Here is a 138609-nt window from a genome sequence, read left to right on the forward strand (position 1 = left end):
TGAAACCACTCCAACATTCACCAGAACCGCTATCTAACTTCCCTTGTTGACACACACACTCCCTAACCACCCTGCCTGGTTAAATGGATCTGATGCATATCTTTACATCAGACAGGAATCCTGTGGGGGTTTTCTGAGTCGACAGTAAAGAGCTTTTATTCTTCCCCTGCCAGGTAATGTAGGGAGGGACGTGCCAGAGTCATAACAGAACCTTTTTAGTCCGACAGACCGTTTAATATGGTGACATAATACAGTTTAATGTTTATATGAGTTCTTGAGTAGTGGGTTAGAAAAAAATATCAGGAATGGTAACAGGTTTTACTTGATATGGTTAGAAGAATGGTAAACCCCTAGGGCTGTCCTGAGGTTGTTCATTCTGGTCTTTTGTGATAATACACAACAGAAAAGTCACAGTCAATGTTCTAGACTTAACGCAAAAATGCCAATATTCAGGTGATGGAGAAGGCAAAATAACATATATACACATAAAATCCCACAAAGTGCTCTTTCCGCAGGATGATTTATTATACAAAGAGAAAACTAATAATTGCACTCTTGCTGTGTGGAAATTAAAAGGCCTTTATCAGTGTGGCTAATGCATGAGAAAAGCATGCACCAAGCTGTGTCAGCACACTGGTCTGTGTACCAGTGGTTTATTTTCTTTTTTTGCATTAAATCAATTCAGTTGGTGGATTTTGCCAGTGAATTACACATGTTCAAATTTATAGATTTTCGGAGCATTTTAAAAGAATTTGCATCTATGCTGACAAATCATATGGAAAAGTTGGAAAAGTACACGACATACACAAATCAAGTATTCCTGTACGTCTTAACTTAAGACTATTAGTATGATAAAGCAATTAGAGCGTGCAGGACCTTTAAACTTAGGCAATCAAAACAAATGTCATATTTATAAGGTGGCTCTCTTTCAAGGACCCATATGTATAGGACACATGGTAGTTTTCTCTAGAGTGAGCAGTAATTTGAGAACACAATTGAATTTTAAGAGTGATGCATTGTGGGTTAGCAGAATTAAGCACATGCCATTAACACTCATTTTAGAGCATAAACCTCCATGGCCAGTAACGTGCAAACATTTGGAAAATGTTTTATAAAATAACGGAAAGAAAAAATATCACCCTGTACTGACTAGCAAATAGGGAGTCCATATGGACATTGTGACGGTCAGTCCACTTCCAAATGTCCAGAGAAGTGGTCCTATAGGCCTGAGTGAATGGGTTTTCCTCAGCCGATACAATAAAAACAGAACCTGTATAAATATAAATATGCTATAAAAGGTGCTGGTATCTAATATAACTTATGAAAAAGTGTACAAGAGATCAGAGTATTTCTTAAAAAATTTTCATTTATTTATTTCAACCTGAAAACATGACATGGGAAAACAGTTTTTTAGATTCTCTAAAAAAGAACATAGTTTCACGTCATGAATCAACTAATGAGTCCTACACTGTCCAGTGCTATAAATCTACAACAACTATCTTAATGGCTGAGATGAAAAAAAACAAAAAACTTCAGTAATTTTGGGGGGGGGGGGGGTAAAATGGTACACCAGTATACCACCTTATGACTGAACCCTGCTGGAGTATCCCATGAGCTTTCCGAGCCTGTCACAAGACGAGTTGTACCCTCGAAGCAAAATGTGTAGAAGAAAGAAAACACAACTCGAGTCTCCTGAATTGTCTGTCCGTCTGTTTGTGTGATATCAACATGAAAAGTATAAATGATTGGTCCATTGTGTGTACGATGGGGTAAGAGTGTGTGTTTAGTCAGACTCCTCCTCTGAGCTTGCAGGTGTGGAAGCCGCCTCTTCCTCCTCTTCTTCCGATTCCTTGATAAAAGAAGATATTGAGAAGCATTAGATGTATTGGTGTGAGTGTCAGTGAAACAAAATGATGAATATAAAGTCAAAATAGATGTTTAAGATGTGACTGATACTGAGTTCTGACTAAAGGCTCAAATCTCAGTCTTAAGAAATCTGAGGCTCCAGTTACGATAAATGAAAAATCAACAAGCTGTCAGGTATGTGTCTTGCCTCCACATTATCCATTACATTTGAGGAAGACTCATTCAACATTCATTTTCAAGTATAACTCATTTTAGCTTCTATTTTTCATTTAAATGTCACAAAAATTAATTAACGAAGAATATTGCATAACTTGAAAAGTGGTGAGGTTTGGAGTAAAATGCTGACAAACTTCAAACTGAACAGCACCCACATCTAGACGATCAATGATGAATAACAGGAAATGACAAAGCAGAAATGCGCCTCCCTTCCATCTCTACACTCCTTCAGCACTCTGACAATGGATTCCATCAAATGGATTGGGTCAGGGGGTCAAGAATTAGCTCTGAGAAAATATCCCATTTACAAGAAGGGGACAGACGTGCATTGCGGTCCAAGACTGGATAAGGTTTCTGCATCTCTGTCTCACATACGCTTCAGCTCTTCTCCTCTCTCATTCTGACCTGCAAACTCTCCACATCTCGTTTCTGCAGTTATTTCCTCTCTTCTTTTCCCTCTAGTTTTAGTGCTATTCTTCAAAGTGATTTTTCCTCTTTTTACCATTTTCTCTGGAACGTCTGAATCCACAGGAATATCAAATATACCTGACATTGAATTTGTGTGGTTGTCACAGAGCCGATGTTAATTTTGGTCTGAATGATGCTGTCCCTACTTAGTTTAATACTGGAGCAACACTTGATTGTGGGTGTTGGTTTTACTGTTGGATTACAATAAATTATTTGAAACCTGCCAGTCAAACAACACCGGAACTTTTCATACTGTCATACTGCTGCTTAACATTATGCACAAATCTCTATTTTCAAATTGTGTGTAAATGATGTCCACTGCATTACTGGCTGAATGCTGCTTAATGCCAATTCATGGATAATGGATCATGCTGCAGTCTGCCGGACAATGATGTCCTTCATTTCAGAGTTTTACCTTCTTCTTCTTCTTCCTCTTGGACTTGGACTTGCTCTTGTGGTCAGAGTCTGATGAGTCTTCACTGGTCTCGATAAACTCGCGGCTCTTGAAGCTGTCGTTGCCGCCGCCGCCTCCTCGCTCCTTTTCCTTCTCTCCACCAGTAGACTTCCTCTTCTTCTCGTCCTTTTTACCTACTGATTTTTTACTCTCCCTGAAGGAGTGCAGGTGACACATTGACATACGTTTAAATACTTCTTGTGTTTAGGATAAGAGAAAAACATCTTGAGTGGCATAACTCTTACTTCTTGGAACTTGAAGGTGAGACGCCAACGCCGACGCCACCACCACTTTCTTTGTACTCATTCTTTGCGATCTCATACTGCTTCTTAGCTTCTCCTGCTTTTGTTTCCCACTCCTGAATGAAACATGAAAGTGTAAGAGATCAATAGGACAGATGTTGAAATTTACCATCAGGTGAGTTTAGGTAAATTCAAAAAACTCTACCAGGGTTGGTCGGATAATACTGACTGAGTTTGATTTATAAATATAAAGACATTTCAATAGTTTAAATATATCAAAAAGAATATCTTTAAAATGATCACACCAACAACTTCCAACTATTCACTTGGAACACAATAACGTTTCACCCACTGATAGTCTCTCTGAATAAAGCTTGAAGTATAAAATGTAAAATTACAACTGTCACTCTTGTAAAATGTAATAACTTGTCTGAGATTAGACCTTTACTCTTCTTGCCATCCACCCTCACCTCTTTATCTTCTTTTTCCAGTTGTCTCCACATCTCTCCGGCCTTCTTTGAAATCTCAGTGATGGAGATTCCTGGATTCTCTGACTTGATTCGTTCACGACTGGCGTTCAGCCAAATCATGTAGGCACTCATCGGCCTCTTGGGTGCGCCGGGGTCCTTCTGCTTTTTCTATTAAAATTGAAATGAAGGAAATCAGAAGGTAAATATTTGTAGTTATACAGAGTTATATAAACGTATCTGTGTGGTATAATGGGGTCTTTCTCAATACACAATAATATTTCAAGTTTTTTCGCCCACCCTCTTTGCCCGCTCACCTCTCTGCGTGGTTTCCTTTCTTTTTTCTCCTTCACTACTTTTTCTTTCTTGACCTTCTTCTTTTTCCCACCCTCATCGTCGTCACCGTCGCCATCGCCGTCTTCGCTGCTGTCGCTTGCTGAGGCATTGCTATCGTACCTGATTCAATGTAGGACAAACAAACCCAGATATCTTTAGCTTGGTGAAAGATTCCAGGGTGCCAGAAAGCAAACCTGGTAGTAAGGAAAGGATGAACAGATGAGCTGACCACAGTGTTGATAAAACAGTCACTTACTCTTCTGCAATGTCGTCGTCTTCTTCTCCCGGGTTAAACGACTCATCTAGAAGGGGAAACGAGATAGAATAGCCCACGATTAAACCTCCTGGTCTCCTGGAGTCATCATGGATTCCTTACATCTGTCACAATAAGTCAGTCACTCACCGCTTTCACCATCTGACTCTTCGCTGTCATTGCCCTCCTCTCTGATCTTGCCTTCAGCCTTCATCCTCTCCAGATAAGCATCGTGCTGGTCGTCGTCGGAGTCGCTGTACTCGTCCTTGTTACCTTTCATGCCCTGAAAGTAAACTGCATGGTCAAAAGACAAGAACGCCGCCCACTGAGGAGTGTTTCTCTGAGCTACGACAAATCCCCTGGAAACATTTCATCAACCCAGGGGTTTGATGGCAGGTCTATAGCGTGACCTCTCGTTACACATAACATGAAGGTTCAAACCCCCAAAAAAACAGACTAACAAAAAAACGTTCATGTTACATGGTACAGGTTCAACCCCAATAGTGTTATACTGTCCTTTTACAGTATATGCAACAACTGTAAAAAAAATGTATCAACAAGTAATCATTTCTAGGGCTGCAACAACTAATCAATATAATCGATTATAAAAATTGTTGGCAACTAATTTAGTGATTGGTTAGTCAGGCCTGATATAATACACAGCACACGCTGTGGCAGCGTCTCCTGAGGTGACGGCAGTAAACCATCGGTTTGTTTCACAGTGGTTAACTTGTAAATCCCCAAAACAACCTGCTGCAAGCTGGTTCATTGTTAGGTTTGTGTAAATACAGACATGTCTTCAGTCCAGTGCAGATGCTCTGCTGCGAGTGACAGAGACTGTGTGAGGGACAGACACACATTCAGCAGGACAAGACGCTTTTTAACATTGGTTGAACAAATGTGATTATCCAAAATTAACTTTACAGATATCAGCAACGTCATTTTGATTAGTCGTACCATCACTGTGAATAGTAAGAATTTTCCTTTTGTCTCTTGATCCGAGTATTAAACGATTAATCAATCAACCAAATAAGGGCTAGTTGCAGTCCTAATGATTTCATTACTCATTCATTATTTATCCATTAAATCATTAGAAAATAGAGGAAAAGGCCCATCAGCAGAAAGAAGCAAAATCAGTAAATATCCCAACGTTGGAGATTGGATCATCAAAATGGCAGGAGATACATTTTCTGTGAACAATCATCGTCGTTTATGACTTTCCTCCAATTTTTTAGTTCTTTCTTGAGACATTGGTCATTGGCTATTATTTAAAAATAATAAATAAACTGAAAATATTGCTGGTTAAGTGGCCTGGACGGTCTTGCTGACAGCATTTATCTTTACTTTAAGCAGTTTAGGTAAACATCTTCCTCTTTAGCAAATCACAATTTCTAAAGTATTAAAGAGTATTAAAGGCTGACTGTGTCGTAACGTCAGATCAAAACCAAAATCTAAACTATTTTCTTCTCATTCCACCTCCATGCATCAGGATCTGAGTCTGTCAGGACAAAGGCAGATGACAGCTCATCACAGGTATAACTTAAAAGCCGACAGGAAATGGAGAGGAGACCCACTTATTTTCATCGACCTGCTCAGCTGACCCTGTACCCATGGCAACAGATGGCCTTGTTACCAGACAAACCACAGACTTGTACATCAGAAGACAGCATTATGGGTAATGCATCAGATATTGCCCATTTTAGGCAGAGGTCATGATGACAGCTGTGTAAAGTGTTAAAGCACACCAGAAGCAACCAGGAACACATTAGTCAGGACGATGCAAACAAAACGAGCAGATCAGCGCACACACTCATTCACCCCCTTATCCCATGATTAGTCATAAATCACCCGAGATTCTTCAGGTTCTACACCAGGCGTATTGGTTACATCAAACCAAATCAAGATCATTGGACGATATTCTCAGTCTCAGAAACATACATCAGCAGGACGCCATGCAAGCAGAAATAACTCCACACCGTAAAAATCAAGTGCCTATTTCACACGTGACGCCCATGACCATACCCACCTTCTTCTACAAGGGTACAAGGACAGACACACAGGAGAAGAGGCATCAATATGTGGGATGGAACAAAACTCACAAACAGGATATCATATGTTTGATAACAAACTGGGAAATGTTTAAATGACAGAAGTGTTTTACCTCTTTGAACCCTCTGTTCTTGATGTTGAGCTTCTTGGCGTTGACAAAGTCAAACAGTTTGCCGTATTCTTCTCTAAAGGAAAGAAGACAGGGGTGGATGATATATCTCCAAATGATATCTATCACAATGAGCTGTCACATTTATCTGAAATTTGCATTCACTACATCAGTACATGACATTTCTGTTCTCAGGCTTAAGGTAAAGGCAGCAGAGTCCAGAAACCACAGTGGAGACTTGACAAAGTGGTTTCATCCAGTGGCCAGGATGTCAAGAAGGAAAAACACATGGCCACCTTTAACAGAAAACTGGATCTTTTTGAAATGATTTACACCAGAATATGAATCAAACGGTTCCTCTATGATGAACCAGGTAGAGACTCACAACCAAGTTACAAGTATTTCTTGATTATCACGATAGATCTGCTTTTGTTGTATGACAAATGAATTACAGACATTCCTGCATTGAAGAGTCAGCGTCCCCACCTCTCAATGCTGCTGAAGGTGTACTGGCTTCCCTGCTTGGTCTCTATCTCAAAGTCGAAGGATCGTGTCGTGGTGGTTCCTCTGGCGAAGTTTACACAGGAGATTTCCTCGAAACGCAGGTGCACGGGCGGCTTGTGGACGTAGATGAAGCCTCTCTCCAGCGGGTAGAGGAGGCCCGAGGATGCCTTGTAGGAGCAGGTGATGCACTGAGCCCCAGAGTGACTGTGGAAGAATTAGGCGTTTAACTGAAGTTTTCTGAAGTCAATAAAAGTGTATTTTAAAATGGAGGGTCCTACCCTTGGAAGTTTCCAGGCACGGTGATCTTGCGGTTGACCAGCGACTTCATCACCCTGCTGACCATTTCGTACAGTGACCCCGACATGTTTTTACTGAGTTTGCCCTCAAAGCGACGCTCCACATCTTCTCTGTTAGACACACAGAAGAAAAGAACAGGTAAATGGTTTTGTATTTATAAAGCGCTTTTCTAGTCTTGATGACCACTCAAAGCTCTTTACAGTACAGTTTCACATTCACCCACACAGTGAATCTATTAGCAGCACTGTGTTGTTATATGAGGGGCAATTCAGGATTCAGCATTTTGCCCAAGGACACTTCAGAATGCAGATGGGGAAGACTGGGGATCAAACTGTCGACCTTCACGTTGAAAAAACATGACATGTGCTTTTCTAGAGCTTTGCCTCCCCCTGGTGGAAGTTTGCACTGATTATTTTATTTTTTATTATTTATCCCAAATCAATTTAACAGGCCTTTTATACAAACTCTGCAACCTATAAAATCATGGTGCACTTTACTCACTCGCTCATGTTGAGAGTGAGGCTGAGTTCCTCTTCCTTGGAGAAGAGCAGAATCAGAAAATGATAACGCGTCTGTCCCTGCTTGATGGGAGGATCCAGACTGATCTATGGAGACAACACAAACACAAGGGGTGAAAAAATAATGCGAGAAAATGAGGGAAGGAGTGAGAGAAGAAGAGGAGTAAGAGTGTTGCACCCAGTTAAGAGTCACTCAAAAGTCCACTCACCACAAAGAACATCTGCCTTTGGTCCTTGTGTGGCAGCAGGAATAAACGGAGGACCGTAGTGTAGGGAATCTTGTAGTCGAAGGTCTTACCATGGAGGTGAAGGAAGGAGGGGTAGATACGAATGTCATATCTAAGGAAAGAAATAAAAATCACCATTTAAGAGGGAATTGAACTTGAAAAAACTGGACATCCAACTACCAGAGTGTCATTTATGAAAGTGCAAGGAGATTTGCACAAATAAATCCATTAAGAAGTGAGACTTTATGTAATTTCATGGTTAATTTTCCACTTTTTCATGACTGTGTATATGTCGATCTCTCACCTTCCTCTGGGAGTAAGACACTGCAGTTCTTTGAAGATACACACAGCGTCTCCTGTGGCCTGGATCACGTCGGCCTTACACAACACATTTTGGGCAAATGCCTGTAAAAGAACACACGCTTTTAGCAACCTTAAAACTGCTGATGTGTTTCATGAAGGAGGAACAAGGAGTAGAAAAGGACGTCGAACATCCATCCTCACTTCAACCGGGTCTTGTCGCTCATCAGCCTGGCTGGGCGGGACGTAGAACCGGACTTCCATGAGCGACACCTCTGTGTCGTCATTCTGGTGAAACTCCAGAGTGACTTCATTCTTCCCTGTGGCACACTGGGAGACGTTGGACAGTGGGATCTCAAATGCTGAGTTGTCGTTTACTTCAAATGATAACTGTGGTCCTGTCGTGGGAGACACAAGGGAGAAATGTCAACAGCAGCTTCATTTCCAGTTTTCCAGTGCATTTCCAGTATCTTGATTTACTGCTGTGCTGTTGTTCAATTGAGGGCAAAATTCAGTTCACCCAGGTGGCATGATTTTGTATCTTCTGATTAAACTAAGAGAACATCTTTCAAATGTGTCGTTTACAAGTTGATACAAGTTTAATCACTGAGAACAAACTGATGTTTACACATCGATAGTTGGTTCTTAGTCTACTTCTCATGTTTAGTACATTACATACTTTGAATTAGTGACCCCCTGTCTGATGTTAATACAAATATGTGTATATTTACCTGAGAACTTGGCTGTTCCCCAGTTCCAGCCCTTCACACACAAGTCTTTCTCTGTCAGCTCCACCTTGTAGTTCGCCTTGAAGAATTCTGAGATCTTTTCAAAGTCCTGATGGAGGCAGATGGTAGATGAGTGTCAGCAGTAGAAAATGAGAGAGAGAAAAGACTCAGTTATTAAGGCAGTAAACGTACTGGCACTGCATGGGTCAGAGCTTAGCAAAACACCCTCAGAGGGCGAGTGAACGGCGGCTAATTAATCACAAGGCAGTTATAACCGCACCCGCCGCTTGAGCCACTTGGGAACAGTGGAGGTGAATGTAATCCATCCGCCCTAGTCGTCCGCCTCCCCTCCACACCAGCCCTGACAATCAGCCTATTTATTTATCCTGCAGGCTCGCTTACAACTGGAGAGGACTCGTACTCACACACAGTGACAAACACATGGTCAATCACACACACACACACACACACACACACACACACACACACACACACACACACTCACTGTAGTCCCCACATGTGGAAATGATTGCGGTGTGCGAGTATGTGTGCAGGGGAGAGAATGAGACTCTGTGGGAAACATAGTTTAGGCACCTGGATATTTGCCTATCCACAAGGTTATTATCGCCAATTAGAGCCCAGTGTGTGTGTGTGTGTGTGAGAGAGCAAGTCTATCAGTGTGTATGTTAGCCAGGAATAAGGCATTGTTTAGACAGGCGAACATGTGTGAGCAGATGTGTAAATGCATAAAATCAGACTTTGTGAAAAAGTGGCCCATTGGTGTTCATCCGTGCTTGAGTGTGTGTGTGTGCATGTTCACTGTGTCCTCATCAGACCTGCTGCTGAGTGTTTCTCTACATCTCGTTGCAGTTGAGGCAGATATGTTGTTTCTCAGTTTAGGGTTGTGCAATATGACTAAAATCGGTCAATTCATATCCAGATAACGAAAGATATCACAATGTAGCATATTTGAATCTCCTCCGGGTTTATTTGTGCCGCCTGCATCTGTGCCGTATTGTAGAAAGCAAAACACTGTCCAATTGATGAAGCTATAAATGAAGAATATTGCTATAAAGAGTGATTTGTAACTAAAAGAAATAAACAATAGAGCATGATATGAAACAATAGATTTTTTCTTTTGTCACATGATATAGTTCATCATACTGCACAGCACTAGCTCAGCTCATTAAACCATAATAAACACAGGCCCCCATCACTACCCAACACAGAGAAACACAAACACGTATAACTCACCCAGTCTGTCTTTTACAATGACATGTTTTACTGCCGCTCTTACAAAACATTCATCCACTCATTAGCTAAACGGTAGGCTCAGTTCATCACCTACAACTCTCCATTTACCAGGGAAAAAACTTTTTACTCAAGCATGTTTTTATGTACAAAATAATTAAAATCTCTCAAATATTGAATGAAAAACAAGCCCCTATATAAAACGTAGATGTAAATAACTCATGCTTTACATCGGACTTAACTGAGGGAGTATTCAATAGACATTATTTATTCCATTCTATTTAAAAAATGATTACAACTCTGACTATTCATTGGAACGGCAGCAAATGACAATTCTTTTCATTGTGGATTACCTGGAGGACCATTTGCTCAATTAATCAATTTACTTTTTAAACTTTTAGACAAATGTTAATCATAATTTCATGTCAATATGATGACTTGTTTTATTCAAACCCTCTATAACACTAAGATATTCAGTCTTCAATAATATAAAACAGACAGACAGCCTTTTTCTTTACTTTCCTCTGAAACGATGGTCACTGATACATTTCTTAGGCCTGACTGTTTTTTGCAAGCTCCAGGTTCAATGTCAGATTTGGTAAAAAAACAGAACCATTTTGGTGGCACAAGAAAAAGTGGCCCTGTTAGCAGAATGCCACAAACTCAATGACGTCTTGGGCTACCCACAAATTACACGTGTGAGTAGGGTTGCAAAGGGGCGGAAAGTTTCTGGTAAATTTCCGGAAACTTTCCATGGGAAGTTAAGCTCGGGAATTTTGAAAAAAAAAAACTACGCAAATTAAACACTGAGCAATAAAAACATCAACATTATGTGCACAGATAATTCCCAGCATCCTGCACACTACAGCAGGGCTATTGAGTCAGGTAAGTTTCGATGATATTACTCGGGAAAACATATTAGCATGCTGATTGAGGATTGTTTATCTGTTCATCTAGCCTATTTCCATTAATTTATCCATCAATTGTAAAATATTTTCACAGATGATTTCCAATTGTTTGGCTAACTATTTATATCTCTGGCATTGCAATCGTGTTTTTTTACAAACTTTTTTCTCATCTTATTCTACAGAACAATGCCACGTGCACTATCTCATGTGTGGAGACATTTCACCCCAAACAATGTAGAAGGAAACGCTGTGTACATTAGCAAATACTGTGCAAAGACCTATGTTAAGAATGACACAAAGATGCAGAATCATATAGTCAAGTGCTCAAAGTTTCCTCAGTGCTCAAATCAGCCTATAACAAAACAAAATGTTTATATTTATGTCTGTATATGACAAGGTAAACACAGTTAGTATAAATTATCCGCAAAATTTCCAGTTAATTCCCGTTTATTCCTGTTAATTCCCATGGAAAGTTTCCAACTTTGAATATTCTCGGAATTTTGCAACCCTAGTTGTGAGTGACATGAACGGACGACAATTACACAACACTCGGCTCCCCCGACAGAGATTCAGCATCTTGCAAAAGGACACTCAGATAAATCAAAGCCTCGGCTCAGCTCGCCAGCGGCCAAACCTCCAGCCAACTCACGATTACCGACACTGGCTGTGCGATAATAAACAATGACATCACAGCCTGCCCTCCGGGAAAAGAGGATCCATCTCATCCCAACCAAAATTTTGTGCTGATTAACCCCAGGAGACGCTGGCTCTCACAGCCACGGACTCCAGGTCATACCCACTCCTCCATCCCAGTCTTTCACTGGTGCGCTGACATTCCCCATACACTCAGAGCGATGGAGGAAAAAAAGAAATAGAGTGATAGAAAACAAACAAGACCACAATTTTTTTTCCCCCCTTGTCTGTCTTCTGAGCCAAATTGTTTCAATGGATTGATATAAACACTGACTCACATGAGCCGATGATTACACTGTTTATGGAACACACATGCTGGTGCTGGTTTCCCTCATTAATCCCATTAGGAGCTTCGGGGAGAGGAGCCTACTCATTCACATACTTTTGATAGCAACCCACAAAAGTATGCACGCACACAAGTGGTGGCCTTTTACGCAAGATGGAACAGTTTTTCTTGGAAATGTCAGATGTGGGATGGAAGTGGTCCCCTTGCTTGTGTTACATTCTTCGTCATAAACATAGCGCTGAACAAAACAGCAGCGTGTCAGTCTGTAATATTCCACTGTTGCTTTAGAGACGTCTAAGCCTCGAAAACAATAAAACAACTTCTTTATTGCGCACACACAAATTAACAGTACTTTACAGAGCCTGCGGATATTAAGTCTTGTCAAGCGGAACACACTTACCGTGTCTCTGAAGCCATCGTATTTGTAGATCTGCCCTGATGTGGTGCCCAGTTTGATGCCGTGACCTAAACACACTCGTCTCCACTGAGCCAGGTTGAGGTCACCGGCCGAGATGCTGTCCACCTTCCCCGTCTTGGTGCTCTTATAAACCACATTTTGCTTACTGATGCGCAGCCGCCCGTCGTTCTGAAGAAAAAGAGATGGAATTCGTGTTAAATGTTGGAGTTTGAGGCTTAAAATAAGACTTTTTCCACGGTGAAGCTAAAATGTCAATTAAAGAAAAAAGAAGTAAATTCATTGTTCCAAGTAGTATTTAAGAAAAGGTTTCTCATTCCTACTTATCAAATATGAACTTTTTTTCGTTACTTTCCTATTCTTCTATGATAATAAAAATTATCTTTGCATTTGATTCGCAAACTGGAAAAAAATACATTACAATCATCAACATGAGACTTCAAATCTTTTACCCGTTTACTGATATCTTATAGATAAACAGATTTGTAATCTAAAACAAACTTTGCTCCTAAATTTTGAAAATCTTTTTATTTAGCCTCACTATCAGCGTGGAGGTGTCTTTAGAACCACAAATCCATCACCTCTTCTTCTAGATGATCTGTTTAATACTTTAACACTGATGTATTTTTGAAACAGTCATTTTGATCAGGTCTCAGTTAATTAAAAGCAGCTTTCTCATTTCAGACTAATCATACCGTAGTTAAATTATTATTTTTTAATTAGGAACATGGTGCTTTTTTAACCTGTTTACAGACCTGCGGGTAGTCCGGAGAATTGGGTCCGGTCTTTACCCGCAGTTGGTTTTACACACATGCACAACACAGCGGGGGGTCCTCTGCACAGATGTGATCCCAACGGAAACAAATCCTCCACATTATTCAGACGAGAGCTGGAGCAGCCGAGTGCAACAGGCAGAGACAAATTAATTCCACTGCGGAGATCGTGTGATTTTCTTGACGTCACAGAACCCGGCATCGGCTCTTATCCCCCAAACTTCTGGATTAACCTTTTAATAATACATTGACCTCATAAACCACGTCATATTTATCTCCCTTACATGAATATACCAGACAAAAAATATTGATATCAGTGATCGGGGTGCTGGAATTTCACAGGATCTGACCCAAACTTATTAAAGAGCAGATCAATCCGATTATTGAAAGCTAGTATGATTCCTCTCTGCACATCAGTTTAGGAAGCAGAGGTTGATGATGAGGATACTGACCCAGGAGCCTTTGAACTCCTGGTAAATGTCACTGAACTCCAGCGTGTCTCCCATCTCAGCTCCAGGCGATGACTGATATTCTAGGGACAGACAGAAGACAATGCATTGAATAAACCAATATCCAGAGAGCCTTTTTCTGCAAGTTACAATAAGTTGCATTTAAGTAATTTTTAGGACCATGATGAATTAAATCCAATGAATAGGTCAACTATGACAGACGAGGAATATCAGGGTCCGACAATTACTCGCACTTCCCTCTAATTCAAGGTGAAGTCGCCAAGAAGTGAAAAACCCTTTAAACATCACAATATGTCTCAAACTATGGCAACAGTATCTATAGTTTTTCCCACAATCAAGGAAGGAGCAGTTATCAGTTCCACGGCCTTGTTTATAGTTGTATTACTATATACACTTTACTAAAAATATCTAATTCGTTGACGGAGACATTACAAACAATGCATTAAAACCTTTTACAGCACAATAGAAGGAGTGTTAATTGATCGTTAACATAGACCTATCTCTAAGTATTTTAATAAGGAATATTTTAACATATTAAAGACTTTCAAAGGCCTATAGTTCAGATTATTATATTTGAGACTTTTTAAAACTTTAAATGTCCCCCTGTGAACACAGACACATTGTTTTCATAGTGTATTTTCAGTTCAGGGAGTGAAGGAAGTTATGTTTCATTTGCAGGCTAATGGTGGGACTCAGTGGTATGACCCACAACACAGTGTTTATATATTATATTACAGATATATTGATTGTTATTAATAATTATGATCACAATCACATGATCATCATCCTAGCTTCAAACTGATGAGTCACGGTGACGCTGTAGAGACAGAAAACAGCCACGTTGTGATGCTGCGCAACTCAAACTAGCTTGTGTTTCTTGTTAGCTTTTGTTTGCAGTGATATGGAACATGTCTGCTCTCCAGTAGAGAAGCCAGCTAGCTAGCAGCTAGCTTCTGAGGACGTTAGCATGGCCCTCGTTTATGTTTCACTAACGTTTCAACCACCGTCTCCTCCCGACATGAACCAGCTAGCAGCGGTTTCCGCTCGCCGTCACTTTAAAGCGAGCGGGACAGTATGTACAGACCTCCATGCTGCGCTAGCAACACTAGCTAGGCTAACTTTAGCTGCACTGGGTGAGCTTGTTTTACAACACGGTGTTCCGCTGAGTCCTCACGTTGCAACGCACAGAAGCGATGCGGGGTTACCGCACCGCCACGCAGAGACGCGGCGCACTTTAAAATCGAGCGCTCCCGCAGAGCTAGGCCGGTGTGAAGAAGTGAAGTGATGTGAATTCAGCCAAAGGAAATAAAAGTGGGTCTGAATGAACCACGTGGTCTGAACACAGTCTCTCACAACTCACACGTGTCTCCGGAGCAGCTGGTAAATAAAAGATAAATCGAATAAAAAAAACTTCATCTTACTGTGGACGTTCGGCGCAGCTTCGCCTGTTTCCCGCGTGTAGCATCGAGAGCTAGCGTGACGTCACCGGAAAGAGCCAGGAGAGGTTTGTATTTACTTCCGCTGCGGTGACGTTTGTGTTTTCAAGATTAAAGATTAAAGTCTTGAATAGATATAAAACTTTGGAGTCTTTGACCGCACCTCCTCTCACAACACGTGAGACACAAAAACACTCACAATAACACAACTGAAACATGTGTCTGCAAGAACCACTCATCACCACTGGGTGGCGCACAACACAGCTAATCGAATAGATCCAGAATAATTTATTCCAACTTGAGAATTAAATTGTGACACTTACTGAACACGGAGAGAAACAACACAGAGGTGTCATCAACATTTATTTAATAATGACATTGAAGGGAAACATATTTTACTCAGTGATTATTTATCCTTTGATTCAGAGCAGCACCATGTGAATCAAAGCACCGTTAATGAGGCTTTTAAAACCCCTGGATGACATAAAACAGGATATTAGTAAATTAATCTGTTAGAGGTTGGTGTATATGATTTTTTTTATAAGCGGATTTATATATTCTAGATGATTATTTGATCAAGTTAATGATTTTAGGAAGAGCTCAACTGAAACCAGTATATTTAAACTAATTGATTTTGACAGATTAAAAATTGGTCTTTAAAATAAACAAGGACTTATTTTGAAGCCATTGTAATGTCTGTGATAATCTCCTTTTGTGCACGTTGCATATTATTCTATATTACATTTATAATTGAATCAACATATGACACGTGGACTTGTGGACCCTTGTTGATCCAGGATACTGAATCAACGCACATTATCGGTGTCTATCTGTTCTGATTTCGATGCTACGCACAAACTTCCCACACATTCTGGACATTACGGGAGCAAGTGAAGGATTTTGATTTTTAGAAAACCTTTAATAATTTATTCATTCAAATAAGTTGGATCCAGGTCAAGTTGCAGTACATGTAATGACGCGATGTGAGTGACAGCTGGAGGTGAGAGGAGAAGATCGCTGTAATTCCTCTGTCAATAAAAAAATAAAAGCTGAGGAATGAAGGGAGAAGGAAGAAACGCTGTTGAGCAGGCAAACACATGTCTCCTCTCATATTCTTAGAAACAGAGAGGGGGTAAAACAGACGGATAATTCCCATTATAAACGTATCTTGATCACAATTTATGAGGCCTCTAAATTAAGAGCCCTTAGTATAATCTTTTTTCACCAGTCTCATCAATAAAAACTTTTTAAATCATCTTTATTGACTAAGAAATTATCCTACGTCCAGTGATATTTTAAAGTTTATTTCTGTGCTTATATAAATTATTTTAAGATGATTTAGGGCCTTCTGTTACACAAGGACGACCGTATTAATTAGTCGTTTTTATCGATTTAAATAAATATTAAAGAACAATTTTTAGTTAAGTTATTTAAAAAAAAAAAAAATCACACATGTCTGTCAGAGTTAGGGGGAGAGGGGGGGTTGCCCATTTAAATCTTCGTTTCCTGGATGATCCGGGGGTCGCAGGGTTCCCAGGTCTCCCTGACTCGCACCTTATTATCCGAGGGAATCCGATTAAACATCAAACAGGCAGCAGTCGGGTTGCGTTGCGTTCAGGAGACAGAAATGAGTCGTAACAAGTCCCGAGGTTCAGCGGCTCCGCACCGAGCTGATCCGCCGGTGCGTCAGCGCGCTGAATCACCCGCACCGAGGAGGAGGAGGAGGAGGAGGACAGAAAGATGGAGAGACAGGGGCAGGAAAGTGAAGGAGGAGGAGGAGGTACAAAAAGACTCCGCCGTATTCCGTCTGTCACACAGCAGACCACACACACCAGGACAGAGGAGCGTCAATATTTCACCTCCATCTCCTCTCTCTGAGTATTTGATCTTTATTATCAATTTAACTTCCATCCACAGGATTTAATCATCACCTGGATTTGTTGTGAGAGGGGAATGGAGCAGATTGCGTTGAGCCGATGAAAAGTTTTTTTGACTAATCTACACGAGGGAAGAAGAACATCCTCATCATCCTCATCATCATCATCATCATCATCGGCTTATTTCAGCTCTTGCAGTGGATGAGGCTCAGAGAGCGCACACAACCGAATTAAGGGATTTGGAGAAAATGACAAGTTTTTGCGGAGGTAAGACCACGAAGATGAAACATTTAAAGAAAGTTTTAAAAAGCAAGAAACATATTTTTAGCTTTTTCCACATGAAACTAAAAATGACTAACTATATTTCTTTTGAGTCAGTTTGATAATGGGCCTATTCATGTGTGATGTATATTGAAAGTTGTGAACAAGAGCAGGACTAGTTGCTACAGAACATACTGGTATGTGTTTTTACACTTTTAAAATCCTATTCTATATTTCTTAGAGTTTAAATAAGCAATACGTTATGCAGCCTAAACTTAAAAATCGAATTATTATATGCTCTTAGATTATGTTAATTACGTTTCTGTAACCCTGGAAAGAAATTATTCAAATGTCTTTTTATGTTTATATTTATTTTAAAGTATTTTTACCTGCAGCATAGTTTAATAGTAGTTGTGAATAATTTAGAAAATTCATAATGAAGAGACAGATGCGTCTGGAGGTTCATCATCACACCTCAAAGGTTGTCAAAGGATATTAGGTATTCGTTGTAGTTTCTAATAAACATGAATGGACAAAAAAGAAAAAACGATATGAACGTTTTAATTTCATTTTTAAGTAATTTGATATTTTTCAGATATATGCCAATAAATGTGTTGCCAGCGAAGAGAGGAACAGAGTGCAAAGAGAGAGCAAGAAGAAGAGACTGGACAAAATCTGTGTGTGTGAGAGAGAGAGAGAGAAAAGGGTGGGGGGGTATTATTCACAATAAAAAATGACAGGAGTCGAAGGGGTCGGAGGCAACTGAAGCCCCTGTCTAGTTAGCTGTCACTGATATGAGAAAGTACATGATTCACGTTAGTCAGGGTGTGAGAGAACACACACACACACACACAGACACACACACTTTTCCCCTTGGGAGGACTGGAGCGGCTGCTGCTCCATGTCTTATAGGAGGTGAGAGAAAGAGGGAAAGACACCAAAGAGCGGCTGTGCCATGAAGTGATGTGTGGAACAGTATAGATCACCAACTTCCTCTCTCTTTCTCCTCTCTTTCTCTGCCTTCCCTTTCTGCCTCTCCATCTCATGCCATCCTCCCTCGCTCTCCTGGTCTCAGGTGGTCAGATCATGTGAACCAGCTCCTCAGCACATCAGCAAACATGGTGAAACTTTAGATCGACAATAAACAGAGAGTTGAGGGCAGAGCAAACTGCTGCTGCTCCTGATTCCCAGAGCAAATAAACACACAGCAACCTCTGCTGTTGAGGAACATGCCACCTTTGACTTTCACACACACACACACACACACACACACACACACACACACACACACGCACACACGCACACACACACACACACACAAATGCTGACATACACAATCTCAGAGACAAGGCCTGTTATTGCCGGGAGGGTTGAATTAGTGTCGGTGTGTTTCAGATAAAAGTGTGTGTGTGTGTGTGTGTGTGGGTGTGTGTGTTGGACCAGTGAGTTCAAACACAGCCAATCGGAGGAAACAAAGAGAGAGAGAGAGAGAGAGAGAGAGAGAGAGAGAGAGAGAGAGAGAGAGAGAGAGAGAGAGAGAGAGAGAGAGATGTGCAAAAGGGAGGATAAAGTGAACCTTTCACATCTTTTGATTCGTTCAGCTCCATCCTCAATTCTTCATGATGTGTACACACACACACACACACACACACACACACACACACACACACACACACACACACACACACACACACACACACACACACATTCAATATATATATACATATAGGGATGTCAAGCTGATGTGAGGAGGGGGGAGGTTTGAAGAGAGAGAGGGTGAGAGAGAGGAGGAGGAGGAACTGGCGGTAGAGGGGTTAATGCAGTGCAGATTGACAGAAGTTAGCAGCACCCACAGGGAAAGAGCGAGCACAGAGAAGGGGGGAATGATATAAAATGAGTCGGTCACGCTTTGAACAGTTACACATGCTGTTTACATTTTTCCCAAATTAACATGGCCCCTCGCTGCAGAAACCCCCTCCTCCACCACCTTTTCCTCTCCCCCCTTCTCTCAAATCCTCTCTTCCTCCTCCTACTCCTCCCCTCTGTCTCGATCCTTCAAGGCCCAAAATTATCTGTCCTCACTTTCAGATCCCTCAGTTAAGTAAAAGGAGCAACACCGTAATATAAAAATAGACACTACTGTTGGAAGATATGTATCAGGAAAAACAACACAGTGTCATCAGCGTAAAAGTATTTATTACTCAGGCAGAAAGGATTTGATCATTAGCACTGATGCTGCTTTTTAACACTGTGTTGGGTCCGGGTGGATCTAACTTCAAGTCTTATACATTGTTGAGTTATATAAATGATGCATTGGGTATTTAATGAGAAATTTCTAGATTGACACTATTTTTATCGGCAGTACACAACATAACTATGGCTAGTGGAGTTAAAAAGTAAAAACATTTTGTAGAGGAAGTGAAATTCAAGGTGGCATCTACAAAAATACTCAAATAAATGTATGACTCTATTTGTCCCTAGTTTGGTCGCCCATGGACAGCGATAAATAACAAAAAATACAAACACCAGACGACACATGAAAGTCGCACTGCTACAGCAATAGTGAACCACATCACACATGAGTGGACATGAGTGTCGCCCAGGACTCTGCCGAGCCACAAAACTTTGTCATTAGGAGGTAAATTAAAAACCGAGGGTCTGAAAAAGGGGCCGGCGAGGAATGAAAGGAGTTGATGGAGGCAGCGAGTGGAACCAATTAGTGAGAGGAAGAGAGGGTAGCAGTAATTAGGTAGAGAAAGGAAGTAAACTTTCAAATGGAAGTTCGATGTTTCAGGAAGATTTAGTGGGGAGACGGAGGGAGCGGGACAGATCAAGCGACAATGAAATTGAAACCAAACATGGCGATAAAGCACGGAGCGAGTGGAATCCACAGATTTAAAAGAGCGAGAGAGAGAGAGAGAGGCAGGGATAGATTGGCTTATAAGGTGAGGTGGGAGACGGAGGACACTGACTTTGTGATCAGACAGAAATGTTTGAACAGTTTCTGGGCATTAAATGTGTGTTTTCTCTCGCCTTTTGGTTTTGGGGTCGCTTGTGCTGTTTGGCAACGCGAGTGTGTGTCCACGGCCAAGAGGATCAATCTGAATTTCAGTGTGAACAAAAATCTGCAAGAGATGGGATTGTATGGGAGTGCGTTGGTGTGTGTGTGTGCACATATGTCTGAGTGTGTGTGGGTGCACATTGGATTGTTTATATGTATTTATTCAGTATAAGGCTGGTGCATACGTGGATCTACGCCCGACTGCACAATCTGGATGCTTATGCGTGCGTGTGTGTGTGCACATTTGTGTGTGTTGAGTTAGTGGAGGAATGCACATTTGATTGAGTACAGACTGCACATAAATCTGGTCTGTAACTGTACACAGACACACAATGCCGACCCTGACCCCAGACTGTCAAGCCCCTCCACCTCCGCTCGCCCTCACCCACCTATACGCGGCAGAACCAACATGTGTCTGAGTCCCTCACATCAGTGTGTGTTGATGTGTGTTTTGACCCCTAGGCGTCCTGCACAGGTGTGTTTATCTTTTAGCGTTTCAAGAGGGGAGGCAAATATTTACCTATATTTATTATTTGTATAACAGTATTATTAAAAATCTACGCAACAAACAATTTTGCTGAAATTCGGGTTTGGCTCAATACAAGTCTTTGCTTTCAAAAAAGCAATGTAAAATGTGGCAGCAGTTCTGCCGTGATCACAACAAATATGTGGGACAAAGTGAAGGATCGGTGCAGATTCAGAGAAAGAAACGTGACAGTTAAGTCGATGAGATAATGAGATTTAAAAGTGTCTCGTTGACTGAAGTTATCGCATGTGGCTGCATTTCAATAAGCTTAGTGTGGGATTAAAGCTGAACTTGTAGAGAAGAGTTTTCACACTGAACTCAAACCCGACTTGTATTCACTCCCAACGTGACAACCAGGAATGACAGTATCAAACTTGTCCGGATGCATTTGTCTGTAAGGTCACTGTCCTCTAAAGCGGACGAGTGAATAGATACAAATGTAGTGTGGAGAGTGAGAGGATGTAGCCTGCAGCAACAGGACTTTTAGCTCTGAGAAAACACTCCACAGAGGATGTTTCAACCTTTTTTTCCCTCTTCAAAGTCCATCTGCATGGCTTGATTTATATTGAATCGTGTCAAAGTCTTACAATGTGCGCTCACCGAGATCATGTCATTACAATTAACTGCAGCCATCCTAATCACTGCTCCACTGGAAATGATAAACATCTCATTTGGACCTGATTTACAACGTCTTCCATGTCCTCTGTTTAGAACTTCTTTTCAAGTGGTTAGTGCAACGGAGGGCAACCTTTTTTGGCACCGGTGGTAGTTTTTCCCAGACCAGATTGGAGACATTTACTCGCACATGCTTTTCCCACAATACCAAATTCTGTTTTTAAGTGCTTGTTCAAAACCTCAAGTGGCGGTGCATGTCGGGAAACATGAAATACTAGTCCTCTTGGATGGTGAGCGTTAGGCCTATACAACACCCACAAGCACTGGGTCACTGGTTTACCAAAACACTGTCTGCAGTGTAGAACGTCACATGTGTTACAAGGCTCTTTTTCGCCCTTGAACGTAACCTTCCATCCCAAAATTCCCCTCTGAACCCTGACCCTCGTGGTGGTGTTTAATTCTGACCTACTTGGAGTGCAGAAGCTCTGGCGCCCGAAACCTCGTGCTCGGCTCTGTCGGGCAGATGGCAGCCAGACTCCGGAGTGTCACATCTGTCTTTACATCAGCGAAAACACACATACGAATAACACAAAAAAAGATCTATTGTGAATAATGGAGCTCCCCTGTGAGTGCATATGTAACCCTAATAGGTATGTGAGAGAAAACGTGCAGAGAGTCACACGCACATGAGCGCACAGAGGCGGGTCATGGACGGTCGTTGCAGGGAACCCCTGTGTTGCTGTAACGCAATCCTCCCACGGAGAATGTTCTGGTTTCAACCCTGCCCTGCGGAGTGTGCTTCCACTGCCAGGTACACAGCCCCAAGCCTGCAGGGCTCGCCTTGAAGTCAGGCTATATGCCGCCGACTATAGTGTAGTCACCCGGTATAATATTATATAACTGCAACATGGCTGTGGGTTCGCGTTTTCTCAGTTTACTTGTACAAAAGAGCAGTTGTTTTTAGCCGCAGCAGAGGATGCTTTTAGACATGTCAGCGCTCAATCAAAACAACAAGAGCCTTCTGCGTCTGGCAATCATCTCCGAGCATGTGGCGGCAGACAAAAGGAAACGCTTTGGATCTGTTTGGGCCGTTTCTGCCAAGGAGAATTTTCTCTCTCATCCCATGTTTTCATTTTTTTCTGTACCTTTTTTATTCCCTCTGAATTCAACCCTCCCTGCACCCTGTGGGTCCTTCTCCTCCAGGGCTGTTTACTCCGCGAGTCCACGATGTCGTGTTGATTTCGGGGGGGGGGGTTTTGATGCTAATGGACGATGTTCAGTGGGAGGACCCTGCGCTTGATGAGCTCAAAATGGTCGAGCGTCACTGAAAGATGCTTTTTTCGGTTGCAATCGTGACAGGTGATAAAGGTGTCTGCAGTGGAGGAGGTCGCATGAGGAAGCTTGGCTGACGGGGGTGGGGGTGGGTTGTCTCTGGTAGTTGACGGATTTCAAGGTGTGTGTGGGAGCGTGTGGGAGGCGCCCAGGCCCAAACACATGGATTTAGAAACTAGCTATAAGGACGATGTGGTGGAATAATCACCATCAAGCACCTGGGAAGTTGTTTGTTAAGGTTTTCTCACTTAAAGGACAAGTGGGGCTAATCTTATTTGATTTGGAGCTGTCGGTTTCCGCAGTCTGTCTCTGCAGCTCCTGTCATTTGATGAATAGATTATTTATAGCTGAGGTTGTGTGGGAGTGGGAGTAATTAAGTCACTTGTCTCGCCATGATCGTCGCCGTAATTTGTACCATAATCAGAGTGATTATCCTCCCTTGTCAAACTCATGACTTTATTTTCTTCATAATTATTTGACTGAGGTGTAGAAGGACATTTTCCTCTTGGATGCATTAAACGTTTCTCGCTTACTGCAATTATAGCACATTCTTGTTTTCAGTTGCACAGACAGGCAGGCAGCACATTTTTTTCACATAAAGAGAGGTATAGAGCACATGCCATCATTAGGTTTCTACCCAGACCTGTTAAGGAGCGCATACCGATATGTCAAATGTAAGCGGTTGAGTAAGAGGAAAAAGGTGTTGACTGTTTTAGGTCAGAACTTGTTTTGTTAGAACCATTGAAAACGTGTCAAGGGTAAATGTTTTGCAATCTGTTCAAGCTACTGCTCCTTAAAGCCTCTTATTCATCCTTCAGGGGCCCGTCACGATGGGAGAGATGAAAGGGAGAGGGGGGGGGGGGGAGTGGGGCGATAGAAAGGGAGTATGAGAGCTAATCAGGGTTAATTGACTGCTGTTATTTTGACCCGAGGCAGAGAAGAGATAAGGAGGAGAAGAGGGGAGGAGAAGCTGAGAGAGAACGGAAAAAAGGAAGGTTTGAGTGTATGTGACTAATTCAGGAGAAGAATTTGGTTGGTGAAGCAACAGGAGGCCCGAGGTGCGTCAGAGAGAGACGGAGACAAAGCCGACAGGGTCACACACATTGTGTGGAACATATTTCACACCTGTTGAACAGAAGCATGTTTTGTCCGTAATTACATGCATGAATCACGGCAGCCGGCAGTCTGGGTGTCAGGAGGACGAGAGCGAACGGGGATGATGGAGAGCAGAGATGACCGAGAGAAATGTGCACCGCGCTCGGGTGAACGGCTGAGGAAGTGTTGAGAGGGATGTCGAAAAAGAAGGAGGAAGTGTGAGGGTGACGGCGTCCAGAGAGAAAGAGAGAGAGAGTGAGAGAGCACAGGACGGAGATCAGTGGATCAACGTGAAGTCTCTTAATGTTGAAAACCAGCTTTCAGCTTCAATTTTCTCTGTTTGAAACCAGAGACAGGGGCACTAAAAGGTTTCCAATGTTCCAACGACCCCTCTTCACTCATACACACACGCACACACACACACACACACACACACACACACACACACACACACACACACACACACACACACACACACACACCGTAAACTCTCAGCTATGTGAATTTAATCAACATATATAATTACAGCTACAAACATTCTCACAAACACTCACACAGTAACATACAACACCTACACAAACACTCGGACACATAAACACAACATCCACAGAAAACACAAAACTGATGCAAACACATTGATGTTTGTGATTGTAAAGAAAGCCACATGTCTTGGTTTTCACCATATCGGTCAGACATGAACGTGTGTGTGTGTGTGTGTGTGTGTGTGTGTGTGTTTCCTGACTTTATTCAAGACCGTGGTCTTTCGGTTTGAGAGCCGGACTTATTGATTTCTTGTTCATATTGTGAAATTCTTTCACCCAAAACCCTGTGCTTACACTCAAATATGGAGTTGTCCTATCCTTGTTGGGGATGTGTTTCTTCTTCGAGAGACCAGTACAGGTGGTTCATTTAACTGGGCTCATGCACTCCCACACTCCACGGCTTTATTATTTAACCGGATTCCCGTCAGAAGTAAAGCTAACTCACCCATAACAACGGCGGGGCAGTTTAATTTGTCAAAGCTTCACCTGCAATTCTATTGGTTGGGGAATTTTTGAGAGAATTGTAGAAGGAAAAAAATCCAAGGAGACATTACATGCAGGCACAGAGGCAACGTGAGGAGAAGAGCTGAAGCTGGAGTGCAGGAGATCTGTCCAAGAAACAAAATATCTGAGTGCAAGCGCACCGTTCAAGCACAAGCAGAGCAAATTTTAGCACAAGCAGGGGTCATTTGAATGTGAGCGCAGGGTTTTGTGTGAAAATCGAAATCATGTAATCAATAAATCCTGCTCTCAAACTGGAAGAACACAATCATTAATAAAGTCTAGACATTTGTGACATTTTGTTGGTTGAGACTTTCTCTTAGGGTTAGAATTAGGTGAAAATTAGGCTGAGGGTTAGGTTGGTGTTAGGGTTAACCATGAAGTTATGATGAATGGTAATGTAAGGGGCTGGAGGAATGCATTATTTCAATGTGTATGTGTGTGTGTGTGTGTGTGTGTGTGTGTGTGTGTGTGTGTGTGTGTGTGAGTTTTAAAGCTGCTATTCGCCTGACAGGCTTGTTCACTGAACATAGGAGCCATTTGTCTGACTGTCTGAAGCTATTAGGCGAGGTTTTATTTGAAGCCAGAGTAAACCTCAGACGGCCAGAAACCGCTAAAATTAGATTGGAAACGGAAAAAGCTTTATTGGCAGTGTCAGATGACTCCGACCTGGCAATATGTAAACATACGAGCCCATTGCCATAAAGACAAGGAAATAAACCAGAATATTGTAAGAAATCCCTATAAACAGTGTGAACGGTGACTTTAGAGCGACACTTGGAAACTGTTCTCAAGTCATCAAACTAATTGAGAGTTTCAAGTTAAATAATCACAAAAATGTCTGAGAAAATAATAGCTGAGATAAATGTAATCTCTTTGTTATGATTACAAATGCCTCTGCTGTGTGTTAATTATCCCCCATGATTGTCATTAAAGAAACATCTCCCACTGTCTGAGTCACTTAATCAGAATCCTGAGTCTTTTATTTTTTGAATCTCTCTACAGTCCATCAACACCAGCTCATCCTGTTATTGGCTGCTGCCATGGTGATGGCCATTGATTCGTCACACAACCTGGCCAGTGAGAGGAGTTCGATAGAAAGCACGTATGAACTCACCAAGTACCTGGAGTATCAGCTCAAGGAAATCAAAGACGTATATGTGAGTACTTTTTTGTTTCAGTAAGATTTCTCATTTATCGATAGACAAAAGCACTTTCTGAAAAACATCTCACCTCTAAATGACTTTAATCGCAATTACTGCAAAGGTCCCCATTAAAGGGGCTATGATCCATATTCTTACATAGGGGAAGTTGACCAAAAAAGCAAAAATAAGAGAGAGAATATAGTAATAGTTTATCCTAAATGAATGATATTGTTGCTTTTTACCTGGTGGATGTCCTGGTAACTCAAAGGGTGATAATATATCAATATTCATAACCTGTATCCACTTTCCCAAATGGGCAAAAATCTTTAGGTTTAAGGAATTTGTTTTGTAGTTAAAAGAGAAATAACAAAATATGATTCTACAGCCAGGTGCTGATTAGCTTGGTTTTGCATATGGACCAGACACAGAAAAAAGCTGAAGTGACTCTATCCACACGTAAAAAACAAACAAATAAAATAATACATTTACGTTGGTTTGTTTAATTCTGAAAAGCTTAAATGTGGTCTGCAGGGAGGTTAAATAGTATATTTATTTTGAACAACAACAATTTATGCATCCATGCTACAGTCTCTCCTCTGGCAACGTTACAGTTATGACAAAACTCCTGAAAGCTTGCGTTCAATCAAGAAAATGTGGCTGCTGTTAAAAATGGTTTTTACATTGAATGGCCAGTCGCTAGCTTAAAGTACTTGATCTAACTTGGATGTTATTTTCATAGTTTGGGCGATTACTCATAAAATTACACTCATCATGTTGTCATGTCAGTAACTAAGGAGATCTTGAAAAACGGCCACAGACGTCTGACATGTCTGGAAATTTCCAACCCGTTTGTTTGCCGAACTCATTTGGAAGATAAAACAAACCTTTACTGCAAAGTCATTGTTGTAAACATGCGTCACAGTTTAGTTAGTTCAATGTTGACACACTCTGCTTGTACACACACAGTTTTTCAATGCATTGAGATCTCACTACAAACATGACAGGAGTTCTTTCCCTCAGGTCCATATTGAATGGTTTAGATAAACTCTTGGTCTGTGTAGCAATTAAGCTGCTATTAGTGATGTAATGAATGACGGCCCAAGCTATAAAATTGAATTAACCACAATTGTCCAATAAACCTTCTCATTACTTCTTTCCTCCTTTGGTTTACCTCCTCCAGCTCACCTACCTAGGCCCTCCATTCAACGAGAAAGACTTCTCCCCCCCGCGGCCCAACAGCACGGCTCTGTCCCTGCCCATTGCCGCCACCCGCCTGGAGCTGTGGCATGGCCTGGAGAACCAAGCCCGCCTTGCCCAGAACCAGAAGGCCTACTCTGTGCTGCTGGCGGCGGTCCGGGAGCTGGCCCGCTCCACCCTCTGCCCCTCCCTCAAGACCTCCCTGCTGCACTTTTGCACGGGCCTGGACGGACTGCTGGGCTCGATATCTGCGCTGATGACCACGCTCGGGTACACGCTTCCTCCTGCGTCTGCAAACATGAGAAGTAGCGCCGGCGAGCTGCAATACCCTCAGAGTGGGATAGGAGGCGACCGGCCAGCTCCACTGATGAGCCAGAGCCTGTACCGGTCCAGGGCCGGGTCTAGGACGGAGGCGGGTCACCGTAGCAACCAGAAACGAAGTGGGGTGAGGGTGGTCAGAGGAGATCGCGAGGATGGCGTCGACGTGGACCTGATAGAGAAGAAAAGGGCAAACTCGGGGAGGAGAGCTGAGACGACTGCAGCTGGAGGAAGGAGTGGCGGATCGAGGGAGAAGGGAAGAGGAGAAAGAGGGAGGAGAGGAAAGAGGGAGGAGCCCGAGAGCAGGATATGGACCGCCAGCGAAGACGAGAGAGCAGCGGAGGAGGGAGAGGAGGAGCTGGAGCCAGAGGTAGGGGCGGAGAGATGGGGGAGGAGGTTGTTGAGCATCAGCGAGGATGGCGAGGAGGAGGGGGGGCAGTCGGAACCCGGGGTCGAACTGTCGTACCTGGACCCGCAGAGATCCGTCTCCCTTCTGCAACCAACCATCGTGGACAACAACAACAATCGGTACAGCTACAGTCTGAACTCACGTCACACGGACACCATCAGAAAGGAAGATGGATTTTTTGTGGTGAAAAGCAGTGGGTTAATGCTGGAGGAGGGGCAGCAAACAGACATGGAGGCGGCCTCCTCTTCCTCAGCTTTCTATCACCAGCGCCGGCCTCCTCGCTCCCTCTTCCCCCCCACACTCCAACCTCCCCTCTCCACCCTCTCCCTCCTCTACCAGTTCGGAGCAGGTGAGAGGCACACCCTCCTGCCCCAGCCCGTCCCCCTGTCCTTACAAAGGGGCACCTCCCTCCTTTCGCACCCTTTGACCCCGCTGCTCTCCTCCTCCTCCTCCTTCTCCTCCTCCTCCTCCTCCTCCTCCTCCTCCTCCTCCTCCTCACTCCTGTCCGTGCGGCCGACGATGAACGACTTCGCCAGGAAGGTGGAGGGGTTTTGGATATTGCGGGAGCTGCAGAGTTGGCTGTGGCGATCGGCGAAGGACTTCAACCGCCTCAAGAAAAGACTAAGAGGTTGAGACACCTCAACGGGACGGGACACTGAGACAAAACACACACACACACACACACACACACACAAACACACAAATGTGCAGTATAATGGAAATCTTACCCATAACGAATTGCACAAAATCCGGCTAGAAACAATCTGAGAGCTTTGACTGACAAACGCACACATACACACTCATGCTTTAACGCATTCATTCATACTGTACTGGAATAAATGAATGAAGCACGAATTGGCAGGTCACCAGAGGCGCTAATGGAATATAACACACACAAAACCCTTCACATTACCAGCACTGTCATTCTCCTGATGCACATAGCAGCTCATTGAGCGAGACACGCTGAGACTGGGCTGAGTTACCGGACTTCACGGCTCATAGATCAACAGAAATACCACTGTAGGTGGTTAGACACATGCACGCACAAGGGTAGACGTAGCGTCAGGCAGCGAGAGGGACAGTGCAGCCATTGAGCCAAAACTGATTCAGCGACCTCCAGAAGTGTGAATCAGCAAACTTCATTTTCTCGAAAGGCGGAAAGGAAATTATTCTGAATGGGTGAAAGACAAAGAGGAGGGCAGAGCAGAGGAAATGGCCAGAGGGATGAAGAGGAGGAGAGGAAGACGCAGAAAGGGACAGGAAGAAGGGAGGAGACGTGAGTCAGGGGGTTCCACACTGGGAAGAATGGGCAGAGGGGTACTGCTGAGTAATCCCAAGATGGACGGTCAGTTACAGTAACTCTATCAAAGCGCTACACATCCTGTCCAGACAGAGAGGTGGTCATACACACACTCACCCTCACTGTGGTATCTGGTGCCTTAACAAACAATTCACTTCTTTGCTGCTTTCGATTCAGTGCTCATAACTTTTACCACTTTATAAGGATTTTATCCCAGAGCTAGAAACATTATAAACATCTTTTATCTTGGAATTATTGACCTGCAAAAACCTCAGTAAAGGTCTTCTGTCAGAAACAGTTTTCACATTTTTGGAATTTTTGAGGGCTTTCTGGATTTGATACGGGGCCTTAACCTTTGATTTACAAAATATCTCCAGACGAGAACACACAAAAAACAATAACAAATGCTCAAACAAGCTGATATGACATTGTTGTTATACTATTGTTTCTTACTCTCATTGCACAATGTAACACTGGGCATAGGACTGTACACACGTACGGATTCATACAAACCAGGCTTTTGGAAATCTGCAATTTGGAAGGTGTTTATAAAATTCTCTTAATTACTGACTTACAACAAAGCCATAATTGCGTCGTACAAACATTTCATTTTGAAACCCTGTGGTAGTTCAAACTCCCTCTGAAAGCTCATTTTCACATGTGAGCAAAGTAAACAAACAAGATTGTTAGTTAGAGCCCCCTAGCAGTTCCCTGTAGGTTCTGCTGTTGAGCTTCTTCTATACTTTATAATTCTGTGTTCTGATGCCACAGGCTGCAGCAGCTTTGTTCAGTGGCTCTGCAGCTGCACTGTAGCTGATATGCACTTCCTCAAAAATGTAACTGCACATCAAGGCTACAGCAGGGAGACACCACATGGTGACCACAAGAGCCGTGACTGGTCAAAACGGCCTGCTTGTGTTTTTGTCTCAAAGTTTCCACAAGATCATCTGTTGAAGCCTGTTCCACTGCAGCGCTTCTGCTAACCGTAACAATGGCACCCAATGAAAATACTGCAATAGTGCCGTTCCTGTGGAATATGATTAAAGCACAACATGACCTTAACAATACATGTTGACGTGGTGCTATCCATGGGCGAAATCTGACGCCGAACCATAAATCTAAAGCTACTTTGCAGGTATCTATGACGGCAACTCCCTTCCGTTGATCGTAAATCTGACTTCAGTCTTTGTGCTAAGCTAAGATCACCATCACCTGGTTTGAGCTTTAGGTCTTAACAGCGAGACATGAGAGTGGTGTCACTCTGCTCGTATCACATTCGGAAAGAAAGTTCCCAAAATGTCAAACTGTTCCTCTTCGTCACTTCGCACTCCTCCGCACAATTTTTTTTCTGAAGTTTTGTTGAAAATTGTTGAATTTGTTGTCCCTTTTAAAACCAGAAATCGATCTCTTTATCCTTTATTTACAGATGTTTTTTGTTTGTTTTTTTTCAGAATAAATGTAATGCTATGTCTTTGCGATGTGCCTTAGATGACGTGGCGTAAGGTTATGGATCATATCTCTATAATATTTATTGAACAAGATGTTTATTTATTTTTTCTCCAGTGTGAAAATACTGTATTGTTACTCAAGAGAGAATAAATAGTAGCTTTTGTACAGTGTCTGGTGTTATTGGTCATTTGGGAGCCCGCTGGGAGGAAAGACAAAAATGCATATGGGATTTTTGTTTGCAATGGTTAGAGTTTTTATAGGGATGGTTACGGGTGATTGGCACAAGGGGAGAGGAGTCTTCTGGAAAACAAAGGCCGGCTCACATTCATGACGAAAAAAATGGGGCGATTGAGGCGCGGTATGAGAGAGTTTTTATTTGTCTGTCCGGGTGAAAATTTACGATCTCTCTTTTTTCCCTTTCATCTCTCGCTTCCCACCTCCCACTGCATCATTCCTCCTCCCACTTTTCTTTCCTTTCTCATCACACTATCTCACGAAGCTCCTCTTCTTACCCCCCCTCGAAAAGAAACCATCCCTCTGACCTGTGACAGTCAGGGATTTACGTGAGCACAAACAGGTACAGGTACAAACACAGCCCTTATAATCCCACCCCAGCTCTCTTGTTGTGTCTGCTTCAGAGCCGCCGTTCTCCCTCTCTCTCTCTGTAAGTCTTATCTTCATTTTATTTTTCACGTCACTTGTCTTACACACCCACTCTTTTTTATCGCCTCCTCACCTGTTATCTTTCATTCCTCTTTGTCTCTTTTGTTTTGGCTTTATTGCTCTCGACTAGACTTTTTTCCCACATTCTCTGCAGCTCTCTGGCTCCCCCTCGTCGCCTCGGGCCGGATATTAAGGGATCAATGAGAATCCTCCCTCCATCACCTCTGAGGCGCACACCTGCACACACCCGCCCTGACACAAAGTCGTCACACAAAAAAACACACACAAGTGTGGAGCATGGCTCCGACAAACAAGTGCGGCAAAGCGTGAATCTTGACAAAATCAGAAGATAGGCCGAGCAGGAAGTGACATGCACGAGAAGTCGACTGTGACAACACTGACACATCATCACACACTCATGACTTTCACTAGACGGGGTAAAAGTTTAACACTGACAAAGACATGACACATATGTATACACACACACATGCACACGTACATAAGAGGCTGTGTGTGTTTTCTGACATTCAGTAAGCAGGGACTGCCCGTAGTCAACAATGGAAACTTTGTACAGCCTGTGTGTGTGTGTGTGTGTGTGTGTGTGTGTGTGTGTGTGTGTGTGTGTGTGTGTGTGTGTGTGTGTGTGTGTGTGTGTGTATTGTTTGCCCCTGTGTGGGCTTGCAAACTCAGCACGTGTGTGAATCATTATCTTGATGTGTCAGAACTTCTTTGGAATGAAGTTTGTCATGCGTAGCGATCGAGCAGCCATCACTCACTGTTTTCTCCCTCCGTCTCTTTCCGTCTGTCTCGCTCTGTCAGCGCTGCAGAGACAAATTGCTGTAACTAATACGTAACAGGATAGCTGAGCCCTGTTTGCTGGCGAGCCCTTCGATAAGAGTGGAGTTGAGTGACAAGGCATCAACGTTATTGGCTTGTTGGGTCTATATCAGGCAGCTGCTCGCAGAGGAACACGCCGCTGCTGAGACAGACCCGTCTGTCTATTAGCATCTTATGATCTAATGCAAGACTAATGACCCACAGAGGGGTGGGATGTGCAGGCCATCTCGCTGAGGACCTTTTTATTCGCTTTTGGGGAGCATCTCATGGGTCCTTTGCTCCACACTCCACCGCCTTCCAGTCTAAAAAACACAAAGATTCTGGGAAACTCCTCTGTGTCCCCCTGAGGATGTCAAGTCAAACCGATAATAAAAAAAAAACAGAGCAGCTGAATCAGACATATTGACTTTTTATTCCACACATACTTTTCCTGGTCCAAACTGTGCACCAGGGCCACTGACAGTTGGGTCGCACATTTGGGATGAGATCTGAGGCAGTACACAATCACAGTCTCCTCTAGGGCCACAACAGACTGTCCACACCAATAAGGAGAGCTATAAATATTTTGTTTTGAACACTAATATCAACGACTGTGGAAAATGATTCCATTGGGATCACTTTCAAAGTTATTTGAGGAACAATAGAAACACTGACAGCCGATCCAAACTCACATGGTGTCACGTTCTACTGATCGTGTTCAATATGGCAGATGACATGAAACCTCTGTTTGATTAAACAAACAAAAACAGTGTCTATAAAGATGTCAGCATGAAGAACATCTGGGATGCAACTGGACTCACTCCTGGAATCAGTGGGTAAATGTTTTGTTGTTATTATTAACAAGAGATGAGAAGACGTTTGTTGCTCCAACACAGCTGGAGCGCTCTGCATGTACACGGCTTCACATTATCGTTTATCGTTGTGGATGCTCTCATCATTATCATTATAGTTATGATGCTAGTAAACACCCTAAACATGGACAGCCTGATATACGACTGTTTATATATATATAAAGTATCCCCCAAGACATGTAAACAGAGTCTAATGCACACAATCTGTGGATATTAACAAAGTCTGGATCACTCACTGCACAGATACCATTAGCTGGCTGGGAGTTGAAGCACCTCAAAAGGTTTGGTTTGTCCAAAGATTAGCAATTGCATTAAAACAAATTATAAGCAGAGTTCAAGTATTTCAGTAAGACACATTTTTCTTTGTAGAAAGTTGAAAATATATTCAACATTCCACTGAGGCAATTTCAGAAAGTTTTTACCCAGGCTTTAAAATCAAAGCATCTTGAGCTGGTTACAGCTTTGGTGGCACCACTGAGCAGTTTCATCTCCAGGCAAATTGTGGGTATCTGAGTATTCATAACCTTGCTCTGCACCGAACTGACTGAAGCTATACTGCACATTTTCCAGAGGTGAATGAGAGAAAAAAAAAGTGTAACTATGCAGTGGGTTGTCGAACATGACATGATTTGACAACAAGAGTGATATGGATAAGGAAACTGTCCAATGACAATTTGCAGGCATCTAAATTCACCTGAAATATGTTTCTGAAAGCTACATTGTAAATGGCGACGAGTAAAACATTTAACCCTGATTTCTTGCAGTATATAATTATAAAAAGTTTGATTATACTATGTGATCATATTAAAAGGAGGAAGAAATTCACCCGGGTTGAACGCATCTAAATTTACCAGAGTTCACAGAGTTTCCAGCTGAAACACTTGCAATAAAAGTGAATTGATGTAATATATGTACAAATGTGCAAAAAAAGTACAAAAATAAATCTTTCTTATCCCCATGAAACATTCAGTACGGTTTTTGAGTCTCACGATGATTGTGCAGTGTGATGATATCGTAGGAGCTGACCAGAAGACCGATCTCCCTGAAACCTGTTCTATTCCTTTAAGACGCACAGATGCAGCCGTCGAGCCATTCTCAAACCTCCTCTTCCTCCAAGTTCTATCTTCCTCTCTCCTTTTTGCTCTCTATCCCTTTTTTTGTCAAACTTTGTCCTCCAACCTTTTCGCCATATGTCTCTTCGACTTCTCTCCTTTGTCGGGCCCTCTCTAACTCGCACTGGGAGCCATTTTGTGTCATTTTATCTAATTTTCGCTTCATTTTCACCCCATGTGTGCCCTTTTCTCTGCTACAATCGAACCCTTTCACGCTTCCCTTAAATTCCCTCGGCCACCCCCGCGTTCTCGGCCTCTTTTTCCATCTGTCTATCTCCTTCCCTCTGTCTCCTCTTCCCTCTCCCTCCCCCCCTCCCCTCCCTCCTTCGCTCTGCTCACCTGCAGCACATAAAAATTCCTCCTTCCTTTCTCCAGAGAATTGCTCAGTCGCTCAGGGATTTACTGCATTCTTCAACGCTTTCTCTCCCTTATTCTCTCCATATCTGTCTCTCCTTGTTTGGCAGCGTTACACGGTGTTTGATTCGGCCGATCTCCTGCTTTGTCCTTCTAACACGTTTGTATCCTTCTCTGAGCCCCTCTGTGTTTTCCGTCTCCATCCCTCCCTGTCGTTAGAATAACAAAACTAATCCCGTACCTGTTGTTTCCATGACCCCACCCTAAATGTTTTTCTTTCTTATACCTCTGCACCCACTCTACCTGCCCCACCTGGCCTCACCCTCCTGCTGGGTTTCTGCCATGACGGGGGAACATCCCGCCTCCACTTACTTAGCTGGAGGCTACAGGGTTGGGCTGCAGCTTCTCACAGCTTTTTTTTTTGGGTGGTTGGTGGGGGTGGGAGTGGGGGTGCAGGGGCGCTCCAAGGGCCCGGGGCCTGGGATGAGGTTGATTTATGAGTTAATCAATTGGTTGTCCGTGTGAGCGAGCGAAACCGCAGAGATGTGTGGAGCTCTTTCATGTCAGTGTCTGTGCTTGTTGACTTAGTCCCTCAGGAAAACACTGCGAGCTGTCATTCCCCGTGTTGCTCGGCTCCTCGACATGTTTTCAAAAGTAATTAGGGGGAAAATTGGGGCTGGGCGTTCATTCATCTGATGGTTGAATGGATTGTGTGTGTGTGTTTGTGTGTGTGTGTGTGTGTGTGTGTGTGTGTGTGTGTGTGTGTGTGTGTGTGATCATGTGGGTGTTACGGTCTGACAGAAGTCTTACCTGACCGTGAAAAGTCGTGACATCACACATGTGGAAAGGGTAAATCTCAGTCCAGAGGAGCGAGCCGGGCTTCGCTGTGGATAATAAGACAACAAACAATTCTCTCCTTCCTTCTCACCTCCTACTGGAACCTACACTACGTACCATGAGATATTTTCCAGTGTGTTTTTGTAGAGGCCTCAGCCCACAGTGTAACACCGGAACAAAACAGAAAGCTCTCTTCTCCTTTTCTTTTCGCTCTCTCCACGGCATCTGCCAAAGAGTGAGACACACAGCTCAACTGAGCAAATCCACATTCATCAAAGTCCATCAAAGTTTACCTTAGGCCCATAAACACTGTGGCCGAGCTGTAGGATCGACTGTTTCAACATTTATGTAAGATTACTGAAAAAAATTTAATGGCACCCAGACAGGGCCCAACACTTATGAAACCACCCTCAACCAACTAGATTAAAACTGGATCTGGATTTTTATTTGGAGCTTCACCAAATTACACCCACTGAACATGCCTAATTTTTAAATCAAGATCAATTAATTGTTCTCTGAACCCAAGCAGAAACATTCATTTCAGTGTAATATTTTCTAACTATTGACCATCGCAAATTACAGAGACAAATACTATGGAGGCAGATTATCATGTTAAATCTGAAGTATAGAAACCTTAGATTTGTCCAACCTTCAGTTCTTTACAAACTGAATCTGCCCGTTATCGGGTGAATGTGTCACTACTCTGAGGCTCAGGCAGGATTAGGGTTGCAAAATTCCGGGAGTATTCAAACTTGGAAACTTTCCATGGGAATTAACGGGAATTAACGGGAATATACGGGAATAAACGAGAATATACGGGAATTAACGGGAATTAACAGAACTGGAAATGTTGTAGGTAATTTATACTAACTGTATTGACCTTGTCATATACAGACATAAATATAAACATTTTGTTTTGTCATAGGCTGATTTGAGCCCTGAGGAAACTTTGGGCACTTGACTTAATATGCTTCTGCATCGTTGTGTCATTCTTAACAATGGTCTTTGCACAGTATTTGCTAATGTATACAGTGTTTCCTTCTACATTGGATGGGGTGAAATGCCTCCACACATAAGTGCACGTGGCATTGTTCTGTAGAATGAGATGAGAAAAAAGTTTGTAAAAAAACACTAATGCAATGCCAGAGATATAAATAGTTAGCCAAACAATTGGAATCGTCTGTAAACATATTTTACAATTGATGGATAAATGAAATGAATGGAAATAGGCTAGATGAACAGATGAACAATCCTCAATCAGCATGCTAATATATTTTCCCCAGTAATATCATTGAAACTTACCTGACTAGTCCTGCACACTACAGCAGGCCTCAATAGCCCTGCTGTAGAGTGAAGGATGCTGGGAATTATCTGTGCATGTGATGGAAGAATGCACAGTGGAGGGTTGAAATTCAACGTGCAGCGTGTGCTGCATTCCATGCATCTTTAAAATAGAGTTTTGAATGATGTTTTTATGCTCAGTGTTTAATTTTCTTATTTTTTTCCCCCCAAAATCCCGAGCTTAACTTCCCATGGAAAGTTTCCGGAAAGTTTCCGGAAATTTACCGGAAACTTTCTGCCCCTTTGCAACCTAGGCAGGATGCAAGAATATTTATCCCATTATATTGTGCTTTTTCTTCTTGTTATACTGTTTTTTCTGTTCATGCCTGTTTGGGTTTGTATTTTTGTTGTAGTCATGGTCTTTTGGTGTTTGTTGTGGTTTTGTCTAAAAGCCAGCTAGAATTAGAAAAATAAATCTTGAGTCCTGTGTGAGTTATTATGTCTGTACATGATGCTCTACTATGTTTGACCTGTTCAGAGTCTGCATGACCGTACCGCCCCCCCCTCCTTCTCACGTCTTCTCCTCCCAGTTTACATTGAATGCATGTTGGTGTGTGTGTATGTGAGAGGGCGATGAAACAAGAAAACTTGCAAGATAAAGGCGAGATAAATCAGAGCCAGATGACAGACGGATGATAGAGGTTTGATGGCACCTACTCTCTCTGATAACTGACATGCATCCTGGCAAAAACACTGACACGCAAATCAAAACAGAGCAGAGAAAGATACGGAGAGAGATAAACACACATATCCAAACACAGGGCACATCTCAGCACCTTTGTTCCCCGAGCCAAGCTGTATCCTGAGGTGGTTCCAGCAGCTCCAGCCAGGAACTTCTCCCCGTACATTTGTTTTGCTCATTTTTTCATGGCAATCATATTCCTCCCCGTCCCTCGTAAAATATCGTTTATGATTAATGTCTGCAGTAGGTTGTGAGAGCAAAAGGATTTTTCTCTCTACTCTTTTTCGTTTCCCCGAGGCCCTGGGTGGGAGTCAATGAGGCATTTTACATGTTGCTGTGTCGCGGTCTACGTTACATGTTTGACATGTCACGGTTTGTTAGACACTAAAACGCCTGTTTTGCAGCAGCTGTCCACCCACACCGGGACGACTTGCAGCGCTCACACTCTTCCACACACACACGTCCATCCTCGAGATTGGTGCGAAAGGTAAATAGAAAGCTTTTAAACTGTCTGTGGGACACACGAAGACAGGAGATTATGGAAGAACTACAGACAGCCTCACACATACACACACTCACAGTCTCACACTTAGAAGGCGTCATTACATCGCCTGTGATCTTAACCCTAACAACATGCCTCAATCCCACCTTTAACCTAAAAAAACTCAGTATGGTGATATTACATCCTCTCTTTTTGTCAACAAATCTCATAAACAGAGTCAAACCAGTGATAAGTGAACCACACACTGTCTGTGTAGCCAGATAAAGCTTCTTCCTCTGTTTCATGGACTCTTCTCTTGAATGGCAATACACACAACAAAGTGATTTACAGCAGGCAAAATAAAACAATATTCAACTGAAAAACCTGACCAAAAGGATGTTGTTATAATATAGTTCAGGTAAAACAGCAATAAACGTCATGTGTCAAAAGTCTTTTTATAAAAATGTGTTTTTAAAAGGGTGATAAAACAGGGACCTAACTCCGCAACCTGATAATCTCTGAAGGATTATTGCAAAGTGTAGGCGTCTTCAATTCATTATCATTCATTATGTTGAACTTGTAGAGTCAAACCCGCGGCCAGGATGTCCTGCTGCCAAGATCGCTTATTCAGATGTGGTAATCCACAATTGCATCCCTTTAATGTGCTGGATTTTTTTCATCAAGATCCATGAAGTATTCTCTGTGAAATCAATGAATATGATTAAAAAAAACACGTTGTCTCGCAATGTTAAATCTGCATCTTGATATAAGTTAATGTTTGTGACCTGCTTTAAAATATTTGTCTCTTGAGGAAATAACAGGATTTGGTCTGGGGGAGTCATACATTAATCTGTAGTTCATTTTAGTCTTTATGACTTTATGATACAACAAAATATTCTTCTTCCGGATTTCTCCACGATGTGGCTGAATAAAAGAATATTTTCCCTCAAAGTAAACTCAAAGATACAAACTGACATTTATAATCCGACCACTTTATTCTTGTGCACAAGACACAACACACAGACACACAACCAACACATTAGATCACAGCTTTCTTGTTTTTTTTTTCTCTCTTTCCCACAGCGCATCATTTCAAAAAGGCAGAACCAAATATTTTCCCATTCCAGGCCTGGACAGCACACAGAGCATATCTCTTTACGGTCCTCTTGAAAAAAAAATCATGATAATACGATGCTGTTTCTTCATTCAGTCACGCTGTCTGTCTTTTCCTTTCTTTAATTCTTTTTTTATGTCTCTCGTCTTTTGAGGACAATAAGACTGGAACAAAACGCATCAGCAAGGCATGTTTCTCGTGTGTCTGCCTGGAAAGAAAAACAGGGAAGAGCAAGTCAGAGAAGTTTAGAGGGAGTCCTGACCAGATGAACCAGTAAGATTCACGTCCTATTTGGGACACCAGCTTGATGTTTGACAGAGATCTGAACCTTTCTTCCCAAACCTGCAGAGCCGCCACCACAAATGATCCAGAGAGGAGATTGTGTAAGAAACGGCTTCAAATGTCTGTGATTGAATTCAGAAAGAGGTTCTACCTTGAAAATAATATTTTTTTAAGCTGCCATGCAACCCCAACATGCAGCTAATGCAACGAGAAAGATTATTGAAATGGAATCCAAAACAAATGTCTACGCATAAAATGTGCTTTCAAGTCCGCTGAATCGAAGGAACAGAAATCAGATGCCCGGGTCCTTGGTTCTGTGCGACAGTCAAAATTGATCCCTCAGCGAAGAGCTCGCGGGGAGCCAAAATAACGAGTGACTGTAGAATTAGATTTTGTTCAACGTGGCCCGGGCCTGATTGACACATTCTACAATCAAATCAAAGTGCTGACAGCTGGCAGTGATTTCCCACAACTGTTGCGGTTTAGCCTCGAAGAAGTGAACGAATGGGAAAAGCAAAATAACGGAGAGGCGCAGTAAAAACAGAGACAGAGTTTGAAAGAAGGGCAGCGAGTGGGACTGCTCCTTGACGTCACGCGAGGCCGTTATTTGGAGCTCGGGGACTATTTGTTTTCTATCAAGCCAACTATTGTCACTTTGACGTTGAAGGAAACTGAAGAGTACAACAGTCAAAGTTTTTTTCACAGTCAACAGCAGCAGCAGTTTCCCAAGCACGCAGGCCTTCTCATTATGCTGCCCTATTTTCTCATTAGTTGAACATAAACAAGTTGTGTTTACAACCATAGAGTGTGTAAGGATCGATGACATGACAGTTCCCCCAAAGTGAAGCCAAAACATCTGGATCGCCACCTGGTGGTTGGCTGCAGTATATTTCATGAATCCCATCTCCTCCATGCTGGTGAATTGGACATGGAACAAACTTAAAAATAGACTAAATTTCTTTTAGATAGATATTGTCACACTGTTCTATGTTCAAGTGTTAATTCAACCACTAAGTTTGGTTTTGATCATTTACTCAATGTGAAATGACATGATTGACAGCTGAGACTGACTCGTGATTGGTCGAGCTTATGGATCCGTGCTACATCGCCACTGCGGGTCCATCCCCTGCTTTCCTGCTGAGCAGAGAGTCCAAGATGTTCTTGTCTTTCAAGTACATGGGCCAGACATGACCATCAAAAAGGAAGGGGGGGGGGGGTCTGGTACTGTGTGTTATTCTTGGAGCAGTTCTCCGAGATCCTCCAGTTCCAGTTTGTCCCAAACTTCAGAGACAGCCAATCAGAGACCCTGTTCCGCGGCAGTTTTCTGATTGGACGCTTTTACGAGACCAACTTACTGACCTGCATCTTGTCTGTGATCCCACTCTCCATTGTTTTTACTCTGGATATTTTAGCTTCATTTCTGTACAGTGGGAGGAAGTGGAGACATGTCATCCATCTTTATACACAATTTATGGGTTTTGATTCAGATTTTAAATGCAGTTTTTGACCTGAAGTCATTAATTATAATTTTTTTGGCAAGTCTAGAAAACACAGCTTGCAAAGGTTTTAACAACTAGCAGTATTTTGAGTGATGCTGTGATTAACTTCAGTTCAATATTCCCTCTCGTTTAGCTGGATGCTAATTATCACACTGTCATCTGAGCCAATATTGATACTAAATAATTGATCAGAGTTAAAACTTACATAAAACTTTGCTTCATTTAAAACCAAGCAGGTTCAATGATGGCCGTGCTCTGAGGCAGGACAAAAGGCCTGCTGTTATAGTCCTCTCCTGGCTGCAGCACAGCCCTGATCTCTCTCCAAGACGTCTGCGAGTTTCTGTCGTCTCGACATGGTGAACCTGACAAATGGGGATAACAGCACACATTTTCAGACCGTCTACTCAAAGGTCTTCATTGTGTTGCAAAAGGCTCCAGGAGGAAGTATACGACATGGACGCTGCGGATTTTTTCCTTCGTTAGGTTTTAGGAAAAAGTTTTTTGTTTTTGTACCATATGTAACCTGTATGTAATTGTATAAAGAATAAAAGAAGACAACCCGACAAGTATGTTTGTATGAGGCAATTGTCCTTTCTCTGACACATATGATTCCAATAAGGGTCAAAGTTTAAAGTTGATGCAATCACTGTTGATCAGAAGCTCGTGATGAGGACGCGGTCTCTTTGAATCCTGAATTATTCGGCGACCCCTCCAGGCCCCTTCAAAGTCACATCTCTGCAGAGAAAAGCTGAAGTTTTTGGATTGTATAATGTTTTCCCTCTGCTGCAAATTTTGAAAAGAATGTCAAAGAAAGGCGGGAATCCAACTGCAGCTGTTTGGACTGTAAATAGAGAAACATGGCAAGTGTAAGGAATGGTGAGAATGGAACTCGGAGGTTAGACGCAAAAATTCAAGAACTCAAAGACATCCACTGCTGACATTTATTTTCCTAGCCTTGCATGGGACCTGTCTTTGCTTCTTTCTCTCTTAAGCTCTTGGCGGACTTTCATTAAAGTATGCTTTTAAGTTAATGCACGATCTTATCATGCGTCTTCACTCAGCTCAGCTCGGCCTCTCTCCGCTTCATTTGTTATCACGTCTAATCTTCTTCTTCCTTCCACTGTCTCCCACTGCTTCTCATACCACCCTCACCCCCCCCCCCCCCACACACACCTTTTTTCCCTCTCCCTCTGTTGTTCTCCGTCTGATTTACTCAGCCTGCTTCAAGGCACTCATTATCTACTTGAAGTTATGGAGTTCCTTAAAAGGCAGAAATAGAAGACGGGCGAGAGGAGAGGGGTAATACTCGGGGCCCAAGACACTAAGACCTCCGCCATTCCTCCGTCAATCCATCTTTTGTTTTGCCTTTCACTCCCATCGCTCCATCCAGAGTTTGTGTTACACCAGTAGCCCTGTCTCTTTCTCCGCTGGCCTTGTTCATGTTTTCTTTCCCCAGCTCATCCATCATGTGCTGTCGCCGCCGGTCGTGACGCGTCATGTAATTATCTCATATTTATGCGAATATGCTTGTCCTGTATTAGCGCTGCATCGTTTTATGCACACTCAGGGTTCCTTTGACTCCATGGCCCTGACTTAAAGAGCTTCATGTCATAATTCAAACCAGAGGGAGACGTTTGATTGGCCCACAGGCCCAACGGCACGGCGGCACTGCTTTGATTTTATTCTGCTCCCAGTAGTGGCTGTCATTTTCAGACAGCAGGAGTCCCTGTGGGAAAAAAAATGATGAATGTGCTAATTGATTTTAGGCACCTCCTCGCCTCACAGGGTACAAATGCACCATAAGCGATTTGGAGGATACTTTTATTGTTGGCCCCTAAGTTCTGTGCAAACACACAGCTTTAATTTGAAGACTCACAGCAGGAGTTTAGCCCCCAACCACGGCATGGCACACTCTGGCCATTCAGCTTCAAGATCAGGAGCGTGCGGAAAAACATCAGGGAGGGTTATCAAGGCCTAACCCTAAACGCCCTGAAGCTCCGAATGCCCTTTGAAAGCATAACTCAGGCCACATTCAAACCGGACTCCATGTTCACATCTTCTTCTAATTCTAACCACAGTCTCTATTTGGTTATAATAATCTCATCTCATGTACGTCTTTCTTGGCTGTGTGCCTGGCCCCTGCCTGGCTCCAAAAACAACATCAAAAGATCTGATGCAAAAAGTTTAAAGGTCAAACTGAAATTTCAGTTGTCTTCACTGAAAAGGATATTTAAACAATGATGCAGATATTTATGTTTTTTAGAATTTTAAACAAACAAATCTTACTCGTTACTCTTTACACTTACTTTACTTTTTAACTCCATGCCTGTGGTTGCTTTATGCAGCAACTGATGAACATCTATCGCAAGCATTGTGAGAATGCCTGTATATCCTTTGAACCATTGAACCACAATCCATCCATTAGCTACACAGCTTATCCTTTGATGGTTGTGGGGACACTTGGGAAGGGTCACCTACGGGCAATTTGAAGGCGCCAATTAATTTAACCTGCATGTCTTTGAAGTGTGGGAGGAAGCCAGAATAACTACAGAACATGTAACCTCCTCACAGAAATTCCTTTTGCGGACCCATTGTTTGAATATTAGATGGATGGAATACCCCAAATATGCCGGCCATGGATTCATGGTAGCGAGGTTCTGTCGACGCATGATGTTCCAACCCGTTTACCAGTATCAAATACAAAATTAAAACATAAATAAGTGTGATTAAAAACGACCTAAAATGACAGAAACCCTGCCTGAGAAATATGTATTTGAGACGTACTTTGACTTTTTGTTTGGTCCATGTCCCATCAACTAACCTACAGGATGCAGGATTTATGGCAAGTCATTTGAATTGAATGCCTTTTATTTTATTCATTCCAGCTTATTTTTTGATGATTTGGCTAAACTTTGGAGGAGTTGTCATGTCCTCCATCTTTATATCCAGTCCAGTCTGTGGTTCAAACCCAGACCCCTCTTGGTGTGAGGCGACAGTTCTAACCCCTGATACAAGCTGCTTTTTTCTTCTTTTCAACAAGTCATCATCACAATGGTTGTGTACCATGAGCAATGTGAGATGTCTGAACGTTTAAAGGTTTTAAAGCATTAACTCCTGCAAGCCTTTTTCTATTTGTTCATGTTATTTCAACACCTCCATCAGTGACAGAGCTTGTGGTTGATTTCCTGGCCTCATTGGGTCCAGTTGTGGTGATTGAAGCTGAAGTCGTGTCAGATCATTCACATCAGCGTTATGAGCGACTGAGTCACAATTCAAGCGGTAAGTAGGGTTGGATATTCTGACAGAGACAACCGCTCCAACTTTGGTTGAAAAATACATTAAGATATTTTAAAAGGCTCTATATAGTAAAAAGAGAATTGAAGTTAGAGGTTTAGATGATGTGGCCACAAGGCTCACAGTGGTTGTAACCATGTTGGAACAATATATGCATACAGAGGATTTGAGAGAATAATCATGTCAGGTGAATAAAGACATTTACACAACTCCATAACAAGTTAAAACAAACTCTAAGGACGTATATAAAAAATGTTTTAAGACATTTGAAATCATGGACCCCTCCTTCTGTTTTGTTGTTACCTTCCCCATTATTCCCGCAGTATATGATGCAATGTGCATGTGTGTAATAGGTTGTTAAATAAACACATGCTTTAGCTGCATTTTTTGTGGGTCTATAAATCTCGCAGCACTGGAGGGGCTGCACCCCCATACGGAGGATGCATGATTCTCTAATGTGAAGCAACCGATGAGATGTTGTGCAGAATTGGTGCAATGAAGAATAATGGGAACATACTTTCCAACTTGGACCAGGCAAGAGTTACAAGGTTTTATGACGATAAAGCCTCCAAGTTACTGGAGGGAACTAGAAGCTGGAACCAAGATGTGTCAAAAAGATGTAGCCGTGCTTTGTTTTTTGGGGGGGTTGAGGAGTGGCTGGATTAGATTAGGAGAAAGCTCCTGCTCCAAATCCTGCCGGGGGGTGAACAACCGCACTGGAAACTGTTTTGCTTCAGCCCACAGTACTGTTTCTTAAATGATTGGCCAATAGGTTAAATAGACATTTCTTGTCAACTGCAGCACCAAGCTGTTTTTATAGGCCTCTGTTGCCCTCCCATGGCGAGCATGAGGCATTACTTACAGCTCCTCATGACTTCTCAGGAGTTGTGAGCTTGTTTGACCACCTGTGTGTAGTTTCGAGCTGAGAAGAAGGATGTGTTATGGTCTCCTGCTAATGGAATCATGGGATTAGATATGTTTTATGTTTCAGGTACCGTGAGACTAGTCCGCTCCCCTGCCAACCCTCCAACCGTCCTCACATTAATGAAAATTAAGACCACATTGAGTCTCTGTGTGTGTGTGCTTGTGTGTGTGAGTGTGTGTGTGAGTGTGTGTGTGTGTGTGTGTGTGTGTGTGTGTGTGTGTGTGTGTGTGTGTGTGTGTGTGTGTGTGTGTGTGTGTGTGTGAGAGAGGGCGTTCACTGATTAGTGTCTGGACCTCATTTAAGTAGAAACAGATTGAAGAATGATAATTAGGTCTAATAAGATGGAATTTCCCTAACTATGTCAAACAGCAGCAGCATCACAGGGCTGCTTTTAAAGGGCTTCTGGTCAAATGTAACCAAACGCAAGCATGCACACGAACAAACACACACACACTAGCACACACAAATGGATACATAAGGTTACATGAGGCCTATGATAACCACTATCATTTTCTTCATCATAAAATGTAAATATTCATGTTGTTTCTGCAGAATATCGTGCCTACTAATTCTAATCTGTAAATAGTTCAAAGTTTTATGAAAATGTGTTTATTTGTGATCTCGCTGAGAGTTACATGAGAATATGAACCTGGTTCTGTTCAAATGCAACGAAATCCACAAGGACATCAGGAACTCACTGTTCCTGGACAAACATACCCAGACCACAGTGTGTGGTTTTTACACTTTGGAGTTTGTAAACAAGATCTCATGTGGTAATAAATAGCTTTTAGTGATGCTAGTAAATGGGTTTTATTAGCTTCTGAGTCTTTGTTAGCAAACCTCAACACAATAACAGGGGAAACAGTGAGGCTCCATCTAAAGCTGACAAAATCTGTGTATTAATGAATTAACATGTTTGTTTAATCTGAGGAATTAAAGTGAAAATGTTCGGTTCTCTTGACCAGGCAAGTCACTGCTCAGGAAAGACTTGATCAGAATGATGAATTATTATTATAATTATTTCTTTGATCAGATCATACTTATTCAGTTTGAGAGATGCATGTTTAGATAACATTTTTCTTTTGCCTGAACCTTTTCAGTCACTAATGGCTCAAATGTCAATGGCAGAAAAAGGCCAGACAGTCTGTTTGAATTTAATCAAACTGCAACAAATTTCACACACTCATAGATATCAATTCCCTGAACTCATCAAGATCTAACAGACAAACAAAACAGACAGAGAAAAACCTTTTGTAAGTTGTCCATGGGTGTTAAGAAAGCTGCCATAAAATATAATAATAATAATTATTATTGTAATTTGGGCCCGAGCACTGACAGGTTCTGACGACAGTGAGGCCCTATTGAAATGTATTATTTAAATTTTGTCTGATTATGATGTATTCTTGCCATGGATACGGTTGGTTCAGATCAAAGTCACAAATGTACACATAGGAATTCTAGGATGCAATAGTAAGATTGTATGTCCTTTGATCCTTTGATCCTTTGATCCTTTAATGGAGGTAGGTTCACCAGGTCTTAGCTCTCTGCTACTGATTCGCTTGGTTTACTTTGCTTTCCGGATGCAATTTGCATTTTAATTTCTCTGACCTCGACAAAAGAATTACAGAGAAACATGCAGTTTGAAATTGGGGGCCATCTCCTGCAAGAGGGGAAAAAGAGTGTAATCTTCCCGGGTTATAATGGAAAGGAGCCAATCGTTTTCAAGATCAAGCTCAAAAAGATGAAGAAGCGGATATCTGCTCAAACTGAGCCAGTGGCAGGTGCTGCCTCCTCTGAAAAGCAGCCGCAGGTGGAAGTTGATGTTTCATCCACCCAGAACACTGAGGAGACGCAGCCAATCAGCAACCAGACTGACCTCACTCTCACTCCTCATGTGAAGACCTCAGTCACAGAGGAGGAGGAGGAGGAGAAGCTGCCCAAGGACACTGTTGATGTTGCATCCACCCAGAACACTGAGGAGGAGATGCAACCAATGGGCAACCAGACTTACCCAACTATCGATCTCCTGCAGAGCAGGATGTTTACGTGCTGGAAGTTGTCATAGATCAGCTGTTGACATTGATGAAGAGGTGCCCAACATCTGGCTATACCTCACTGAGGTGATCCGCCCTCTGCCTCCGCAGGAGGCGTCTCCGTTGATCAGCTTATTCAAGTATCTTGTACAAAACATTCTAGAAATAAACGTTTTACATGCCTGATCCCTTCTCTACTTGGTCACATCATTAATCTAGCTATGAGGATAATAGAAGGAAACCTATGAAGAGTATAGAGGATCTCGAATTTTACATCACAACAGTATCTTCGGTACCAATATTTCCATAGACCTGACAAAACCTGAATTATTGCCTTGCAGTATCAGTTTACATACATTTCATTAAGTTTTATATGTGGCCACATTAATATTTGTATCAAATTTGGAGAGGGGTTAGGGTTAGAAGAATGAAATATCCCGCAGGTGTTTATCATATAGTTTATCCACAAGAAACAGAGACTCCAGCCCCCTCAAAGCATCAGTTGTTTAGATAATGGATGGATAATGAAGTGTCTCCCATCACGATGGTCATCTAGTTCACCACAGTTGTCATCTTCTGACTCTGGTAAAACATTGAGTTGGATCAGTAGCTACATTAATGTCAGCATGAATTTAGTCCAGAGGTTGAATCAGACTCTTTTAATGAAGATAGCATCAACATATCAAGCCACATAAATTAACTTTATTTGTACTTCTGCATTGAATCTTTAGTTTGACCTTTTACTCAAACCAGATGGACTCTGGATATCTCTTGTTATTATTGTTAATATCATTATTATCACTATTATTATTATTATTGACCTTTTTATAAAAGAGCAAGGTGATAAAAGGACAGATGTGAAAATGGTACAGATCTTCTCCAACTCACCAATATAAAAAGGCATATTTCACAAAACAGTATATTTAATCATATTCAAACTTTCCCTTATTTTTCCCTTATATGTTCAGTCTGTTCAGTTTAGTGGGAGTGGGAGAAGATTCCTGTACTTGGTGCCAATTTGTTTGAGTGAAGTCTTATTTCTCAACTCTTCTCACAAAAGTGGCAGCTCTCTTGACTGATCTGGACCAGACTCAACTGACAAACTTTGGCCTCGTCCACAAGAGAAGCTACATCATCACACAGGTTTCAGAACCATATCACATCGCAATCAAACACACTCCCACCATCACCCAGAGGGCCCACGTTGACGCCTGTCAGTCTGGAAAGGCTTCCAAGGTCATTCCAAAAGCTGTGGGGTGCCACTGAGCCCTGGCCAACTGTGAACGAGAGTAGAAACTGTGTGAGACATTGGTGAATCTTCCCAGAAGTGGTCATCCTGCCAAAACCTCCCTGAGCATGTGAAAGTATAAGCATGAAAATCATGAAAAAAGTCAGCAAGAAGCCTTCGTTTCAACAGTCAGCCGGCATCTCGGGACTTGGCTTTGTTCAGCGTTCAAGAGACCACCACCGAGAGGAGGCTGGAGACAATGAGTCGTGGCAGAGAACCAAGACAGAAACCCTTGCACACATAGGGAAAAAATAATATTTGTCGGATGTTCGCCAAAAACACACCCAGGTGATCCTGAGTGTGTTGGCAAATGCACAACAGGCCTCATAAAATACCTGCTGTTAAAGGCACAAAGACAAATGGTGCAAACATACTGAGATTTATATTCATACTCAAATATTGAATATGCACAATTATTCTATTTGTCAGGGTTTAACTGCCTCCTTTCCTGTCTAGTCTGTGTTTGTGTGTGTGTGTGTGTGTGTGTGTGTGTGTGTGTGTGTGTGGCTACAAACTCCACCACCTTGTCCCTAGTGTAAATGCTGACTCAACAGTAACACTCAACACTCACTTTTTTGGGTCGCCAGCAACTCTTGCACATCAACTGATTTCAACCATTCCTCATCTTACTTACTCACGTTAAATCTACCACACTGCTGAAAACACTTTATTTTCCACATTTCCCTCTTAAAAAACATTCAAGGTGTTTTACAATTCAAGTTTCATTCACCCATTCAGCACAAAACTGCCACTTACAGCTGTTACAGTTTTTTATTGTGTTTGTCCAAAGTTTGGGTTCAGTATCTTGCTGGGGATCAAACCTGGTTTGTGGACAACTCTCTCTACCTCCAGGGCCAAAGCACGTTCAGTGGTTTTAGTTTGTTAGGCTGAGCTGAAGGACAGACAGACAGGCAGGTAGGCAGACAGGCAGACAGTCTGTCTGACAGGAAGACAGGCAGAGGAAAAGAGAGACGGACAGAAAGACAGGCCGGCAGACAGAGGGACAGACAAACAGTCAGGCAGACAGATTGGCAGAAAGAGACAGACAGGCAGACAGAGAAGTAGACCGAGACAGACAGACAGACAGACAGACAGACAGACAGACAGACAGACAGACAGACAGACAGACAGACAGACAGACAGACAGACAGACAGACAGACAGACAGACAGACAGACAGACAGACAGACAGACAGACAGACAGACAGACAGACAGACAGACAGACAGACAGACAGACAGACAGACAGACAGACAGACAGACAGACAGACAGACAGACAGACAGACAGACAGACAGACAGACAGACAGACAGACAGACAGACAGACAGACAGACAGACAGACAGACAGACAGACAGACAGACAGACAGACAGACAGACAGACAGACAGACAGACAGACAGACAGACAGACAGACAGACAGACAGACAGACAGACAGACAGACAGACAGACAGACAGACAGACAGACAGACAGACAGACAGACAGACAGACAGACAGACAGACAGACAGATTTCAGGAGATTGATGACCCCTCTCTGTGGTTGTTTCCTGAACCCCTCATCAGTACTGTTATTTGTCCAGCAGGTGGGGCCATCTATCTAGACTCCAGACTGGTGAATGTGCCAAACTTGGTCTCCCACTGAGTACGATGCAAAGTGAAATGATTGTTGCACTTACAATGATAAAGGACACGGCAGCAGGATGTCGGTTTAATATGATGTAATACAGTGCAAACACCACAGTAACACAAATTACATGTATTATATTCTTAAACTGCTAAAATATTGTTACTGTTTCATTAACGTCTCAACTTTGTCGTTATTTAAGTTCTTCTGACAGATTTATAAAAAACTGGACATCAAGGATTTCCAGAATTATTATTTCTTGCAGTGCTGTCGTTCAAATCTTTGTGTCCACTCTGTGTGTGACCGCTCAGCTACATATTCCAGCAGGTTTCCTCGCTTTGATGAAAGCACATTGTGACATTGTCAACCTGAGAGTAAACTGACCTGACTGGGACACACGGAGGCTGCAGTGTGCAGGTGAGAGTAAAGGTCACATTTGCAGGTGTCCACAGCTGGAGAGCTCCAAAACTCCAAGAGGATTATTTCATCAAAGAAATGGGGCCTTCGATTTTCTGCTGCAGCTGGAACAAAACGTTTCAAAGCTGTGACTAACCAGAGTAACCTGGGGAAAACAGCTAATGGCCTGAAATGGAAAACTGGACATTTCCCTGCGGAGACCAACAGGGTGTAGGGTTTTCTTTAGGATCCATGAGTAAGCAGCACTAATGCTTATTGTAAACCAGATTTACTAGAGCTCAGCTGACGATTCCAGAAAGCAATATGGAAGCTGAATGTTCTGTGCATGCAGGAAAGTTACACGATGCTCAAAAAGATCGACTTCTCTGCTTTAAGATGATAATTTTCAGTCTTGGATCTTGTACATGTCTTAAATGAGCTGGATCTGAGTTTAAAGTGGGAATCAGGGGCCAGAGGTTCTCAACCTTATACCCCTGGGAGGCCAGAGACACAGAGACCTCCTGTATTACCCCAATAAATCTGAAGGCCAAATGCAATGCACAGACATTCTTTAGAAAGCCACCCAGTGGATTTCTAACAGACTCTCGCAAGCATTATAGTATTCTGATTTCACATGACCCCTTCCTCCACACAGAAGACCTTTGACCTGGGACACTACTTTACACACTATTGCATTTAAATATATTTGTTTCACATTTAAACTTTGTAGAAATTTTCTATCTTGCATTGATTTATTGTTGTGTCATGAGTTATTTTGCTTATTTTCATGGTTGTCACTGTTTTTGTCTGTGCTCCACTGCAAATTGAATTTCCCTTACCGGGACAATGAAGTATTTGTCTGAATTTGAAAGAAAGATTCCTAACATGCCCACTAATTGTCCAGACATTTCCCAGAGTTCATGTCTGAAAACAGTTTATGATTGTCCAGCATCTTGTTTGTTCTCTTACAGTAATAATACTTTTCATAAGTCGTTTTCAAAAGAAATTTACTTGAAAATAGTCAAACAAGTAATTCACCAAAAATAAAACATAAAATAAATAAAGATTATCAAAGATACTCAATGAATGTTTTATATCAAATCTTTACATATGTTTAGGATGAAGAAAAAGCCCTCAACACGTAACAACACAAGGAAAATATTAACCTGACAAAAATTATTATTGTTGACATGCCAGCTATTTGTTTTGCGTTGCTAGTGTCAATGATCTGAGGATTGCAGAATCAGTGATATCTTTAAAATCATCAATCTTAAAATAACTTTTTTTGAACCTTTTATTAACTTTAGTACACCATTTTAATACCTATATACTTTGTCTGTTTTATTATTTTTAATTAGGGCCCAAGCACTGACAGACAGTGAGGCCCTATTGAAATTGTAAGGATTATTATTATTATTCAGGCAAATAAATTGGCTTTTTTTAACATGCTCAAATTCTTGATCCTGCGCAGAAGTGGACTGCGCAGGATTAATTTAACTTTTATATATTTATATACTACTATTTTATTTTTATTTTTATTTTTATTTTTATTTTTATTTTTGTTTTTATTTTTATTTTTATTTTTATTTATTTTTATTTTTATTTTTATTTTATTTTATTTTATTTTATTTTATTTTATTTTATTTTATTTTATTTGTCATTATTATATTCCTGAAATCATGTTTCATTCATGTAAAGCACTAAATAAAGTCTAATATATATATTATTAAATGGCAGGAACAGTATCAAGACCTCTGGTTATTTCTCTGAAGTGAAGATAAACTAAGGCTTCAGGAGTATAATTCACGTTGGTCTTATTAACATATACAATGCACACTGAACATCTGGTCTTGAAATAGGTGAAATAACATTTAACAAAAAATGTAACATGTAACTGCTGCTTGGTTTGTGACGAACAAACCTTTGTGCTGCAGCAGGTTTTCTTATTGAAAGTGAGTCCACAGTTGGAGGCCCAGTCTCAGAGGGGGGGGGGGGGGCATCATTTGCATTGAAGTGGCTGCAGAGGAGGCATTCGTGTCTCCCAGTGAAACAGTGCAGCAGCAGCAGCAGGGTGCTGACTTCTCTCCTCCCCTCTAGCCACAGAAAGAGGGAGGGAATTACAAGTCAAATTGGGGGAAAGGGGGGGAGTCTGTAGCAGAGAAAGAAAAAGAGGTGTGGAGCTAAGTACTACCAGTAAAGCTTCACAAGGAAGAAAGGACCAGCAAAGAGCGGAAAGAAAGGAGAAGAGGTTTAATTCGGGGGGAGGTTGATGGTCTCATTGACTGTTAGGGGGAAAAACAATCAGCTGAGCGAGTACATTTTTATTCATCTTTTTCATCCCCCTCTCACTTCAGCAAAAGCTTTTTAAAAGACATTGTTTTACTCTTCAACTACAAGTGAAGTAAGTAGCCTGATAAACTCACGTAAATACTCACTGTGTATTGGTAACGAGTGTAACATTAGGTGTAGTAATAGTACGTTTATGAATGGGGATGTGTGGGAACTGGCGGAGTGAAGCAGGACAAACCGGCTGCTGCTCTCACACGTGGCAGGAGATAAAGACTGAGTCAACTTTCTACAGTTTCAAAAACCCGCGAGTCTCCCATAGGCGTATGTGTGAGTGTGAGTTTGTGTGTGTGTGTGTGCAGACCTGGGTGTGTGCGTGTGATAGTTAAAAGTCTTGTTCATACACAGGAGATAAGTGTTGCTGTTCGACCTCCTAACAACCAGGATGCGGGGGTTGTTTCTGTTGCCATGTCTATACAGTTGTTTCCTCTCTCATCATTTTTCTCATTGGTTAAAGTCTCTCAGCTGCAGTTGGTAAAGTCAACGATGCGGCTCACCGCTGAGTTTGGAAACACAGAGCTGGTGAAAGTGTTGTGCTTTTTTTAATTACGTTTGTTTATTTTTATATTTTTTTCCATTTTGGCCACAAGCAGCAGCGCAGGACACGCTGATGTCAGGGAGAGAAAGGACAGATGTGGCCTTCAGGAGCACACGTTAAAGACACAATTTATTTCAACCTATTGTGAAATTGGCTGTTTTAAACCTGTGTTAAGAGACTTTGTCAAAATGACTTCATATATCCACAAGACAACAGAAGGTTTAACAATAGAAATAAACGCTGCACAGATCAATTATCGTGGCCGGGGATAAACCTGTATAGCCAATACATTCCACAGGCGACAATGAAGGCTCCTGTATAGTAAGTTTCTGGTTGGTTGGTAAGTTGATGTACAACTCTTCAATTTAATGGTCAATTGATTGAATACGCCATTTGAGAAGAAATAAACCCACAAGATAAATATGCAATCCACTCATCTTTTAATATTATATTCCAAAAATACCTTAACATTCACTGGTTTCTGAAAAATCAACAAGTGCTTCATTTACACATTAGAGGAATTTTTTTAATATTTATATATTTTTTAGACACAATATAGGCCTTTTAAAATGCACAACTACTGTCTGATGATTTAGTTCATTCATTTTCTTGCCACTGATTTTGTGAAGTACTTTGTAATCTTGTTTTAGATAAGTGCTATACAAATAAAAGATATTATTATTATTTTATAGACCCAAGGATCTATTGATACAGTAACCACTTGTTGAAATGATATTAAGAGTTAATATGGAAAAGAGTTGTAGCTTTCAAAAGAAAAGCTCGTCAAACATTTTTCAGCTGCTCAAATGTTAGAATTTGCTGCTTTTCTATGTTTTAATTCACTAAAATGATCAATATCTTGGCCATTTTGTTTATTATTTGCTGATATTTAATTGAGTAGATACAAAAATAAGCCTCTGGATGAGAGGCTATCGCTGGACACAGAGAGGAATCTGGACATTTCGGACAGGCCTTGAACATGGCATCAGTTTGGCCTCCCCAGGGCCAGTAACCGGAGCCGGGGGCTGAGGTCATGCAGGCGGGGTGGACAGCTGCTGGCCGGAGCCGGGCAGGCCGGCAGCTCCAGGGGTGTCGTTATTATTATTTTGTTTGGGACTCATTGGGGCAACAGAGGTACCCAGAGCGTGAGGTTTGTTTTCTTGGAACCTGGTGAGAATAAAGAGTTTGGGCTGCGATCCTTTGTGTCGCACTGAGGTCGATAAACACGGCAGGTCAAGGTCACACACATTCCCGCGGGGAAAAAAGAGCAGGGCCGCATGTGGGAGCAGAAACAGCACAGTTAGACACAAAGACACGTGATGCAGTCAGCATGTCATGGTCTCTAACTCTAATCCTGACTCCTAAAGAGTAGAGCTACGTTTAACAGTTAAATATAAAACACATATCCTGACCTGTACAACTATAAACACTCTGTATGGCCTGAACAGTTCAGTTAGTCATGATGGCAACATTGCATCATTCAGCGGCTGTGCTCAGGTATTTCAGGAAACAGCCTCCTTAAATAGTGCGCCAAAAACACACTCACACACACACACACAATTGTACTTCTATGTTTGTCAGGACACTCATTCAAATAATACATTCCCTAGCTCCTTACCCTAACCTTAACCTAAAATCCGGACTGTGCATGACCTCCATCCATTGTGAACCTCCTAACCATAATCTTAACCATGACCAGGACCTGCCTAACTCTCACTATAACCCAATTTAACGTTAACAAGGATCTCAGATAATAAGTTTAGCCGCTGAGCAGAACCACAAGATTTGATACAAATCAAGTCTCCTCTGCCCATCCTGACTCGTAGCTACTTTTTACAACGCCCAAATGTTCACCTCTAAATTGACTAGATCTGGTTTTATGAAGAAATATTGAAAGCTATTTTTACATACTTTCCTTGAGCACCCCTGCCCTCTTTATACTCATCCAGAGTGCTGCGCTTTTGACCTAGCCTATCCTAACCTAATTCCCTCCTAACTTAACCAATCATGACCTAACCTAATATTACCTAAGCTAACCCAATTCTATCCTAACCTACCCTAATTCTAATTTAACCTAACTTTACCTAACCTAATTCTAATTTAACTTACTTAACCTAACCTAATTCTAACAAAACATAACATAATTCATACCTGAACTCCAAGGCCAAGTTTGAACCTTCTAAGCTTTGAAAATGTAACAGTGACCAAAATGTCCTTGCTTCGAGATGTCAAACAGATGTGAAAATACACAGTCACACAGACACACACACACACACACACACACACACACACACACACACACACACACACACACACACACACACACACACACACACACACACACACACACACACAAACACACACACACACACACACACACACACACTTCACAGTGTTATAACAGTGTCTCGCAGCTGCCTGCCATGCCAACACTAAAAGCCTCATGTTTTAGGTGTTGACTCTCCTGCGTCACACCAGGGACTCTCCTCATTAACAACCAGAACCGGTAGTTAATATTTGACTGCCTGTTCACCTCAGTGACAGCCTGCAGTTTTGCGTGCCAGCGGTGGTACTAAGCAGCATGAGAATGGGTGATAAGTAGAAGTGGAGGCAGTGGACCAGGTCGTTGTGTTGGACTTATGTGTCATGAATCCGGGCACGTGGGTGTATAACCTGAGCTTCAGTACTCGCCCAGGAGCAAATGATACCTCAGTCTCTCCTGGTGCAGACACACAATGTTTCCGAGAGTGACATGTTGCATTAACAACATTGTCTCCTCGTTGTGTGAGTGTTGACCAGCATGAGGTTCATATGTGTAGTATTTGTTGTGTGTTGATACTCGTGGTTGGGCCACAGCAGAGTAAATCCGATCCATGTGACTGTAGCCTCTTGGCCTCTCATGAACTGTGTCCGTTACACTGTGTTTGTCTTTTCTCCTGCACACACAAAACCAGCATGTCCTAGATTCTACAATGTCGTGCTCAGTTCGGAGACATACTGCACTTAATAGTTGAAATATCACTAAAATATATAAGACACAAAAGACTTTGGTTCAGATTTATAAAGCTCAGAGTTACTCAGGCATTACACCTAGTTTTAAACAAGGAATAATAATTATATGGTGTGATCCGCTTTATTTATTGAATTTAATTGATTCGATGAAGACAAATTGGTTTTCTTGATCAGCTCCACTGGTTTTATCTCCTTTGAACATAATCCCCATTACTGTTGCTCTTACAGATACTGCCAAACAATGTAATTAACAATTAACATTCACAAACTGATATTCCATGACGTTCTGGGATTTACTGTCTCCTGTCCTCTCTCTGGGGCATATTGCAGCTGGCTGTCGTGTTTGGGGAAGTGCGAGAGCTTGGCAGAGGTCAAAGGCTGCACTCCCTAGACACCACAGATATGAGACTGCGTCAGCAGGCAATACTGAATCCAGAACTAGAAAATACAGTTGATTTTTTAGGAACTAGCAGACCCATAGATTAAATGATCTATAGGGGTTTAAAGTGTGACTGCAGGAAATCAGACTTCAAAATATGAGAGGACATCATGCACAGTTGTTGTATCGATGCATTCAGGTTCTCCTTGGCCAAGCTTCAATAAATATTTCCGCATAAGATGTCAAATGGCTCCTGAACACTTTCTTCACTGATGAGTTGACCACTGATCTGCAGATTTTCCATAACTCATGACTCATTCCATATAGTAGAAGAGGGATGACTCATAGGTTAAGGCATGAGGAACAGTTGTCGTGTGTCACCCTGGGTAACAATGATGTCACAGCATGGCTATATTTAAAGAAAGTGACACAGTTGTAACCTCAGCATTAAATTGTGCAATTAATTTTACAGACCTTAATAGACGTGTAGTAGAAATGTGAAGACCAACATATTGTACTGTATAAATTATAAAACACTTTAATTGAAACATTCTTATTTATTAGGATTGAAACAATTAGTTGATAAAACAGTTGACCGACTGAAAATGTATACATTTTTCTGCCTATTTTTTTAGAAATCATTTCATAATTTTTGAACAAACGCTTACCTTTCTTACAGGTCAAACAATTAATCGGGAAAAGAATCGTCTAATGAACTGAAAACAAAATCTATAGCTGCGGTCGTACTTGGCCTCTAAGTCATTAGTGTCTCCCCACATTAGAGACGCTCATGGTCAAACTGGTGACCTCTCAACTGTGTGTAACAGGTCACTTTGTGTGTTAAACATTTTCTGAGCAGGCTGAATGAGTTTTCTCGCTACGATGCCTCATTGTTGAGTTTTGGGGAGTCTTGTGTGAGTGTGAGTGTGAGTGCCGAGTGGGCTCTCATGGTGCGGTGTCAGTTACCACAGAAATCCCCCTTTTCAAACTCTCATTTTAGTACAAAGCAGTTCACTGGGCCATGGATAATCGCATTACGCGCACCCCCCATGAACACATACGCAGGCTCATGGGCACACGCAGAGACAAATCTGTCCCATTAGATCTTCTCTGCTTCTCCAGTGTGACACACACACACACACGCACACACACACACACACACACACAAAGGAGATGCCCTCATTAGGAACTACTGAACCCGTTTCCTTGACTGCGAGTAGCTGAGATTTTTCCGCCCTCTCTTCCTTTCCACTTCTTCTCTGGTTGACCGCCAAACAGAATAGCTGGTTATATTTGGATCTTTGCTTCGTGTTTGGATGTTTTCCAGTTGTGTGTGTGTGAGATCCCTTCACATGTCACAATGGCCAGATATGTCCTATGTGGACTGTGCGTGTGTGTACTTTGGAGGTGGTCACAACTGACGTGACTTTATTTATTCAGTCGCGTCATCAGATTCACTCCTCTGTTTTGTTTGTGGTTTGTACATAGAGGCTGAAACGTCACTTACATTTGACCCAGATATAACAGCAAAGCTAAACTCTGGTTAAATGCTGCTGAGAGACGCCTAGAGTCCTCACTGCTGCTGTTTTCAGACAGAAATGTCAGCCTTTTAAATTGTGATCCCTGTATCCTCTGGTCAAAAACAAGGGTGAAACCGCCACTCTATTGACAGCACAGTGGGTCGACTGCTGACTACAATGAAAAGCAAGGTGTCAGGTACTTATTCGGGATTTACAAAACAGTATTTGGTCACACGGGTGGTCATTAGGCAAACAGACAGAAATGTCTGCAGTGTCTCCACCAGGTCACTTCAGTGAAGCAAACATAATGAAATATCTCAGTTTTTTATTTCGCTGAAAGAAAGCAACCTTTCACAAGCCCCTCTCTGTGTGGGGCATCAGGACTTTTAACTCATTACCCACTGAACTCTAAACGGATCATGAGTGGTTTTACTTTAGGTTCAGGAAGTTGAAAGAGCTTTTAGTGATGGTGGTCGTGATTAGGCCTGCGTGGGTCAACTTTATTGTAATTTGGTTTTGATTGTATTTTATCACTTTCACCAATGAGGAGGTTGTCATTTGTGTTTGTTTGTTAGTAAGCCCATTACCATGAAACTCTGTGGAGTGTTGAGGGAGAATAAGTGTCAGGGAAGAACCCACTAAAGTTGGGTCTGGATCTGGATCTAGACCCCCTGGATCCAGGTATTATTATTTTTTTTAAATTTCTTTAACATTGCAACTAAAGGCTCTTATATACTACTACGTGTCCGTTTCTCGGAGAGGTCTCAACGGGGGGCAAAGAGTCTTTTTGATATTTACTTCTCCGACACAGTCCGTCGGAAAAAATTCATCGCCAAACCCATAGGTGGCGCAACGGAAGACGAGCTCAGAGAAGCCTACCCCATTTGGGAAGAAGAAGTCCACGTGTCTCTGTTTACATGTTAGCCTGCGTCCCACACACTGAACCATGGCAACTAACAGAACTAAATAAAGTGACACCCAGCGTGTCAAGATGCTGATGTAATCGTTTCTTAGCGCAGCGGTTCCCCGGTCTTGTTTCCGAACTGTGTTGCTGATTCCACAGCTTGAATCTGCTTGAGGCTACATGTAGCTAGAAGCTACACGGACCTAGCTCCCCCCCAGCTTCCACACACAGTCAGCAGGGACTCCCGGCACTTACTACTACCCAGTGTTTGCTTCTAACCTGACGGTATTATAGAAACAGTGTCATGATAGAAGTGGAATTAAAGTCGTGATGGCGGGTTCTTGCACTGTTACCACCGCAGTTAGCATGGTGGCTAGCCTAGCCCGCTAGCCTAGCCTGCTAGCGCCGTTTTGAAAGCTTGTTATAACCGTATGTGACCGTGCACACATGCCCTCAGTGCTCTAACGAGCCACCGTCAGCCGGACAACTCCGCTGGCTTAACACACACGTCACCAGGGGTGGACTGGCCATCGGGCATACCGGGCATAATCCCGGTGGGCCGTTGACCCAATGTGGGCCGGTCTGGTCCGCTATGTTGTTGTTTTGTTTTTTTTCTCTTCTTCCTCTCTAAATGCCTTCCAATTGGGCCGGCCAATTGGCTACAGAGGGCTAGCAGTGTGTTGCCAGCATCGACACATATTATTGGTCTATTGTTTGTCATTGTCAATCAATCATGGGCTGACAGGCTCAGAGAGCCCTGACAGTGCTGTCAATCACAACACAAACCGGGGGCGGGGGGGGCGGGACCTCATGGCATTGGCGGGGGGAGTCGCGGGACGGGCTGCTGCTGAGTCAGAAACTTAACTTAATGGATAATAAGAGTAAAAAAACGCCCGGGTGGCGCTGAGAAGCATCGGGAAAAAAAGCTGAAGTCTCTGGAGGTGGAGGCTGCTAAATGTGCCAAACTGACGGACCTATGTGGTGCCGGGTTCACCAGCCCAGCAGCAGCAGGTGCGCCGGGAGACGAGCGAGGAGGACTCGACAATGATGAGTGAGTGGAGGCAGACATGTGAGCGCGCATTTTCAATTTTCAATACATTCTCCAAACTGGCTCGTTACTTCAGCAGCGGAGGTTGGCGTCGCACGCCTCTACCCACGGCGCACCCCCCCTCTCTCTCTCTCTCGCTCGCTCGCTCGCTGCCCCCTCCCTCCTGAGATGTGCAGGTCCGGTGGCGTGTTTGCCGTCGGGGGGGGGGTCAGCGCGAGAGGTTGGTCTATCCCTCCGCAGGTTCACCTTCAGAAATCTTGTTACGACTTTTACTTCCTCTAGAATAGAGATAGTGTCTTATTTTGTGTGCCTATAGTATAGTGGTTATACTGTGGTTTATTAATGTTCTTGGGCAGACACAAGAGGCACTTGTTTATAGTTAATTAGAAGTTCAGATGCACTGGTCCATTACTATTTGAACCTCAGCATCTAGGGTTCAAAATTGGTAAAATTATACATTATATGCATATTGTTGTTGTAATTTTTCAGTCAGTTGAGATAAATCTTGAGGAGAAACATTTTGGGTTGTTTTGTGTCTGTATAGACCTACTATAAAAAGCACTTTGCATTTTTAATTTTAGTTCTTGTACTTTTGATACTTAAGTACATTTCAACACCAGATACTTTTGATACTTAAGTACTTTTAATATGAGCTACTTTAAGACATTTAGAAGACATAAGTTACGTCAATTTAATGGCAGATGTGCTCGGCTAATTATGTGGGCCGGTCTGAGCCAAAAAATGCCCGGGCCGTTTTGTTCTCCCAGTCCAGCCCTGCACGTCACATTAATCGTAGAATCATAGTTGTGTTCGTGTTTGTTGCTACAAGTAAACAGGAAGTTTGAGGTCCGGAAATACAGAAATGACGTCATACGGAAATGATGTCGTTCGCGGACCAATCACAGCCAAGAGCGGTCCGTCGGGTCTCCAACATGAAGACGGATAGTTAGAAAAATCAGACGTGTACGAAAAGCTGTCCGAGAGAGAGGGCGTTTCACGACGGATAGGGCGGTCTTATCTGTCCGTAATAGAAAAAACGGAGAGGCATAAATTGGCCTTAACCCAAATCTCCAAACGTTGGTGTGTAAATCATATTTTTGAGGGCTCAAACATACTTAAAAAAAAAAAGCGCCCCCTAAAACTGGTGTATCTAATGTGCACGAAATTCGGTACACACGTGTACAATGACCGGAGGAAAATAAAAGTCTGAGGCACCAGTTTGATTAATAAAACAGGAAGTCGGCCATTTTGGATTTAGTGGCCGTTTTACATGTTGTGTATTTTAAAGTCAGCAACAGTCGCTAATATTTAAAGATCTTTCTAAATAAAAACGAATTCATGTGTGTCTGACAGATTTTTTAAATTGATGAAAAAGAAGCCAGAAAATTGTGGATGTGATGCATTGCATTGAATTGATCGTTATCGAATCGGCTAGTGAAGGTGCAAAACTCCAGTGTAAAATTGCCAAAATGGCAAATAAATCCAAAATGGCTGACTTCCTGTTGTGTTAATCAAAATGCTTTTAATTCTAAGAGCTTAAGATTTTGATTTAGCAGATTCTCTTTCTCCTGTCTGAGTTCTGATTCCTGCTCACTTGCCTCTAGAATTATATTATCATCTGCAACCTTTTTCTCTTTTTTCATTGTCACCACTTCCTCACTGGGCTCCTGATTTCTTTCATCTTCTGCCGGTCTTGTCTGCTCTTCTTTTCATTCAACTTGGTCCTCAGTTCTGCAAGGGACAGCGGAAAATCTACCAGCTGTTGGTCATTCATCTCTTGTGACATTGCGTTCATTTCCTTGATTTAATGCACTGTTGTTTTATTTTATCGGGTTCAGATTTACGGTTGATATGGTCATAAATAATAACACTTTTTTGTGACTTACTATTTAATCCTTTGATGCACAAGCTATTCAAATCCCTTTAAATGTACAACATGGGATATTTGCTTTTATGTAATTTATTCTTCCTTTGGTGAAATAGTCTTGTATGTTATCAAAGGAGACTTCTTCATTTAAGGGAGCTGGATACCAAGATGCATCCAGCTTGATCCGGGAGCCCAAAATCTAGGTGCTCAGCATCGAAGATGTCGAACTTAAAATCAAGACCCTTCTCCTCCTCAGCTTCCTCATCCTGCTCTTTTTGCAGCATCATTATGCCCATATTAAGCGTGAGTCTGAAATGACTGCGAACCAGTTGGTGGTCATAGATTTCTTTGATCTTAGACTGTTGCAAAGGTGAAAATTTATACGATCGCAAGTGCTCGGGGTCTGCACAGAGCTGCTCGTAGTCATAGTTTTTGTATCATACCACGAAGAGACTTGTGTCGTTCATTTGTGTCTTCACTCAATTCTGATCGTTACATTACCCTCCTCTCCCCTCTTCCAGAAAGCAGCCGCGATGATTAAGCCCACTCTCCTCCAGGCCTACAGGAGGCGCTGGTGGATGGCAGTGACAGCAGTGATTGAAAACCTGCTGTGTTCTGCTGTGCTGCTGGGCTGGGGCTCCCTGCTCATCATGCTGAAGAGGGAAGGCTTCTACTCCCACCTGTGCTCAGGTAATAACTCAATGCAATTGTTGGGGTTTTGAGAACTCACTTAACAACATGATGATTTAATCTAAAATTAATGATTTAATCCAAATTAACTTCCAGGGCAAACGACGTATGACGCAGGAAAATCACAACAATTAGCTGTTTCTTCCTTCCCTTTGTATTGGTCTCTTGTAATGTAACACCATTATTCATAGGCATTTCCTATGTGTTTCCTATGCTTGTCCTAAGAGACCCCTATTGGCTGAAGGTACATATTGTACGTTTCAGTACGATTTCTGTGATTGGAAATTTCTAATAGTTTGTTGGACAGAACTCATTAATTATGTTTAAATGTTGGACAATTCTTTGTCCCTGATTGGCTTTTAGTTTTTAAGATAATGAGGCGTTCAAACCAATATCCAGAAGAAAAAAAAGTACTAAGTGGTTATCATTCTTTTTTGTCATTTTACTGTTGAGCCTGCTGCAAGCCTCCACTCACGGATCACATCTTTATCTTTTGAGAGTTAAAATGATCCAATAATTTAGTTTGAAATTAGAAAATATGTGATAGAAACAGTTTGTGCTGCAGAAATATGTCGAAGCTGTTAGATTTAGTTTCCAACACATTGTAGGAACACCACAGTAATGAAGCACTGAGTCACAACATGTTTTAGGGTTGTCTTTACACATTCCTAATCCTCGTGTTTTTCCCCTTGTTTCCACAGAGAACTCCTCAGGGCTTGTGTCTTCGGGTAACTCCTCTGCCGCTGGGTTGGATGAGTGGGCCAGCTGTGTTGACCAGGAGGAGAAGCTCAATCTGGGGTTCACCATTGGCTCGTTCTTGCTCAGCGCCACCACCCTGCCACTCGGCATCCTTATGGACAAGTTTGGGCCGCGTCCGATTCGCCTGGTGGGAAGGTAATGGTTTGTAATAAAAAAAAAAGTTTTATGAAATGCATAGTTGCTTTTGAGAAGCAAGATAAAGTAATGTCTGTGGCTACTGCTGTGAAAAAAAAAGAAGAAATTAAAAAACATCAAAGCCCAGGTCTATTGGTCTGTGTGTTCCAGACATCATGGACAAAGCCAGCTTACTGATTTGAAAACTAATTTAATGAGTAAGAAGAGACTTACACAGAGATATTATTTGAGACGGGGGTCTTTCAGTGGGGCCCAGTACACATTCACGTACATGCTGTTGAAATAATATTTATGATGGTTTTTAATACATCAGCATTCATATGAAAGATCGCTGTTGCTCCCGGAGATTAGCCCAAATGTCATTTGGACCTAAAAGACCTACAGCATGTCTACTCAGACTGTAAACAGGCGAACAGAAGACAGAGGCTCAGCTGTCTACACCGGAAGCGCCAAAATATTGTTCGTTGCCCCCAGAGGCTAATTTGTTGACAGACGAGAACCCTTTGGGCTCTTGGTCACAGACGTTTGCAATTCTAGAGCTGGTCTCCCTGTTACGGTCCAACCACAAAATTAGCTGATAGATCACATTCCTGGAGTGGGAGGATGGTGATGGTTATTCTAGTTGAGAATGAGTCAATGTAGGTAGGGCTGTGTTTGAACACTGTGTGTAGTAAGTAGAGCATTTCCTTCATATTTTAGGTGTGGAAAAGGGAAGACACAAAAAATTTACAATGCTAGAAATATAATCACACACATGCACTCTCTCAAATTCCCGGTTCGAGCCTCGATGACAGAAGCTGTGCTGTGAGCTTTGATAAAGAGATGAAAGATGATAATAAAGGGAGACTGAGAGGTTAATCTGGAGATGCAGATGTTGCCTGTGACAGTTTCATTATCTGGCAGACAAACAGCAACTTTACTGCAGTTTAGTGAACAGTTCTGATAAACAGCTCATTCGAATTGTATAATAAAGTTTTCAGAGCTTGAAATGTTCTTGTCGTTTTGTTGCAGCTCGTGTTTTGGCCTGTCCTGCGCCCTGATGGCTTTGTCTGCCTACAACCCTGACGGTGAATACACCCACACACACAAACATGTTATCAGTTAATCAACTGCAAACGGTGACACTAGATATCTGTAAAGCACAGCTGCTTAGTACTGTTTAACTGTGGCAAGAATATGTATGTGCACATTGTGAAACAGCACAGTCTTTCTGAGCTGTGAAGCGTCACTGCTTGAGTGAGGACTGACAGGTGGAAATACTACAATAGTTCACCACGTGAGGTCCTGGCATTCTTGAAGAGTACAAGGCTGACTGAGGGTCAAGAAGAGCAACATTCTCCATGTTAACATATGATGCTGAGGATTTGGTCTATTTCTTGAATTATGCAACACATTGTTCACAGCAGAGACAGGAAAGCTCAGTTTGTGATATTTTGGCAGTTGAACATTTTCATATTCTCTGTGTTCTCTGAGTGTGTTTTTAAAAGGTTGCTTGATCTGTGTGACCAAGCAAATGAGTTTTGAAGGTTGAACTATTACATCAGGAATATCTGAAAATGTTGGTTAAATTGGAGACTCCACTGATAATTTTCTGTAATCGCAGCCCAGGAATCTTAAACAATCATAATAAACTCTCCTGTTCCTGCACGGTTCCTGGAAATCTAGTATTATATTCCCTCTAGTGTTTTTATTTAGCCTTTCTACCTTCAGCTTCTTCCACTGTGTGTCTGTCACCTCCTCATCCTACTGTACATACTTTTTGGGAAATTATGTACTTAAAAATGCAACTGCAGAAACATGACAAAAACAAAGAAGATGAAAACAAAACAAAACCAACAAATAAAATAATTCTACCAAAAAAAATCTTTGTTATCTTCTATTCTAGTTAGTACATAAATGTACACAGTTTGGCTTTTGGTGAACACGGTGGACATATTGTCTACCACACTTGTTTCTGAGTTAGTAAATGTCACTTTAACTCTTCCTCTGTTTCTTTGTTGATTCACAGTTTTGTCAGCGCTCATCTTCTTGGCTCTGTCCCTGAACGGCTTTGGCGGCATCTGCCTGACCTTCACCTCTCTCACGGTGAGACACAAAACCAACAGGAAAACACATAGAACCCGACAAACACCACATCTCTGATGCATGATGAGTCAATGGTCAGTTCCCACTTTTCTAAGATCCATTCGGGCATTGGTGAACAGGCAGGCAAGGTCATTTTCACGTTTACTCTAGTTTTGTTAGTTAAGATATCAAACGTAACAATTCTTCATTGAAAGATCTCAAATCGACGATGATATATTTTGTTGACTTGCATACTTGCATTTTCTAAAATTGTTAAATTAATTTTTTATTCAAGGTAACAGGATGTTTCATTTTGGTTGCTATTTAATTCTTCATCCGCTCTGCTATAAATGGGGGCAAACAACGAAATGACGAAGGAAGAACTGACTTTTAGCCGATCAGACAGTTTTTTCCTTCTGCTTTTTGTATTGGTCCCTCGTAATGGATCACGATTGCTGGTTAATTCATAACATGGATAACACTTTAATAAACGATCTCATCAGTGAACAAGATTCACAAAGATTTTCATTGGCAATGGTGGTGAAGACAATGACTCCCATGATGCCATGCTTCTTCCATGACATCAACAAACTGGGTCCTTTGTTATTGTTTTGATTGAATGACCCCTAGTGGCCAAATATAACTGATTTGTTCGAGTTTCCCTGTCTGACCCTGCCTGTATTTTAACAGCATTCATGTTTGTCCGGACTCAGGAGACAAATGACCTAATAAGCAGAAGGCAGAAAACAAAGCGATAACTCTCCTCTGTCTGATCTATGTTTGAAATCACTGTTGCGTCAAATGCAAACCTCACGTTGGAGTAGATGGTCACACTATCGACGGAATTTGAGTCCTTGACCACTTCCAGAGATTATTGTCAACGTATCATGTATTTACAGTGTATTTAAAGCAGTCTAATTCTAAAACTTAGGACAAATAATCTCCCAATTGAACCGCTTTTATCCAAAGCAATTTACAATGCATTCAACATCTATGAGGGGCCATTTTAGGGGTTCAGTATCTTGCCCAAGGACACTTCGGCATGCAGATGGGGAACAGTGAGGATTGAACTGCCAACCTTCTTGTTGGAGGACGTCCACTCTACCCCTAGGCCACACCGCCCCTAAATAATAAGGGTATTGTCACGATATTCTAGAGAACTGTGCACGTGGCCCATTATAAAAGCACTGAAACCGCAAAAAGAAGAGGGGGAAAAAAAGCCAGGGGTTATATAACAGATATTCTGAGAATGTATGAATGTGCGTTTGTGTTCCTGGAACCACTGAGCAGAGAAGTTTTGGTAGTTGAGCGTATCGGTGTATTTGGGTCCTCTGGTTGTCTCAGCTGAGGCAACAGTGTGTGTTGTGACAGGGAGCTTGTGTTTATTTACCTTCACTTCAGGCATGTGTACTTGCGTGTGAAGTGTCAGCTGGTACCAGCATATTATTATCGTGTTTTATTGATGTGTCCTGGGGAGTATTTGGGTTCTGCTGCTTGTCGGTGTGCACGGTATGTTAGCAGTGTTCCGTCTGAGCTGCACATGACTTCCCCCAGATGGAAACTCTCCCACCTGTGTTTCCACCAATGACGGCGCTCAGCTGACCGCACACCCTCCCTGAGGCTCGGCCCACTCACCTCTATTCAAAACAATCAAGGCCACACTTTCTCCTCTGTTCCCTCTCGCTTACTTCCTCTTTCATTCAGCCCTACTTCCTGCTCGCTCCGTTCTGTGCAGCAGTCCAATGCAGGCCCTTTTCAACTCGGCATGACTGTGAACACGTGTAAATGTACAAACGTGTGCACGTGCTTATGTAAACACATGGAGACGAAACATGAAGCAGATGTCTAGATAGTGAAGGTCTGGGGTCATGTGCCTCCTGGTGGGACAAATGCCCGTCTCCTCTGTAGCCTGAATTTGGAGGAAAGAAAAGCTAAAACACCTGTGTCTGTCTCGCTGTGGAGTAAAGGCCAGTTTATACTTGTGCTTTGAATCAGTGCTGTGTGTATGGTGCAGGTACAGCAGCCTCTTTAGAAATTTAACTGTACTTTGAGTGAAGCAGACCACAACAACTATAACTGGTCCACTTGAGAAGTCTTGTCCATGTCTTAAACTCAAAATTCTTCTGCGTCAGTCGGTTCAAAGGTCATACACATCATCTCCTCGTTATTGATGGTAGTGTAGAAACTGCAGTGCGTGTTGTTGTTGTAATGGCAGAGTGACAAAGACACATTCGTGTACAAGTACATAAGCTCCCAAGGACACAGGCTCAGGCTATAGCGTGGGCTCTTAACTTCGGTCAAATTGATATTGAGCACACTCAACTTTGCCCCATATCTTACTGAAGCTGATGAGAAATGGCTGAAATGCCTCTTTTCACATGAAGAAAAATGTAAAAGAAATTTGTAAGATGTTAGATAAGTAAGTCAAGGATGGCTAGAGGGGAAAAACAGACTTTGCAAAGATGTCAAAAACAATCAGGGTGAAATTGTGAACAGTTTAGAGCTGCAACATTTACTCCATTAATGAATTAGTTGGTCAATAGTTTGGCACAAATATTTAATGGATTTTTGGTTCTTATCTGAGAAAAACAAGACCCACATTATTTTGTACATGGAAACACTCGTCAGTATTCATGTATTTTTGGCACAGATGCATACAGGCACCTGAGAGATGTTCTAGCCCCCCCCTCTCTCTCTATCCCTGTATGACCCGTGTTTCTCTTTCTAATTACGTTTGTTGTGCCGTCAAGGACTGACCTCCACACTGTTGTTGTGTTGTTCTGAAGAGCGAATGACGATACAGACTCTTTCTCACACACACACACACACACACACACACACACACACACACACACACACACACACACACACACACACACAACACCATCATGATTTAAACCATGTGCTTGAGAGGAACAGCTCATAATAGATTATAAAGCAGTTTCTGTTTAAGGAAAGAATAAAGCTTCAGTTGTTAGTTTCAAAATGGAGGAACCAACCGACTGATTTAGAGATATGATACATGACAATTCATCAAATACAATAAGAAGACACGTGAACATTATCTGATGTCGTAGAGAAATTATTTTTAGTATAAAAAGACAGCTTTGAACACCATTGATAAAATGATATAACTGTACGAGATCTCCTTGCTCGACAGAGACCATTTGTTCTTGTTGACTGTGTATTGTGCTAAAACATCTATCAGGTCACTTATTAAACAAACTTAATCCAATTGGCAAAGGGGGTCATAAGAGGGCAAAGAAATATGTGTTTTGCTTGAAGATTGAAATGTTAGAAATAGTAAACTAGGTTTTCAGTAGAGCACCAAACTCCTTTCATCAAGATCAAGCCCAATGAAAAGAGAAAATCCTGCATCTTTGTCTGGACCTTTGTCAAAATGTAATGGGTTCTTTCTTGGCCCTCGTCCTTCCGCTAAGTTCCATTCCCTAGTTTTTTCCGTAATCCTGTTGACACACAAATGGCCAGGGGCAAAAAAACACAACCCCAATTAATTAATCCGAACAAATTTAAATAACCTTAAATATAATTATCATGTTTATTTAGGATGAAAGAAAATTCTGAGAGAAATGGAAAAAAGCTAAAATTATCCGTGTTAGCAATTTACAGTTTTTTTTAAAGTTGCATCCTTCACGGTGACACTGTAAGTAAATGAAAATTTGAGGTTTGCCCTGCAGCTCGTCATGGACGCAATTCGTTTCTTTCCCTACTTCATTTAAAACAGATCTGCTAAAAAATTTAAAGTAATTAGTTTAGACTGATCTCCTGCATCATTAACCAGTGTGAACACACCCATGTGGTTTAGAAGTTCATCCGAGGGCACGCTTGCGTAACACGTGGAGGCGGGACTGAGGATGCCCCCCCCCCCTCCCTTTACAGTAACAGATGTGGGAATGCCCTTCAACAGCTTCAACTGCTGGTGGCTGGTTCCTCGTTCCACATACGAGAGCTACTATGAAATCGGCTCAACAGATAAAGGGCACTGGAAGGAAGTGGTTTTTAGAAAAATGCTTTTCATTTGAAAAAAATCTTAAAAGCAAGAGTCGCACGTCAAAGTTTTGGTTGAACCAAAATGTTTATATCCGACCACCTTTATGTCTCCTTACTGGCTACAGGGGCTGCATGTTTTCAGGTTGTCTTCCTGAAATATATGAGAAAAGAGAGGAAATTTCTTCAGATATTATACAAACTTTCGGTTGGACTCAAGGATCAAAAGTCTAGGTCTCTGTGACCTCAGGAATCGCATCTTGTGCCTTGTGAACGCAACATTTCAGGAACACTTTCAGGGATTCCTTTCAGATTTGGAACAAACCTTCCCTTGGTGTCCCAGATTAACTGATTAGATTTGGGTGGTCAAATGTCAATGTCTTGAAATTTGGTAAAAACTTTCTTTTAAACTCAAAAGTGAGGTGAATAGATTTTGGTCATTGAAAATCAAAGGTCAATGTAACTGTGATTTCACAAATTCCTTTTTTGCTACTTGTGAACGTGTTATCTCAAGAATGCCACAAGAGCATCTATTCAAATTTGGCAAAATGTTTTACTTAGACTCACAGAACGTGTTATGTAAGATATCTGCAGCCGGACACGAGGACAGTGCTGGGATGAATAAAGATTTGACCCGTTCAGTGAGAAGCAGAGGTGCAGAGAAGAAGTCGACTCTAATCAGCTGCGGTTTAGCGTTTCCTGCTGGGTGCTGTGCAGAGAGAGGAGCTGCAGCTGTGGCTTGAGGAGATCAGTCAAACGGAAAAAAAGTCCCACTATGTCTCTCATTCATCATCATCATTTTCATATACCTCTCTCCTTCCTTTCTCTCCTTTTCTCTTTTAGTCCACTTAATCTACTTGCATATGCCTCTCCACCAGTTCAGAGCTGCATAAAAAATGCAGTGCTCATTAAGTCTTAATTAGACTCGGTGCCAAAGTCTTACAACACCCGAGTGAGTGAGCACAGCACGAGTAGAGCCGGGACTGATTAGTCGGGACAAGTGAACAGCCAAAGCTCCGTCTGTGTGTGACTTTCTGACACCGGTTGACCCTCGTGTGCCTCCACGTGGTCATGTGTTTCCGTCCCCGTCCCCCTGGCAGCCCGGGCACGCACGACATTTGCTGCAAGGTCCTGTGAGAAACCCATTTTCTGAGAACTGCCAGAACACAGAGGAGGGAGCCTTATCTGCTGCTGGCACATGTACCGACACATGTACACGCACACATTTCACGCTTTTTGTCGCCCTCCTCCTCACACACAAATCACAACTTGCTGTTTATCGCTTCTGAGAACAAACATCACTTCGCTGACATCTCACATGGAGGGAATATCTTTGCTTTAACATTAGTAAGAGATGCAAACTCCCCTGTGTGCTCAGAGGGCCCTCGCCCGCATTCCACAAACCTGTGCAGACCCAGAGTCCCGGTGCTGCAGGTCTCATGGCTACAGACGGGCTGTGAAGTCTTTCGATTCTCAGAAGCACTGAATGAGGATGGGTGTTCTCGAGGATGTTTCCCTGCGATCACTCAGACAGTCAGTTCCTCGAACTTCCTCAGGAAAGACTTCTCATTTTTCCTGTTTACCTGCCAACCACATTGTTGTGTCAGCTCTCAAAGTGACCTCTCGCTTTCCTGTACTATTCACCTATAGACCTTAGTCTGCCATAGGGTAAGACCAGAGTCAATAATATATATATATATATACATGTATCTATATATGCATGTACACTAACTCTGATCCAGTACTATATTAGTGCTGTACATAGTAAATGTGTGACACAAGTTTAGCTGACACCAGCAGAAGTTCGGGAAGCCATGGTCTGTGTTAAGGGGGAATTGTGAGCGTGTCATGCAGCCGACTTAAAATCCCACACATGTGATTTTTTAATCGTGACTGACCCATTTAAAAGTCTAATCAAAGGACACTGAGCGAGCTGTCAGCACAATAGGACATTGTTATGTTGCTAAGCTACTTACTACTGTAAATAGGTTGATATAATATATGATGTCTTAGTGCCTGGTGCCCGCCACCTCGTCCCCTTCGCCGTGTCTCATGCACTGGGTCTGAAGAGCCCTGTGAAGTTTATCAAGAGCCTGCTGTAGGTCGGTTTCCACATGTTTAATCCTAACTCAAAGAATTAGTTGAAACTGCAAAGAAAAGAAAGAGCATGAATGTGTGTGTGTGTGTGTGTGTGTGTGTGTGCGAGGTAGGCTTAGTCTTTGTCTGAACTATGGGGTCAGCACCCAAACTGGGTCATGACTCTGTTTCTTGTTTCCCATGACATGGAAACTAATATTTTTTTAATGAGTCTGCTCTGCGGGGAGAGAGAGGTGTTACTGGGTGCAAACTCTGGAGGCAGGACAGGTCACTCACAGTCTTCAATTAAGAGAGAGCAGCTCTCCCGGGCTGGTTCCTCCTGCTCACACGAAGCAGCTGACTGCCCTCTGCTGGTCATAACAACACACTGCTCTAAATCATTTATAGACTCTGGATCAAGCACACAGGCTTGACGTTCTTTTGGTTGAGGCATAAATTAACTTATTTAGATATTCAGTGTGATGACCTGTATGTATTGTGTGGATTTACATTATATCGTTTTTCATGTCTCCTTTCCTTTGTCCCTGCAGCTCCCCAACATGTTCGGTGCCCTGAGCTCCACCATCATGTCTCTGATGATCGGCTCCTATGCTTCGTCCGCTGTCACCTTCCCTGGAGTCAGGGTAACTTAAACATTTACTGTTATACTGACTCAATAACAACTATCTGGTGAACATAGTCAAGTATTTTGCAGAGTCAGATATTTGCCAAAACAGATTAAAAAAGGATCAAAATTTAAAATATTGTTGTTCTGCGTCAGCTAAATGTCTTAGTGATCAACTGTGACTATAACAATGTAATAATATGAAGTCAGTATTGTGTTAATTGTTTATTCTGTGGCCCCTAAGTCACAAATCATATCAGTTAATGAAGCTTTTGAAGCATATGCAATTAACCTAAAAAAATCTTGTTTGTCTAATTTTGAAAAACAAACTTTATTAACAGGAGTATTTACAAACAATCAGCGCTTTGTCCAAAACATTTCAAGTCACTTTTCAAACAAAAGACACAAAACAAAATCGTTTCACATTCTGCACTTGTAAATGTGGAATTCCCCTTCCAGGATCAACACATTCATTAGAAACTCTACAATCATCATGTCCAAAATATGTATTTATAGTCTCTTAAGTTCCCATCAAGATGACATGTAGATGAAATATTCTGTATAATTGGCTAACCTGTTTGTCTCGCTCCTGTTTCCACGCAGCTGATCTACGATGCAGGCGTCTCCTTCAAGGTGATCATGTGGACGTGGGCCGGTCTTGCTGGGGCTGTCTGTCTAAACTGTTTCTTAAACTGGCCTGTAGAGGGTTTCCCGACACCTGAAGAAGTGGACTATAGGTCAGTTAGACAGAGCCAGTCTGTTCCTTCACCACATCTCAGTGATGAGAGGTCACATACGTGTTAATCAGGACCAGGACCCACTAACCCTGATGTTTGCATTTAACAGTAAGATCCTCACTGTGAAAGAGCTGCCGTCATCGGAAGACAAGATGGCATCAGAGACACATAAGCAGATAAACGGAGACGTGCAACACCCGACAGAGAAGCTGTCTAGTGGTCCTGACTCTGCATCCAGTAAGTCAGCAAACACACACTCAGATGAGTAATTGAGGAAAAAGTCTAAGAATTTTTTTTTGCATTTTTGTCTCCCTAATCCCATTGTGACAGGTTGACAGAAATAGATTTCCTTCAATTTTTACCATTGCTCTCTATAAGGCAGATGCATTCTTTTGTCGAGCTGTAACTTTCCCATGACATAAAGTTGGAATTCTCCTCCTCTCTTTAGATGCTGTTCCGTTCCGCCGGTCCGTGTTCTCTCCCATCTTCCTGTGGAGTTTGGTCACCATGGGAATGTCCCAGTTAAGGATCATCTTCTTCATGGGGGCGATGAACAAAATGCTGGAGTTCGTGGTCCTGCATGGTGAACAGAATCGTGAGTGTCAAACCCTCAACCACAGCCCCAGCAAACACTTTATTTATTGTACGTTGTTAATCACTTTGATGGAATATTGACAGAATGTGTCTCTCTTTATATTTCAGCTTCCGAGCATCTGGCCTTGGAAGCAGAAACAAATGGTGAGCAGTGTAATAATGTGGCTTGAAATCCTGCACTTTTTGTCACTTGTCTGGTAAATCTTACATTTTTCTTATTCGATTTCCCTCAGTGGGTTTCTACTCTTCCATCTTCGGCACACTGCAGCTGCTGTGTCTTCTCACATGTCCTCTCATTGGCTACATCATGGACTGGAAGATGAAGGATTGTGAAGAGGAGCCGACCGCTTTCTCAGGCACAGAGCCCAGGTACATCCAGTGTCCAGATATGGCCAGGAAACGATCTTTATAAAGATGATGTCAAGACAGTCGTGACTCGTGGCCTTTTGATGAAAGATGAGTGTGGTGATGATGTAGCACCTTTGTCCTCATCAGAGAGACCAGTGGAACCAAGGGTGACCGTAAGATCCAGAAAGTGACCAACGCCATGAGAGCCTTCATCCTCACCAACGTGCTGCTCATCTCTTTCGGGTGCTGCTGCCTCATAGACAACCTGCCTCTTCAGGTAGAACACTCACACACACACGTCACAGCAGCAAAGGAACAAGTAAATAAGTACGGAATAAAAAGTCCCAACAATCAGAAACAGTGATTTTTTTGTTTGTTTCTTCCTCTTTAGATTTTGACCTTCATCCTCCACACCATGGTCCGAGGCTTCATCCACTCCTGCTGCGGAGGCCTTTACGCGGCTGTGTGAGTGCTTATATAAATAATACTGATGCAATTCTCTGAAAGGTTATTTCTTCGGTTTCGCCCGTTGTTTCAAACTCTCTGTAACCACCCGCCATCTCTCCCACAGATACCCGTCCAACCACTTCGGCACCCTGACAGGCCTCCAGTCCATGATCAGCGCCGTGATCGCTCTGCTGCAGCAGCCGCTCTTCATGGCCATGGTCGGACCCCTGAAAGGAGACCCCTACTGGGTGAGGACAGACTCTTATTAACTATTATTATTACATTATTATACATACATAATGTGAGCAGCACATCTCTTTAGATGTTGAGAGTGTCAGTCTGTAGGTTTTGGGAATCCACTGACTTTTCCTCTAGCGCTACCACCAGCTTTATATAAACATCTGTTAAATAAATTCTGTTTGCCCCAAGAAATGGTCGAAGCCTGTCACTTTGCATCCAGCTATAGCATCAGGGATATTTCAGTTGATAGATACCTGCAAAACTCACTCTATGTTTATTTTGCCATTTAGAAAATGAATATGAGTCAACATTACTCATATCAAGCCCCTGTTACATTATTTAATTATAATGTCTGGAGAAGATGTGTGACTGTAACGCTCCATCTCTGTCGTCCACCTATCCTTCAGATCAACCTCAGTCTGCTGATCGCCTCACTGTCCGGCTTCCTGTTGCCCGGTTACCTGTTCTACCACCGCAGACAGCTGCTGAGGGAAAAGGAGGCCAGAGACAAGCTGGCCGTCCAGCAGGAGATGCAGGCGCTCAACCACAGCGAGGCCAACGGCTTCAAGCCCCACACCAACGGACTCGCTGCTATCGAGGCCTAAATGACACACAAGCCGGGAAATGTCGGATTTATTTTTCTATGCGCCTTCAGACGGAGATCCGGCAATATATTAGTCCAAATACATATAGTTTGACATTGTTTTTTTTCCCGTGGCCATTGGTGGTGAAAATGTCACTCCGCACAACAAACCATATCGTAGGTCAAACAGAGCCCACCGCCCAACCCACCGACTTAGAGCTCTGCTTTTAAATTCTCTGTGATTTAGGGAGAAGTCGTGTCATCATCATGTTTTGCTGTTTATTTATTCTAGTTAAGGTCAAGGAGCCAAATTTGTGTGATTTAAAGCCATGGATGTCACTCGCACGCACAGACATGCGCACAAATCCTGGTGTATCCACTGCGTGTCATATCACACACAACACGGTACTTGAAAAGCTGTTAAACAGACGCCTGAGATAATCATAAGAATCCTCGCTAACACCAAAGAACAGCGTAATGACAATAAGAACGTTACACTTTGTAGTTCAGTATTGTTTGAGATGTGTGCTTGTCAAGCAAACGTTTAAAAGTGTTGTTTCTACTGTAAACCAGCTCAGCAAAAGCTTTAATCATACACCAGACACTATGAGAAGTGTACAAGCTACAAAGGAAAATTTAAAGCATAAGAAAATATGAATACTTGACCTTAAGTATGTATAAAGAGGGTTTTAGGAGTATTTCAGAGCCTAGTTAGTCGCACAGATGCGCACAAATAGGCTGGTTGTAGAGACGCATATCTACCTCCTCTGTTTTCTGTTTTTGTACTGTCTCTCTGCAGCCGACTCCTGTACCTGTCCATCATTTATTGTTTTTTAAGTAGGAAATATTAACCCTTTTAAATGTCAAACGACCCAAACAACAAATTGAATCAGTGCACAATTGTATCCTTGTGTATTAATGTACTTCAGCCCTTGCATTTCAGAAGAAAAAAAAAGTGTATTTTTAAAATGGACACGTTTGTCAGTGTTGTTTAACACTTGTACTGCTTTATGCACAGAAATGAAATAGTGTGTGTATAAATTATGTATTTAAGTGTCTTTTTATACTCTAGCTGCAGTAGCTTTAAAAAGGGAAGCGTTCGTTTCTTTATCAGCAAATGTTATTTTGTAGTGTGCTGATCATGGATGAAGCTCATGTGATTCACTTTGTATTCTGCTTTTTGCGTTTTTGATTATGGAGCAAATACCAAACAAAAATACTTAAAAGATTCTGTTTTTGTTCCATAACATCATCCCTCTCATAAACACACACACACACATACATATATATATAAATATATACACATAAAGACACAAATATGAACCGATGGCAGGGGAGACATTGGCTGTGATGGCGGCTTCAGTTTTGAATCACATAATACATTGTTTCAGCCTCCACCTGCAAATGTGTTCACATCTTCCTATGTGATCACAGTGTACTGTATGTTTTCTGTACCGGTTTGTTCTGCACTGCAAGTTTCATGTAGATTTATGAAATCAATTTCAGAGTGAAGACAGCTTTAGTGGATTTCTTTATTTAGTTTGAAGCATTTCTTTTCTGCTTTCCAGTTCGACGTGGAAACAAAGTAGTTACTTTTCACCCTGAGGACAAACAATACCGTTTCAAAGTTTCAGCTCTGTGCCTTTGTCCTGACTTTATCTCATAGCGAGTGCGAGATTCATTTATGTGCCAAACGTAAACCAAAGCCATGATTAGAGACTGTAAAGCTTGTAGTTAGTACAGTACTATTCCTCAGGAGAACACACAAACAGTACCTTAGTCCTGCAGTTAACACCAGTCCGGTCATAATGTTTGGTTTTTGTTGATTTTTCATTGATTTCTCACTTCAGAGGCTGGAGTTTGTATTGTTGAGTATAAAAAACTGATGAGTACATTTCATTCACTGTTGAAAAGACTTTCCAGTTTGGCTTATGTCAAGACTTTCTTTTCACATTACAGTATTTAATGCTGAGACCCGTGTACCATCTATTCCAGCAGCAACTATGTGACCTCTTTGTACCTGTATGATGCCTTTAAACTGACTTTGGAGTAAGGAAGTGTCAGACCTCTGTTAATGCTTACAAGATTTCATGTTAATGTCACTCCATTGTACATATGGATTTGTTATAGGAGCTCAGAGGGGTACCTACTTGAATTGCAATATGAAGTTAAGTTAAATCAACACCTCTAAGCGTCTCTCTAGCTAAATCAAACACCCTTTCTTTTATTTGTGTTTTAATACTTTACTGTATACACTGGCTGGCCTAATGGTCTGAACTCACCATCAAGAGCTGATGTGCTGGTATCTTTTGCTAAATGTACGCCTTTCTTTCCTGCCTTCAATCAATATATTCAGCTTGAGCATTTGAAAAATAAAAATATGAATGTAAACATCTAGTCTTGAGTGGCATTTTTGGACAACCACCACAGCAACAAGGTGCCCCAGTCGTGGATCTCATCATGTATAACAACCCAAAAACTCCAAATCCAAAATCCAAAAAAAGATGTCTTAAAAGGAGACACCAAAGTTTATTTGATTTTGGCATTACGTTCAAAAGATATCACAACAAAATCAAAATAGCGACATACATACAGCGCCCGCTCAATCCAAGGGGCTCATCAGCTTTTTTTTTTACACTGTTCTGTAACATGTCTTCCTCCCATCACATCCACTGTGTCGCAGCTCCTTTCACTCTCACATCATACAACCGCTCGCATTCGTTAATTCATCCCCTCCTCTCGTTAACTCAATAATACAATTTATCTGTAAAATCCATGCCCTCATACAAAATGTACAGTCACCCACATACGCAATTCAAACACTGGAATGCACACAGTGGGCTGCTGTCTATCTGAGGCTGTTGCTGTTGGGTTGTGATCCAGCGAGGCCGGGGTGGTCAGGACTGTGGCGGTTCTGGAGGGAGACAGAGAATCGGCAAAACACACTAAATGAGCTTTATTCCTGGTGACAGGAGTTTCCCCTTTAGGGAAATGGAGTTGATACATGGGTTTGCTGTGGCTAAGGTCACGATAAAGGTCTCAGTGAACACCTGATAACACCTTATTCAAAACTTTGTGAATTAATGTGGTTTTGGTGCATTGATTTCCTTACCTTCTTCTTCTTCTTGTCTTTCTTCTTTTTCTTGCGGTCTGGATCGTCATCTCGCTTCTTCTTCTTCTTCTTCGGATCGGAGTCTGATGGAGTTTCTGTGACGCCGAACATAAGCAGGTCAGTGGCCTGAAACACGTTGCATTCCGCTGTGTTTGTGTAGAGGTGTGGATGGAGTCATACCTTGTGGTAGAGGGTCCTGTGGTCGATGATGCTTGTGCTTGTGCTTGCTCTTCTTCTTCGGAGGCTGTATGTGCATCAGTCTGTACTGTTCTGGGAGCTGGGAAAAATAAACAGAAAAACTGATGTGAGTATTCAACTGAAAAACCTGAATATTCTACAAAAAACAAACCATCATAATACAGTTAATAGTTAAATTTACTGGTGTAAACACGCTGAAATGTGTTTGCGTTTATTGTGTTCAGTAAGTACCGGTCCTGTGTGTAGTCTGAAGCCTGTGAGGAGAGCGCCGGTCAGTGGGCTGAAGGAGTTCCCACACACCGGAGGCTTATCAATCAGAGAGCGCAACGAGCTGCCATCCTGAGTGCCGGGACAGTCGATCATACCTGCGGCACAGGAGAGGAAAGGGATGAGGAGTGGAAACACAGCGATGAAGAAACTTTAAGCCGTGATAACAAACACTCAGTGTGGAGGTGTCTCAAATAAAATCACAGGGTGTGTGTAGGGATCAATTCAACTGATGACATTTTTTTTGTGGCTTTTATTGCTGAGCACACAGATCAGATCTAAACCACAACGATAGACTCCCAGACCTGTCTTACATTTATGTGTTAGATTTGTATAACTCAACAATTACAGGAGATAGTTGTGGTTTTTTGGGGATAACAGGTCCAAGTTCAGCAACACTCCTATGAATATCAATTCAGTCCTTCAAAATTTAGCAAAAAAAAGGGAAGTGGGTTAAATATTTTGGATGAATCCTGATTGAAGGCAATAAGCTGAGAGGTGCCAACCTAGAAGTGATGCTTTGCTTAATATTACGGGTGTCGCTGGAGTTTTGACCCATTAAAGTTACAGGTCATTATACAGACTGAGGCTCCTGCAATGAAGTGACATCACATACTTATATACAGAACGTTATAGGAGAATATGTGGTTAGGAACACAACATTTGATCCTACTCTGATCTCTCCATCTCAACTGTGTTTCTTTAGTCTGATGTGCAGCGGCTTCTCTCTGGACCCACCTGGTAACTCTGGTAGAAAGTTGCTGAGCTTCTCCTTCACCTTCTTCCCGCAGAATTTGTTGTACGCGTGCTCCAGGTTGTAGTGCGTGATGAGGTTGGTGTTCCCCGTCAACTCGTTCCCCACTAAACACAGAGATTCATGTCAGCACAACAAACTCACACACTCACTGTAAGTCCCTGGGAGATGAGGTACTTCATCCCCATGGCTAAGCTAGGCTAGGCTAGGCTAAGCTAGGAGGTCATTGCCCACTGGAGCTACTGTCAGGTCAGGGGTGCTCAATCCTGTGATAGGAGCAGTTACATGTCATCTAACTTTAAAACACAAACGAGTGATAAAACATGTGAATATCATTTGGAAATAGTGTCGTCACAGAAGCAATAAATAACATCATATCCGAGTGACAGGTATGCTAACACCGTTAATTAGCTTCGGCTAGCGCTAACCTAGCACTGTTTACAAACTGTTTAACAACCTTCAGCTCATTTTAAAAATAAAAAAATAACTAACAAGACACAAGGCACTGTGAGAGTTCAAAAATACCTGGTAGCTCCCGCAGTAAGTAGAAGGGCTCGTTCATGGCTCCGGGCTTCCGCAGAGCAGGCCCCTCATCCCCGAGCTGTGGTGGCATCTGCCCCGACATGGAGACTTGGTTTTGCGGCAGAGGCGGCGGAGGTTTCCCCGGTCCGAACCCAAGAGAGGATCCAGGCGGTCCCTGAGCTTCGTTTTGCCCGTACAGCGTCGAAAACATTTCCGTCATTTCTATCACGAACAGTACATTTATACGGAAAGAAAAGGCCGGTTCCCTCAATCCCTGGGTTACTTAGTCAGACCGAGGTTCCACCGTGAATCAGACCGAGAGTCAACAACCAGACGCTTCTTTGTATGCCCCATATACCGTAATACCTCACGTAGACAGTACCACAATGATTGGTATATGGTGGCCCGCACGGATTTAATCACTGAGATCAAAGAACACATTTCATTTAAAATATTTCACGTTTATTTTCAGATAAACATACACAGTAAACAAAATCAATATGTACAGTTAAGTTAGTTTTGTGGAGTATTTTGAGCCTCACACATCAAAGACATCTGCAGGGCAGAGAGAAGACGCCAGCTTCTCGAATTCTGTGACTGATGCCTGAAAACAAGACAAATATATAAACAGTCAATTTTATTTCTCTCCTCATGTTATAACAATACGAATATTTTGGCTCCTGGCAATGATTGATCCTCAAAATGTACCAATGTGGTCTGAAACCAATAAAGCTGCAGTCATACCAAATATAAATCGAACGTCCTTGTATTGAAACAAGATGATAAATAAATAATTTGGCGAAAACTCCAGACATTTTTATCAAAAGTTGTTATTGTATCTATAAGCTCCCCTGAATATATGAATATGTATAAAATATATTATAATGAAAATGTTGTGTTATGTCAAAAATTGTACTGGAAAAATCCCAATGGCAGCCATTTCACCTATAGTCAAAAAATAAACATTGCACTCCTTTGTCTTAGTCAACTGTTGACTAAAATACATTTTTACACTTGCTTACAATTGCATCCTCTTCGTGAGTGCAAAAAATAAACCTGGTGGATAAGGTCATGTTGTTTTTTTGTTTTTTTAAGATCTATTTTATATTCTTTTATTGATCTTCAATCGTTCCCCTCTTACCTTCCACTCATCGACAGCCTCTGAGATGCAGTTTTCAGTCTGAGCAATGCTCTCTCTCCCTGCCTGAACCTTCTGAGCAAGTGCAGCGTTCTCCGCTTGGATTTTCTTCAGCTCCAGTCGCATGTAAGCCTCCTGCTTTTGATAGTAGGGCATCATGAAACTGCATACGTCCTGCTCAGGAACTCCACTGGGACGCCTAACCAAACAAGTAAGATTGTAACTTAAGCGATTCAAATGTTTTATATTTTCAAAAAATTGCAAGATGGAAATATTGCAGCGGTGATGCACAGTGCAACAATGAATAAGAATGCACCTAATAACATTTATTAGTGTATTGTGTGTAGCCATCATGATGTACCTGCTCTGAAGTATCTTGGAAATGTTCAAGATGAGCTAGATCATTTTGTATTTGACCGACAACTTTCCACATAACACCACAAATGATCAATTGATTAAATGAGAGAGGGGTGGAGAGAATCTCAGCAGATAAACACATGAGATTTTCGTGCAGGTCAGTAGATTGACACGGGTCATATATTCGATAAGATAATTAACATACTATTTCCTACTGTCAGAATTTATTAGAGTTAGTGTTGATAACAGGGAGTGGATGGATGTCAGAATTCAGATTTTATAAATCTAAAAGTGTTTAACAGGGAAATCAATAATTTCATTGGAGAGTTCTATCAGATGAAGATGTTCTTTACTCACCATGCAGGCTGTGGATTCTTCTTAGCAGCACGCTCCAGTTTGTCCAGCTCATTCAGTTTGACCTCCAACTGTCCTTCTTCGATCAATCTGCTGGTGTCGTCCTTCGCACACAGAGACACAGGCATGTGTGTAAAAAAGTGACAAGGCGGTGATCATATCATCATAAATTGAATTAATGTGTTGTACCTGTATAGCCTTCTGCAACTCCTCTATGAACTGCTTGTGAATGCTCTCCATCCTCTGAGGGTTCTTCTTGTACAGCGGACGAAACGTGCTGGCGAATCTGTTAAAGCTGTGAGGGAAACAAGTGTTTAAAAAGTGCAGTGACTTTTTGTGGAGTAAATATAGTTCTGAAATAGTTTGTTAATAACTGCAAACTCATTGGCAACTGCTTTACTACTCAAGTCATTTTTCATCTTAAAGTAACAGTTCCTGCTTCTGAAATCTGAGGGTGTGTTGCTTTTCCTTTGAGCAGTTATAATTAATTGTATTTGTTTTAATTATTTTGAGGCTACATTGTTTTTTGTTATTGGGCCAAAACATGCATTGTGAAGGGGCCACTGTGATCACACTTTTTTATAATCACACTTCAACTACAGTTAGTTGTTATGCTACATAAATACATCATCATTAGTACAACAGTCACAGGAGTAAATTAGCCCTAGTATCGATTTAGTGTCAAACTACTGAATATTTGTTCATATTTTAGCTTCAGAAACAGAAAAGCAACTTTTGCAGAAGTATTGTTTTACCAAATAAATATACGATATGAATATTTTCTCCATCACTGCTGCAAAGTCACTTGCTGAGTTTTGAAATGTATAAACTTTATTCTGAACCACTTCATTTATAGTGCACTTTTAAACACAACGTACATAGTGATACACATCTGAAAACAGAAGGGAGTACAACAATAATAATGCTGACAAACAGAAGGATGGACTGTACCTGGCGTGTTCGATCAGCTTCTCCAGGCTCTTCTGCATCACCTTGTCGAACAGCTTCAGTCTGTTGTACCGAGCTCCGGGATCCTCGGTGGGCTTGCGGCCCGGGCCGGGGTCCGACCCCTGAGAGGAAGCTTCTCCCACGGCTTCATTGGTCTGGTTTTCCGCGGAGTCTCTCACACATGTGTTATTTTCAGCCTCTCCTTGGGTTGCTGCTTCGCTTTCCTCCATCTTTTCTCTTCCTCTGTTTACGTTTTGAGGTCCCCGCCAAATCGACTTCTTCTTCTTCACTGCTGTTTAACGGCAGGTTGTATCTTTACTTCCGCTTTACTGCCATCTGCTGGTGGTAATGAACACCCACATATAACGTAACACATAACGTGATAATTATGGTAGGATGACATTATTTGTTTACACTTCTTCTATTATATCAACGTGTAAAAAATAATTCATGCCTTTATTAGGAAAACTCACAATTATTTAATACCAAAAAATCACAAAACAATTTAAGTTTACTATAGTAGATACAAAAATACTAAATGTATCATATTCCTAGAGATGCTTTACCTAGTATTTTCATCTAAATTTTTGAAATTGTTGTTTTCTTTACTAGAATTAGCCTTTTATATTTACATACTTTATATTTACATCGGGAGCTGCAATATGCAACTTCAACACTACATGTCACTACATTCTACACAATTAACCTATTTATAGTCTTCCACTCCCATGATTTCAAATTATGATAAAGCTCAACATTGACATAGCTTTGGACCCCTGCGCCTGAAAAAAAGAGACAGTATAGGACAGCGAAAATAAATCACAGTAATACACAATACAATATTGGTAAATAATAGGTATGCATATATATATATGTATATTCTATATATATAATTCACCTATATATATGTAGGTGAATTTCAAACTAAGATGGAGACTATAGTCCACAAACACACTTATACTAATAACATTCACAATAACACACACTGTATGATTATATTGTACTTTGTTTATAAAGTAAGAGAGGAAGAAGTGGAAAATAATGATTTGTGCTAATCAAAACAAGATATTTCATGAATACTAAATAATACTAATATTAAATGATAAAATACACTTATTTCAAACATAGTAATAAAACATAGATGAAATATCACAGGAAATTAATACAGGTCATATTTAACCCATGTTGTGCATTAAGAGGGTAGCGATGTAAAAAAAAAAAGAAAATATTCAAAAAATTACATAGGAAAAATAAAAATAAGGATTTGTGATGATCAAAGACATCACAGTTTCTATGGGGTGCCGTTTGTCAAGCAGCTCACGCTGAAAATAACAGCAACATTTTGTCACATTTAGCTTCAAACCATGTTTAAAAAACTGGTGTGAATTTTTGAGTCATTTTTTTGCACATTTACAACAATATTTGTCAACTTGGAGATATTTTAAATATTTAAATCCAAATGTTAAATGTAACACTTAAATGTTAAATGTTAAATCTAAATGCTAAATCTAAATCTAAATGTTAAATTTAAATCTAAATGTTGAATCTTAATCTAAATGTTAAATTTAAATTTAAATCTAAATGTTAAATCTAAATGTTAAATCTAAATGTTAAATTTAAATCTAAATGTTAAATCTGAATCTAAATATAAATGTTAAATCTAAATGTTAAATCTAAATCTAAATGTTAAATCTAAATTTAAATCTAAATGTTTAATCTAAATGTTAAATTTAAATCTAAATGTTAAATCTAAATATAAATGTTAAATCTAAATGTTTCGGGTCAAACTAAATATTTAGCTAATATGCAAATTCAAATGCCGGTTACAGGAAGTAGTAACAAAATAAAAGCTCGAGGAAGTCAGAGTGTGTTTATTACGGAGCCCCCCTAGGGACACGGGGGAAAATGAGGACAGCAAAATGACTTTTGCGAGATCCCGAGAAAGTTTAGGACAATGTACATCCGGGTATCTCATAATAATGACATATTAAGTCATTATTATGAGATACGGGTTGTGGGCGGGGCGCCACAGAGCAGGGAAGCCGAGGCTGAGCGGCTGCGGGGACAGCCGCCCTACTCGCGGAAGTGGGCAACTGTGCATCGATACAGAGACATAACAGGATCGATCCATGTTTTCTGCTCCGTTCATTGTCTTAGCGATGTGCTGCCGCTGAATCATTATAACCAGCGCTGCTCCAGCATCAGAACAGACGCTCATTAAAAGTCCGGTTGTCCTGTGTGTGTCTGTGTCTGCTTCCGCCTCACGTCCCTCTGTCCCCCGCTCACTTTACACTTTAACAATAAACACCAGCGCTGATCACAAGTTATTAGGACACCTACAGGACTGATGTTATGATCTCATACTATCTCATAATAATGAGATACTGACTGCAGGGTCTGTCATGGGAGACTGTGTGTGTGTGTGTGTGTGGGCTGTGTGCGTGTGTGTGTGTGTGTTGGGGGGGTGTATGCTTGTCTCTGTTCCTCTTCACTAAAACTGATAATCACATGTATTTTTTAGTTATTATCCGATGATGACCGATCATGACTTCGGATCGCTCCGTCACTTTAACGCTGTCAGTCCTGACTGCGCGTCACGTTCTGCTCGTGTTGTGTGGAGCGGGGGACATGTGTTAAACATGTGTTTCATGAGCTCAAACAAACACAAAGTAAACATCAGTCCTGTAGGTGTCCTAATAACTTGTGATCAGCGCTGGTGTTTATTGTTAAAGTGTAAAGTGAGCGGTTATAATGATTCAGCGGCAGCACATCGCTAAGACAATGAACGGAGCAGAAAACATGGATCGATCCTGTTATGTCTCTGTATCGATGCACAGTCGCCCACTTCCGCGAGTAGGGCGACTCAGACTGTCCCCGCAGCCGCTCAGCCCTGCTCTGTGGCGCCCCGCCCACAACCCGTATCTCATAATAATGACTTAATATGTCATTATTATGAGATACCCGGATGTACATTGTCCTAAACTTTCTCGGGATCTCGCAAAAGTCATTTTGCTGTCCTCATTTTCCCCCGTGTCCCCTGGGGGGCTCCGTAATAAACACACTCTGACTTCCTCGAGCTTTTATTTTGTTACTACTTCCTGTAACCGGCATTTGAATTTGCATTTAGCTAAATATTTAGTTTCACCCGAAACATTTAGATTTAACATTTATATTTATATTTAACATTTGTATTTAAATTTAACATTTAGATTTAAATTTAACATTTAGATTTAACATTTAGATTTAAATTTAACATTTAGATTAAACATTTAGATTTAAATTTAGATTTAACATTTATATTTAACATTTAGATTTAACATTTATATTTAGATTCAGATTTAACATTTAGATTTAAATTTAACAATTAGATTTAAATTTAACATTTAGATTTAACATTTAGATTTAACATTTAGATTTAAATTTTAATTTAACATTTAGATTAAGATTTAACATTTAGATTTAAATTTAACATTTAGATTTAAATTTAACATTTAGATTTAGATTTAGCATTTAGATTTAACATTTAACATTTAAGTGTAACATTTAACATTTGGATTTAAATATTTAAAATATCTCCAAGTTGACAAATATTGTTGTAAATGTGCAAAAAAGTGACTCTCAAAAATTCACACCAGTTTTTTAAACATGGTTTGAAGCTAAATGTGACAAAATGTTGCTGTTATTTTCAGCGTGAGCTGCTTGACAAACGGCACCCCATAAGTTTCAGCTGTCATATATTCCTTTGATTTCTTAGATTGTTCCAAGAGGAAAGATTTATGATCTGAAGAGAAACAAGAGTGTTTTTGACCTGAACAGATCAGTCTGTGTTTAATTATAGTGATAGCACCACCTACTGCCAAAAAGAGGTAAGCCTAGTTTTACACCTTTAATTCCATTCAAATGAAATGGTGACCGTGTGGTCTACACTTGATGACGTAGACCAGTGGTATGTTCCGGTTATCTGATCTAGATATCTATCTGTCCTGCTCCTTTAAGTCCAAGTCATTTCCTTTCTACTCTTCCAATCCCAGCCATTCTCTCACACTTATTTTCTGAAACTATAAAGTATTTTTATGGAGATCTCAAGACGCAATGTCGTCTCTGTTATTTAAATAAACTTTATTGATTAAAAAAGCATAACAACATTGAATCTACGGCAAACGGCCGTGTCCAATCATGACCAGATCGCTTTGTTCCGCGCAGGCGCAGTGAGGCCGGGGCGGCACACTGGCTCAGCAGACCTTCAGCTGTCACCGATCCTCAGACCTGTTCGTCCGTCGCTCTCCGCCGACATGGTTCTAATCACCGGGATCTGCACCTTCCTCTACCACCTGCCTCAGATCTACAAATGGCTGCTGAAGCCCTACTACATCTCGTCCATCTTCATGACCGTCTCCTTCCTGCTGGTGCGGAAGTGTCCGGGGCTGTGCGAGCACCTGGCGACCCAGCGAGAGGACGGCAACTCCTGCGACTTTGACTGGGTGAGCACGCTGCCGGGGGCCGAGCTGCTCCTGCTGCTCCTGCTACTCAACATGGTGGACGACACGCTCCGCTGATCACAGAGTTAATCCAATGTGTTTGTTCCACAGAGAGAAATGGAGATCCTCATGTTCCTCAGTGCGATAGTGATGATGAAGAACAGGAGGGCAAGTAAGTGTCAACCCACCGAAGTTTACCCATTAACTTGTATTAACGGGTTTTGTAGTCTTGAAACTGCACTGCATGCATTTTATTTTTCTATGTTGCTGTGCAAAGTGCTATAACAGTGTATTATTTAGGGCTGCATCACATTACACATACACTCATAGAAGTCAGGCCCCTAAACGTGCCTGGTTTAGTTTTTTCATCAAGATCCATCAATGATCCCCTGGGTAATCAGTGTGTGTGTGTGTGGGGGGGGGGAATCCAGAGATCTGCCTTGGGATTCAGATCCACACCAACATTCAATGTGTTTCCTCCATTCGCCAAAACAAATCCTTCTACCAAGTTTTCTTTTCTTTTCTCTTTTTTACATAATCGTACTTGGAAATAAATAAACCAAACAAACGCATGTTATAAAAGTAGCCATCTTGTTGTCCTGCTCTTGAAGAGGGACCATGAACCAAGATTTGTCTTTTTAAGATGTCAGTTGTTTTAGTTTCTGTTGTCTTCAGCTATTATGAAGTTGCTTCTCATTAAACTGCTTCAATTGTCTTTATTGGTCAAGTATGTGACACAAAGCTCAGACATGACTTTGTTGGAGAAGTATACGGCAACAGATAATTATTATTTCATTATTAATCTGTCTGACAGTTTTATTCAATGAGCAGTTGATTAAGTGTACAGAATGTGTCATTACTTCTTGAGGCACAAAGTTAACATTTCACTTTTTTGTTTTGTTTTGGTAGACAGATAATACGGGAGTAACAGACAAATATAAAAAGCAAGAAGCTAGGCCCATGTTATTTTCGCTTAAGAAATAACTTTTAACATAAAATAAATTATCCGAAAGTCAATCAATCAGCTAATCTAATAAATAAACAAGTCATTCAAGCTCTCGAGTACCATTTGCTCAGAGAAAAATTGTAAAACGGCCACGTGTTTATGTGTAAACAAACTGTTGTCATAACATGCTAAGTGTTTGTTTACACTATAAACAGTGTGGTCATCACAGAGACCAAACCAGTGATGCTCGGTATCAGACAAGTCAACAAGAGTGAGACAAGAAATTGTGTTTCCTGGAGGTTTTCTATTCGTAAAGGTTGAGACTGAAAGAAGACTCCTCCCCCTCTGTGCACGACCTCGTATGTAATTGCACTCTGCTGTTAAACTTTAGCTCCACTGGTATTTGTGGCCTAATGTGTAACCGTTTCACATCCGAGAGAAGCGCCGCACACATCCAGGAAAACCTTGCTTTGTTGTGTAAACATTACAGCCGCAGTGTTAATCCCGGCTTCCTGTGCTCTGACCTTGTATCAACAGGCTGAAGGTTGTTTGCCGGCTTCACCTGTTCCTCCCCCTTTCTTCTTCTTATCTCCCCTTTTTTATTACAGTCACAATGGAGCAGCACGTGGGCAACGTCTTCCTGTTCAGCAAAGTCGCCAACGTCATCCTCTTCTTCAGGCTGGACATTCGGCTCGGCATCCTTTACATGGCACTGTGTGTCGGTCAGTGACCTCGTGACCTTTGTGACAAATACTCACGATTGGAGTAGATGTGTGTTACAGTGACAGTTGTGTAGCTGAGTTATGAAGGCTAATGACACACATTTAGATGTAAAACCTTTCCAATACTGAAATATCGGCTGAAATGTATATTACATTTTTATTTTATCACTTTGGCAATGATTCTGAAGATGTTTTTATCCAACCTTTATGATAAAGAAATGTAATTGAGGCTTGGTGTTCTTCAGTTAAATCATAAACTTAATTATGATTAAATTAAAATAAGCACTAATAAAACTAAATATATAGATTTTTTAAAATGTAAACAAAGATAACATCCTTTCCTGCTTTGTTTATTTGGCGTTATTAAATGTATCATACTGGAGGATATCAGCAAACAGATCCTACGCTTCTCCACAGCTTCAGGAAAATGGAAAACCAAGATGTAGCTGTTTTCATCAAATTTAAACCTCTTTATATTCACAGCACTCTGTCTCTTTGTCTCGTCCCAGCGTTCCTAATGACGTGCAAACCTCCTCTCTACATGGGCCCAGAGTACATCAAGTACTTCAGTGACAAGACCATAGATGTGAGTGTTTCACTACAGACTCTGAGGAATTACACATGTTTACATATACACATCTGCCAGATGTTTGTGGGCGCCTCAGGCCTTCATTTGAGTGTTTATTGTGGGTTTTGGAAAGTTTCTCTCAAACATGGAGGGTCCCAGGGGTGTGATTTAGTGAGATAATGATTATTTAAATTTAAAGCATCTGAGAAATGAGGTTAGTGGGGCTCAGACGTCTGTGACAACCTGCGATTTAACAGTTGTTACAGTCGATTTGTTTCCTAATTGGTCACAAGTTTAGTCATCAAGAATATCTTCATGTTAAAAACCTTTTTTTGCTCGAGCTCCAGAGCAGAGATGTAAAACTACATTAAGAGGGTTTGTAACATCTGCAAACGTAATAACAGCCCACAAAGGTAAAACAAATCTGCAGCTTTTTAATGTAATAACCCGCCAACGTTATAAATCTCCCACAAACGTAATAGCAGTTTCCTCCGACATGCAAGCAGCTTTATCATTCCTTGTCAGTTCACAGAATTGTTTTGTGGGACGTACATCTATCTAGTATTTGCAGGAAATTACCTTTTGTAGTAGGCAACTGCTATTTCGTTGTGGTTTATTAAGTTTGTGGGCTGTTATTACGTTGGCGGCTGTTGCAGGGTTTGAAAAAACATGCATCTTTTTATGAACAATAAAACTTCAAATAAACCATAATAAACCGCAAAGTGTTAAATATAGGACCTATTAATACAATATTTGGGTTAATGTATTAAGCTACTTTCTAAGGCCTGGCTCATAACAACAAACATGTATGATGATATTTCAGTTGTGTAATTGAACGTCTGTCATTTGAAATATTGAGGTAATAGACCTCCCTATTTATTGATGCACCGTTGCTCGAGGGGAGTTGGTGTGAATGACGGAGATCTACATCTGCGGCATCTCTTCTAATGTAATTTTGTCCTTTATTCACCAGGAGGAGCTGCAGAAGGACACTCGTGTCACCTGGATTGTTGAATTCTACGCCAACTGGTCGTCTGACTGCCAGTCCTTCGCTCCTGTCTTTGCCGACCTTTCCCTGAAGTGAGAAGGCGCTTCACGTTTACTTTTACTCTTTGTATATCGCAAACATTTAAAAGTTTCAAATTCATCCTTTCTGCTCTGTAAATAATACCCACGTCAGATTAATATTATTATGTTTAATCAGGATTGGCTGACCGAACAAGTGACTTTCACAGAATGTTCGTCCTGATGTGACATTTTTAGAGTTCAACTTTTAGTCGAAATAGGCTGTTAATGCCGTGTAAGATGCATTTGATGTCTCTGTCTGTTATCATGCAGGAGAAACTAAGGCAATTGCTTTAAAAAATTGACCACATGCTGGATGTTTTCCATCGACGGCAGTTATGACTTAAAGCCTGAATGTCTCATGCGTCTCTTCCTCACACCTGCAGGTACAACTGTCCTGGACTCAGGTTTGGGAAGGTGGACATCGGACGTTACGGGGAGGTTTCAAAGAGGTGAGTAGTGATAGTTTTGATCCAACCGTATTGTTTTGAGATTCCGAGTGCCGGTATTGACTCCAGCTTTAATTATTTCTGAACAGGTACAGGGTCAGTACTTCCCCTCTGTCCAAGCAGCTGCCCTCACTGATACTTTTCCAAGGAGGCAAAGAAATTATGAGACGTCCAATGGTGGACAATAAAGGGAGAGCGGTGTCTTGGACTTTCAATGAGGTGTGTCAGAAAAACAAACAAACACATGGAGTACAGACTGTGTCACTTGCTCACTCATAACCCGCAGTCATGCTAATAAATCTTATTCATCCCCAGGAGAACATCATCAGAGAGTTTAATCTCAATGAGCTCTTCCAGAAATCCAAGAAGCTGAACAAAAGTCTGGGTGAGGAGCAGAAAAACGCTCAGCCAGAGGAGGTCAGCAACGAGCTGCACACCGACACTCCAGAGGAGCCGACAGAGAGCAAGAAAGACAAGTGAGGAGGAAGAACCATAGAGGGGCCGCATGAAGTCACTTCCTCCAACATCGACATGCCTTGCATTATCGCTTTAGTCCAGAATATAACAAAATGGCGAGAAAAGGTTCAACCACAGCTTTGTTTCATCTCTACGTTAAATCCTTACTGAGGAAAATATATACCCAGAAAAAGCTGCAGCACACTTCCCTGGTCTGACTAGGTATGATGTGTATGGTACGGTGTGGTTTGAGCTCAGTCAATGATTTGACCTTATTTTCTTACAGACCTTAACTTATTTTCGAAGAAATGCCTTTTTTGTAATGATTGTGTTTGGGCTAGTCTCCACCACTGCATGTAAACTTGTGCTGCCTGTAATTTGCAACTAGTATGTTTAACTGATGTCTCGTATTTCAACACCAAAGAAAAAGGTGAGAAGGTGAAGCAAATAAAAATAAATGACTGCACAGTAAAGATTCACAATGTGTTCAGTTTTTCATCAGATTGACCTTTTTATTCTGAGAAGACATCCTTTTTTTAAAAACTCTTGATTTAAGGCCATTTTGGAAATGTCTTTAATGTACTCGTTACAGATATTTGTGAAACTCGTTCCATTCATCACAGCCCACAATAGCGATATTGTTATCTCACATAGAAGTATACTTACTGCTCTCAGATAAGTTTCAAATTGTTCAATGGTCACCATCCTTGGCCAGAGAAGGAAGAACGTAACACTGGTTCTCTTTTATCTCCAAACGATGGCTGCTGGTGCCATTAATGACTCTTTTCTCGTTACCACCTATTTATGAACCAGGTATGCACGCCAGTGAAGCATTCAAGCACGACAAAACCAAAACCGCATGCACACAGAAGACAAAGCCCGAAAAACTAGTAACACAGTCGTGATGGCTGAACGATGGTTCTGTGCTTCAAGCGCGTACGTTCCCCCAAACATGTGATACGTAAAGCCTACTTTGACCTCCTGCTGCAGACACTGCTGTGGGCCTCGGTAGGAAAAGAAAATGAAATGCATCTTTAATGTAATGCCAAATCCTGACGGACAAACTCATCTCCGTTCCGGTAATTCATCTAATCTAATAATCTAATTTCTCAACATGGCTGTGGGTAAAAAAATAGTTGTACCTTCAGGGAAATATTTTCAAAATTAACAAGTCAATCCAAAAACTTTTTCTGCGAAGTGTAAAAAATAAAAATCAATTTAAAAAAAAACAATAAAAAATGCGCTTGCTTCACTATGAATGGTCTCAAGGCAAAAAAAGTCCAGTTGCAAACCAGTCCCTCCTTAAAAATCTACTGTTGCATATTGCATTTTATTCATTAGCTTCCTTTCAAAGAAAAAAAAACTCTTCTCAATAAAAAGGAGCAAACTGGTAGAGACTGGTTTGAAATGAGTGGTGTCCAGAACAGCAGCATTGTCTCGTCTGGTGAAATAAATAAGCCCCTCCCTCGCTGCACCTACTTAGCTGGCCATCTTTTAAAGGTTCTGCTAGCATCATGACTGACTGACGAAAACATCACAGAAAAGAGGAAGAAACAAAAAACACCCAAAAGACATGAAATGATCTTAAAGCTACAAACAGATTTTGCATAATGTCTCTGGCATAAACATTTAAAGCATACATTCCACAAAGTTGCTTGTGCTGGAATCGTGATTTAGAATTTCTTTGTGGCGTTTTGATAATTAAGCTTGATGATCTGCCACATCCGCTGTCGACAAAGGATCGTCCTTCTAGCTGGAAGATGAAACCTCCAGCGAGAGCTTGTGAGTGGCTGATGCAGCCATCAAATACAGACAGGCAACTGATTTGGAGCCGCGTTCATGAATAATTACACACAGTACATCTGCCACCCTCATCAATAGTCGTCAATACCTGACAATTTGACCCGGTAATTATAATAATACATGTATATAAAACAATACTTAAAAAAGATTTATAAAACTAAATGATACTGTGTTAATAGGTTGGACTCTTTTCTCCACGACTCTAAACAAATCACCAGGCTGCGTGGTCCGTTCATACAGTGGAAAAGAAGGCGTTTCAATTGGTCGACAGTCCTAAAGCCTCCCTCTCTTATTTTACATCCACTGGTTAAAGGCCATCCTTTCTTAAAGCGGAGGACGCTGCTGCCAGCACTCCGTACTGTGCTAATGTACCAAAGTAAAACCGCAAATCAGTGAAAAGCTATGTGTGTTCTATAGACAAAAACTGTACCAAGCTCTGATGATGCGTTAACATCAGTCTATGGCTCACAAAGTGGCTAAATGGACACATATTGATCCTGTGGAAACATGAACCAGCGTCCCTGGTTCCTCTTTGTTCAAATCTGAAAGGCTGGCGGAGACGAATGGCCAGTGGCGTTACAAAGGTAACAAAGTTGAGTACCAGACAGGATTGTTCCTTTCGTCCGCTGCAGAAGAAAACCGTCTTTTTTGAGGAGCCTGCGGTCGTGAATAATATCCAGCTCAATGGAAGAAGTCGAGTCCCTTTCCCATGAAGGGCGTCTGTCACTCAAACCGATATCTCATAAGTGGTTCCTCCGACGCCGGTCACCTTCTTCACCCCGCCCCCTGGTTTGGATGTGGTGTGATTAGCCAAGACTGGGCGAGAGGTGAATCTGAATCGGAGAGCCACGAAGAAGTAAAGGGAAGGGAAGGGGAGGGGGGAGTGTAGGAGGAGAAAGGGATGTGGAGGTGAGTGGTTCTACTTCAAAAATAAACAAAAGCACAAAAAAGCAAAACATTTGTCTACCAATGATCGTTAAGGCATTTGGTCACGAAACTTAGAGTGAGACCAGGAGCGTAAACAGCAGCGTGGCTGGACATGCTTTCTCAGAGGTAAACACACAGTGGCATGCTTGTAACACTGATCAACACATACTAATACCTGACCCAATAAAACTTGCACGGCACATGAGAAGACTGGCTGTAAACCATGAAATAGGAAAAGGAAGACTCACACAGATCAGGGAGGAAGAGGAGGGCTGACACAAACCAGGGAGGAAGAAGAAGAGGATTAGGAGGAAAAGGAGCAGGAAGAGCAGCAGGCTGACGGATTTGCCGGAGGTTCACTACTCACTGTGGAGCCTGTTGCCCTCCTCCGGCTCCTGCCCCTCCCAGCACAGAGCCTCCTCCTGCAGGTCGAGGCTTGTGCTGAGGCCCTGTCTCCCCGATGTGAGTCTGGGACTTGCCAAGGGAGAGGCCGCGAGGTGGGGGGGAGACAGGCGGCTCGGGGGAGCGAGTCCCAGGGGATGAGGAGGAAGGGTTCCGTGGGCCTCGGGAGGAAGAGTCCTGGTTATGCTGCAGCAGGTACTGGGCCTCAGGAAGCCCAGCGGAGGAAGGGGGGGGGCTGACGGCACGCAGGTAGGCCCTGTGAGGGGAGGAGAAAGTGGCAGAGCCCTGGAGCAGCTGCCCCTCCCTCTGCTGGGCGAGCTGAGCTGAGAGGAAGGGCGACATGTAGCCCTGCAGCGGGCTACTGGGCGACACCATCTCCAGCTGCCCTGTTCTATTCACAGAGGGATACGCAGCGTGAGGCTTGTGCGGCGACAGCTCGTGGGCAGCCGACTCGAACTCTGGGCTTTCGGATGGCGTCAGTAGGCTGTCATAGGACAGGCTGCCATTCCGAGGCGTTTGATTGGCCAGGCTTTTATAGCTGGTGTCTGTGGTGCCTTCTGATTGGAGCGTGGCCAGCGGGTTGTGTGCTGCGTGCGCCGAGCGCATGCTGGAGGAGTGCGAGCCGCCCATGGACAAAACAAGAGAAGATGGGTAGGAGGTGTAGGAGCGCCCAGTCAGGGAGTAACCTGACGTGCCCCCCAACACCCCCCCAGTGGTCCCGCCAGGGCCTCCGGGGCCCTCGCCCCTTTCCCCAGCCCCTCTGCGCGCCCCCACACCTCCCCCCACCACCGTGGTCCCGTCCAGGCTGCTTGGCTCCGAGCGATAACTAGGCTGACGGCTGGAGTGGAGGATAGAAGGAGATGGAGAGTCAAGACTCTCAACGCGAATCATCTGAGGAGAGGAGAGATGAGGAGAAACAGACCAGAGGTAGAGATGGGGGAGGAAGAGTGTGATGAAGAGGAGGGGGAGGAGAGATGAACACCACCATGTTACCTCAGGAATATATAAGATAGATGAACCCACGTTTGACGACACTTTAATTTGAGTCTCTGTAATAAGCATATATGAGCAGCGTAAGGTTTGTGGCACATTACATTGTAGTTTGAGGAAACTATAAGAAGATTTGAAGTGATAATTAATGTCCACTATTCGGCAATTATTTTATATTTTTAAATTAATTATTGGTTAATACAGAAGCCTCCATGTAGGAGTTGTTAAAAATACATTAATAAATACGATTAAATTTGTGTTTTTTAATCACGTGAATTAATTGTTTGGAGACTGCTTAATATAGAGACTTAAATGGAGTGAAGTATTAGCCAGTTCTTTAAAAAATGCTAACAGAAAAAAAAAAAAAGAAACAGTGGTAGGGAAAAATTGGATGCTTGACTGGTGCTCTACTCCATCATCACACTACTGGACTGGAAACATCGACTGGCTTGAACAAACACTGACACTGCATGTCAAAGACTGTGCATCAACACATGAACGGGGATACAAATATAAAACATAAAGTACATGAACTACACATTCCAGTCAATGCAGTCTCAAGGGGGAGGAAGGATAGATTCACTCAAACAGAGAGAAACAGAGACATCCAGAGGGATATACACACACACACAGATGACACTAGCTGAGACTTACTGATCACCTGGTGGCCACTGAATGATCAATTTCAAGTAAAAAAAACAACAACAAAAAAACAGGGGCATGGTATTAACCACAAAGGATATCAGAAGGGGGAGAGCACAAAAGCCACAGGACCATCTGTTACAGTAATCTGCGGGATATAGTCTGTTTGCTCTGTTCTATGTGCTTCTGCTGTGTGGGCAGTACGGATAAAACACATCCCCATATCTTTACAAAAAGTAAAATGAAAGGTCAATATAATATCTGTATATAATATTGCTAGAATAATTTCCTATTAATGAAGTTGTACGTATTTAATAGAATATACTTGGATGTAAAGTTTCCAGTAAACAAATGCGATTCTTCACTCTCAGGCAGCACCGACATAATGTTGTGTTAGTAGTTGATACCTAATACCTCGAGGACTGTGCAGGTGTGAATTGAGATGTACCTTGTTGGGGTGTGTGAGGGCAGTGTGGTTCCTTCCTGGGCTGTTGTAGGCTGGTCGATACTTGTACATTGACGGTGTAGGTGGAGCTTCAGTCAACAAACTGCTCTCTGAGCGGCGAGAAAACCAAAAGTGACACATGAACAAGGTGTGTTTGAGATTGAAAAACAAACAGGAATCTGTTTACATAAGAGGGAATACACCTCAAGTACCTGGGCTGCACTTGACAGCAAACAGTCAGATGTTAACACATATCTTGTGCATTTGAATTTATATGTCTCACCCTCTGTGTCAGCACGGGGCAGGCCAGGGTAACGCATTTCTGGCTTTGGAGGAGGTGGAGGCTCTGCATCAGCTGACTGGCTCTCCATCTGATCTAGACTGCTCTTGGACTGGAAGAGACACATCAAGGTAATGAGGAGTCATTCAAATCCATAAACATAATCATTAACTATTATCTATACAAAACAATCAATGTTTAGCTCGCAATTGCCGTAACAGATGATCAAATGCCTGTTGCCATATTTACGTTGTAATAAAATCCTGTTTTACATACATTGTTTTCAAACTCATCGATCTACTCAAACTTTTTCCAGTTTCACCATCAACTTGCTGATGGTAAAACTGGCTCTAAATTATACATAGAAGGTAGAGTACTGAGTATTTTATCTTGTAGTGTTCATTTTGTCAATCGTAGGAGCCATGACACTTGAAAAAATGTATACCAACAATATCTGGTGAGTTTTTTTATCCACAACTTTCACATGTAAGTTAAGTTTTCTGTTTTTGAGTTTCTGTGGGATGAGGCATCACTCACCCGGGCGCTGTGTCGGTCATTCTGGATGCCATTGTCCAGGACCTTTGCTTCCAGCTGGGCCTCAGTGAGAGCTGGTATAAGAAATGGTGGCTGTATTTCCACAGACTTAGGGCTCCGCAATCGACCCACGTATCTGTGACAAGGACATACACGCTCATTATAACCAGCAGCGCTTTGCTCTTATGACAAACCGAATCAAGAAACAGCAGCCACTCGCACTGAAAAGCTTGTACCCATTAAAGGAAAAGACCAATAATGAGAACAATAAATGAGGAGAGTGGAAAGTGGAAAAGGTAGAGAGGGAGAGCAATGGAAATAAAGAATCAGTGGAACAGGAATAATTGTGGAGAGTGTTTAAGGACAGGAGTAAACAGAGGAGTGCAGATGAGTGAGCAGGGCTGACCTGGGGGCCTGGGAGCTGCAGAGCACATGGGAAATATTCCTCATGCAACCATTGGTGAAAGGGTTAACGCCGCCCCGGAACTTTCCTGTCACCTACAGTGAGAGACAACCATCCAGTTCACAAAGAAACCAACGATAATGAAACATATACAGAGAAGAACAATCCGTCTAAACTGTATGTACTCTCGTTCGTACCTGTTCGTTTGTGGTCCTGCCGCGGGCCACCAGCACCATGTGAAACCCAGTCAGGCCAGCAACTGGGACAAAAAACAGACCAGCCACACACATCACAGCCATACTGGGAGGAGAGGGTCAAGGAGATCACAACAAATATGGCATAAAAATGTGAAAAGCGTTCAGAATTTTTTGGGCTGTAGCGTGCCAAGTGAAGGATACGTGACAGCAGCATGTGGTGTATCCAGCTGCTGGCGGTGATGTAGGACATAAACCAAGCCAAACCCAAACACGTCCACGATGTGGGTGGTGAGTGATATCAGGAAAAGGAAGAAATAGCGATAATTCCTCCGACCAATACAGTTGTTCACCCACGGACAGTGGTGGTCAAAATCCTGAGAGAGAACGGGGGCAAAACAGCATTAAAGATTTAGGGAAGAATTATGATGATGAGCAACAGGAACCAAAAAAATCTATATCAGATATGGGCACAATTTCTACCACCGACACTCACACTGTGGGAAACAAAGAATAGGACATATAAATTGAAAATTCAAGCCACACAGGAGTTTATAAAAGCTCACTGTCAAATTAGGATTCACATTTATAACTGAGATACATTACACGCACACATACATGTAATACAGACTTAGTGCAACAGAGACTTAGATACAATAATTCTCCCATCAATTTAAAAATAAATATAAAGCAGATGTTCTAAAGCAGTGGTCACCGCCCAACAATGATGGGCTGAGCGATCTGACAGGGAAACTCACGAGTGCTTTTACTTTAAAATGGGTTCGGGAAGTGTTGTAAATATGCAAGTTTGTGACATATCCGACAGATACACATTGCACAAGGTTCACTGCAGCATAGACGGCGAAAACAATCTTTCAACTGAGTTGATCGGTTAAATTATTTGACAAACATAAATGGTTGCAACACTTGCAAAAAAAAAAGGGGTTATATTGTGAAATATTTGCAGTAGTAGAAAATGCACTGCTTCATAATGTATTTGAGCACACAGCACTACTTTTATACAAGCAAATTGCTCGTACATTGAGTCTTAAACAGAAACGGCAAAAATTATAAATATGACTATAAATACGTTTTTCGTAAGATATCAGGGTGGTAGATCTTGGCTTACGTTCGGAATTAAAAAGTGACTGTTGGCTTAAAAAGGTTAGTGAACACTGCTCTAAAGGGTCCACTGACATCTGTCTAATAATTCTAGAAATCTCGGACTGTGGCACACATATCTTGAGAATCGTTCATCTAATCAGCTTCATGTCTATTTTTTATTAAATTTACTGTCGAAGGATGCACGATAAATAAAATATTTATTACATTTTATTAAACGGGTGGCTGGTGGGACTAATCAGGGACATTGTCGAACTTGATAACAGCAACAACTGGTTCTCCAGCTCTGGGTTTTGAGGACTGAGTCGAGTTTCACTGAACTTTGAATAAACAGGTGAAAGGCTCTTTATGCAGCAGCTGTGGAGCGGCTTCTGCAGACTGAGTCCTGCAGCCAGTCTTTCCTTGCCCCAGCTCAATTACTGCAGGTCACATTTACAGTTTCAAATAGAAAGCTGCAACCAGCTATCACAGGCCAAGCAAACAGACCATTCCAAACAGGTAGGTTAAGAACAGGCACTGCACTAGTTCTATAAATAAAGGAAAAACACAGGAGCAATAGAAAATAAATTAGCTCAGATAATCAGACACTGTCACCGCACTCCACCCAGCTTCCTGGTATAACAAATCATATTTGCATGAAATAAATTGATTCTGTGCGTGTGTACCTCCACACAGTTGTCGCAGACGGAGCAGTGCGAGCAGCGTGGCGGCCGGTAGAAGCGGCAGGTGGAGCACCACTTCATGCGCACCTGGATGCCTTTGATCTCCACAGTCTTATAGAGTGGAGCTCGGAAATCATCCTCTTTATCCTCATCCTCCTCCGCTACAGAAAGAAAACGCACGCACGTGATTGATGATCTACAATGTACTGTATAAAACACTGTATTCATCATTGCATAGAAACTTCGGCACAATGACATTGGCAGTGTCTATGTGTGTTTACCTCTGGGGAAGACACCTGGGTCCATGAAAGTGGCCATGCAGAAGTTGGCGAGGGTGAAGAGGAAGATCACAGCAATGTAGATGGGAATGACAGCGGATAAAAACTCTGACAACCATGGGCACCTGGACAGCAGGAAACAAAATAACAGTTTGACCTATTATTGCCAAAACTAATAGTATTTCAAAGCATGACATTTTCTTGTTCTAAGACTGAAGTAGAAGCAAGTAGAGAACAAAAATATTCCTTGAATCAAGGCACGATTGGGAAAAATGTGCAAGTAAACCTTAATAGGCCATCAACACAACTGCTATAAGCTTTTGTGTCTGACGATTTCCTCCAGTTCAGTTGGAATGCCTGGCCAAAAATAAACTAATTGTAAACGGCAAGTATGTGTGCTGCGTACATCTTTATTAAAAAGGTAAACAAAAAAAAAAAATTAACCTTTCAAGTGCAATCAATTACATAGGGATATTCACACATGCCTCAACCAACACAAATATGTATTCACTTTCAATCCTGACACAATTGTGTGTAAATATTTGAGACTTTGGCACTGTGTTTGCTTTAGGTGTCAGTTTGTTTGCGTATTTAAGAGAGACGGACCAAGAGACACTTACGTGAAGCAGAAGAACAGGCTGGTGGATCCAACAAGGAAAAGGGCGGCTGCAGACACCGGGACATATCGGCTGGGTCGAAAAGAACGGGGAGGAGCAGAAGCTGGGCCACCCACTCCTCCCCCAACCCCCCCACTACTGAAGCCCGGCATCAGAGATAGACCGAGAGAGGGGAGGAAGAGAGACAGAGGTAGATATCTACTGTCTACCTACTGCAAAGTGCGCCTTAACGGGTCAAAATGACAAAGATGGCGTTTGGGTGGGAGGAGGGGCCATGACTACAGACTGGAAGAGAAAACCAACACTATGCAAAGCAGCAAGTCAACAGAAACATGAGGGAGACTCTTCGTCCGCACACAAAATATCTCCAAGCACTAATATAATCACTCAAAAACAGAGATCGTTTTTCATATAGCAATATACAGCTCTACTTGCATGTGTTCAGCTTGTTATAGATATTTAATTTGTGTGCATAATCTTAACAGAAGCATATAAAAGAAAACTATACAAGAGCAATGTGATACAAAAATATGTGTAGGTTATTCATAAATATTTGTATGGCTTTAATTTAATTTGCAACAATATAAATAAATCTAATCTTAAAATGCTCCCTGGCACCAGTGCAACCTCAACACTGTGCATGTGCACTTGCATACGCATCCAAATTTGGCGCAATCTAGGTTTCTCTCAATTCTTACAACTCGGTTTACATTAATGCTTGTCACTGTGCTAGTGTTCTGATTATGCCTCTTAGGAAAAAAAGGTATAGAAAAAATTAAAACGAGGAAATTAAAGAGGTAGTGGGTAGACAGCCAGCAGGCCAGGAGCAGAAGCACATGGAGGAGAACAGGCTTGAGGAGGATTGAGCGTAGCAGCTGCTGATGACTTCTGTGATTGTCCCGAAGGGGCTTATATAGGCACTGGGTGGGTGGAAGAAACTGAGGATGGCGGCAGAGGGAACAGTTCGAGCGTTTCGAACTAAGACAGCGGGGGGGGAAAACAACTAAACAAACAGATTCACTTTCAAACCAGTTGTGGGAAATCGCCCGACATCAAAACCAAAGTCCAGCTGGAATCTATTTTTAAAAAGCTGCTCAAAACAAAACAAAAAAACTCAAATGATATCTATCCTTGCCTTCACAAGTAAAATAAACCCAAGCAAAGTCCGCTGGATCTATTAAGACCCCCGCCTTCAGTCTTTGTGTAAATTATGAGACAAAATCAACTCATTCCAAAGAGAAGCCCAGTGGATGTCACCGAGGTGTCGCCGCTCTTGGCCGGGTCTGCGTGTAGAGACCTCCGAAACCTCCAAATTCTCTGCAGACAGACCTCTGTTCCCATTTTACATCTCCAAAACAAAGCCATGTGCAGCAGTGACGTTATGTAGGCTGATCCATTTTAGTCCTTTTTTTTTCCTTTGTCCACCCGGTCGTCTTTCAGCCGCTGGCTATGTGAGCTGTAGGAGAGCCCTGTAAAAACAAAACAAACAAACACAACTTGTCAGTGAGGTCCAAAACACAAGTAGATATCAAGTAATTACGGCTACAATTAGCACTTAATTATTATTACTAATTGGAAGCTATTTTGATATTCTCTGGTTTCGGCTTCACAGATGAACGGATGTGCCACTTTTCCTATGAAACAGTGGGTCGAACAGCTTCTTTGCTGATTAGTTATGGCTCTTTATACAACAAAAAATAATAAGATCACAAGCACAATAATGTTTCTGTATGAAACTATCCATGTTCCACTTGAACAGGTTTAAATTCACAATCAAAATGTGTTTTCATTCTTGGGTGGAAGGGCAGGGTAATCCTGGAGAAATCCTGATTTCACAACCATCAGGATGACTAACCAACGTCTTACTGTGATGAACAGCTCGTGCTTTTTTTATGTGACTGTACATATCTCCCCATCACTCATAAACAAAGTTGTTCAACCGCCTGGAGTTGTTATACAGACAGCTGTCACCTCCATGCCCCCAGGTGGTCAAATGAAAGACGTCCCATTCCTGGAAATTCAAAACACCATGGAGACAACGACACACACACAAACACAGAATGCAAATCTCCCTCTTCTCAAGATGAAAAACTAGTCCGTCAAGTGTGAAGACACTGAAAAAGGACCCGGAGTAAAAGTGTAATCTGATAGTTTGGACACACCCCTCTTTGCAGCTATCATCGGTATTATTCCCAAATAGCGAGCTGTGGCCGGGCGGAGGTGTCAGTGGGCCTGTTGTTAATCATCTCATCTGCCACACGACAAATCCCCCTCGACTGTTATGGATGTTAATCCTCAAATCTCCGTGTCAAGTCCTGCCTGTCTGTCATGTCCCCACGACAAGCTGCGGCTCGCCAGCCACATCGCGAAGTGGCCTTTAGATCAAACTTTATCAATTCGGACAGACACCAACACGTTGACAGGTCCCAAGCTTGAGGCCTCGTTTCAAAACTGTAACATCTGACTATCACTTGATCTCCGAGCCAGAGGTTGTGTCAGACCGGGCGTTGAACAACAGGCCAGGGCACAGCGAGGGTTCAGTCAAGACACCGCTGCTGCAACGTGAACCCCGTCAATAACACAAAAACTTCAGCACAACTCATGGACTCACGCTGTGGTGTCTCACTCCACATGAGCCACAACGAGCGATGTGACACAATCTGCACTTAGTACTCAGTTAGCTCTTACCGAGCCTCGAAAGTTTTCTTTGCGACACCGCTCAGTCCTTTACCACAGCTACGAGAGGAGTCAGCTAGCGTTACCTGATTAGCATTGTAGCTTCACACTCGCTTATTCGAATAGATTTCGCCGGCGGGCTGGCTGTGGCTACTTCGGGCTTAACAGTCACCACGAAGGGCGGGTAAATCAAGCCGCTAGAGCCGGTCATGCGAGCTGCCTTGCCTGTAGGGTGAGGGTGGTGTGGGTCCTCCTTGAGTTAGCCGCTAGCAGCCCCGTTAGCTCGCTGGCTAGGCCGATGTCGGAATCCCGGAACTGGTCCGTCGTGCCTCAGGTGGGAGGAACAGCCAATCAGAGCGCAAGGAAGGTGTGGTCTGAGGAACCAGCTCGAACACCGGGGATGGTGATTGGCTGATGTTATGACCAAAGACTGTATAAACTTTATATATAATACCTGGTGTAAACTTTACATTAACCTCATTTACATATAATACACGCAAAACGTACATATATATAAATGTATAAACTTTACACACATAATATACATGGAAAACTTACATAGATGTATACACTTTATATGCATTGTATAATGGACACAAACTTTATGTACAGACTAGTACTTTATATAAATGTTACATATGATCAATAATAAATAATAATATGTGCTGTCTGTATATCGAATATCCTAATAAATCCCCCAAAAAATGTTTGAAAAAACATTTATTATGGAAGGGTAAGTTACTCAGGCTGAAAGTTGACATTGACTGTCAGTAGAACTGGAGAGAAAAACTTGACTGTGTGTGAATCAACAAAATGCATTGCATCAACACCACCTGGTTTAGTAATAATCATTTCACTCAAACTGAAAGTCAGTGTGTAAAGCATTCTTGTTAAATGTCAGGCGTTAGGGCAAATTCACATAGTAAAATAAGCTTCTTTTTTTTCTCCACAGATTCCAGATGGTCAACTTAAAACACCTTCAACTGACCCACCTACATAAAGCAGCATCCTGCTGAGGAGAGATAATGTTAAGAGAAGAAGCACAGCAAATAGAAGTAACGTGGCAAATAGGACAAGTGTGGTGTAGAAATGCTAATAAATCAGCCTGAACAAAAATGTGTATTTCAAAACGAAACATTCCACCTTTGTTTAAGTTAAATGTGTCTATACTGTATGAGAGGATGTTTCATTTTAAATACTGGCTTATACAGAGCATCACACCCTCACAAGTTAAAGTTAAAGTTACTTTATGCTGATTAGTTGAGTCCATCTTCCACTTGTTAAAGAAATGTGCATCTGTATAGTGTATCTGATGAACTCTATGAGTTGGTAGGGATTGACACACTGTTACGTCTCTTTTGTCTGTTGTAGTGGTATATGAAGACATCTTCCCTTTTACTAAAGTAAAAGCAATGTATGAAAACAGTTAATTGCAATAAAAGTCCTAGATTGGATGATTTGATTATTATTTATAGTCATGTGTAAGCAGAACTTAGAGTTAAATTGATAAAAATTTGAACACGTTTCTATGTTAACATTGTATAATTTTTTGATAAAATGATCATATGGTTTGTGTATTAAATAAGTGGTACTAACTGTAGCTGGTACTAGCTGGAAATACTTAAAAGTAGAATTGCAATACCAGTATCTCCAAACTGTTCTTACGTAGAGTACATTTTTACTTTATGTACATATAGGACTATAAGGTAGAGGACATCTGCATATAAATGTCAACTGATCCATATGTAGGAAAGGGAAATCTGGAGACAGAAAAATAAAAGCGCAGAACTTTTTAGTTTAAAAAATTTATTATCATGAAAAAAGACAATCTTTAGAGAACAGTTTATCACAAAAATAATTTCCCTAACCATAAAACCTCATCTGCCACAAACGGGCTCTGCAGAGATCAATGTCCATTTTCAAAACTTGAAATTTCTCGGCTCTCCGTAGTTGCAGAAAAAAGACCACTAGGAAACAAAATCCAGGTCCTCTGGTACAAACAACCTCTCAGCAGAATTCGTCCCGAACACGAGTCCCACTTCTTGTGCGACAGTGTCTTTTTCCTGAAGGATTATTTTATTTATTGTCCATGAAGCGGATGTCCATGATAAGCAGCGTGTGTCCGGGCAGTGGTCTGGGTGATGGGGATAGCACTTTCATTACCTGTGTTTGCGTGTCTACATTTGTCACCACAATGAAGCCACGCACAGGACTCTCCACTATATCCTTTCTTGCCCCTTCCTCTACATCCTCTGCACTGCTCACGCTCAGCACATGATACGTGAGGTCTCTCCCTGGTGTCACAGGCACCATCTTGAGCTGCGTGTCATCCTGAGACATTCCCAGTGGCAGGCACGAGTCTGGGATAGACGGCGCCCCGATCTTATAGATGCGAACGTCTGAGAAACGCACTTCAAAGGAAAAAGGGTAGAAGGACAGTCCACGGAAGCCGTAGAAATACTCGCGGATTTTCTCATCCCGAGTCTCCCGCCGGCACTCTTTGGAGCGTTCCACCACCCCACCGGACTTGGGTAGGAGCACAACCCGGACAAAGTGAGGGAGGTCTCTTTTGAGTTCATTGTACAGCCTCTCGTGATCCAGCACGAGCACCACGTCCACCTGAAAGGCAGTGGCACAATGGACCAGAGCCTGGTACCCAGAGCCCTTCACCCAGCCACAGGTGTTGATGATGCAGCCTCCAACGCTGGCCTTCCTGTTCACCTCACAGCGCTGGGAAAACACCTCAGCCAGGCATGAAGTCAGCTGAAAGTTATAAAAAAAGAACATATTAAAGTGGGAGGTGAGAAAAAAAATAACAGATGGGATTGCAATATAACTAACAAAATGTGCAGCAATTTTTTTCTCACCTTGTTGTAAAGTTTGATGTTGGTCCCTGGGGTAGTTGAGCCAAAGTGATAAACCAATGGAGCCTGGACTGAGAAACCCTCCTCTATGTCTGCCGGACGCTCGATGCACAGAGCGGACACTGTTCCAGGCACTGACACCTGAGGGGGCAGAATGTTCCTTATAACTCATATTGATCAGATTTGTATAATGGATATTTCCTTAAAGCTTGTGGCAACAATTCAATACCAAAATGTGGACGATTATAACTATCCAATAAACAAATGCAATGCATGCCACTGGTGCTCACTGGGATGTAACACAGTCTGCGTCAATATTCTTAAAGATAACTCCAAATCATTTTACCCCACTCTGTCCCACATCCAGTTCCACTAGTGTCGGCCTCCTGCCCACTCTCACAGCATAGCTCAACAGCAGGCGGCACACTGTTGACTTCCCCACATCTGTGGGTCCAACCACCATCACCTGAGGGAGGATTTTATTATTCAATGGCAATGTAAAATACATACATTCAAAATCTACCATAAAGGCCTCTGAATACAGTAGTTCTTTAATCAAACCCACCCTTGGCCCCCTCTCATTGTCCCGCTCTGCTTGTTTTCTCATCTGTTCCAGGGCAGCGTGTGTGTTCAGGTAGAGCAGCATGGGAGTGTCCTTAGACACATAAGCCACCTGTGGAGATGAGGGAGAAAAGCTGGGTCATTTGAGCCTCTCATTGATTAAATGTCAAACACAGAGTTACGCAGGTGTCAATGTGATACGATACGTCAGTGGTTCAAACACTGAGGTATCCACATGCACAGTTTCACACACTAACATAGGCCCTGTACAGCCCTGGTACAAACATCTGTCTCAGGTGATGTGATCAGATTTTACTAACCTACACTATTTGCAAATAAAACATCATGCATAATTTCTGTTCCAAAAAAAAAATAAAATATTTGTTTAGACCCTTCCCCTGGTGCTCACCTCTGGTTTGCCATAGAGGTTGACACTGCAGCCTTGCCAGGTGAAAACTGCAATCTTAGATCCTGGTCCAAATGTGTACTTCTTGCTGCGGTTCAGCTCTGATCCAAACACCTCAGCCATTCCCGCAAGGAGCTCCAGGTCAACTCGCTCCTCCGCCTCAGCTGCCTCCACCTCGAACCGAAGTTCTGTCTCTTTCTCCAGGTCATACCTGGTGCTGACCTTCCCAGACGCTGGAGCATCTTCACTCGTGGTTTCCACACCCTCTGTTGCCATGACTGATGAGAGAAAAGTACATGAATGCCTAGCAATAGCAGCCTTACGTTTGGGCAAAAGGAATAAGTTATTAGGGCCCGAGCACTGACATCAAAGGTCAGGTGAGACCCTATTGAAATTGTAAGGATTATTATTATTCAGGCAAATGAATTGGCTTTTTGAGGGCTTTACCATGCTCAACTTCTTAAAAATTTGCAGAAAGTTAGAAAGTGGTGAAAATTTACGTATTCTGAAGGAATTTTCAATGGGCGTCGCAAAATGGCTCAACGGTGCCCCCCGAGACCCCTGGAACGTGTTCACGTTGACCGGTCTTCACAAAAAATCGATGTACAGGTGTATTATGACCCGACAAACAAAAAAGTCTTTAGGTGCAATTGGAAAAACACAACAGGAAGCCTGTTATTTTGCATTTAGTGGCCATTTTGGCCATATTCCACATTTTAACTTTGATGTACTTCTTTCTTGTTTTTTTAAACCAATTTTAATTTATTAATTATTAAAGAATGAAAATAACAACACAACGAGACTCAAATATGGCACTGTAATACTTAGAGGGATGCAATCAAATCAGAATCAGAATTCAGAATTATTTTAATTGCAGAGTTTATTTACACTTACAGGAAATTGCCTTGGTGTGGTTGGTGCATTTGACATAAAACAACAATCGGACATAAAACGTATATATAAAACGTAGTACATCAAAAGATTTTTATTTGATATCGACTTAAAACAATTTCAAAAGCTGTGCAACACAATTCTACAATATTTTAATCGTTTATGCATCTAGGAAGACTCTAAACTTGAAAAAAATGTTGCTCACACGCAATTAAGTAACATTCACATGAATAAATAAAACAGTACCTAACAGAAGGTAGCCCCAGTTTGTGCCTGTTCAAATGTGAAGTTTCAATATGATGATTACGTGGCGTTTAAGTATGACATGTTTGTTTTTCTCACTTTACCCTGCCCACACAGCCAAATACTGACGTACTGTGTTTAGTACATGTTTGGAAACTAGACTCGTCTCTTAACATGCAGACGACAGTGCAGAACAGTGGCGACAGTGACCTATCAGAGATATATTCAATGTACAACAGAGTTCGTTCAGTAAAAGATTAACTCAATGAAATAAATGAGTGTTAACACCAGTCTCCTGCAAACAGACCGAGCAGCTTGCTAGCAGTTAGCAGGCCGTTGCTAACTTAGCCATGACGATTTCAGCAACAAAGGCTGATTGGATGTATATGAAATCCAGCTATCAGAACGAGCTACTCCCACAATGTCAGTTGAATATTTATAGATTCATTGTTTATAACATAAGTTACTTACGGACTATTTTCAAGCGTTATAGTAGAAAGAAGCTTCCCCACTCATGAGCCAACGGTGCTGTGGATGACCACGTGACAGTGAGGTCACTTCCTTGGCAGTGAGGTCACTTCCTTGGCAACCAACCCGTAGCAACGTTCGGCTGGACGGAAAAACAATCATCTCAAGCGAAACATTACAAGTAGATTTTTGCATAAGAATATTGTTTAATACTAAACTCTCTTTATTGCTTATTTTTATAATTTTACAATTATTTGTGATTACAAATCAAAATTTGTTATTCGGTCACATGATAAAATGGATAAATACATTAAATACAGATTGAAATGCATCAGTTTATTTGAATGCCAATTAGATGTATATTATTAAAATTATACTTTTTGAATGAATTTAAATGTTTAAAACCCAAGAAATTACAGTGACACATTAAATGCTAATTTTGTCTTAAATGTTATTATAGACCAAGTTCTCTCAAGGCACCCATTCCTCTTTGAATAATAGTTTAAGGAAAATAAATGAATTAGAAGTTATTGTCTAATCAGAATACTTATGATTTTGTCAATCCAGCACAAAGCAAAGCAAACACAAAGCTACATCCACATTATAACATTGAATCAACTTTATTTATCAAAACAGACATATAAGCACAGTAACCACTGAGAAAAAGTGAGAATGCTCAAGAACAGCATAACAGTAAAATATAAAAACGTGTTGTCTCAGAGAGGCTCCACTAGGTGTCGCACTGTATCAGGAGGATGTGAGCTGTTGGAGCTCGGATCATCAGAAGAAGGACGGAGAACATTCTCCTTGGTCGCTCCTCGTCATTCTGCCTCCACAGGCCACATCTCCTGAACTGCATGTTAGGAGAGAATTAATCTGTTAAAATCTGAAATACAAAAAGTCACAACACATGTGTACATTGCATGTGGTTTGAGAGACCATTTCCAAAGGAGACATCATAGTAAGAGATAGATGTGGTCAAATGGCTGAAGACTGACAGTGTTTCATAAGCTCGACTAACAAACAGTTAATACATCCGCTAGGTCGGTGACGCAAACTGCTAAAATATGGTTATCCAGGAAATAGGTTATACACATGGCTCTAGGAGGTGAAAGGAAAATATACATAAAAGGAACTGTGAATCAAGATAAGTACTCAACAGCAACAACTACTTACAACGTATATCTTTGGAGATGCTGGAACAACAACTAATAGCAATTAGTAAATGTGTTTTGAGTGCAACTCATTTTATGATAAAAGAAATGTATAATATTTTACAAAAAGATCCTTTGTTCCAGAATTTCAAGTTTCAAGACCATATATTAAGAAATTCTATATTTAAAAAATCTTCAAAATTCCAAATATATATATTATAATATATAATTTGAACTAAACCTTTTTCATATCTTAAAAGTTCAACTGATGTTCATAATCCTGTCGAGAATAAATTGTGACATTTAAGTTGTTCTGCAACCTTGTGTGAAGCAGTTCAAAGCATAAAACATTTTACCTCAGTTTGTATTTAATGTGTTGTCTCTCAAATTAATTGAACTTAGCATTACTATAAATTACAGTTGTGCGAGTGTGTATTAGTTGAGTTTATCCAACTTGCGTTTTCATTCTAAGTGTCACAAAGCTTTGACGCAGACCTTCACTGGACATCTATTCAGCCTTCAGAGCCTCCTGTAGCGCAGCAACTACAACATCAGGTTGAGGAAACTTCAGCTTACGAGGCGGACCCTTCTTTATTCCAGTCCACAGAGATGTTTCTTTAGGGATGAGACAAAAGAGTCATTTAAAGGAATAAAATATGATATTCATTAAATATCTTATTGATTACGACAAATAATTATTTTTACTTTCTTACTTTTTAAATAAACCTAGTTTAAATCACTTTTACACACGTGTCAAAAATGAACCATAAAGTACGTGTTCACTATGGAACACCTGCTCTCATTCATTTCACACAGCTGCTTTTGCACATCTGATGCATGTAAGTCTTATTTTCCAATCCATTACTAGCGGGAAAGAGAAATATGTACAATACAAACTAGCTTTTAGCTAGCTAGCTTATTTTCTGGCTAACTAACCATAGCTAAATCAACAAGATTATACTAGAAATATAACAGTAATAGACTGATTGATATACATTTGAAAATATGCTCTTGTTTCTCTAAAGTTTTAATTGTTTTGTTTTATTCTGTAAAAGGCCAAATATAGAAACAGTTACACTTGGCTGAGGATGTCAGTCTTCCCTCTGGGACGCCACATGGCCGACTTATTATTGGATTCACCCTTATTCTCCTCCTCACCTTTGACTCCATCCAGTAGAGTGATCTCGAAGCTGTTTCTGCGTGGTTTCTCGTGGTTGAGGATCACAGTCAGTCCAGGGTGGGCAACCAGGAGGGCAGATTTCACCTCCTCGGCATTACGCCCATACACTCGTCAGCTCTTGCTGCCAGAAATAACCGGACAACTATCAGATGCACAGGGAATTAAAGCTGTGAATGAGATGTGTTGTTGCACATGATGTAGTGACTTTATTTATTGTGTTTGAGTCATATTGTGAGGTATCATTACCATTTTATACTCATTATGTCATTAATATAATTTTTTTAAAGCCAATCTGTAATAATTTAAAAAGTCTAGTTCAGGAGATCCCTATGCAGTGAAGGATTTTTTTTCACTTAACTATGTCTAAGATACACATGATGGATACATAGTGTTAAGATATCTTGCTACTTAACTGTTGTGTTTTTGTTATCTCTTTACTGAAGAAGTTTAGACATCTGCTAATGTTTGATTCTACTTGTGGGGGAAGTGTTCAACTATAACCAAGAATCTGAGCACTTGTATCTGCAAGGTATGGTGTGATATTATTTACCAGTGTTCGATGACCACTCTTTGGCCCTCCTGGTCGTTCTCTCCATCTCCTCTCTCCTCCTCCTTCTCCTTCACGGATGGCTTCTCCTCTTCCAGCTGAGACTCCGCTTTGCGCTTCGTCCCTCGGCGGCCTGAGCAACACACGCTTTTACTCAGTACTCCTCATAACAAAGGTAACATTTCCATTAATGGCTGATTAAAGGTCACGTTATAACCAGACAGTGAGGTCAGTCGAGTGCCAGGCTCTCAAACCCTCGCCTAGAAACTGGACAACGTAAATAAACATGTCATCAGTGAACCTCGCCAGTGCTCAGCTGTTAGCCATGAAGCTAACGGTGGCTCGATGGCAGCAGTCACAAACATGAGATGACAGCCGCTGTAGCAGGAGGTACAATGCACTGCACCTGTACATTAACTAGAACAAGGCTACAGGACAATTCTATAATGGAACAATAGTCCCAGGAGCCTGTACAGTTGTCTTTCTCCACAGTAAACAAACACAATACACACCCACCTGTCCTGGACGCCATTTCTGTTACAAAAGTTTCGCGCGTGTAGGGACTGTACCACCAGCAAGGGGGGTTTTTAAACGTGACGGACGAAACCATTATTCTGACATCTTCTTTGCAGTAACAAACAAATATACACAATCTAGCACTACAAACACATAGAAGAGTTATTATATGTCAATATTTATTACTGGTATTGCTCATTTTGAACACATGCAAATGTCTGCATACCGAACCACCTGGAAAAAACAGAAGAATACACGAAAAAATAAATAAATAAATAAATAATATTTAAAAAAATACATAAAAAAACAAGCTGACAATACATCAATTTATTTTTCTGTAAAGCTGTGTTTTTTATTGTTGACCCTGCAGAGTATATACATTTTGAATATATGCAACAGACAGGTCTGTTTAATTACTCCACATATATATAAATATGTGGAGTAATATATATATATATATATATATATATATATATATATATATATATATATGTTGTACAGCATTGGCAATACTGATTAGATTATTGAAAAATCGCAATTTGTAAATTATTGAAATTATTTTTTAGATTTCAGTTCTTGTTGGCAACACTATTGTATAGATATTGTAGATGTGTCAATATATTAAAAAGTTTTTTAATATTATTGACACCCATAGTCCCTATAAGATAATATACATTTGTTTTGGTATAAATTATACAAACTGCAGCATGTAATGTTACACATTCGAAACATGTTTTTTCAGAATGACAGGGAATATGTGTTTAGACTTTTGACAGACTCGAAGGAGCCAGACTTTTCTTGGTGTCATATCTTCGTCATCCAGTCCAGCTAAAGCCTGAATACACTTTGAGATAAACCTCCCATCTGGGAACTCTCCGTCCTCTGTAAACAGAGGGACAGATGAACGCAGGTCCCCAAACGAGACTTGTGAGCGACGGCTGTGAGACATGATCCAAGACAAACAAGAGGCAAGTGGGAGAAAACCCTGCCGAGCAACAGACGGGTCTGTTTGAGTCCTCCAAAGCCATCGTGTTACAGAAATAGCCTTACCCAATCCCCATGTGTTTCACAGGGAACGTGGCAGCAGTGACATGTTTGGGTTCATAAACAAATTGTCTTAAGGACGTCACAAGTTGCGTCTTAGCCAACAAATATGGATCATACTATAGAGCGAGGAGGTGGTGCGAATGACTCACAAGCGCCCATCGAATCATTGTTCCTTTGTTCTCAAACTCAAGGCCCACACTTCCTGTGTAATCACTTTTACTCAAGTTGTCGTTGCTTTACGATTTAATCCTTCATTCATTGTGTCTCTTTGTAATGGAAAGAGATGACACTATTCAAAATTTCTACTGTCTCAAAATCTGTCTTTTCATTCTGTTGCAGTGTACTTTTAGTCACATGCTTGAACCTGGAGTGAACTGACCAGGAGACAGATGTGTCCTGTCGTCACCATCCTTCTCTCCTGTTTTACTGACTCAAGGCCGTATGCATGGAGCTCGTGGCTGTAGTACAATCAACAATGCACAAAGTAATGCTCACAAACGCTCATGCAGACAGTTCTGTGCATCCGCAGCGAGCAACAACAGAAGGCAGATTTTTCATTCATAAATTTAGATATTTTTTGTATTTTGGCAGGCACAGCATCACAGAGCCTGATTCTCACGGATCCTCCAGCTGACATGAAGGTGTCTGCTTTCGTCTAAATGTTTGATAATCATGAAATCTGTTGAACACTTCTACACTGTCAAATTCCTCTAAAAAAATGTCAATGCTGCCTTGAAAATGGAAATTCAATATTTTTATTTTATTTATTTAGTCTTGTGCAGTACAAGTGGCATTCAACCCATTCATCCAGCGCCTCTATATACAACGCCTTTTCTATCACATACACTGAGGGCCAATTTCAGTGTCTTCTTAATAAGAAGACTACAGGAGCTGGGGATCAAACCACCGACCTTCTCTGACTGCAGAGCAACTGGTCCGCATGTAAGTTTACTGCACTAATTCTGAATATTTGGCTCTGAGTTGTATTCCAGTTACATTTTCCACAGTTGGAGGAGGCAGATCTTCATTTGCTACAAAGGCCTTTACTCAAGTCCCACCATCACAATACAGTACACAAGCATAACATAACTTAACCATTTAAAATCATTTATTGACAGTTAAGTCTTATAGGTTTTTACAAGTCACTGTGTTACCATATTTAACTGTAGTGAAGTTCCATGTGCATAAATGCAGCTCCACTTTTGTTTGTTCTTTCATGGGGCACCTGAAGAATCTCCATAGTTTCAGTCTCCATCTTTTGGGCTGCAGATGAAAAAAACAGCTGTAGCAACTTTTCCTCAAGTGTTCCTCTATGACATTTTGTAAATGTTTTGGATGTTTCCCCTTCTTTTACATTACATTACATTACCTGTCATTTGGCTGACACTTTGATCCAAAGCGACTTACAATTAGTACACTCAACATTTATGAGGGGCCATTTAGGGGTTCAGTATCTTGCCAAGGACACTTTGGCATGCAGATGGAGAAGAGTGGGGATTGAACCACCCTTCTTGCTCTTTTGTCCTCCAGTTTCATATTGGCTTTTTATTGCTCAGTAGGTGAACCCAGAACAAAGTATCACCGCATCTCTTAAAATAGTCGGTTTCCACTCAATACATTTACACAGATGGTTTGAGGAGCTCCTCATCTCTCTGAGATGCCTCTATCTTTTTCTTTCCTCTTCCGTTTGGTGAAATGTCACGAGCAGAGGTTCACTGCCCCGGAGGCTCATGTTTCCACGTGCTGGACAATGAGAGTTGATCAGTGTGACAGTGCTGCTAATGGTGTTCATCAATTATGAATGTTTGAGGTCAGTTGTCAGGTTGTCTGCAACGCTATACATTGTTCGACTTTAATTATGAACCTGTTGTGTAATGTAAAAAACAAAACAGACTCTGTTCTTTCTCATGTTACAGTGGCAGTGAATCAGTTAATTTCATTAATATGAAAGTCTCTCTCTGCCTCTTCATTTCTGACGTCAGGGTGTGAGTCTCGGTTCGTCTTCTGCCAGAAAGACATGTGTGAAGGTAGACGTCAGCAAACACGCCAATGGCACGTAAGCAAACACGTATGAGCCAACGCACAGGCCAAGACAGGAATAACCATATTGGGTGACGTTGTGTGACAGGCAGTGAGAGAGGGGCTGGAGTGATCAGGGTTTAGACAAAGACGGAGTGACAGTATGTGAAAGGCAGGCAAGCACACAAAAGACCGTCAAGACAAATAGGAAAGACTCAGGCAGAACGAGTGGGTGCAATGCGTGTTGAGAACACATCATCAAAGTCTGACAACTTCAGAGAAATGCTCTCTGCTAATGGCCTGGTGGTGTTCCTGCAGGGGAATAACAATCAACATGTCCCATCACCACCCAGGCAGCTGCAATCATGCACAAAGGGCAAACGCCCACTCCATTGCCATGAAAAAGCAACTTTGAAATATAGAGTGTAATGGAAAATTCAGGGATATTTCAATGGTTCGTCACATTTCCAATACTGGATTATAAGAACAACATTTTTTGCAAACTCTGTCATGTGAACAGAGATCATGGTTTGCTGCATCCAATACTTTGTTGTCAAAATGTGCAGATTAAGTTTAATTGCAAATGTGTAGAGCAGAGGAGTTGAAAATATCCCACAAAAAGGAGATTGTTAAGAACAAGAATGTCAGTGGGCTTGATGATTTATCTGCTGTAATCTATGACTGGTAAGAGTGAGGCAGTTTTCATCACACAGAGGAGGAAAACAAAAGAGAGAGAAGAGGAAAAAAGAAAGGTGTGAAAATGATGAATAATTATTGAGCTAGACAACAAAAACAAGTTGCTGGATCCACCGAACTTCTCCAAACCTTTTTGTATTTGATCAAGTGTGTGTATTAGTGTATGTGCACGTGTAAAATCACATGCGTGACAGTGTGCGACCTCATCATCGTCATGATTATCATGGTGAGAGTTGGTCTGGTGAGGGGGTGTGCGCTGATTCTGGGACACATCGTCACATTTTCATTCTGGCATGTTCCCCATTCTTCCCCCTAACACCCCCCACCCCTGATACAGCTCAATATAGCTGCCAACTGCTCATGGTGACGAGGAGAGAGCACAGTTGGGATTGGTCACCTTCACCATACACACTCGCTGTGTGACACTTCACACGCTGTCATACAGACAAGTACCACCGCCCTTTTTTATGGAGTTTGACAAGAGCTGACATGATGCTGTCAAAAAACTTTTTCTTGACTTTTTATATTTGTCCAAAATGTTAAAGCTATCCGATATCAGAGTTACAAAATGTAATCAGCTCTGATAATATCGATCACATTCATCATCGAGTCCCTTATTTTACTGTGATTTCAGTCCAATACTGTTTAATATACCTCTTCCATCTATTCTAGTCCGTATGGGTTGTGTTTGTCATAAAGTAGCAGCTGACTAACTGTTGCACGCTTTTTGTTTTCCTCTGCAGTGTCTCAGCGAACAAAGACGACAGGGACACAACAAAGAAACTACAACTTGCTTCAGTTTGATTGTTTCTTACATTTTTTTAATAGAGCATTTATTATACAAGGATTCTCATTGAAATAATACCGAATCTAACAGCGTCGCAGTGTCTTTCATGTTCTATCCAGAAAGTCACAGTTATGAGTCAGATGTTAACATCTGGAGTTGAGGAGGAGCATATGGTCGGCATGAGTAATTCACATCTCAATTAGGATTGGCATTGTGTTGGACAGATTGCTGAGTAAACAACCCAAAGGACTCACTGTAGTCAGAGAGTTTGTCATCTAGGTTTTATGTGTGACAGTTTGATTGTTTCGATGTGTTGTATTGTTTGTGTGAGAATAAAAACACAGATATGAGTCATTGAAACCAGGTGACACCCTGGGATTTATTAAATATGTTCAGAAGATAAAAAAACATCAACTCACATTTCGGAGCATTTTTGAAACAGTTCAGGGTCTAAGTCAAATGAATTTAGTGCATTTAGGACACAGACACACACACAGACACACACTGAAGAGGTCAACTCGTCATAACACTTTCACTCACAAACAACCACAAACAAAAAAAAAGAAACACACACAAAACAGCCTGACGAGCGAAACACGTCGTCTTTACTAAGCATCTATTTATCTATTACTCTGCTCATGTTGACAGTGAGCTCTGATATGTTGAATATATACCATTGATGCTCTAAACACATTAATTTTTGATTCATCATTCAGTCTGGGAAGTCAGGAACAAGGTTTTCTGAAAGAGGAAGAGACTCGAAAACACAAGGGGTGAGAAGGAGTTTCCATATTTCAGTTGTTTGCCCTCCATTTACGCTCTGGCTATCTCTCTATCACCACAAGCTGTCGTATACTAAATGGTACAAAAAGGTAAGTACAAAGCCAGCTAAAGTACAGAGCGGTGTGTGATGGGTGTATATACAGTGATGATGTGGGTGGTGGATGTTTGCTGGCATCTCACTCAGGAGTTTGAATCTGAAGGAGGCGAGGAGCCTTGGCTGCAGATATAACGATCCTCTCGTCCTTTTCTGCCTTTGGATATGTATCTCAAACTCGCTCTCCTCACACTCTATTGATTTTCTTTCACTTTAATTCTCTTTTCTTTCCTCGACCGCCTCTTGTTATCTCGGTTGATCCACCTCTTTCTCCTACTCCTGGTGATGCCATGTAAACCTTTAAATCTCTCTGATAAAGGTAAATCAATGACGGATAATGTCAGCAATGATTGGATGGTGAGTACTTGTTGTAGCTGTTGATAATTCCCAACGCCTGCGTTGTTTACAGCTTTGATATCAAAAAACCTCTTGAGACCCCATAGCTGTCTGCACAGGGTCCTTTCACAAAACCGTTGTAGGTTTTTACCTTCGACTGTTGATATTAGAGTCAGTTTTCATGATTAAAAGTCTGAACCACTAAGCAGCAGCTACTTCGACACTGAAGTCCTGTCCTGCTCTACCTCAGCTTTAATGATCTCTGCTCTTTAGGTGAGCTCCCTGCGGCCTCGCCTGTCTCCTGCATCAGTATAACACCTCGAGAAGGTGGCTGAAAGGAATCAAGATCCAGGTTTATGTTAGAGTAGGAAAGAGCACGGGGAGAGTTTAGAGGAGGAAAAAGGAGTGAAGGAGGCAAGGGTTCAGCCAAAAAGGAAATGAAGGGAGTAGGTGACTGTGGAGAGGGCCAGGAGGTGGAGAATGGATGGAGCGATGAGCGAGAGGGAGGACGAAGGGAATGCTGAGTTTTCGGAGCACTCCAGCTCGAAGCAGGGGACGGAGGAGTCTTCGTTGCCATAGTTGGCCCAGTATTCTTCTGGGTCCAGCTTGGGGAGTGCCGCTTCATCGGCCGACAGTTCATACTTGAAAGGGATGGATTCGATGGGGGACTTGGGGGGGAACTGAGGCTTTACAGCGCCGAAGGGGAAGGCCTTCACCGTCTCTGAGCTCTTCTGGTGCAGGGCCTTGGTCGAAGATGCGGGCTTGTTTTTGGAGAACCACCAGCGGGTCTTGGTGCTGAAGGTGGTCGTGGTGGTTCCAGCCATGGAGCCGGGGTCAGCCAAGGGGCAGAGGGCGAAGTCCAGCTCCCGGAGGAATCGGAGGTCTTGGCCCAGACGCTGGGAGGGGGAGGTGCACATGAGGTCGGAGGAAGCAATGCGGGCTTCGCGGAACCACTCCCACAGGGGACGAGCTTCGCAACCGCAGGACCAAGGGTTGGCATTCAGACGCAGGAATTGGATGCCCTGGACGTCTTTCATGGCCTGGCCTGGTATCTCGGCCAGGGTGTTGTTGAAAAGGTAAAGCATGGTCAGGCGGCCCAGGTCACGGAAAGCACGACGGTTGACCTGCCTGATGCGGTTGTCGTGGAGGAGGAGGCGGTCCAGGTTGACCAGACCTCTGAACGCATTCTCAGAAAGGGCACGGATGCGGTTCCCGTGTAAGAAGAGATGGTTGAGGTTGACCAGATCTGAGAAGAGGTCGTCCTGCAGAAAGTGGAGCTGATTCTCCTGGAGCAAAGTCAGAATACAAGAAGATTTAGTGCTGTGGAAAAGCAGGTGGGAAAATTACAGATCCTGGGTCTAGTTGATGGCAAAAATTGCCGTCAAGAAAAAGATTTATATCTCTCAATCTTAACTGAACTTTATATCTATTTGAAGATCTTTGTTTGTGTGAGATTAAATTTCACTTTGATCAGCTATGACAGGAGGGAAAAAGAGCCTCACTTCCTTGAAAGTAGCGTTACAGTGATCAGAAGTAACCTGGAACCACAAGGAATTTGTGAATGATTTCTTTCATTCTTTCTCTATGACAGCTTGTCTTGACTTTTTTCTTACTTAACAAGTATATTGTGTTGGTTTTGAATTGCTGTATTAAGATGAGTTTCATTCAGTGTTGTTATTGACAGAAGGGGCTAAGGTGTTAAATGTATGGGTCTTTCGATTTATGTGGTTTAGTTGAAATTTATGTACTATTTGGCTCTGAGATCTACTCTTCTTAATATGTAATTGCATATTAGCTTGTAGTTACAGTTTGGTTTTATTGTCTTTGGCTTTGTCTTATCTGAGTTGAGGCTACTGCTGCTGTGTGTGGGAACATTTGTATGTATTATACACTCATTTATAGTACATGTGAGGATTTGGCAGCCAATCAATTTTCTAACAGTGACCCTTCTGTGCAAGAGTGATCTATTGTGCTTTTTCAATAATATGATGATCACAGAAATGTCCGTTTAGTTTCAGCTGAAAACTACTTGTGGTTAAAGTATTTAACATATAAATGTGTCTCTGTGATGTGCAGCCTGTGTGTGGGGAAACCGTACAGTGACCGATGTTCATAAATCTAGACTGAAACAACAATATGTGTTCCCACAAACATGAGTGTGTGTTGCTGGGAATATGTCTGGATTCTGGCTGTACCTGCAGGTAGAGAAACTGCAAGCTGTACAGTTTGTGGAACAGATCATGGGGGAGAGCGGCCAGCTTGCAGCGGTGCATGTGCAGGCTCTGCAGCTTCTCCAATCCCCTGAACGCTCCACCTTCCAGGCGCCGCAGAAGGGGGTTATCACCCAGATCCAGCTCCTCCAGAACCCTCAGGTTACTGAAGGCCCCGGCCTCGATCCATGTGATGTTGTTGCCGTACAGCCACAGCACCTGCATAGATTAAAGAGAAATTAATCACGTTTTTAGAAGAAAACTCAAAGAGTGTTCAGAATTCAAATTCAAATTTCAATTCAGCTGCAGGAAGTGTCAGTATTTACCTGAGTTTCAAAGCCAAAAGAGTCCGCGCGAAGTTCTGCGATGCGGTTGTTCTGCAGAAAAACACGTTGCGAGTCATAGGGCACACCAGCCGGCACGATGGTGAGGTTCTGGGACTGGCAGCTGACCGTCATGGGCGTAGGGTAACACACGCACAGTCTGGGGCATGCGGACAACCCGCCTGGCTTCACCACCACCAGCCACAGAATCAGCCACAGGGTCAGTCCACCTGCAGAGAGGGAGACAGAGAAAGAGGAGGTTATTGATGATATATGAAGGAACACAAGTCAAGTTCAGGTCAGCAGCATAGGAGCATTGTTGCATTGATGAGCTCTGGATTGATGTGCACATTGTGTGTGATTCAGGTTTGGGTCTTTCTTTGCTGTTGTCTGTCAAACCCGAGGCTGAACACAGTGATTCTTTTTAGCACAGCTGTGCTCTCACCCGTGACCTGTTGATGATCCCCAGAACTTTGGTGTTCATACATAATTCACCGGACTACATTACAGAAATCATTCATCCATCAATATCCGCCTGCTCACTTTACAAGGGTATCAATGTCTATTGTGCCAATATTATTAGAATAAAAAAAATCATCAAATTATATAAAATAAAAATTCGTTAGAGACAAGGATCACACGTGCCTCAGTGCATTACATTAACCTGCTATCCTAGTTCTCAGGCTATTTCCCCCAGAAGCTTTCCTATGAGAGAGGGCACGCGTAAAACAGGTAACCAGACCCGGATTGGTTTCGGTTCCTGTTAATATTGCAACAGCTTCTTGGCAGAGATCGGATAACGCTCACAAAAGTTTTCACCAAGGGAAGAGTACACGCATGAAATAATGATGAAGTTCCCATTCATGTGTTGTGCGCAAGATTTTCCAGCGGCTCACCTCTTGACCCACTAACAAGTTGGACCATTAGATGCGCTGGACGCTGAGGGAGAACCGGAGTTGGAGCCTTTTTAGGTGTAAGATAAAACCTTTCTATGGTCTCCGTGAGTCTTGTTTACATCAAAGTGGAGTGAGAAATAAAGTTCAGTATCATGTGCGCACCAATCAAGCTCATTTATCCGTGCGTAAAAGAGATGGAGAGACTGGATGAGGAGGTTTGTGTAAAGTTACTGTAATATTTACAGGGAAGTCTATACAAATTCAGAAAGCAGGTGATTTTAATAAAATGTCATCATATACATTGACAAATAGATGGATAAACCGGATTCCTAAATGAGGTGCACTTGGCTCAGCTAATTTTCGCACCAATGTGTCCAAAAAGCGCGCACTTCTAACTCTATAGGTGACGTCCTTCTAATTCTGACACACATTACTGAAAAAACACACGGTATTGAACCCACCTGACTGTTAACATAAAATTAACATGCATCCCTGCATAAAAATCCCTGTACGTAAAACCACAGTAACATACAATCAGCATTTAACCACATGAAGGTTCTCAGTTTTTGAAATCTGTTCAAAGAACCACTGATTTACAAGCTGCAGCATTAAATCACAGAAATGCATTTACAAAATCAGAACCGGTGGAAAAACTTACTCTTGAAGTTGTGGGAGCTGGAGCTCCTCATGGTCCTACGAGCCTCCATCTCGAACCAAAGCCGAAAGCGAGTTAGCCTGCGCGGCGTGGAGATGCCTGCTTGCTGCTATCTCTGCTGAGGTTCAGCCCTGGTGATCGAGTCGCTGAGGCTTGAAGGCTGTGACGTGCTGGAGTCCCGGGTGTTTTATACCCGCAGCCGGCTCTCGCCCACAGACGTGGGCAGCGGGGGATCCTCACTACGTCAGCCCGGGAGGAGGAGGGGTGAGAGTCCCCCCAGGAAGCGACAGGAAAGGCAGCGGTAGTGAGGGTGTGAATCTCTGTCTGTTACCTTAAGAAGCAACGCATCACTCTCTGCTTTGTATCTGAAGCTATTAAACATGGTTCACTGCATTTTCCGGGAAAGCCCAAAATGACAGGAATGGACATATGCATGGTGGAGGTTTTTTTTTTTTTTTGGTTTCAAGATAATAGTTTAAGAATACTTTTACGCATGGCCACTTCTCATGAAGACACGTGTTTGTCTGGTCACGTGCGCTCACATGGGGGTCGGGGGTGGACAGCAGGTGGGAAAACTCATTTGGCATTAAAGCCGAAATCAATTTGTCTCATGTGGTGTAGGCCAGTTTGGACACGAGCCGAGAGCCGCCTACAATTCAGAACAACAGACGGACTTGGAAAGGTGAAACCCAGCGGTGGAGCGAGATGATCTCACTCGACATATGGACCGATTTCACACATGTATTACGGCAGCCACTGGTAAAGCTCAAACTAAATGCTTACTTCTCACCTAGATGAATATTGTGCCAGTTCATCTCCTGGCACACCAGGGTGAAGGTGAGGGCCACTGTGCCCTCTGGATGGGTCACAGAATCGTTCTCATTTTCCTTTGGCTCCAGTCAAAACGAGCTGCTGGGGAAGGTGCCTTGCAACATGCGGGCATGGACGTGGGCTGGGACGGGACACGGAGGTCTTGTGAGTCGTGTCAGAGCCGGGGTGGGCTGCTTTTACTCACTAATTAGGTCTGCGTTGCGCGCCACTGCCAGGTCCACATGATGCACATCATCTGTTCCCGAGTGAACACACACTCACCAGAACCTGCCCCCCTGAAGGTCATGTGCAGCTCCAAGCTGTGAGCGCAGCGCAGCGCGGGGCACTAGTGCGGAGTCACACTGTTTCTTGGCTGAGGTGAAGTGTATGAGGGAGGCAAACGTCTGTCTGACTAGTAGACCTCATGGAGACTGAAGCCTGGGCCTGGTCAGGCAAAAACATCACTATTTAGCACTTGGTTAGGGGTAAGATGTGTAGGTCAAGGTTAAGATACATTTATTTGTCCCAAACACATGCACAGACATGCACAAGCACACTCATGCAAGGAGGGAAATTTAACCTCTGCTTTTAACCCATCTGATGCAGGACACACAGAGCAGTGAGCAGCCATGTACGGCGCCCGGGGAGCAGATGTTGGGGGAGTAAGGTGCCTTGCTCAGGGGCACTAGACAGGGTAGGGAGAATCCTTTTGGATTTTTGGACAGATCAATCCAGGTTCGTCTTTTTGTTGTTTCTCCGTGGAGTCGAACCAGAGATGAACCAGAGACCTTTTCTGCCCATGGTCCAAGTTTCTGCCACTAGTCCACCGCCTCTCCCATTAGGGTGAGGTATGAATTGGTCATGATTAAGGTTTGGGATAAGGATTGGTTAGACTGTCCACAATAAATGGAAGTCAATCCAGAGTCCCAATAGGATAGGTGTGTGTGTTTAAATGTGTGCAAGGTTCTTATTTCTAAGAATTTCCACTTATTTAGACTATCCAGAGTGACGCTGTGGAGTATTTGTGCACACCTATGCAAGTGTTTCTAATTTGAGAGATGTTTTATGTAAATCGTATATTATAATATATACAGACAGGTTTTTTTAGAATGTATTTCACACAACATACACGCTCACACATCCGCCTGCAGTCAGATCTGCCCTCTCACTCCCAGCAGCACTGCTGCTGTGTCAAAGTGAATCACGGGTACACTGGCATTAGAACTGGTGTAAACACAGCATGTCCATGTTGCTGACTCCATAAGCTACACACACAGACACACAGACACACACACAGACACACACACACACACACACACACACACACACACACACACACACACACACACACACACACACACACACACATAAACAGTGATGAAGACCTTTCAGTTTTCAGGGTCGAGAGGTGAGATCTCCAGGATGCTGACTTTTGATACACAAAGTTTTTTTCATTTTTACTACATTGATCAAACTAAGCATCTTCTCTATATTCTTTTATTTGTCAAGTTAAACAAAAATTTCTTGAAAATTTAGGCTTGGCCGGGAATCATAACACTGAGAATTAAAGGCCAAGGTTCTGCACCTTTTTTCAAATCCAACGTAGTGCAATGTGTAAAAATTAATGAATCATACAAAATGTGGGCGTCATTTGTGGCATCGAAAGTCTGACAAGACTTTTAACAAGACAATGAATCATTTGATATTTAGTTGTTGTGTCAGGAGATAAGCTCCAGTGTGTAAAGTTCATATTTGCAACTCCTTCAAAATCGTGGTTAAATGTGGGCGTCAGTCGTTCTTTTTTCACCAAGAGTAAGGAAGAAATTAAAAAGCATTCGTATGAAATCCTCTTAACTAAGTTTTAAAAAATCGACAAGAAGTAAAATAAGAGAAACATTTGCTGTAGATATGAGTGCATGTGACCATGGAAAATCAAATTAGATGATTAAAACTACGTAAAAGTAAAACTACATTGGTATTGATTGGAAAAATGCACATAGTACCTTTGTGAGAGTTTGAGGTAATAATTTTTGTATTATTTTGTTTACTGATGCTTTCACGTGTAAGTAGCATTTACTGTTGTACCTGGCGATGCCATTAGTGTTTCATGATAAATATAAAAATATATAATTGTATCCGTTTTATCTGGAAAAGTGTGTAACACTGAATTTACAGCTGTCTAATAAATATTTAAAAAAGAGGAATATTTTCCGGTGATATGTGAAGCAGCAAAATTTTTAGGAAACTAGAATAAACAGTGCAACAGTATCATAATGTGAACGGGCCTTGGGAAAATTTACAAGGATCAAAAGCCCCAGAACACAAGTACACAAAACTGCCATTTACATTTGTCCACATGATAAATGACATGAACGTCACTGTGTTCATTAGTCAGGATTAATTTGTTGTGCTCATATCGTGGTAACAGCCTGAAACCCCGAGCATCAGTCAGCTCCCTATGTTTCTACTCTTTGTGTGATTCATTAATTCAGTATCGGGTGTGTTAAGACAAGCAGATCACCACATCAGATGGAAGCACGAGCTCATTAAAATCTGCTGCTGCTCCCATCAAAGACAGCAGATGCAAGTTAGATTTTTGAGTAAATTTACCAAATCTGCGTCAAGACAGAAATCCTCAGTGTTTGCAACAGATTCCGTCCAGAAACAGCTTTTACACACACACACACACACACACACACACACACACACACACACACACACACACACACACACACACACACACACACACACGCACGCACGATCACCTCATTAACAGATTTATTTGTATCCTCCACTCCTCCCACCTTCACTTCATATCTGTCATACATTTGTTTATGAAAGAGTGTTTATTTTTAAGTCGACTAGATACTGAGGATGATGACGCAGATGACATGGGAAGAAGCTGTCACATATGCACATGTCCCCTGCTCACACACACACACACACACACATACACACACACACACACACACACACACACACACACACACACACACACACTGGGCATGACAGAAGTTGTGGGGCTTGTGGTGTGTTGTGGCAGAGCAGGTGATAATTTGAGAGAGGCTGTTGTGGAGGAGTGTCCCTGTTATTTCAGGTTCAAACTCTGCGAGAGTGATGTCGCCCCCCCCCCCCCCCCCCACACGATTCTGTCCTGTGTGAAACTTCTCAAGAAATGTCAGTAACAACATGACAACTCCCACCCAGACCATCAATGTGGTCTGTGGATCACTGGATAATCTGGAAGTCGTTGCGTCTGGGCCTGCTGTGATTCTTGCAGGTTTGCACTTCATTCATTAAATCAGATCAGACCAACGTTAAAAGCTTTGGTCAGCTCTGCTCTGTTTAGTCGATTGTATTGCTTTTTTATTTGAGCCCCAGTCTGCTTCTGTCTTCCCACCAACTGCTGTCCGTTTTCACCTTTTCCAATGTCCAGCAAGGTTGCGCCAAAGTCACAGGACATTTTCGATGCTGTAAAAGAAAAATCTCTTACTTCTCTGATGAGTTCTTTCAAGAGGTACTCAACAGATTTACATCCATAAAGTTGGGGTACTTGTGAGGGTCAGTATTAAGATCGCTGCAGAGGAGGCTGAAATATCCTTACTTTATATCCTACCATTCCCATTATGCAGCTCAATTGCATCTGTCGTCAGACCCTCCTCTGCTAAAAGCTGGAGTCTCTCCTGCTCCACGCCCACGGTCCATGACGCAGGAGAATAAAGTAGATTCCAAGCACAATTTGAGAAAACCCTGATGACGGAAAGAAAACTACAGAGGACATAACGCTTTCCAGACTGCGTTGTCCCCCTGACAACAAGTGGACTGATTGTGATGTGTCAAACATGTGGTGTGTACCTTTAATTTATCATTTTTTTCATGATACAAGGAAAAAACTTATAATTAATGTCTATATTAATTGATGGTCTGTTGTTTTTTGTTGTAACAATCTGAGCATGTCTAAATCAATGTAGACCGGTATGGAAATGGATGGTAAATGCAGGTGTAAAAACATGGATCTTAAGAGTAATGTCGATATCAGTAATGAGGTGAGATTTCTTGGATATTTTATTACTCATCAAATGACAGATGCTGATATTTTAGGCCGGATGTTTGCACATTTCTTTTTTGCAGGTTTAGTGTGTGTACAGGCGTCTCTGTTCTGTGCATGCATATCACTATACCGCCGACTTGTGGTCAAATTTGGAAGTTGCTCATAATGGTGCTGTTAGAATATTACTCAAGTGACCTAAATGGTTTGTGGTGAGTGAGATGTTTGTGGTCTATACTCCTAAATAAATGAATTTGAATTTTATGAAGTTTTAATGTATTTTATCTGGAACCTGAGTTTGGAAAGTAAATATATCACACTTGATTCCACATTTTAGTAATTTTACCTTATGCAGCCAATGCAGCATTAACTAAACTTGTCAGTCAAAAAATATTTAAAACCTTAAACCAAATCCTGCTAAAAAGCCTTTAAATATCATCTAGTCTAAAACACAGAGTTACCATGTTTCATGTACATTCGTTTCAGTTTAATAGATTTCAATTGCATTTTTATACCACCTGCAGGAACATAATTCCTCTCAATCGTAAAGAGCTGAAACATTTATTTGGGCCAAAGTAAAGTTCAAAATAGAACTATATCTGTAGTTTAGACTTAGATTGTCGAAGAAAAAGAAAAAGAAAAAGCAGATCCGTCTAATGAAGGCATTAAGAAAGAATATTTACTTGGTACATTGGCTCCGTCCCATTAAAATTTAAATTAAAACTATAAAATACAATTTCAAAATTTTCTAGGACTGCAAAGCAGAACTGAACGGGCCCGAGCACATGCATTTAGAGGCGTGGCATGCGTTTTGCGCAATGCGGCAAGAATAATCTTCTCTTCCTGCGTCCGTCACGTGATGTAGATCCTTGCCTGCTAATTGCTCATTAGATTAAATATGTTTGTTTTGGATCACTGCCCTATGATCTATGTTGTTTAATATAGATCTGTGATCTACTGAGTCCAGAATCACCCAGATTGACCGACGGAACCAAACCATCCCAGTACAAACACAAGCATATAAAAAGAATTATCTTAAATTGTATATATTGGGGACATCACAGCTGTCTCTGAATTGAACAATCCTGCTGTTTGACATTTACCGTCATTCATGTCAACGAGGGCTCCTCCGTCATCGCTGCTTCACTGTATCTGCGTGTGAGTGTAATGCTGCGTTTCAGACAACGCATGTCGGATATTCTGACCTGAAATTGCCCAGTTCCGACTTCACGTCAAACAAACGTGTCTAACCTTGAGAAGCTAATTCATTTGTCTCGTGATGAGACAATTCAACTGTAACCAGTGCAGCCTCCGTTCGTACAGAAACAAAGAGGAGGGCGACGACGCCATTACCTTTTTATTAGACTTTTATTCTTGGAAACACATTCAAAACAATAAAATTTCTAGGGCTGCAAAGCAGCACTGGGTGGGCCCGAGCACATCCATTTTGAAGCGTTGCATGCTTTTTGTCTGAAAAAACAAAAATAACCAGTTCTGAGAGAGAGAGAGACGTAACCTTTGCAAGACATAAAATTTCCTTTGATCTAGGAAGACTGAAATCAAAGGATTCATGGTCCATGTATGTCCGCGTTACAGAACATCGTGTTTTAATGGCGTGTAATCAAACTTTGACGCCACGCCACGGTCACACCGTGTGATTAAAAAAAAATCCGTCAGTCAGTTTTTATCTCCATCTTGTTGTGATGACACTCATCTCAATTTGAAGTTGATCCGATGAAAACCCTGGTACAAGTGTATCAAAGAAAAAATGTGGAATATGGCCAAAATGGCCACTAAATGCAAAATAGCAGGCTTCCTGTTGTGTTTTTCCAATTGCACCAAGAGACTTTTTTGTTTGTCTGGTCATGATACACCTGTATATCGATTTTTGTGAAGATAGGTCAATGGGAACACCTTCCGGGGGTCTCGGGCTGTCTCGGGGGGCACCGTTGAGTCATTTTGCGACGCCCGTTGAAAATTCCTTCAGAATACGTAAATTTTCACCACTTTCTAACTTTCTGCCAATTTTGGTAAGAAGTTGAGCATGTTAGAGCCCTCAAAAAGCCAATTCATTTGCCTGAATAATAATAATAATAATAATAATAATAATGAGGTGTGAGATCCAGGGAGGAGACTCTGAGTGGGAGTATGAATGGACAGCAACCAGCTCACATGCACCTCCCAACACAAAGGAGTTCAGGATCAGTCTGGGGTCAGATCTGAGCGGCAGCTACTGGTGTCAGGGCCGACTGAAAGGTGCACGGCAGAATTCAACAGGATGGAGTGTTCCCCTCACGTTGTCTCACGGTGAGTCAAGTCATATTTAGTATTAAAATATAGTTGTTAAAGTTTAAATATAATTAAAGCCCTCAAAAAGCCAATTCATTTGCCTGAATAATAATAATAATAATAATAATAATAATCCTTACAATTTCAATAGGGTCTCACCAGACACCTTTGATGTCTGTGCTCGGGCCATAATGAAAAATACATTTTCACCACTTTCTAACTTTCTGCAAATTTTGGTAAGAAGTTGAGCATGTTAAAGCCCTCAAAAAGCCAATTCATTTGCCTGAATAATAATAATAATAATAAATATAAAATTTTTAGGGCTGCAAAGCAGCACTGGGTGGGCCCGAGCACATCCATTTTGAAGCGTTGCATGCTTTTTGTCTGAAAAAACAAAAATAACCAGTTCTGAGAGAGAGAGAGACGTAACCTTTGCAAGACATAAAGTTTCCTTTGATCTAGGAAGACTGAAATCAAAGGATTCATTGTCCATGTTTGCCCGCGTTACAGAACATCGTGTTTTAATGGCGTGTAATCAAACTTTGACGCCACGCCACAGTCACACCGTGTGATTAAAAAAAAATCCGTCAGTCAGTTTTTATCTCCATCTTGTTTTGATGACACTCATCTCAATTTGAAGTTGATCTGATGAAAACCCTGGTACAAGTGTATCAAAGGAAAAATGTGGAATATGGCCAAAATGGCCACTAAATGCAAAATAGCAGGCTTCCTGTTGTGTTTTTCCAATTGCACCAAGAGACTTTTTTGTTTGTCTGGTCATGATACACCTGTATATCGATTTTTGTGAAGATAGGTCAATGGGAACACCTTCCGGGGGTCTCGGGCTGTCTCGGGGGGCACCGTTGAGTCATTTTGCGACGCCCATTGAAAATTCCTTCAGAATACGTAAATTTTCACCACTTTCTAACTTTCTGCAAATTTTGGTAAGAAGTTGAGCATGTTAAAGCCCTCAAAAAGCCAATTCATTTGCCTGAATAATAATAATAATAATAATAATAACAAGAGACTTTTTTGTTTGTCTGGTCATGATACACCTGTATATCGATTTTTGTGAAGATAGGTCAATGGGAACACCTTCCGGGGGTCTCGGGCTGTCTCGGGGGGCACCGTTGAGCCATTTTGCGACGCCCATTGAAAATTCCTTCAGAATACGTAAATTTTCACCACTTTCTAACTTTCTGCAAATTTTGGTAAGAAGTTGAGCATGTTAAAGCCCTCAAAAAGCCAATTCATTTGCCTGAATAATAATAATAATAATAATCATTACAATTTCAATAGGGTCTCACCAGACACCTTTGATGTCTGTGCTCGGGCCCTAACAAGCAGGTTTCTCTGATTATGATACCAAACAGCATTTTGCTTCCCACAGTGTCCAATATTACAGCTCGAGTGGTTTCTGCTCTTCTTCCCTTTGACAGATATTCATTTAAATTCAGCATGAAAAGGAGGTAAAGTCGAGTTATAACTTTAATGAAATCTGAGATGGTATAATAATATCATAACTTATAATAATAATTAAAGCCCTCAAAAAGCCAATTCATTTGCCTGAATAATAATGATAATAATAATAAATTTTCACCACTTTAATAAAATTTTTAGGGCTGCAAAGCAGCACTGGGTGGGCCCGAGCACATCCATTTTGAAGCGTTGCATGCTTTTTGTCTGAAAAAACAAAAATAACCAGTTCTGAGAGAGAGAGAGACGTAACCTTTGCAAGACATAAAGTTTCCTTTGATCTAGGAAGACTGAAATCAAAGGATTCATGGTCCATGTATGTCCGCGTTACAGAACATCATGTTTTAATGGCGTGTAATCAAACTTTGACGCCACCCCACGGTCACACTGTGTGATTAAAAAAAAATCCGTCAGTCAGTTTTTATCTCCATCTTGTCGTGATGACACTCATCTCCATTTGAAGTTGATCCGATGAAAATCCTGGTACAAGTGTATCAAAGAAAAAATGTGGAATATGGCAAAAATGGCCACTAAATGCAATATAGCAGGCTTCCTGTTGTGTTTTTCCAATTGCACCCAGAGACTTTTTTGTTTGTCTGGTCATGATACACCTGTATATCGATTTTTGTGAAGATAGGTCAATGGGAACACCTTCCGGGGGTCTCGGGCTGTCTCGGGGGGCACCGTTGAGCCATTTTGCGACGCCCATTGAAAATTCCTTCAGAATACGTAAATTTTCACCACTTTCTAACTTTCTGCAAATTTTGGTAAGAAGTTGAGCATGTTAAAGCCCTCAAAAAGCCAATTCATTTGCCTGAATAATAATAATTACAATTTCAATAGGGTCTCACCAGACACCTTTGATGTCTGTGCTCGGGCCCTAATAATAATAACGAGCACTGATCAAAGGTCAGGGAGGTCCCTATTGTTATTGTAAGGATTATTTCTTCTTCTGTGAGGCTGTCTCGGGGGGCACCGTTGAGCCATTTTGCGACGCCCATTGAAAATTCCTTCAGAATACGTAAATTTTCACCACTTTCTAACTTTCTGCAAATTTTGGTAAGAAGTTGAGCATGTTAAAGCCCTCAAAAAGCCAATTCATTTGCCTGAATAATAATAATAATAATAATAATAAATAATAATAATAATGAAAATAAAATTTTTAGGGCTGCAAAGCAGCACTGGGTGGGCCCGAGCACATCCATTTTGAAGCGTTGCATGCTTTTTGTCTGAAAAAACAAAAATAACCAGTTCTGAGAGAGAAAGAGACGTAACCTTTGCAAGACATAACGTTTCCTTTGATCTAGGAAGACTGAAATCAAAGGATTCATGGTCCATGTATATCCGCGTTACAGAACATCGTGTTTTAATGGCGTGTAATCAAACTTTGACACCACGCCACGGTCACACCGTGTGATTAAAAAAAAATCTGTCAGTCAGTTTTTATCTCCATCTTGTTGTGATGACACTCATCTCAATTTGAAGTTGATCCGATGAAAACCCTGGTACAAGTGTATCAAAGAAAAAATGTGGAATATGGCAAAAATGGCCACTAAATGCAAAATAGCAGGCTTCCTGTTGTGTTTTTCCAATTGCACAAAGAGACTTTTTTGTTTGTCTGGTCATGATACACCTGTATATCGATTTTTGTGAAGATAGGTCAATGGGAACACCTTCCGGGGGTCTCGGGCTGTCTCGGGGGGCACCGTTGAGCCATTTTGCGACGCCCATTGAAAATTCCTTCAGAATACGTAAATTTTCACCACTTTCTAACTTTCTGCAAATTTTGGTAAGAAGTTGAGCATGTTAAAGCCCTCAAAAAGCCAATTCATTTGCCTGAATAATAATAATAACAAGACACGACAACAGATCACAACACACATTGACAAAAAACAACAACAGCAAATTAAGAGAACAACGAATAACAAAACCCAACAACAAACGGCTGTTGTGCCTTTTCAGTTGTGTTTTCTGATTTGTTGTAATGTCAATCATTGTGGTACATTACTGTGATTTCATGTGTTTTCCTCATATGTCATTGAGATGTCTACTTCAGGGTCCTCATGGGCACCACACACACACACACACACACACACACACACACACACACACACACACACACACACACACACACACACACACACACACACACACACACACACACACACACACACACACACACACACACACACACACACACACACACACACACACACACACACACACACACACACACACACACACACACACACACACACACACACACACACACACACACACTTCATCCTTTACTAGTGAACTGAGCCCAAAACAGAACAAATCGATGTTTGCCACAAACTGAGCAGTTCACACAAAACACACAGAAGAAGCATCGACTTTCACGTTAGTCTTGTAAAAAAGAAACTGTGAGATAAACGTTGAACAATTGCAATAAATAAAACTGCTTATAAAGGGATTTAAAGTCTGCCTATAACGCTCAGCATTACACAACTTTAAATACAAAACTGCATCTGGTTTCAAAAGTAGGATTTGGGTTCGGACAGAAGATTTGTGTGTTTCGGACAAAGAAAATGAAGTTCAGGTACAAAAGTAAAGATTTATTGGGAGTTAAATGACGATATACTGAGAGCTTCACGTCTGTTTCTCCGCTCCTGCCTCAGGCCTCAGGATGTGGCCCTGGGCAGTTGCTCACTCTGCTGCTAATGAAAAGAAGAAGACAACTCTTTACTCCTAATGAACTGTTCACTTGTAATGTTAGCTCATAATGGGGATGAGCAACAGGAGTTCATAGTTTGCCCACCTTTTTATTCCACATCTCTGGCGGCGGAGCCCCGGTAGAGACGTTGCCATACGACCTAATTATCTCTCATTAGCGGCCTCAGTAATTACAGAACGCTTCTCCAGCTCCAACTCCTCTGTCTCACATCGGAGGGGATTTCAATTACGCCTGGTCTCTGCAGCTCAGCCACACTGTCGCCTGTTCAGCCGAGCGGAGCCGAGCCGCGGAGCCGCCGGGCACACGGGGGAAAGTCCCAGGAAAAGGATGTTTCTGCAGCTGGGATTCATTCATTTCATATCAAGCAGCCGTCAACGAGACAGGACAACAAGACGGCTGGAGGAGGACTCGTCTTCCAGCAAGAGGAGGAAGATGAGCTTTTAGGCCGTCACGGGTAAATAGCGATATGCAGAAGTCTCCGGGTCCTGAGTGACAGATGCCTCCATCAGGTCGGATTCGTCAAACATAACTCAGAGGGGGGAGATTCAAGATTCAAGATTCAAGATTTTTATTATCCAATGCACAAGAATAACATTAAGCCGTCGCTGGCAATGAAATGCTTGAGTCACAGGCTCTCTGCTAGCAATGCTCAAATAAAAAATAAAAATGAAATAGAAATAGTACAAAATAGAATAAAATAGAATATAAAAATGTTTAAATAGAAAATAAAATGTATATATCTAAAAAATATATATATAAAATAAATATATACAGGAGCAGTATCAAATGTGATTCAACTTGTAACAAGAATAATATAAAATTTTTAGGGCTGCAAAGCAGCACTGGGTGGGCCCGAGCACATCCATTTTGAAGCGTTGCATGCTTTTTGTCTGAAAAAACTAAAATAACCAGTTCTGAGAGAGAGAGACGTAACCTTTGCAAAACATAAAGTTTCCTTTGATCTAGGAAGACTGAAATCAAAGGATTCATGGTCCATGTATGTCCGCGTTACAGAACATCGTGTTTTAATGGCGTGTAATCAAACTTTGACGCCACGCCACGGTCACACCGTGTGATTAAAAAAAAATCCGTCAGTCAGTTTTTATCTCCATCTTGTTGTGATGACACTCATCTCAATTTGAAGTTGATCCGATGAAAACCCTGGTACAAGTGTATCAAAGAAAAAATGTGGAATATGGCCAAAATGGCCACTAAATGCAAAATAGCAGGCTTCCTGTTGTGTTTTTCCAATTGCACCAAGAGACTTTTTTGTTTGTCTGGTCATGATACACCTGTATATCGATTTTTGTGAAGATAGGTCAATGGGAACACCTTCCGGGGGTCTCGGGCTGTCTCGGGGGGCACCGTTGAGCCATTTTGCGACGCCCATTGAAAATTCCTTCAGAATACGTAAATTTTCACCACTTTCTAACTTTCTGCAAATTTTGGTAAGAAGTTGAGCATGTTAAAGCCCTCAAAAAGCCAATTCATTTGCCTGAATAATAATAATAATAATAATCATTACAATTTCAATAGGGTCTCACCAGACACCTTTGATGTCTGTGCTCGGGCCCTAAATAATCCTTACAATTTCAATAGGGTCTCACCAGACACCTTTGATGTCTGTGCTCGGGCCCTAATAATAATCCTTACAATTTCAATAGGGTCTCACCAGACACCTTTGATGTCTGTGCTCGGGCCCTAATAAAGGAGAACACACACTGTCATTGAATCTCACAAACCAAGAAACCATTGTTTTAAAATAAACATATTTAATCATATGAACTAGATAAGAACACATATTCATACAGTTCACAGAACACACTTTAACCTTAAAATGACATGGACATTATGAAAAATTGGTAAATTATGTAGAAATCAGTAAAAACAAGATATATTCACCTTCTTGTTATTTAAAGACATCAAAACTGTTAATAATCTATTTAAAACAGTGAACTATGAATATGTATAATATGAATATTTTCTGATAAATCCTGATACATCTTTTTTTGCAAAGGTTGGAACTGAATAATTTCTCTCCTTTATGAATCCTCACGTCTCGTACAATAGGACTGAATTTTAAATCTTTTACCACTCAGATCAACAAAACTGTTTCTCTCCTTTATGAGTATTCATATGTGTATTTAGATTGCTCCTTTGGTTAAATCTTTTACCACACTCAGAGCAACTAAACGGTTTCTCTCCTGTATGAATCCTCATATGTGAATTTAGACTGCCACTTTCGGTAAATCTTTTACCACTCAGAGCAACTAAACTGTGTCTCTCCTGTATGAATTCTCATATGTGTATTTAGAGTGCTCCTTTGGTTAAATCTTTTACCACACTCCGAGCAACTAAACGGTTTCTCTCCTGTATGATTCCTCATATGTTTATTTAGATTGCTCCTTTGGTTAAATCTTTTACCACACTCAGAGCAACTAAACGGTTGCTCTCCTGTATGAATCCTCATATGTGTATTTAGATGGCTCCTTTGGTTAAATCTTTTACCACACTCAGAGCAACTAAACGGTTTCTCTCCTGTATGAATCCTCATATGTTTATTTAGATTGCTCCTTTCGTTACACCTTTTACCACACTCAGAGCAACTAAAAGGTTTCTCTATTGTATGAATCCTCATATGTTTATTTAGATCGCTCCTTTCGTTAAATCTTTTACCACACGCAGAGCAACTAAACGATTTTTTTTCTGTCTTACCTCCCATATCACTTAGAGGCTGTTCGTTATGTCTTTTTCTTTTTAAACATGCAGTCTGAGGTTCCCTGGTCTCCATCCAATCATCCTCACTGTCTTCAGTCTCAGAAGAGTCTTCAGTCTTGTCCTCGGGACCTGGTTGTAAACGTCCATCAGGACCTAAGTTCCTGGCTGGTTCTGGTCCTCCACAGTCTGCTCTGTTCTCCTTCGTCTCACTCGGATGAAGCTTGGACGATTTAAGTTTCTCTTCATCTTCTTCACTCTTCACAGCGACAGGAGTCAATGTGAACTTGATATCAGGCTCTTCCAGTCCTTGAAGCTGCTGTCCATCCCGATTGGTCCACGATTCCTCCTGTTCCTCTTTAATGTGGGGGGGCTTTGGGTCCTCCTGGTCCACAAGGGGGCTCCACTGCTGCTGCTCAGGGGGAACCTCTTCTTTATTCACCATCAGTTGCTGGAAGTCTGCAGGAAACACTGAAACACAAATACACACGTTTATCATTTCAGAGTTTCCTGAAGTGTTTTGAATAACTTGTGTTGTGTCCTTTAATGTTGACTTTTGCGATTTTTGAACAATCACATTCAGGAAGTAGATGTTGAGGTCCTTTACAGTTGGTGTTAGGACCACAGACTGTATATATAGATGGACGGAGGGTCCGTGACGTCACCCATTGGTTTCTGCAGAGGGTGAATGAGGCTAGTAGGAGGCGTTCCTCCTGCGCCATCTTGCCGGTGCTGACTCCTCCTCATTCCTCGCCGACCAATCAATGGGCAAGGACGAGCAGCGTGAGTGCTGACTCACAGCTTAGCGATGGCAGACGAGCTCTAGTTTCCTGGTTTGCTCAGGCTACGGCTAACTGGCTACTCGCGACATGCTAACCGGGGGAGCTAACGGCTAGCCGAGACATGCTAACCGGCGGAGCTAACGTCTAGCACTGTGCTGTGACCGGATGGTCGCAAACTTTACCATGAACGAGCAGTAAGTAACCTTGAAACTATACAACAACAAAACCTATTTATTTATATATCATCATAATCATATGCTTACATGCCTCAAGTGGTTTTTAATGTGTCATTTTTATAAGTTACCGTTTATTTAACAAGTCTAATGAATAGATTGAAGTAGGTTAACTTCAGTCGTGTGTTTGGTTGTGACTTGATTTTTTATTTTAATAAGTTAATATAACACCAACGTTGTAAACAGTTCTCATATTAAGAATAGAATGTGGAGTGTTATCAACAGCTCTGTGGGAGATTATCACCTTGAATATTACAGATGAGGTAAAAAATACATTTAATCTGTTTGTAAAATGTTTTATTTCTTTCAGTTCTTTTATCCAAAACGACTTACAATATGTGCATTTAACCATCAGGGTACAAACCCAGCACTGCAGCCCCTGATGTCCTCAGCATTTACTGTGGCAGCAGCAACATGGTGGAGATCTGCAGCTTCAGGTTGGTCAACATGAGGATGACCTGCACCAGCTTCATGTTTTCCTCCCTTAACTAAAGATGGCCTGCACCTGTTTAGAGTTGGCTCATTGCTAAGTGTCATGGATAATGGAGTTCATTTCTATATTCATTATGGTTGGATAAAAAAATGAACACTTATTTATCGTTCACAAAAGTATCAAATCCTCCTCATTATTCAGGTGAGCAGTGTAGCAGCCGGATGCAGCAGACAGAGACAGGAAGTGGCGTGTTGACTCCGCTGCTCGAGCTGATGCTAGTCTTGTTGCCTGTTCGTTGATGGTTGCTAGGCTAAATGTTCCCTTCATGACAGCCTTGACACAGCTGACGCTTTGAAGGCCAGTGGTGTTGTTCATTGGAGGAAAGAATATTGTGTTCCTGCTAGGGGTGCAACGATTCGTCAACAAAATAGTCGCCGACGAATTTACTCGTCGATGAATCGTTGGTAACGTCGTTTTACCTGACGTGCTGATGTAAGTAGCTGAGGAGTGAGCCATCTCGCCTCCTTCCTATCTCTGACAGTCGCGCATGTGCAATACCGACAGAACAAGGACCAATGGCAGTGTCCGCTGCAACAGCATAGCGTACCAGGATGTGAAAAGTTCGGGAGAACTTCACTCTTAACATAGCCCGAAAAAAACTACCTGCAATATCTGTACGGCGGACCTGCTCTCCATG

General features: G+C 41.8%; 9 protein-coding genes across 9 annotated transcripts; 2 read left to right on the plus strand and 7 right to left on the minus strand.

The window, feature by feature from the left end:
- Window positions 1–1346: 1346 nt before the first annotated feature.
- ssrp1a (structure specific recognition protein 1a) lies at window positions 1347–15306 on the minus strand. The gene is made up of 18 exons (XM_061079470.1): window positions 15252–15306; window positions 13813–13892; window positions 12573–12758; window positions 9038–9143; window positions 8511–8704; window positions 8311–8411; window positions 7989–8118; window positions 7763–7866; window positions 7243–7371; window positions 6947–7168; window positions 6464–6536; window positions 4453–4585; window positions 4306–4351; window positions 4031–4169; window positions 3717–3884; window positions 3250–3362; window positions 2966–3158; window positions 1347–1849 (listed from the first exon to the last, which is right to left on the minus strand). The coding sequence occupies exons 2-18, from the start codon at window positions 13864–13866 to the stop codon at window positions 1784–1786; spliced, it is 2157 nt and encodes a 718-aa protein (XP_060935453.1). The 5' UTR covers window positions 13867–13892; window positions 15252–15306; the 3' UTR covers window positions 1347–1783.
- A 37409-nt stretch (window positions 15307–52715) lies between these two features.
- Window positions 52716–77816, plus strand: slc43a1a (solute carrier family 43 member 1a). The gene is made up of 15 exons (XM_061079542.1): window positions 52716–52906; window positions 62641–62809; window positions 63511–63703; window positions 64715–64770; window positions 65712–65788; window positions 72403–72495; window positions 73080–73213; window positions 73323–73450; window positions 73662–73808; window positions 73916–73951; window positions 74041–74176; window positions 74303–74432; window positions 74547–74620; window positions 74727–74850; window positions 75250–77816. The coding sequence occupies exons 2-15, from the start codon at window positions 62653–62655 to the stop codon at window positions 75445–75447; spliced, it is 1683 nt and encodes a 560-aa protein (XP_060935525.1). The 5' UTR covers window positions 52716–52906; window positions 62641–62652; the 3' UTR covers window positions 75448–77816.
- A 102-nt stretch (window positions 77817–77918) lies between these two features.
- On the minus strand, window positions 77919–80629 carry med19a (mediator complex subunit 19a). The gene is made up of 6 exons (XM_061079543.1): window positions 80282–80629; window positions 79741–79863; window positions 78967–79100; window positions 78718–78814; window positions 78538–78632; window positions 77919–78339 (listed from the first exon to the last, which is right to left on the minus strand). Exons 1-6 carry the CDS (start codon window positions 80496–80498, stop codon window positions 78274–78276), a joined length of 732 nt encoding a protein of 243 aa, XP_060935526.1. The 5' UTR covers window positions 80499–80629; the 3' UTR covers window positions 77919–78273.
- Window positions 80630–80768: 139 nt separating this feature from the next.
- Window positions 80769–83305, minus strand: si:dkey-6i22.5 (polyamine-modulated factor 1). The gene is made up of 5 exons (XM_061080221.1): window positions 83079–83305; window positions 82317–82422; window positions 82131–82231; window positions 81420–81615; window positions 80769–80882 (listed from the first exon to the last, which is right to left on the minus strand). The coding sequence occupies exons 1-5, from the start codon at window positions 83303–83305 to the stop codon at window positions 80817–80819; spliced, it is 696 nt and encodes a 231-aa protein (XP_060936204.1). The 3' UTR covers window positions 80769–80816.
- A 4010-nt stretch (window positions 83306–87315) lies between these two features.
- tmx2a (thioredoxin-related transmembrane protein 2a) lies at window positions 87316–92232 on the plus strand. The gene is made up of 8 exons (XM_061079239.1): window positions 87316–87556; window positions 87665–87725; window positions 89108–89221; window positions 89731–89807; window positions 90763–90869; window positions 91241–91306; window positions 91393–91522; window positions 91619–92232. Exons 1-8 carry the CDS (start codon window positions 87368–87370, stop codon window positions 91781–91783), a joined length of 909 nt encoding a protein of 302 aa, XP_060935222.1. The 5' UTR covers window positions 87316–87367; the 3' UTR covers window positions 91784–92232.
- Window positions 92233–92245: 13 nt separating this feature from the next.
- On the minus strand, window positions 92246–104031 carry zdhhc5b (zinc finger DHHC-type palmitoyltransferase 5b). Its single transcript, XM_061079241.1, has 12 exons — window positions 103821–104031; window positions 101062–102527; window positions 100445–100566; window positions 100167–100324; window positions 98584–98756; window positions 98383–98485; window positions 98189–98280; window positions 97786–97918; window positions 97252–97360; window positions 96972–97078; window positions 94857–95782; window positions 92246–94395 (listed from the first exon to the last, which is right to left on the minus strand). The coding sequence occupies exons 2-12, from the start codon at window positions 101208–101210 to the stop codon at window positions 94290–94292; spliced, it is 2178 nt and encodes a 725-aa protein (XP_060935224.1). The 5' UTR covers window positions 101211–102527; window positions 103821–104031; the 3' UTR covers window positions 92246–94289.
- A 1492-nt stretch (window positions 104032–105523) lies between these two features.
- Window positions 105524–109236, minus strand: clp1 (cleavage factor polyribonucleotide kinase subunit 1). Its single transcript, XM_061079726.1, has 6 exons — window positions 109171–109236; window positions 107569–107843; window positions 107164–107271; window positions 106945–107064; window positions 106602–106739; window positions 105524–106497 (listed from the first exon to the last, which is right to left on the minus strand). The coding sequence occupies exons 2-6, from the start codon at window positions 107839–107841 to the stop codon at window positions 105811–105813; spliced, it is 1326 nt and encodes a 441-aa protein (XP_060935709.1). The 5' UTR covers window positions 107842–107843; window positions 109171–109236; the 3' UTR covers window positions 105524–105810.
- Window positions 109237–109768: 532 nt separating this feature from the next.
- Window positions 109769–112607, minus strand: selenoh (selenoprotein H). Its single transcript, XM_061079903.1, has 5 exons — window positions 112565–112607; window positions 112052–112181; window positions 111480–111622; window positions 110817–110936; window positions 109769–110020 (listed from the first exon to the last, which is right to left on the minus strand). Exons 1-4 carry the CDS (start codon window positions 112578–112580, stop codon window positions 110830–110832), a joined length of 396 nt encoding a protein of 131 aa, XP_060935886.1. The 5' UTR covers window positions 112581–112607; the 3' UTR covers window positions 109769–110020; window positions 110817–110829.
- A 6141-nt stretch (window positions 112608–118748) lies between these two features.
- Window positions 118749–122462, minus strand: rtn4rl2b (reticulon 4 receptor-like 2b). The gene is made up of 4 exons (XM_061080060.1): window positions 122414–122462; window positions 120863–121089; window positions 120522–120755; window positions 118749–119612 (listed from the first exon to the last, which is right to left on the minus strand). The coding sequence occupies exons 1-4, from the start codon at window positions 122460–122462 to the stop codon at window positions 118749–118751; spliced, it is 1374 nt and encodes a 457-aa protein (XP_060936043.1).
- Between the last annotated feature and the right edge of the window lie 16147 nt (window positions 122463–138609).

The sequence above is a fragment of the Limanda limanda genome, chromosome 10 (assembly GCF_963576545.1).
Source record: "Limanda limanda chromosome 10, fLimLim1.1, whole genome shotgun sequence".
Classification (NCBI taxonomy): domain Eukaryota; kingdom Metazoa; phylum Chordata; class Actinopteri; order Pleuronectiformes; family Pleuronectidae; genus Limanda; species Limanda limanda.

What these genes read in the sequence shown, in the direction of transcription:
- ssrp1a (XM_061079470.1), bottom strand. Translation starts at nt 13,866, where the DNA reads ATGGGAGACACGCTGGAGTTCAGTGACATTTACCAGGAGTTCAAAGGC. An exon ending in ACCTTCAGCAGCATTGAGAG is followed by an intron (nt 6,537 to 6,946) that starts GTGGGGACGCTG and finishes TCTTTCCTTTAG; the next exon opens with AGAAGAATACGGCAAACTGT. An exon ending in AAAGGAAACCACGCAGAGAG is followed by an intron (nt 3,885 to 4,030) that starts GTGAGCGGGCAA and finishes CAATTTTAATAG; the next exon opens with AAAAAGCAGAAGGACCCCGG.
- rtn4rl2b (XM_061080060.1), bottom strand. Translation starts at nt 122,462, where the DNA reads ATGGAGGCTCGTAGGACCATGAGGAGCTCCAGCTCCCACAACTTCAAG. An exon ending in CAGCTCCCACAACTTCAAGA is followed by an intron (nt 121,090 to 122,413) that starts GTAAGTTTTTCC and finishes CCCTCTCTGCAG; the next exon opens with GTGGACTGACCCTGTGGCTG. An exon ending in CTTTTGGCTTTGAAACTCAG is followed by an intron (nt 120,756 to 120,862) that starts GTAAATACTGAC and finishes TAATCTATGCAG; the next exon opens with GTGCTGTGGCTGTACGGCAA.
- med19a (XM_061079543.1), bottom strand. Translation starts at nt 80,498, where the DNA reads ATGACGGAAATGTTTTCGACGCTGTACGGGCAAAACGAAGCTCAGGGA. An exon ending in CTTTCTACCAGAGTTACCAG is followed by an intron (nt 79,101 to 79,740) that starts GTGGGTCCAGAG and finishes CCTGTGCCGCAG; the next exon opens with GTATGATCGACTGTCCCGGC. An exon ending in TCAGACTACACACAGGACCG is followed by an intron (nt 78,815 to 78,966) that starts GTACTTACTGAA and finishes TATTTTTCCCAG; the next exon opens with CTCCCAGAACAGTACAGACT.
- tmx2a (XM_061079239.1), top strand. Translation starts at nt 87,368, where the DNA reads ATGGTTCTAATCACCGGGATCTGCACCTTCCTCTACCACCTGCCTCAG. An exon ending in GATGAAGAACAGGAGGGCAA is followed by an intron (nt 87,726 to 89,107) that starts GTAAGTGTCAAC and finishes TTTTTATTACAG; the next exon opens with TCACAATGGAGCAGCACGTG. An exon ending in TGTCTTGGACTTTCAATGAG is followed by an intron (nt 91,523 to 91,618) that starts GTGTGTCAGAAA and finishes ATTCATCCCCAG; the next exon opens with GAGAACATCATCAGAGAGTT.
- slc43a1a (XM_061079542.1), top strand. Translation starts at nt 62,653, where the DNA reads ATGATTAAGCCCACTCTCCTCCAGGCCTACAGGAGGCGCTGGTGGATG. An exon ending in CTACTCCCACCTGTGCTCAG is followed by an intron (nt 62,810 to 63,510) that starts GTAATAACTCAA and finishes TTGTTTCCACAG; the next exon opens with AGAACTCCTCAGGGCTTGTG. An exon ending in GGAGGCCTTTACGCGGCTGT is followed by an intron (nt 74,621 to 74,726) that starts GTGAGTGCTTAT and finishes TCTCTCCCACAG; the next exon opens with ATACCCGTCCAACCACTTCG.
- zdhhc5b (XM_061079241.1), bottom strand. Translation starts at nt 101,210, where the DNA reads ATGCCGGGCTTCAGTAGTGGGGGGGTTGGGGGAGGAGTGGGTGGCCCA. An exon ending in CCCAGGTGTCTTCCCCAGAG is followed by an intron (nt 100,325 to 100,444) that starts GTAAACACACAT and finishes TTCTTTCTGTAG; the next exon opens with CGGAGGAGGATGAGGATAAA. An exon ending in TGCAGCTCCCAGGCCCCCAG is followed by an intron (nt 97,919 to 98,188) that starts GTCAGCCCTGCT and finishes TCCTTGTCACAG; the next exon opens with ATACGTGGGTCGATTGCGGA.
- si:dkey-6i22.5 (XM_061080221.1), bottom strand. Translation starts at nt 83,305, where the DNA reads ATGGAGGAAAGCGAAGCAGCAACCCAAGGAGAGGCTGAAAATAACACA. An exon ending in AAGAATCCACAGCCTGCATG is followed by an intron (nt 81,616 to 82,130) that starts GTGAGTAAAGAA and finishes TTGTTTGGTTAG; the next exon opens with GCGTCCCAGTGGAGTTCCTG. An exon ending in AGGCTGTCGATGAGTGGAAG is followed by an intron (nt 80,883 to 81,419) that starts GTAAGAGGGGAA and finishes TCTTGTTTTCAG; the next exon opens with GCATCAGTCACAGAATTCGA.
- clp1 (XM_061079726.1), bottom strand. Translation starts at nt 107,841, where the DNA reads ATGGCAACAGAGGGTGTGGAAACCACGAGTGAAGATGCTCCAGCGTCT. An exon ending in TGGATGTGGGACAGAGTGGG is followed by an intron (nt 106,740 to 106,944) that starts GTAAAATGATTT and finishes CTGCCCCCTCAG; the next exon opens with GTGTCAGTGCCTGGAACAGT. An exon ending in ACATCAAACTTTACAACAAG is followed by an intron (nt 106,498 to 106,601) that starts GTGAGAAAAAAA and finishes TATAACTTTCAG; the next exon opens with CTGACTTCATGCCTGGCTGA.